Source organism: Lithobates pipiens, unplaced genomic scaffold, assembly GCF_037356315.1.
Source record: "Lithobates pipiens isolate NorthernLeopardFrog02 unplaced genomic scaffold, aLitPip1_a1.2 Scaffold_16, whole genome shotgun sequence".
Classification (NCBI taxonomy): Eukaryota; Metazoa; Chordata; class Amphibia; order Anura; family Ranidae; genus Lithobates; species Lithobates pipiens.
In genome coordinates, this window is record NW_027507748.1 from 175,214,345 (window position 1) to 175,358,523 (window position 144,179).

Below are 144,179 nucleotides of genomic sequence, written 5' to 3' on the forward strand. Positions count from 1 at the left end.
TCTATTGGGGTTAGTCACCCAAACCATGTTATGAAGCAACACACGCTCCCGTGACCGGGACCCCTCGTGGGGCTACCCCAGTCCAGAATCATAAACAGGCAGCTATGGCCTCACAAACGAACCCGGAACACGTGACTTCAACATCTTAAGTATACTTCCCCAGACTCCTCAGCGGGGCCAGGTGCGCGCACCCACTGCTTGGCTCCGGGGAACGCTGATACCCAAAGCGTCCAACCAGCTTTGTTCTGAGCCTGTCATGTGTACTTAACTGTACACATGACCAGGCAGAACTCTAATACAGCCCAGCCAAACTGATGTCAAAGTTAAACCTACATAATTAACCCTCAAAACCCCTTAACTGTTCTGAGGCAAAAACTAAATTTGTACATGGCAGACACCTTGTCCAAAGTGTAATCGCTACATGTAGAAAAATACATATTGGCCTAAACTGATGGAGACCTTTTTTTATTTTTGGAAATTTATTATAGCAAAAAGTAAAAAATATTGTTTTTTTTTTGTTCAAAATTGTTGCTCTTGTTTATAGCGCAAAAAATAAAAACCGCAGAGGTGATCAAATACCACCAAAAGAAAGCTCTATTTGTGGGGAAAATAACAATTTTGTTTGGGTACAGCGTCGCACAATCGCCCAATTGTCAGTTAAAGTAATGCAGTGCCAAATCGCAAAGCATAGACCCCATACATTGTTCAAAATGAGAATCATTGTTTGGTTCTCTATCATTGCTGTAGCTTCAATCGTCACTCACCATTCCATCCAGCTCTTGCGATGGGGAAAAGATTAGGTGCAGTTGTGCTAAGGGGGCGGTCCCTGTTTACAGGAAGAAGGGAACTGTGATTGGCCACTGCTAAAGCCAATAACAGTCCTGCTAGCTTCGACCAAAATCTGGAGCAAGGTGACTTTGCTTGGTTGCCACTACCAATCCCAGAAAGAAGGGATTTCACTGTGACTGAGAAAACCGCAATGAGAGATGACTGTGGAATTACTGTTGAGCTTCTGGGAACTTTATTGAAATAGTTGGCTTCCTGTTTGTTTTAATTTGCTGCTTCTCTACTAGTACAGTGGCTATTTTAATTTTGGGAGGAAAGGGCAGGTGGTAAACTTTTGCCACATCCTTGTCTATCAAACATTTACCTTGCTGACACTTTAAAATTACTTATTGTTGTTTATATCTCCCTTTTTTTACAATCCCTGTCCCCCTTGCTCTTTCTTTTTATGTTTTTCCTCACATAGCTATAAAGTATACATTGAAAAGGATTGATGTACTCAGAGTATATATATATATATATATATATATATATACCCCTTATTAAGCCTTAGCCCTCGTACACACGGTCTGAGGTTCCGACAACCAAATGCGTCAGATTTTGTCCGAAACTGTTGTATACACACGGTCGGACGAAGTTGTTGGAAAATCCGACGTGATGACGTTATTTTGTTATGACTGGACTATGTTCAGGCTAGTAGCCAATAGCTTTGATATAGGAATTTGATCTGAGCATGCGTCCGATTGTCCGATCGGAATTCTCTACACATGATCGGAGTATGTCCGATCGGAGCATTTTGTCGGAAAATATTTCAGGCAATTTGGATATATATAATAATAATATATATATATTATATATATAATATATATATTACCTTGTTTTTTTTGGTACTGACAAAGATATCACTGAATAAACAGGTCCACAGCAGAAGTGAAGAGATTGCTCTGGTCCTTAGAGGGTGAACAGGTGTGAGAGGTGATGTGCTTAAGCTAATTCTTATCTGCCACATATACTGTACTGCCTAAATTAAATTAATATCTTTTGCACATCTGCCCTGCACATACTGCCTGCTGTCCTTTCCTCTACTTTCTCCTGCATAAATTTTACAAATCATATCCTCCACAATCTACATCTTCACATACTGCCCAAGGTCATACTCCCTTCCCTCTGCTACACATATCGCTGCCATCACCCAGCACACATCTCTCCTGTACAAATTAACTGACTGCTGCCATACCCTCCAAACTCTCTCCTTCACATACTGCCTCATGTAATACTGTCTCCACATTTCACCTGCACATACTACTTAATTTCTTACTCTCTGCATGTTAGAGGGTCCTTTAACATTCAGGTTAAGTGAGTTCCCAGACAGGAGCTCAGACTACAACTTTTCAGGGACTTTGAGCCGAGGCACCAATTATACCCTCCTGACTTTTTACACACCCAGGTTACAGGCCTTATCAGGAGTCACAAATACACTTTGCTTCACAAGGCCTAATCTACTCATTGGTTCCATGTTTAGTCCATGGGGGATCCTGTCCGACATCTACGGCCCCCAAGACACAGGTGCCCATTAGACATTAGACATGTGCATTAGTTTTCCTCCGAATGCACTTTCGTCCGAATTTCAGATATTTTCGTTATCGTTTTAACAAATGATAACAAAAGTGCAGAATCCGAAAAATGTTTTCGTTGTGACAACAGTTCGATATAGATAGGAGATTCGACATGACTCTGACAATAGCAATCTGTGTCTATCGAACCTTTGGTCAAATGTGCCTAACCTTAACTCTATTAGTCCAAGACTATTCTACATAGAGAGAAAAGATTTGACATAGAGAGAAAAGATTCGACAGAGAGAGAAAATATCGCTGCTGAAATTCGGTGTGGGAAGTAAAATAAAAATAATGATGATGATGAATGCTATTGGCTGATTGTAACCAAAGAGGAGGAGCAGTAAAATAGCTAGAACTAAGTATACACATACAGCCAACTTACTTTCACTTACGATTGCTAGCAGAGAGAGACACACACACTGAATCATTTCAGAAGACAGTCAATCTTAGCTGGTCCGTTTGTCAGAGAACTTGAATTATTTAGCAATTAAGCATAAGCACAGCAGCAGAACAATAGAGAAGCAAGCTACAGTTCAACTTAAAGCGGGATTCCACTGCCGTTTTTTTTTTTTTTACCTGTGTCACTGTTGGGCGATTCCTACGGTGTCTTTGCAGCCACGATCGGCGTCTTTTTAACCCCCGGCATGACGATTTCATTGCTAAGGAAAACTTTAAAAAAAGCAGTCCGGCGGTTTCCATTTTCACTGTGGGCGTTTGAAGCCCACAGGCATTTACTTCCTGAATGCGATGACACTGAGCTCCCAGCATCCACTGCTCCATCTCGCACATGCTCATTGAGTGTCCTCTTTGTTTTCCTTCCTTTTGCCTCATGTGCTATAGTGGTAATGGCTGATAGAGCTGCCTGCCCACTTTCAAAATGGCAATTTCGGCTTGACTGTGTCCCCCACGGATTCCTGGGAAATAGCTAAAAAAGTTCCCAGGGACCATTGCGAAGCCGATAAACACGCCTACTCCCACGGGAGGAGAGCCCAGAAGTCGGCATAAACATTAAAAATAAAAAGGTAAATACTGCATATTATTTTATTTCAATCGTCATAACTGCATGTTCCAAAGCCATTTGAATAAGATGAACTTGCAATTTTCTGTACAAAACCGCTTTAACTTTTTCATAATAATCTGCTGCTATTGTGTTAGTGTTGTGAACCTGATAGTGATACTAGTGTTGCTAGTGTTGTGATAGCCTCAGAGGCTGCCTGTGTTGTGGGGGGGGGGTTATTATTATAGATTCTATATTATAGATTGAGATTCTATATAGATTCTATATACCCTATCCTGTTACCTGTCTGATCAGTGATCACTATCACCAGTCCATTTTCTGTTTGAACTATATACATTCAACGTAAATGACAAAGATTCAAAAAAGCAGCGAAAAACATACAAACGTTGAATCTTTGGATTATGGTGTCTGTCAAAAGTTCTAAGAAGATTCAACGGAGCAGCTAAACTATACGGAGTCATACAGTTTAGCTGCTCCGTCGAATCTTCTTTGAACATTCGACAGACACCATAAGCCTTCAATGACAGATATGACCTTAATTAATTTGGATTTTCAGACAAATGCAATTTTTCACAAAAAACAAAATAAATAAAAACAAGTTTTGGGAGTAACTAAATAAATTTATTTTTTGGATGAAAACAAAATTCCGAAATGAAATATTTCAGTGTGCACATATCTAGTGCCCATATGGTGTGTATGTGCCCGGGGTTACTTTCTTAACCCCTGCCAGTGAAGGACACTCCATCAATAAAGCACCACTCACTCCTGGCCCAAACCATTTTCTAAATCTCACTTTCCCCAAAGTACTGGCTACACTGTTAACTTCTTATGCCTCATACACACGATCAGATTTTCCGACGTTCCGAAATGTTCGATGTGAGCTTGGTGTCGGAAAATCCGACTGTGTATGCTCCATTGGACATTTGCTGTCGGAATTTCTGACAACTGTTTGAGAGCAAGTTCTCAAATTTACCAACAAAAAACTTTGTTGTCGGAAATTCCGAGCGTGTGTACACAAGTCCGAGGCACAAAATTCCATGCATGCTTAGAATCAAGTACGAGACGAAAGCACTCGGTTTGGTAAAACTAGCGTTCGTAAACACATTAGTCACGCTGCAAATGTTGAAATATTTCAATGCAGAGCATTCTCTTCTTCTTTATAATGCTATAATAATGAAGCTGCTTTGCTGCTGATATTCACACAGAGTTCTGACTAACTGATTTCTTTATTATTTCTCGTGATCTCCTGAATAATCTTTATTTTTTTCGCCAGATCTCCGGAATAATGTTTATTATTTTGTTTTTGGATTGATCTACTTTTTTCTTTTTTTATCAAGATATCCTGAATTTTCTTTGACATTGTATTTTTGAAATGTACCTGTCTACTCACAAATAAACTGTTCTTTTTTTTAACTAAAACACATAGCCAAGTATTTGGAAAAATAAATAAATATATATATATAATTTATTAGGGGTCATAACAAACTAAAGAGGAAGGCAACACTGGATAAACTGTTGAAATTGGCAAAACCTTTGTACCCCAGGGCAGACAATTATTTGACAGGTAAAATTGGTAGCCTGAGGAGTCCATTTAATAGGGAGCACAATACGGTCCAGGACTTCGAGAGATTGGGAGCATCAGCAGATGACATATATGTCTCTGGGCTGTGGTCTCACAACAGCTTGCGTTTTTTACCAGACCAGACCAAACCCAAGCCATCACTCTCTTGACTTCCTTCCACACTATGGCTGTGGTGTTGGAGTTGCTGCAGGAGGTGTTTGGTCCAACTCACATACGTGACTTTTATTGGTGAGTTGCCCCCTCACCCCCTTATTTAGGGCCTGAAATATGACCTCCTCACAGATGAGGCATTGGCCCTCCTCCATTTCTTGCATCTTACTGGCCGTCATACAGGCAAAGGCCTCCTGGACATTAGGGGTGGTTGTGAGGACTGCAGTAGCCTGCCGAATCAAACCAAGCACTGACTCCTCCTATAGCGCCATCAATTTACGCAGCGCTTTACATATACATTGTACATTCACATCAGTCCCTACCCTCAAGGAGCTTAAAATCTAAGGTCCCTAACTCACATTCATACATACTAGGGACAATTTAGACAGGATCCAATTCACCTACCAGCATGTCTTTGGAGTGTGGGAGGAAACTGGAGTACCTGGAGGAAACCCACGCAGACACAGGTAGAACATGCAAACTCCAGACAGGTAGTGTCATGGTTGGGATTTAAACCAGCGACCCTTCTTACTGCTAGGCGAGAGTGCTACCCACTACACCACTGTGCTGCCCAAGTTGAACTTTGTAAGTTCCTTAGCTGTGTATTTTATGGTTTTAAACATGCCTGTTTAACCAAAAAAAAGGATATTTCTACTGTCAAATAGGGATGAGCCGAACACCCCCCGGTTTGGTTCGCACCAGAACTTTCGAACGGACCCCAAATTCGTACGAACTTTAGAACCCCATTGAAGTCTATGGGACTCGAACGTTCGAAATTAAAAGTGCTAATTTTAACGGCTAATATGCAAGATACTGTCCTAAAAAGGGTTTGGGGACCTGGCTCCTGCCCCAGGGGACATGGGTCAATGCCTAAAATGTTTTTAAAAATGGCCGCTTTGGCCGGAGCACTGATTTTAATGACGATTAAAGTGAAAAAAAAGATGCCTGGGGGGTGTCTGTAGTATGCCTGTGAAGTGCCATGTGTTTCCCGTGTTTAGAACAGTCCCTGCACAAAATGACATTAAACGGAAATAACATCATTTAAAACTGCTTGCGGTTTTAATGTTATATCTGGTTCCTGCAATATGGTTGAAAATCATTGAGAAAAATGGCATGGGTAGCCCTCCCTGCCCATTACCAGCCCCTTTGGGTCTTGTACGCATATTAAGGGGAACCCAGTACCCATATTAAAAAAAGGAAATGCGTGTGGCCCCCAGGCCCTATATACTCAGAACAGCAGTATACAGGCGGTGCAAACAAGACAGGGACTGTGTAGGTTTGTTGTGTTAAGTTGAATCTGTTTGTAATTTTCAACTGGTACATTTTTAAAGTGTAGCTCCAGTCAAAAAAACTATTTTTAAGCTTTTTGGAAAACATAGGGAAGGGTTATCACCCCTATATAATTTGTTTTGTCGTCCATCTTTTTTCATCTCACTTGCTGTTGTCTCCTTCCGTTTACAAGTAGGAGATGTTTGTAAGTTGGATGTTTGAAAGTAGGGGCCTGCCTTATATGCTCTGCAGAAATGGCGGAACAAGGTGTTGGTTTTGCCACAACATTGTAAGCCCTCAAAGTGACTCTTGGTGGGCGCTGGAGCGCCCTGCTGTGAACGATTATATCAAGAATTGTAATTACATGCCATTGTTGAACAGTGGTAGAAAAATGTACCTTTGGTGGTTGTGGTGCTGGTGCCACAACACTATAAGTCCTCACAGTTACTCTGGGTGGGCACAGGAACGGGCCCTCCTGTGAAATATTATATCAAGAATTGTAATTACATGTCCCTGTTAAACAGGGGCAGAAAAATTGGGCCTTAGGCACTGGTGCTGGTGCCACCACACTGCAAACTCTCTCATATTCTCTAGTTTTATTGCAGGAATTAGCCCTGCTGCAAAGCATTGCATCAAAAATTGTAATTAAACGCCCCTGTTAAACAGGGGCAGAAAAATTGGGCCTTAGGCACTGGTGCCGGTGCCACCACACTGCAACCTCTCCCATATACTCTAGTTTTATTGCAGGAATTAGCCCTGCTGCAAAGCATTGCATCAAAAATTGTAATTAAACGCCCCTGTTAAACAGGGGCAGAAAAATTGGGCCTTAGGCACTGGTGCTGGTGCCACCAAACTGCAACCTCTTCCATATACTCTAGTTTTATTGCAGGAATTAGCCCTGCTGCAAAGCATTGCATCAAAAATTTTAATTAAACGCCCCTGTTAAACAGGGGCAGAAAAATTGGGCTGATGGCATCACCCAGAACCAGAAATGTTCTTCCAACATATCAGCGGAGGAGGAAGAGGATAGACAATCAACATAACAGGACAGTCACTCAACATCAGCATAGGCAGTCTCGAAGGGATGTGATATTTCAAAAAAAATTATTTGGTTACATCAGCTTCAGGTGCTTGGTAGCTGTGGGTGATCCAAGACTGATTCATCTTGATGAAAGTCAGTCGATCAACTGATTCGGTGGACAGGCGCACCCTGTGATCGGTAACAAAGCCACCAGCAGCACTGAAGGTGCGTTCCGAAAGAACGCTGGATGAAGGACAGGCCAGTAGCTCAATTGCATACTGTGCAAGCTCTGGCCAGTGATCCATCCTCAAGACCCAGTAAGCCAGAGGATTTTCGGTGGGAAAGGTGTCCAAGTCTGACCTTGCCCCTAGGTATTCCTGCACCATGTAAATCAGACGCTGGCGATGGTTGCTGGAACCCATCATACCTTGGGGCTGCGGACTAAAAAATTGTCTGAAAGCATCAGTCAGACGGCCACCTTCTCCACCGTTCCTTCTGACCGATGCCTCAGCAACATGTTGTCCAGGACCAGGAGTTTGTAACCTCCCAGTCTCTGGAAACGCGTTGCACAGACCTTTCTGCAAGGCCTCCCGGAGATGTCTCATCCTCTGCTCCCTCTGCGATGGCAAGATATGGTCGGCAACCTTACCCTTGTACCGTGGATCAAGGAGAGTGGCCAGCCAGTAATGGTCCCTCTCCTTGATCCAAAGAATACGAGGATCCTTCCGCAGGCTTTGCAGGATCAGGGAGGCCATGCAGCGTAGGTTAGCTGAGGCATTCTGTCCGGAGTCCTCTGGGTCACTAAGGACAACATGATCCGCAGCTACCTCCTCCCAGCCACGTACAAGTCCACGTGTTTCTTGGGACTGTAAATCATCCCTACAAGACTGCTGCTGCTGATGCTGAGTGCCAGCCTCCACCTCCATGCTGACACAATCATCCTCCTCCTCCTCTTCCTCCTCCTCATCCTCTTCCTGTGTGATGGGTGGCACAGCAGGAACACTGTCTGGATAAAGGGGGCCTTGAGAGGCAAGGAAGTCCTCCTCTTCCTGCCTCTGTTCTGCCTCAAGTGCCCTGTCCATTATTCCATGCAGCGTATGCTCCAAGAGGTGGACAAGAGGTACAGTGTCACTGATGCATGCACTGTCACTGCTCACCATCCATGTGGCCTCCTCAAATGGTGACAGGACAGTGCATGCATCCCTGATCATGCCCCACTGGCGTGGTGAGAAAAAACCGAGCTCCCCTGACCCTGTCCTGGTGCCGTAGTCACACAGGTACTCATTGATGGCCCTCTGCTGCGTGTGCAGCCGCTGGAGCATGGCCAACGTTGAGTTCCACCTGGTGGGCATGTCACATATAAAGCGGTTCTTGGGCAGGTTCAACTCCTTTTGGAGCTCAGCCAGCCAAGCACAGGCATTAAATGATCGGCGGAAATGCACACAGACTTTCCTGGCCTGCTTCAGGACATCCTGTAAGCCGGGGTACCTGCCCAAGAACCGCTGCACCACCAGGTTAAGGACGTGAGCTACACAGGGCACATGGGTCAGTTGTCCCTGTCGGAGGGCGGAGAGGAGGTTGGTGCCATTGTCGCAAACCACCATTCCTGGCTTAAGCTGGCGTGGCGTCAACCACCTCTCGGCCTGCCCCTGCAGAGCTGACAAAACATCCGCCCCAGTGTGGCTCCTGTCCCCCAAACAAACCAGCACAAGCACGGCATGGCATCGTTTTGCCTGCGTACTTGCGTAGCCCCTGGAACGCCTACGGAGCACCGCTGGTTCTGAGGACAGAGCACTGGAAGAGGCCATGGAGGAAGAAGAAGAGGAGGGGGTGGAGGAGAGAGGTGTGTCACAACCAATAGTAGCATTTTGGAGGCGTGGTGGCGGAAACAACCTCCAACACTACTGCACCTTGTCCTGCATCCTTCCCAGCTGCCAGAAGAGTGACCCAATGGGCCGTGAAAGACAGGTAACGTCCCTGTCCATGCCTGCTGGACCATGAGTCAGCGGTAATATGCACCTTACCGCTGACCGCCCTGTCCAGCGAGGCAAGGACATTGCCTTCCACATGCCGGTAGAGAGCCGGAATCGCCTTCCGTGAGAAAAAGTGGCGTTTGGGGACCTGCCACTGAGGAACCGCACATTGTACAAACTCACGGAAGGGGGCCGAGTCTACCAACTGAAAAGGCAGCAGTTGAAGTGCTAGCAATTTAGCCAAGCTAGAATTCAACCACTGGGCATGTGGATGGCTGGGAGTGAACTTCTTTCGCCGGTCCAGCAGCTGGGGCAGGGACATTTGCCTGCTATAATCGGACGTGGGTGTACTGCTAGCAGAGTGCCCGGAAGCACTTGGCTGTGACACACCTAATTCTACACCTTCATTCCTCTCAGAGCAGGTTTCAGAGTGGACTGAAGGTCTAGTGGGGTTGGAGATGCCAGCTGATGAGGAGCAAGGAGAGGACCGCTTTGTTCTTTGGTGTGGGTCTTTGAGGTACGCTTGCCAACGAGCTGCATGGCAGGTCAACATATGTCTGGTCAAGCATGTGGTGCCCAAGCGGCTGATGTTTTGGCCACGCGAGATACGCTTGAGACATATGTTGCAAATAGCAGCGGTGCGATCTGATGCACTCGTCTCAAAAAAGGCCCACACCAAAGAACTTTTAGAATAACGCGCAGAGGCAGCGCCCTGCACGGGCAGAGCTCTGCGGTGTGATTCAGTCGGTGTGCTGCCCCTAAGCTGGCCCCCGGAGGACATCCTGCCTCGTTGGACATGTGCCTCCTCCTCCTCCTCCTCCTCCTCCTCCTCCTCCTCCTCCTCTCTCCTACCAGGCACCCACGTGGAGTCAGTGCCCTCATCATCCCCTCCCTCTTCATCGCTGTAGCAAACCTGGCAATATGCTGCAGCTTGTGGAACATGACTGCCAGATTGCTGTCCTTCTTGAGCATCCCCTCTCTCTGCATTCACGCTACTGCCTTCCTCTAGCTGAGTGTCATCATCAGAGCCTACAAAACACTGGGCATCCTCCTGGGGCATGTACCCAACACTGTGCTCAAAGAGTTCAGGAGACTCTTCAGGAGGACGTAGTGGGTCTAGGGAAGGAGTCACTGATGATGACATTGAGACGAGGGAAGACGATGCGTTGGCAGCTGCTTTGCTAGTACCCTGAGACTGGGTGAGAGAGGATGAGGAGGATGAAGAGGGCCAAGTGCTGATGACAATGCACCGCGTCCACGACCAGCACTGTTGTCTCTAGACACAGAGCCTGCTTGCCCTCTTTTATTGGCTCGCGCCTGTCTGCCTCTCCTTGCTGGCCTTCCAGACATGGTAATGGCCTGAAGGGAGTTGGGTAAAACAGCAGTTGGGTAGTGTATATTGTGCTGGAGGCACACAACACCCACTAACTCCTGCAGATGCCTTTATTATAGAACACCAGAGATAAAGGGGTATACTGTAATGGAGTCATACAACACCCACTAAGCCCTGCAGATGGCTCTATTAGAGAACAGCAATAAAGGGTAGATACAGGTGTATATTGTGCTGGAGGCACAAAACACCCACTAACTCCTGCAGATGCCTTTATTATAGAACACCAGAGATAAAGGGGTATATACAGATGTATACTGTGCTGTGCTGGAGGCACACACAACTTCCAATAACTCCTGCAGATGGCAGATGGCTCAAATAGAGAAGAGCTATGTAGGTGGATATAGCGGTGTGTACTGGGTACCGAGCACGCAGACAGCACGCACAAGCTCCTAACACTACTGACTGCAAGCTCTATTATAAAAGATAGATCACTAGCTATATAGGTGAGGTGAATATAGCAGTGTATACTGCGGTCAGGGCACGCAGACAACAACCACTACAGAAGAGCAAGATTGAAAATTGGCCGATAACGATCGGTGTATACTGTGTTGAAGGTACACAGAACACCCACTAACTGCTTCAGACGCCAACACACTACACAAGGCCGCCGCGCTGGCGGCCTTATATAGTGTGGGGCGTGTACTACACAGCCTGAGCTATGATTGGCCACAGGCATCCTGCCTGTGGCCAATCATGGCTCTCCTCGCTGCTGGCGCTGTGATTGGCCAAGCATGTGGGGTCACAGTGCATGCTTGGCCAATCATGAGCCAGCAATGCACTGCGATGACGCAGTGCATTGTGGGCCGTGAGCGCCACACGAATTTGGTGCGAACGGCCCATAACGTTCGGAATTCGCCGAACGGGCGAACAGCCGATGTTCGAGTCGAACGTATGTTTCGACTCGAACACGAAGTTCATCCCTACTGTCAAACATAAAAATGTTACACAACAAAGATGTTGGTTTGTTAAAAAAAACTTTTCTAACGCACGTGTGAATGTACACTGAGTAAAATGTTTTATACTCAACATGTGTGGCTTCTTCTTTCAATTCTCAATACCAGTTTTTGGATAAGTTGGTGTAGTTTACAGTGACAATGGGGGGTATTTACCACTTGTAGAGCAAAGTGCACTTGTAGCGCAAAGTGGATTTTCCTTTAGTAAAAAAACTCACAGTGCTCTAAAATTTGCCCCAAATCACGCCACTTTAGGGATTCAAAGCAATTATTTAATGGAGCTGAAAAAGATGATCATTTTTATCATTAATGCATTACATACATTAACAAAAAAACAAGATGTGTGTGTAGCAGACCCACAACAAAATAATAATAGTTAGCTGAAGAAGAGATTGTCATGTCATATATCAAAGAAATTAAGTTTGCACTATTGAACAAAATGGTCAAAAAAAGAAAACCCAATGGAGAACCTAGGAGACAGCTAAAAGAAGTAAATCAAAAGAAATATTAGTTCAGTTTATCAGAAAAAAAATATTTTAACCACTTCAGCCCCGGACCAATAAACACCTTAAGGACCAGAGGTCTTTTTCCAATTTCGTACTGCGCTGCTTTAACTGGTAATTGCGCGGTCATGCAATATTGCACCCAAACGAAATTTGCGTCCTTTTCTTCCCACAAATAGAGCTTTCTTTTGATGGTATTTGATTGCCTCTGCGATTTTTATTTTTTGCGATATAAATGGAAAAAGAGCGAAAATTTTGAAAAAAAAAGATATTTTCTTCTTTTTGTTATAAGAAAAATCGAATAAACTAAATTTTAGTCATACATTGAGGGCAAAATTTATTCAGCCACATGTCTTTAGTAAAAAAAATGTCAATAAGCGTATATTTTTTGGTTTGCGCAAAAGTTATAGCGTCTACAAACTAGAGTACATTTTCTGGAATTTACACAGCTTTTAATTTATGACTGCCTATCTCATTTCTTGAGGTGCTAAAATGGCAGGGCAGTACAAACCCCCCCCCCCAAATGACCCCATTTTGGAAAGTAGACACCCCAAGGAAATTGCTGATGGGTATGTTGAGCCCATTGAATATTTATTTTTTTTGTCCTAAGGGATTGAATAATGACAAAAAAAAAAAAATTACAAAAAGTTGTCACTAAATGATATATTGCTCACACATGCCATGGGCATATGTGAAATGACACCCCAAAATACATTCTGCTGCTTCTCCTGAGTACAGGGATACCACATATGTGGGACTTTTTGGGAGCCTAGCCGCGTACGGGACCCCGAAAATCCAAGCACCGCCTTCAGGATTTCTAAGGGCATACATTTTTTTATTTTACTCCTCACTACCTATCACAGTTTTGAAGGCCATAAAATGCCAAGATGGCACAAAACCCCCCCAAATGACCCCATTTTGGAAAGTAGACACCCCAAGCTATTTGCTGAGGGCCATGTTGAGACCATTGAATATTTTTTTTTTGTCCCAAGGGATTGAATAATGACAAAAAAAAAAAAAATGTTTTTTTTACAAAAAGTTGTCACTAAATGATATATTGCTCACACATGCCATGGGCATATGTGAAATGACACCCCTAAATACATTCTGCTGCTTCTCCTGAGTACAGGGATACCACATGTGTGGGACTTTTTGGGAGCCTAGCCGCGTACGGGACCCCGAAATCCAAGCACCGCCTTCAGGATTTCTAAGGGCATAAATTTTTTTATTTTACTCCTCACTACCTATCACAGTTTTGAAGGCCATAAAATGCCAAGATGGCACAAAACCCCCCCAAATGACCCCATTATGGAAAGTAGACACCCCAAGCTATTTGCTGAGGGCCATGTTGAGACCATTGAATATTTTTTTTTTGTCCCAAGGGATTGAATAATGACAAAAAAAAATAAAAAATTTTTTACAAAAAGTTGTCACTAAATGATATATTGCTCACACATGCCATGGTTATATGTGGAATTGCACCCCAAAATATATTCCGCTACTTCTCCCGAGTATGGGGATACCACATGTGTGGGACTTTTTGGGAGTCTAGTTGCGCACGGCACCCCAAAACCAATCACCACCTTCAGGATTTCTAAGGGTGTAAATTTTTGATTTTACTCCTCACTACCTATCACAGTTTCGAAGGCCATAAAATGCCAAAATAGCACAAAACCCCCCAAAATGACCCCATTTTGGAAAGTAGACACCCCAAGCTATTTACTGAGAGGCATGTTGAGTCCATGGAATATTTTATATTTTGCCACAAGTTGCGGGAATATTACAAACTTTTTTTTTTTTTGCACAAAGTTGTCACTAAATGATATATTGCTCACACATGCTATGGGCATAAGTCAAATTACACCCCAAAATAAATTCTGCTGCTTCTCCCGAGTACGGGGATACCACATGTGGGGGACTTTTTGGGAGCCTAGCCACGTACGGGCCCCCGAAAACCAAGCACTGCCTTCCCGGATTTAAATATAAAATGCTACCAAAAAAACTGTTAGCGATCGGAGGGATCAGGCCTGACTCTGCGATCGCTGCAGTTATGTGTTTAGTGTTTTGTAAGTGACAGTGATCGATCGATACTGCACTTGGGTGGGCTGGGCAGAGGGGCAAAACGCAGGTGCTAGCAGGTATCTGGGCTGATCCCGCTAACAATGCGTTTTTTTGGAACCCTAAACTGGTGGGGACGCTAGTATAGATCTGATCAGATCAGATATTGATCTGTTCAGATTCTATACCACTACGGGAGGTTTATGCTTTGCGCGTGGGTGTTAGCGGTACTGGCACTAACCTAACGCTGCCTGGGGCGACGCAGACCCTGACTCTAAAACCTAATTGATATCACCCGCCGGGTGATCAGGGGGTTAAACCTTTATTGGGTAATAAATGGTGGGTGCCCTGATGCTATAAAAAACAAACTAACCAGAGTCACCCGTAACACTTATACGGTGATTAGTGGTGAAAGGGTTAACTAGGGGAAATCAGGGGGTTCAAATTTTTATTAGGTAGTATATGGGGGTCCCTGGCGCTATATAAAAACCTGACGGGGAACCTAAATAACTAACTGGCTAACCAGCGTCACCAGTGACACTTATACTGTGATCGCTGGTGAAAGGGTTAACTAGGGGCAATTGGGTAGTATATGGGGGTACCTAGCGCTATAAAAACCTGGCGGTGAACCTAAAAAAATAACTAGCTACCTAGCGACAGTAGCGACACTAATGCAGCGATCAGAAAAATGATCGCTTAGTGACACTGGCAAAAGGGGGTGAAAGGGTTAACTAGCGGCAATCAGGGGGTTAAAACCATAATTGGGTAGCATATCGGGGTACCTAGCGCTATAAAAACCTGGCGGTGAACCTAAAAAAATAACTAGCTACCTAGCGACACTAGCGACACTGATGCAGCGATCAGAAAAATGATCGCCTAGTGATACTGGCAAAAGGGGGTGAAAGGATTAACTAGCGGCAATCAGGCGGTTAAAACCATAATTGGGTAGTATATCGGGGTACCTAGCGCTATAAAAACCTGGCGGTGAACCTAAAAAAATAACTAGCTACCTAGCGACACTAGCGACACTAGCGACACTAATGCAGCGATCAGAAAAATGATCGCTTAGTGACACTGGCAAAAGGGGGTGAAAGGGTTAACGGGTTAACTAGCAGCAATCAGGGGGTTAAAACCATTATTGGGTAGTATATCGGGGTACCTAGCGCTATAAAAACCTGGCGGTGAACTTAAAAAAATAACTAGCTACCTAGCGACACTAGCGACACTGATGCAGCGATCAGAAAAATGATCGCTTAGTGACACTGGCAAAAGGGGGTGAAATTTTTATTAGGTAGTATATGGGGGTCCCTGGCGCTATATAAAAACCTGACGGGGAACCTAAATAACTAACTGGCTAACCAGCGCCACCAGTGACACTTATACTGTGATCGCTGGTGAAAGGGTTAACTAGGGGCAATTGGGTAGTATATGGGGGTACCTAGCGCTATAAAAACCTGGCGGTGAACCTAAAAAAATAACTAGCTACCTAGCAACAGTAGCGACACTAATGCAGCGATCAGAAAAATGATCGCTTAGTGACACTGGCAAAAGGGGGTGAAAGGGTTAACTAGCGGCAATCAGGGGGGGGGATCGGGGGGGTTGTGTGCCTGTGTGTACCTACATGTCAATGTAGTGTTGGTGCACACTTACTTTGTGTCTTCTCCTCGTAGTCCGGTCAAAAAGACCGCCCCGAGGAGAATGACATCACTTCCTACTTCCTGTGTAAACAATACACAGTGGGAGGAAGCTTCTCATTGGCCAGGAGCGATCCAGAGGGGGTGGCCGAAAACCAACGGCCATTCCCTCATCACGGAATGCTCCCGGAGGGAAACGGACCGCCGTATCCAGCGGGAGGGGGTCCGATCGGACCCCCCACCCGCTGGAAGGCAGGCACGTACATGTACGTGCTTGTGCCTGCCTGTGCCATTGTGTTGACGTACATTGGCAATACGGCGGTCCTTAAGTGGTTAAAATTGTTTCACACATTAGCTGGCATATCAATGGCCCCCCTACCTGCAAGGTACTCGACATAACTTTGTCTAACTTTGCAGGTGCTTTGGGGGGGCAAGCCATAATGGCCAGGTTCAAGTGCTGTCAGAGTTGTATTTTGAAATCCAGCCTCAGCCCCAACTGAGGCCACATAGTTTGTTGCATTTTTTCGGAAGTAATTGTGGAGAATGCAACAGGCAAGTACAATATGGTTCAGTTTATATTACGCCATGTGTGTTGCTGTCATAAATAGGTGGAACCGGCTGGCCATTATTCCGAATGCATTCTCCATTACTCTTCTGGCTCTGGTAGCCGGTAGTTAAAAACCCTCTTGTCCGGGGTGAGGGTCCTCATCAGGAATGGCCTCATGAGATGGTCACCCGGCCCAAACGCTTCATCAGCGACGGACACAAACAGAAGACCAGCCATGTAGTCTTCTACAGGTGGCAAGCCCAAGCTGTCATTCTGGAGCCCTCTGTAGAACTCCTTCTGGGCGATGACTCCGACATCCGGCCATTCTTTCCTACATCCACATACAAAAACCCGAATGTTGCAGACACCACCACCAACATCCCAATACTATTAAACCCTTATAGTTACACACTGTACAAATGTAAGCACATTTTTACATTCTGCAATTACCTATCAAGATAATAGGAGAACTTGAAACAGTACCATTTGAAAGTATTCAGGCAAGCCCTTGCACTATATGCTTTGGTGAATTCATCCATAAATCTGACCACAAAAGAGGAAGGTATAGTGTGTATGGGTTTGGCAAAGTCAGCAGATAGAGGATTAGTACTGGTTGACTTGGCGGTTGAGGGGGAGGGAGAGTTCCAAATGAGTTTGCCCCCCCCCCTCAAAAAAAGCCTCCTGCACTATGCATGCATTTAAAGGACAAAAATAACATTTGGACACATTTTAGGGGGTGTTTAGGGTAAGCACTACAATGGAGCTGACAAAATACATTGTTAAGTGACTAGGCTAGGTGTGTATGGGCCCAGGATAGCATGCTGTGAAGGTTAATGAAGGCAGATCTGCATGAAGGACAAAAAAGGAGCATTAAAAGCTTACAGCATACATGAGGACATTCACAGCATATTACAATCATGGTAATTAAGGAATGATGAAATAAATACAATACATTAGCAAACATTAAATACATAGAATGTGATATTAAAGGATAAAAATTACCTTAATATAGTCCTACTGCAGGACCTGTATGATTGCAGAACAGGTTTCTGGAATAATGATTCCCAGAGCCTGGGGGGATGACTGTCAAGAACTTGATGTCCTGCAGACTTCTCCACGTCGCCAAGTACTGCAAGGTGGCGATGAGCCTCTGCTCAGGAGTGATGGCTTACCACATGCAGGTGTCATGCTTGGTAATATAAGGGGACAGCAAAGCCAACAGATGATGAATTACGGGGTCTGTCATCCGGAGATAATTCCTGAAATCATCAGGATTACTCTCCCGGATCTCCCGCAACAAAGGCATGTGCAAGAATTGGTCACGCCGGAGCAACCAATTCTTCTTCCATGAGCTCCTCCTCGCCCTGTTCATGGACTGGACTTGGGTCAAAGCAAGAACTCCAACACCAAGCCCCTGCACAGCACAAACTCTACAACGAGTACGTACCCACAACATGGCTACAAAACAGTTGGCTGGTAAGAATGAACTAACAGAAGGCACTGAAAATCAGAAAGAACCTGAGAAGAACGATCTGAAAATCAGAAACAAGTGGACAAGAAAGCACTAGAAAACGGATATGAAGTGAAAACACGCACTGAAGAACAGATCCAAACCCACAAGCACAAACTGAAGAACAGATATGAACTGAAAAGCAGGAGGCTGAAAAGTGTGAGTCATCTCTCACCAAACTTCTACTAACAGAAGATTAGCAGAAGGAACCCAAAGGGTGGCGCACTGGCTATTGAACTTCCTTTTTATAGTCTGGTTGTACATGTTGTACATCAGCGTGTTCTTGCCGATCTGAAATTTCCAACAAGATTTGTGTGAACGTGTGTCTGTAAGACAAGTTTGAGCCAACATCCGCCAGAAAAAAAATCAACAGTTTTGTTGTTGGAATGTACGATCGTGTCTATGAGGCATTAGAACTAATAGAGATCAGTCCAGCATACTTGCAGAAACAACAATCACTTTAAAGGATTAGTTCAAGTAAGGAGTGTTTGTAGCTAAAAACAAACCCTGCAGCTCTGATTAAAGATGAATAATGTCCTTGTTATAGGTGTAGGCCACCTATAGCCATGGGGGTGGCTACCCCCATCTGCAACAGCTATCTTGATTCCAGCTATTTATCCAGGTGCCAACTTGTAGCATAGCTGGGGAGCCTATGTCTGGGGATTCCTTTTTGAAACTTTTAAAAGGAACCCTCACCTAAGGACCTGATCTGGAGAATTCACCGAAGGGCTAGAAGGGGTCTGGCTGTTCTGTGGCATTGTGAGCACTAACCTCTCCCTCACTGAAGAGTGTCCAGTGATCCTGTGACATTGTGAGTAGTGACCTGAGCTCAGAGTTCTTGTGACTTGTATTCTTTGGGTGAAGGAGCCGGCAGTATTCCTGTCTGGGGTCGTTTTTAATAAGATACTCAGTCCTGCCATCAGTGCTTGCTCCTACATAAAGACTGTTCAGGGAGGCTTAGCAAAGTCGGTGGCCCTGCTATTATTGTGTAATTCTGGAGTTTCCCATAGCACTCTACATCCTCTCCAAGTTCGTCAGCAATAAAAAAAATCATAAAAGACATCCTCTAAAGTTGAGCCGGAGTGAATGAACTGTTGCTGTGAGCCTGGCTGCATCTGCACTAATCTTGGTAAAGAACCAGTTCAATTATAGTGGCTTCTTTAGGGGTGGCACTACACATACAACATGAAAATCAAGAACTTTTCATATTTGCCTCACTTCCATGATTCCACTCTGCCACCTTGTGGTGTGGCCACCATGCTTGTGCAAGGGGAAGCATACCAGAGAGATATGACCAAACGTTTGTTTTTATGTTACTACTTAGAACTCTCCCAGGGGATGCAAGATGATTCCTTAATCCCACCACCACCTATGTCGGGGGGGGGGGGGGGGTTGTACACAATACCTAAATGTATCATGAAGTGACACTGTCATGACAGAAGTATGGCGACTGCTTTTGCTAGCTTCCTGTTACAAATGATGTAAATTAGGCTGTGCCTGCCCTCAATAGACTTTTGGATCACAGACACAGAACAAGAATGCTGTAAGTGAGCATCACTAGAGAGTGTTGAAATTCCTTGTCTCTATAATTGTTTGAGGTCAGTGACTCAGGAAGCACAGAAGCCAAGGCATCAGCATAACTAGAATTTTTCAGAAGTAATAGTCAGCGATGTCACTTAAAATAAAAATAAATCTGAGTTTGCCGTTTAGAACCATAACTAATTTATATACCAATAGTAAATTCCACTTCAGTAAATGACTTCAAATTGTTAATCAGTTCAAGACTTGTAGAACTCTGCCATTAGAAAGTACAGACAAGTACAAAAAAAGCTATTTTTTATATATTGTGTAGCATTAACCCCCGAAGGAGCTGCTGGTTATTTTTGGGCTTACCGTTACCTTCTGTTCTCCTCGTGGCACGTCTAGGGGATGTCCCGTGGTAAGTAGCCCAGTAACTCGAGACTGACAACAGATCTACTTGAATGGATTTTATTTGCAAAACTTAGTCAATTAAACAGTCTTTCAACTTGGGATCAGAAGGTTGGAAAGGAAGTTCAGGTACTCTTAAGCCCCATACACACTATCAGATTATCTGCTGAGATTTTCCTTCAGATTTACCAAAACCATGTAGTAGAAGGGCCTGCCTGATTGCATACACATTGAAACTCCTAAGGTTTGTCCTCATATTATATGGTTTTGGTAAATCTGAAGGAAAAACTCAGCAGATAATCTGATAGTGTGTATGGGGCTTTAGACCCCTTTCACACTGGGGCGTTTTTCAGGCGCTTTAGCGTTAAAGAAAAGTGCATGTAAAGTGCTTGAAAGAAGCCTCATCTGCAATCCCAATGTGAAAGCCCAAGTGCTTTAAGAGCCCTTTCACAATGTCAGCGCCCGAAAAAAACGCTCGTAAAGTGCTGCTTAAACTAGCAGCGCTTTACCAGCGTTTTTCGAGTGCTATTGGGGCACTTTTAACCCCTGCTAGTGGCCAAATAAAGGGTTAAAATCACACACAAAGCGATGTTGCCAAAAGCGCTTTGCGCGCGTTTTGCAGGCGCTTCCCATTGATTTCAATGGTAAGGGGCGCTTTAAGAGCGGTGTATTCACCGCTCCAAAAGCGATGCAAAGAAGCTGCTTGCAGGACTTTTTTTGACGCCCTGCCAAAGCAGTGCCTCAGTGTGAAAGCATTCGGGATTGCAGATGAGGCTACTTTCAAGCGCTTTACAGGCGCTTTTGTTAACATTAAAGTGCCTGAAAAACACCTGAAAAACGCCCCAGTGTGAAAGGGGTCTTAGTGTCAAAGTCAAAAAACTTTGAAGAACTTGCTTACTTTGACTGCAACCAGAGAATAGCCATTCACAGCTGGATGAGCTCTCAGGTTGGACAGTCCCTCTCTCACAAGGCCTCGCAGCCAACAAGGTTCTTACTCAGGAACAAGTCTCTGTCACGTTGTTGTAGAACGTACAAAAGAATGTTATAGAACATTTAGGGAAATTAACTTGAAACACTTGTAGGATACCTGGATCTTTCAGCCTGCTTGGTGATATCCACAAGACCGGATTCTCTCGGTTACTTCAGCCCTTCCAGGCTCTTGTTAAGAAAACCAACCTGTACGTGGTGTTCTTCTAAAGAGTCCTCCCCTGGAATGCTTGAAGTACACTGGGTCTCTCCCGAACCGGAGACGGCATCCATCCACCTCAGAATCCTCCTTTAGTTTCCTTGCCTCGGGCTAGCCAGCCCCGAGACATTAAAGTCAGGTGGATCCGCACCCCAGGCCATAGCCATTCTGGGGGCTGGTCAGGAGGACCAGGACCATGAAGTCAGCACATCATACTGGACCGGAACCCCGAACCACGTGACGTCCGCATCTTAAATACCTTCTCCCAGAGGGCACAGCGAGAGGGCCACTCCCACTGACCTGGCTCCAAAAGAGAGTAACTTAAGCACCTAGCCAGACCATAGATTCATGCCTGCCACCAGAGACAGTGCCCCCTGTGGCCAGGCTGAACATCTCACAGTCCAGTAAGACAGATGCAGAGGTCCAATTTAGACAAATAAACCCAAACCAAACTGCAGTTTAGGCAAAGTTTAACTTTTGAAAAACGCATAGCATGTGCTCTTCAGGAGGCGCCGCTACAATTGAAAAAAACAAATGTACAAGATAATTGTCTATTGGATGGGGCAGTGTTTCTGAACCTTTTTGCCATGGAGGAACCCCTGCCAAAAAGTCTGAAATCTCGGGGAACCCCTGAAATCATTTATATATCGGCAGGTCACGGAGCATCAGTGTGATCAGAGAGCTATAGATATAACAACAATTCTTTTTTAAAATAGCATTAAATAATAGAATATTAAAATGTACCTATTTAATGTGAAACTTGTACTTGTTTTTTTCTGCACATATGTTCAATTCTGGGTCCAAATTGATAGCAGTGTAAAGGTCAGCAGCAGCAGCTACAGGGGGCAAGCAGAGCATGGCACATGAGGCAGGAGGGCATAGTACATGGCAGCAGGGCATATGAGAGCAGAACATGACACATGGGAGAAAACAGGGCACATGAGAGTAGAGTAGGGCACATGGAATCCACTGCCCCACTGACACCGTCCACTGCCCCACTGACACCGTCCACTGCACCACTGACACTGCCCCACTGTCCCACTGGCACTGTCCACTGCACTACTGACACTGACCACTGCACCACTGACACCATCCACTGCCCCACTGACACCGACCACTGCCCCACTGACACTGATCACTGAAACCGCCCATTGCCTCACTGACACCGTCCACTGCCCCACTGACACCGTTCACTGCCCCACTGACACGGCCACTGCCCCACTGACACTGACCACTGCCCCACTGACACCGTCCACTGCCCCACTGACACTGACCACTGCCCCACTGACACTGTCCACTGCCCCACTGCCACCAACCACTGCCCCACTGACACCGACCACTGACCCACTGCCACCGTCCGCTGCCCCACTGACACTGTCCACTGCCCCACTGATGCCATCCACTGCCCCACTGACGCTGTCCACTGCCCCACTGATGCTGTCCACTGCCCCACTGACGCCATCTACTGCCCCACTGACACCGTCCACTGGACCACTGACACTGTCCACTGCACCACTGCCATGACCACTGCCCCACTGACACCAACCACTGCCCCACTGACACCGACCACTGACCCACTGCCACCGTCCGCTGCCCCACTGACGCCGTCCACTGCCCCACTGACGCCATCCACTGCCCCACTGACACCGTCCACTGCCCCACTGACGCCGTCCACTGCCCCACTGACGCCATCTACTGCCCCACTGACGCCGTCTACTGCCCCACTGACACTGTCCACTGCACCACTGCCATGACCACTGACACTGCGCACTGCCGCACTGACACCATCCACTGCCCCACTGACACCAACCACTGCACCATTGACACCGGCCACTGCACCACTGATACCGTCACTGCTCTACTGACACCGACCACTGCCCCATTGACACCAATCACTGAAACTGCCCCACTGACACCGTCCACTGCCCCATTGACACCGACCACTGCCCCACTGACACTGACCACTGCCCCACTGACACTGACCACTGCCCCACTGACACTGTCCACTGCACCACTGACACTGTCCACTGCCCCACTGACACCGACCACTGCCCCACTGACACCGACCACTGCCCCATTGACACCGACCATTGCCCCACTGACACTGACCACTGCCCCACTGACACTGACCACTGCCCCACTGACACTGTCCACTGCACCACTGACACTGTCCACTGCCCCACTGACACCGACCACTGCCCCACTGACACCGACCCGTGCCCCACTGACACCGACCACTGCCCCACTGACACTGACCACTGCCCCACTGATACTGACCACTGACACTGGCCACTGCCCCACTGACACCATACACTGCCCCACTGACACCATACACTGACACCGACCACTGCCCCACTGACACCAACCCCTGACACCAACCACTACCCCACTGACACTCACCACTGACACCGACCACTACCCCACTGACAGCGTCCACTGACACCAACCACTACCCCACTGACACCATTCACTGACACCATTCACTGACACCGGCCACTGCCCCACTGACACTGACCACTAACACTGACCGCTGCCCCACTGACACCGACCACTACCCCACTCACACGACCACTGACACCAACCACTGAGACCAACCACTGCCCCACTGACACCAACCACTGCCCCACTGACACCGACCACTGACACCGACCACTGCCACACTGACGGTGTCCACTGACACTGACCACTGCCCCGCTGACACCATCCACTGCCCCACTGACACCGACCACTGACACCGGCCACTGACACCAACCACTGACACCAACCACTGCCCCACTGACACCAACCACTGACACCAACCACTGCCCCACTGACACCGACCATTGAAACCGACCACCTCCTCACTGACACCGGCCACTGACACCAACCACTACCCCACTGACACCATCCACTGACACCGACCACTAACACCAACCACTACCCCACTGGCACCATCCACTGACACCGACCACGACCCCACTGACACTGACCACTGACACTGACCACTGCCCCACTGACACCATTCACTGACACCGACCACTGCCCCACTGACACCGACCACTGCCCCACTGACACCATCCACTGCCCCACTGACACTGACCACTGCCCCATTGACCACTGCCCCACTGACACTGTCCACTGGCACTAACACTGACCACTGCCCCACTGACACCATCCACTGACACCGACCACAGCCCCACTGACACCATCCACTGACACCGACCCCTGCCCCAATGACACCTTCCACTGACACTGACCACTGCCCCACTGACACGACCACTACCCCACTGACACCGACCACTCACACCAACCACTGACACCAACCACTACCACACAGACACCGACCACTGACATCGAACACTACCCCACTGACACCGACCACTGACACCAACCACTACCCCACTGACACCATCCACTGACCCCCGACCACTACCCCACTGACACTGAACACCAACACCAACCACTACCCCACTGACACCGTCCACAGACACTGACCACTACCCCACTGTCACCGACCACTACCCCACTGACACTGACCACTGCCCCACTGACACCAACCACTGACACCGACCACTGACCCTCTGACCACCCCCTTTCCCAAAAGCACCGTGAAAAAATATATTTAAAAAATAAAACCCCACCCTCCCATCATTGTTAGAATAGTACAAAAATAAATTGTAAAACATTTTTTTTTATTAAATTATAAAAATTTATAAAAATAAAAAAAATCCACTGGTCCTAAAAAACCTTTTGAAAAAAAAAAATTAAATTGTAAAATAAAAAATATTCTGACACTGTCCGCTATCCTAACACCATCCTGCATGTACTACCCACCACTGTACACTCCGCATCCCTGTGATTTGCACCGCATTGCTGTTCAGATTACATTAGATGTCTGTGCACCGCATTCCGACAAAAACTCGCACAGGACCCTTTTTTTGTCCGCACCAGAATCGATCCGATTTATGTCCTAACTGTCAGTTCGCAGTGCGATATGCGAGCTGAAATGGGGGTGTCATTAATATTGTATGACACTGCCCAGCAGTTCGCATATGGCAGTATGAACTGCCATGCGAGTCGGATGCGATGTGGGAACCCTCAGTGGATTTGCAGGGTTCCCGAATTGAAGCCTTGGTGGGAGCAGTTCTGGTGACATTTGTAGGCTGTTTGCTTTGAGGCTCGGTTCACACTGGTGCGATGCGGGAACCCTGCGAATCCACTGTGGCTTCCCACATCAAATCCGACTCGCACGGCAGTTCATACTGCCATATGCGAACTGCTGGGGAGTGTCATACAATGTTACCGACACCCCCATTTCAGCTCGCATATCGCACTGTAAACTGACAGTTAGGACAAGAATCGGATCGCATAGGTGTGAACACCCATGCGATTCTGGTGCAGACCACAAAAATGGTCCTGTGCGAGTTTGGTCGGAATGCGGTGCGATATCATCCATACTATCTGTATGGCTGAAATCGCACTGCACAGACATCGCATTTGATTTGCACTGCAGTGCGGTGGGAATCACATAATCTCGCACAGCACATTGCCGTGAACTGGCCCTAAGCTCATTCAGCCTTACTGGGTGTAATTGTAAAAAGCGAGAAATCTACCCCTCCCCCACATAACAAATGCTGCTGATGGAAAGGAATGTTGCAACTGTGATCAGGTGACCTCAGACACGCACACTGCACTGTAACAATCATCAGATCACTGCATGGTCTACTCTGCCCAGCTCTGACAACATACAGCTCCGTTAAATCACTTGTCTGTATATATTCTTCTCCCTGTTCAGTGCAGCATACAGGAGGATCACATCCCATGATGAGAAACATCCAGTCAAAACACAGTAAAGGCAGACAATCCTGGGAGAGCTGGAGGGGAGGGGAGAAGAGAGGGATGTGAATTGTGAACTTTTTACACAGGATGTGCCTGTCTCAGGCTAGTGCATGAGATATGTAAATCACCTGTCACTCACAGCAAGGGGGAGGTTTTGACAAAGTTTTCAAGACTTTGTCAAGATTTCTCTAACTGAACAATAAAAGACGATTGCTCAGAGCTGGATTAATTCTGTGTGGCAAAACGCTGAAATTATAGGAAATCGTATAATATCTACATTATGACATCACTTTAATGTAAATCACTTGATGACTCTCTTCTGCCCTCTACAGGGTATATGTGACCAACCATCTTGTTTTTATTCAACAAATTTCAATGTACAGTACTCCACATTTTAATGTTTTGAAATAAATTGTCCATGATATAGAACTGGGTTTAAGGTTCTGAAAAGTTTAAGTCTTGGTTTGGGGTTGGAGATAGGATCAAAGTCACCAGGAACAACATTACAGGGCACATTAAAAAAAAATTGTTCAGTTTTCATTAACAACATATACATATCATTGGCCACTTTATTAGATCCACCTTCTTGTTTTTTCACACATCTAACTAAATAGAGAACGTAAAACTTAGTTAAAGTGTATCTAAAGCCCCCCAAAGAAATGTTGTTTTGGAAAGAGTAGAGAGTGGTTAGCAGCCGTGTTAACGTTTTATTGTTTTCTGTGGCACTGCTGGGAAGATTTGGTTCCTCTGTTTTTTGGTCATGATGGTATGCGGGATGGAAAGTGAGGGAAAATCCAAAGAGTTGTCAACAGAACAAAAATTGATGAGACAATGAAGAAAGCTGTTGCAGTATTAGGATTTCTCCTATTTTGGGAATATATTTACTCTTAGGACCAGGACAAGGGGTGGGCAGGAGGGAAGCTGCCCTGGGCGCAGCTGTTTACTGTAAGGATGGGACGCTGTGTGGTGAGCCCACTGCTACAAGGCTGACAGGAGTAGTGACAGCAGCATCACTACTTCTGTCAGCCCAGCGGTTGAAGCAGCGAGGAGAGAGAGCAGAGTGCAGGCTGCGCTCTCTCTCCACTTTCTTCTTCCTATCAGTGCAGAGTTCCTGTATTAACAAGCCTGCAGGGGTGTTCACAGAATGATGGGAGTGCTGCACTGGCAGAAAAAATGAAGGAGAAGAGAGAAAACAACCCACACAGCCAAGTGTTAGAAGTGGCCAGGAGAGGAGGAGAGAGGCAGGAGAAGGTGGGTGGCGTTCTCTCTTCCCCTCCTTGCTGCCAGTGGAGCACTATCCTATGAACACAGCTTTTGGCTTGTTTGTACAGTTGCACTGTCAGTGTGGAACGGTGTTGGATTTGCTTACCCACCCCCTACCCACATTTTTCTTGTGTCATCTTGGTTCTGGTTCAAGGAAACCAGCAGAGGCAGAGAACAAAGCAGAAAGGTCCCACATCATCATTACGTACTTCTAGGTCTACGCAAAACATGATTGCTAAATTTGGAGCTGCTGGGGGTAGGATTGCCTAAGCTCCCACATAATGAATGGGGAAGGAGGGCGCAGTTTGGTATCTTTGCCCTGGGTGCTGGATGACCTTGCCCTGACACAGTTTATTCTCACTTCCTATCGTATCTATAGGCCAGAAAGTGAAGGAAATTTCACCCGTGGGACGCAAACAGTGTTAAGTCAGTGTATACCATATCACAGGGTTTCAGGCAGGTATGGGCTGCAGTATATTCACCAACCTGTAGGTCTGTCTCGCTCTCTCTCTCTCTGCAGCCTTTGATACTGTTGACCACCTACTCCTTCTCATTAAATGCCACTGCCTTAGCCTCCAAGCTTCTGCTCCTGATCTTATATTATCCTGATCTTATCTTATCCTGATTTAATCTTATCCTGATTTAATCTTATCCTGATTTTATCTTATCCTGATTTTCCTCGTACTTCTTCAGCATTCATTCAGTGTTACTTATATCTCCTCTCCACTTTCTTTTTCTGTAGGGGTCCCCCCAGGCTCTGTTCTTGGACCTCTTCTATAACTACACTTTCCCCCTTGGTCACTTGATAACCTCCCATGGCTTCCAATACCAACTCTATGCCAATGCCATCCAAATCTATCTGTCTACCAGCTCAGCTATCAGCTAACCCCCCCCCCCCCCGTTCTACCCTTTTGCACCACTTGCCCCACTCTATTAGATTGTAAGCTCTTATGAGCAGGGCCTTCTCAACCCTCTTGTATTTTATTGCATTGTAACTTTACCATCTCCCTTTCTATTATAAAGTGTTGTGCAAACTGTTGCCGCTATATAAACCCTGTATATTAATAGGTGGGTGAATAGATCAGTGTGTTGTGTTCTTGAGGAGGGAATGAAGGTCCACTCAGAAACGCGTTGAGCCCTTTTCAATACATTTTAATTCTTCCTATATCAACCCAGTTTGGAATATATACAAAAGATCTCCTTTTTCACAGCACAGAACAGTGGCAGCGCAGTTACAGAGGAAAACTATGAATATATAATAAGGGGCAAAGCCATGATTCACCATATGTTGTTTGTCCTGGCATTATTTTTAGATCAGCATGTTTTTCAATTGCTGCTAAAATAATTTGTTTTACTCTTCTCTTTTCTATGTAATCATATTTCCTTTTACATTTTTCTCCTCTGTGTGCTGTTGCCATCTCTGTACTAGAAAAAAGCAGAGTACAAACACATTATAGAGGGTGTCAGGTCTATTAATTATTATTCCTTTCTGTCTATTTGTAAAGAACTAAGGTTAAAGGGATAACTGGCAGTATTATTGATTTTTGTTATTCCCCACGTTAGGATAATAATATCCTGCGTTTCCATTACTTTGGAGTTCTTTTCTAGAGTTGCTTAACCACTTACAGACCGCCCGCCACAGTTTTACGTCGGCTGTTTGAAGGAGGATATCGTTGTTTTCTCCTGCTGGATATGGGGATGAGTAAGGGAAAGATGGCCCCCACCCGTCTCCATACAATTGCTGGCCTGAAGTGACATCACTTCCGCCAACAGCTCTTAAAGGGCCATTTATTTTATTTTATTTTTTTAAATGACACTTTTTTTTTTAATTGCATTGTAGTGTAAATATGAGATCGGAGGTCTTTTTGACCCCAGATCACATATTTAAGAGGTCCTGTCATGCTTTTTTCTATTACAAGGGATGTTTACATTCCTTGTAATAGGAATAAAAGTGATTTTTTTTAACAGTGTAAAAATAAATAATAAAAGGTAAAATAAATAAGAAAAATGTTTTTTTTTAAACGCGCCCCATCCTGACGAGCTTCCGTGCAGAAGAAAACGCATACATGTGTAGCACCCTCATATGATAACAGTGTTCAAACCACACATGTGAAGTTTCACCACGATCGGTAGAGCGAGAGCAATAATTATACCCTAGACTTCTTCTGTAACTCAAAACATGCAACCTGTAGATTTTTTAAACGCCGCCTAAGGAGATTTTTAAGGGCAAAAGTTTGTCGCCATTCCACGAGCTGGCGCAATTTTGAAGAGTGACATGCTGGGTATAAATTGACTCTGTGTAACGTTATCTTTCACAATATAAAAAAAATTGGGCTAACTATACTGTTGTCTTATTTTTTAATTCAAAAAAGTGTTTTTAAAAAAAAAAAAAAAGAAAGCTTGTAACACCACTGCGCAATTGCGGTGTGTCAGAAAGTATTGCAACAAACGCCATTTTATTCTCTAGGGTGTTAGAAAAAATGGATAATTTTTTGGGGGTTCTAAGTAATTTTCTAGCAAAATGTTTTTAACTTGTAAACAACAAATCTCGGAAAGAGGCTCGGTCCTTAAGTTGTTTTTAACTATACTGTAATGTTCCCATGGCTATGGAAGCGTGCGCATTTATTCTTATCATCCATTTTTTTTCTTTTTTGCAAAGAATTGTGAAAAAGAACCTATTTATTTATTTCTTTTGTTTGTTACTTATCTGTGGCTTCTTTAGTGACATCCAAGTTCCTCGCTGACCACGCCATTCTAAAATCCCCTCTGATCTTGTTTACTGCATGCGGTTACCGAAGAAGTAGTCAGAAATAGATAGCCCAATTTGAGGAAAAAAGAAGACTGCATCTGCATTAACACATAATAGAAGTGATACACTTTGACTGAAAATAAGGGTCTTAAAATATTATTGTTGATAAGCATTAAGGACCCATTCAAACCTTTGTGTCCTGGTGTATTGGCCTGCTTTTATCTCAAGCATTACCATGCATATTGTTAAGAGAGCCCATACAAATGAATGGTTTGGCAATGCATCACAATGTGAAAAAAGAACAGACAAGCACCATTTCTGGCAACGCAGTGCACCACAATGCCTGATGGTGCATTTATATGCATTGTGGTGCACTACAACACATGTGTGTTAAAGCTGCGTTGCCCCTTAGTGCCAATCAAAATGAATGCCTCTGCAATGCGTTAATGCATGTAACACGTGTTGCAGTAATGCACATGATACTGCATCAAACTATATTGAAAAAGTGTGCTTGGACCCCAAACTAAACCTATAATTGTAAAAAAGATATTGATACCCCCCCCCCATCAAAAATGTATAGCAGAAACCGTAATCTTCATTCACTGGTCTGATACATAATACAACCACCTAGAGAATAGGACACGCAGAAAACAATTATTAGGAATAGGGAATGCTTTCAGAAATAGAAGAGTAATAGTGTTTATCAATTAACAAAATGGAGAGCAAATGAACAGAAGAGACATCCAAATGAAATCAATGTTTGTTGTGACCAATCTTTGCCGTCAAAACAGCATCAGTTCTTCTAGGTACACTTTTACACAGTTTTTGAAGGAACTCGGCAGGGAGGTTGTTCCAAACATCTTGGAGAACTAACCATAGATCTTCTGTGGTTGTAAGCTGCCTTAAATCCTTTTTTCTTTTCATGTAATCCCAGACAGACAGACTCGATGATGTTGAGATCAGGGCTCTGTGGGAGCCAAACCATCACTTCCAGGGCTCCTTGTTTTTCTTTACACTGAAGATGGTTCTTAGTGATATTGGCTGCATGTTTGGGGTCGTTGTCCTGCTGCAAAATAAATTTTGGGCCAATCACACACCTCCCTGATGGTATGGCATGATTGATAAGTCAAAGAAGATCTTAAAGCGGAGCCCCACTCAAAAGGGGAAGTTCCGCTTTAAGCACTCCTCCCCCCTCCTATGTGCACATTTTTGGGGGGGGGAGCGGGTACCTAGTTTTGACAGGTACCCACTCCCACTTCCTCTCGGACCGCCTAGACAATCCAAGAGGAAGTCCCCCCCCCTCGCAATCTTCAGAGACACGTCACAGGTCCCAGAAGATAGCCTGACCATTCAGGAGGTGCAGCGCGTCTCGTGCATATGCAGTGCACACCTGGCTGTGAAGCTGCTACAGCTGGGAGCCCATAGTTGTAATGTCAGCGAGAGGGACAGAGAGAATCGAGGGTTAAGGCAGCCACATTGCTGGATCCTGGGACAGGTGAGTGTGTGTTTATTAAAAGTCAGTATCTACACTTTTTGTAGCTGCTGACTTTTTATTAAACACAAAAACAACTGGAGCTCTGCTTTAACGCTTAACTTAACACTTAATGTCCATAGGTACAATCATTAATTCCTTCATTCAATCCTGCTACCATAGATGAGGTTGCTAAACTTTTTTCTAATACCCACCTAACCACCTGCCCCATGTTACCTTGCAAATGCTACGGTCACCCTCTGGTACTATTCTACACTCTCTAACTCACATCTTCAGTCTCTATCTCTTCTGACATCTTCCCCAGTTCTCTAAAACTTGCACTTATCACTGGACTCCACCAATCTTAACAACCTACACTTCATCTCCTTGTTCCTGTTTTCGTCCTTGAATGTCTGGTTTACAACCAGCTGAGCCACCTTACAATTCTACTTCCACTTCTCCACTACCTTTCTCTGCCAGGGTCCCCCAAGGTTCTGTTCTTAGACCACTCCTATTCTCGATCTACACTTCCTCCCTGGGTCAGTTAATAGCCTCCCATGGCTTACACTACCTTTTCTACTCTGATGACACCTAAACTATCTCTCTACCCCTCAGCTCACTCCGCCAGTCTCCACATGTATCATTAATTTATTAACAGACATATCAGACTGGATGTCACACCACTTCTCCAAACTTAATGTATCCAAAAGCGAGCTTATAATATTTCCTCCCTCACGTGCTCCTTCCCCTGACTTCTCTGTCGAGATCGATGGCTCAACTATTAGCCCACCCCCACATGCTAAGGTGAAATTCTGGACTCTGAACTATTCTTTTGGCCCCACTTCCAGTCAATGTTCAAAGCTTGCCACCTCAACTTCCGCAACATCTCCAAAATATGCCATTTCCTAACCAATGACACCACAAAGCTCATTGTTCACTCTCTGGTCACCTCTGGTCTCAACTACTGCAACTCGCTCCAAATTGGATTACCTTTACATGGGATATCCCCCCTTCACTCTGTCATGAATGCTGCTGCCAGACTCATTCACCTTACCAACCACTCAGTATTTACTACACCTATCTGCCAATCCCTCCACTGACTTCCACTCACTCAAGTAATTAAATTCAAAATACTAACAACAACTTACAAAGCCCTTAACTACTCTACCTCCAGCTACATCACTAACCTAGTCTCAAAATACCAACCTAATCGTTCTCTTCATTCCTCTGACGTCCTCCTGTTCTCTAGCTCCCTTGTCACCTCCTCCCATGCTTTCCTCCAGGACTTCTCCCGAGCCTCTCCCATATTCTGGAACTCCCTACCCCAGTCTGTCCACTTTTACACGATCCCTGAGAACATCTTTTCTTCAGAGAGACTTACCCTGCCACCACCTAACAACTGTACTTTTGCTTTTCTCCATCAACTCATCCCCCACAGTTATTAACTTTTGCTTCTCTCAACACTCCCTTTTTGTAAGATTGTAACCTCTAATGAGCAAATCTCTCTGATTACTCCTGTATTGAATTGTATTGTAACTGTACTGTCTGCCCTTATGTTGCAAAGCACTGCATAAACTGTTGGCGCTATATAAATCCTGTATAATAATAATAATAATAGTTCCCCAAGATGTTTAGAACAGCCTACCTGCTGAGTTACTTTAACCACTTCAGGACCGCCGTATTGCCAATGTACGTCAACACAATGGCACAGGCAGGCACAATCACATAGATGTACGTGCCTGCCTTCCAGCGGGTGGGGGGTCCGATCGGACCCCCTCCCGCTGGTTACGGCGGTCCGGTCCGCTCCAGGAGCGCTCCGTGATGAGGGGATGGCCGTTGGTTTTCGGCCACCCCCTCTGGATCGCTCCTGGCCAATGAGAAGCTTCCTCCCACTGTGTATTGTTTACACAGGAAGGAGGAAGTGATGTCATTCTCCTCGGGCGGTCTTTTTGACCGGACTACGAGGAGAAGACTAATAGTAAGTGTGCACCAACACTACACTGACATGTAGGTACACACAGGCACACAAACCCCCCCCCCGATCCCCCCCGATCGCCCCCCGATCCCCCCCCAGTCACAGTGTCACTGATTGCATTGATCATTTCTTTACTGATCAATGCATTCAGTGTCAGTTGTGACAGTAAAAACTGTCAGGACAGTTTGTGTTAGGTCCAGGGTAGCCCCCTATCACCCCCCGATAAAGATTTAACCCCCTGATTGCCCCTAGAGTTAACCCTTTCACCCCCTTTTGCCAGTGTCACTAAGCGATCATTTTTCTGATCGCTGCATGTGTCGCTAGGTAGCTAGTTATTTTTTTAGGTTCACCGCCAGGTTTTTATATCGCTAGGTACCCCGATATACTACCCAATAATGGTTTTAACCCCCTGATTTCCGCTAGTTAACCCTTTCACCCCCTTTTGCCAGTGTCACTAAGCGATCGTTTTTCTGATCGCTGCATTAGTGTCGCTACAGTCGCTAGGTAGCTAGTTATTTTTTTAGGTTCACCGCCAGGTTTTTATAGCGCTAGGTACCCCGATATACTACCCAATAATGGTTTTAACCCCCTGATTTCCGCTAGTTAACCCTTTCACCCCCTTTTGCCAGTGTCACTAAGCGATAATTTTTCTGATTGCTGCATCAGTGTCGCTAGTGTCGCTAGGTAGCTAGTTATTTTTTTAGGTTCACCGCCAGGTTTTTATAGCGCTAGGTACCCCGATATACTACCCAATAATGGTTTTAACCCCCTGATTGCTGCTAGTTAACCCTTTCACCCCCTTTCACCAGCGATCACAGTATAAGTGTCACTGGTGACGCTGGTTAGCCAGTTAGTTATTTAGGTTCCCCGTCAGGTTTTTATATAGCGCCAGGGACCCCCATATACTACCTAATAAAAATTTTAACCCCCTGATTGCCCCTAGTTAACCCTTTCACCACTGATCACCGTATAAGTGTTACGGGTGACTCTGGTTAGTTTGTTTTTTATAGCATCAGGGCACCCACCATTTATTACCCAATAAAGGTTTAACCCCCTGATCACCCGGCGGGTGATATCAATTAGGTTTTAGGGTCAGGGTCTGCGTCGCACCAGGCAGCGCTAGGTTAGTGCCAGTACCGCTAACACCCACACGCAAAGCATACACCTCCCGTAGTGGTATAGAATCTGAACAGATCAATATCTGATCTGATCAGATCTATACTAGCGTCCCCAGCAGTTTAGGGTTCCAAAAAAACGCATTGTTAGCGGGATCAGCCCAAATACCTGCTAGCACCTGCGTTTTGCCCCTCTGCCCAGCCCACCCAAGTGCAGTATCGATCGATCACTGTCACTTACAAAACACTAAACACATAACTGCAGCGATCGCAGAGTCAGGCCTGATCCCTGCCATCGCTAACAGGTTTTTTGGTAGCATTTTATATTCAAATCCGGAAGGCAGTGCTTGGTTTTCGGGGTCCCGTACGTGGCTAGGCTCCCAAAAAATCCCCCACATGTGGTATCCCCGTACTCGGGAGAAGCAGCAGAATTTATTTTGGGGTGTAATTTGACTTCTGCCCATAGCATGTGTGAGCAATATATCATTTAGTGACAACTTTGTGCAAAAAAAAAAAAGTTTGTAATATTCCCGCAACTTTTGGCAAAATATAAAATATTCCATGGACTCAACATGCCTCTCAGTAAATAGCTTGGGGTGTCTACTTTCCAAAATGGGGTCATTTGGGGGGGTTTTGTGCTATTTTGGCATTTTATGGCCTTCGAAACTGTGATAGGTAGTGAGGAGTTAAATCAAAAATTTGCACCCTTAGAAATCCTGAAGGTGGTGATTGGTTTTCGGGGTGCCGTGCGCGACTAGACTCCCAAAAAGTCCCACACATGTGGTATCCCCATACTCGGGAGAAGTAGCGGAATATATTTTGGGGTGCAATTCCACATATAACCATGGCATGTGTGAGCAATATATCATTTAGTTTTTTTTTTTTTTTTGTCATTATTCAATCCCTTAGGACAAAAAAAATAAATATTCAATGGGCTCAACATACCCATCAGCAATTTCCTTGGGGTGTCTACTTTCCAAAAATGGGGTCATTTTGGGGGGATTTGTACTGCCCTGCCATTTTAGCACCTCAAGAAATGAGATCGGCAGTCATAAATTAAAAGCTGTGTAAATTCCAGAAAATGTACTCTAGTTTGTAGACGCTATAACTTTTGCGCAAACCAAAAAATATACGCTTATTGACATTTTTTTTACTAAAGACATGTGGCTGAATAAATTTTGCCCTCAATGTATGACTAAAATTTAGTTTATTCGATTTTTCTTATAACAAAAAGAAGAAAATATCATTTTTTTTCAAAATTTTCGCTCTTTTTCCATTTATATCGCAAAAAAAAAAATCGCAGAGGCAATCAAATACCATCAAAAGAAAGCTCTATTTGTGGGAAGAAAAGGACGCAAATTTCGTTTGGGTGCAATATTGCATGACCGCGCAATTACCAGTTAAAGCAGCGCAGTGCGAAATTGCAAAAAGACCTCTGGTCCTTAAGGTGTTTATTGGTCCGGAGCTGAAGTGGTTAAAAACTGTGTGTAGAATTGATGCTGTTTTGAAGGCAAAGGGTGGTCACACCAAATATTGATTTGGATTTGGATTCCTATTCTGTTCATTTACTTTAATTGATAAAAATAAACTATTAACACTTCCATTTCTGAAAGCATTCTTAATTTACAGTATTTTTTCATACCTGCCCAATACTTTTACACAGTATTGTATATCAAGCAATTACAGTTATTTTTCTAGAAATAGGATACAAGGCAAAATGTGATTAGTTATTATGAGTTAATGCATTTTTCTTTTTCTTAACTACTGTACATAACCCTCAATATATACTTTAACGAGAAGCATATCATTTTGCCATCCACTTATTATGCATTTCCTCTGTTGTTAGATCAGCACACTGGTTTTAACTGTTTCATCTGAAATTTATGCTAAGAGTCAGAATTGTGTTATAGAAAGGTAACCAGGCACTTTGCAGCCTTAACATGTCTTCTCAAAGCCTAGGGGGCTATATATAAAACCTTTAATGTGTGGATGTCTTACCCATTCACAAGGGCACCACAAATGTTTGTCCTATTGTTTGCAATTTGATTATCTCCTATGATCATCAACGCCATCTTGTGGACATAGCATGGTATTTATTTTGCTTGAGGTATTTCAGGACAATACTGCATTATGACCACTAGATGGAGCTGGCAATCATAGGAGATTATCATGTTACAAAGAATACAGCAAATATTTGTGGTGTCTGTGCAAATGATTAAGACATCCAGACACATCAAATGCTTTATACATGAACCCTTTTGATTATGCAAATTTCTTTCATTCCACTATAGTTGGAAGGAAAGAAAATAGCTTGATTTTCCCATCAACAAAGTCAGTGTCGATGGGAGAATCCCTCCTGCAGCTCTATTGTCTTCTGTTGGTGGGGAGCCTTTCCTGCCTGCAGAACACAATGGTCACTGATGGTGGCTATAGCATGAAAAAATCTGACAGGCTGGTTGTACTGAAGTCGATCGATGGATTGACTTTGGTACAACCAGCAAAATGTCGACTGACAAAGCACCACAGAATAAAGGACTGAAACAGAATTAACCAATAATGCTATCATTAGTTTATTACTTAAAAATCTATATAAAAAAAAACTGGAAGAACAAAACTTGTCGGTTTTTATACCTTTATTTTGATGTGATAAAAAATGTCACTGTGCATAAATACCCAAAATTTCAGGTATATAAGAATTCCATTTTATTATATAAAATTCTGCACAAAGATAATTCCAAGAAAATTTAAGACATGAATAAATGATAGCCTACTTTCTGGGGGAAACCCCAAATCTTGAAATTATTGCAGGTCAATTTCCAAGGTAATTAAAGCGGTTCTTCACCCTAAAGGGGAAGTTCCGCTAATCTGATCCCTCCCCCCCTCCGGTGCCACAATCGGCACCTTTCAGGGGGGAGGGGGGTGCAGATACCTGGATAATCCAGGTATCTGCACCCACTTCCGGGCAGACCGCCGCAGACCCCCCCCCCCCGTTGTGTTCTGGGAAACACACAGTTCCCAGAGACACTGCGGGGGATCTGAAGAGACGCGCAGCGCGACTCACGCATGCGCAGTAGGGAACCGGGCAGTGAAGTGCTTCACTTCCCGATTCCCTGACAGAGGATGGCGGCGGTGGCAGCAGCGAGACGAGCGATCGCTCGTCATCTGCCGCCGACATCGCTGGACCCTGGGACAGGTAAGTGTGATTTTATTAAAAGTCAGCAGCTGCAATATTAGTAGCTGCTGGCTTTTAATATTTTTTTTTTAGGTGCAGAACCACTTTAACGTAATGCAGTTCCATTTGGCTGGCAAAAGACCAGACCACTTTTTGCTATTCGGCACTGCGTCGCTTTACCTGACAATTGCGCGGTCGTGCGATGTGGCTCCCAAACAAAATTGACTTCCTTTTTTCCCGCAAATAGAGTTTTCTTTTGGTGGTATTTGATCACGTCTGCGGTTTAAATTTTTTACGCTATAAACAAAAAAAGAGCGACAATTTAAAAAAATTCATTATTTTTTAATTTTTGCTATAATAAATATCCCCAAAAAAAATATAATTTTTTTCTCTCAATTTAGGCCGATACATATTCTTCTACATATTTTGGTAAAAAAAAATGCAATAAGCGTTTATTGATTGGTTTGCACAAAAGATATGGTGTCTACAAAATAAGGGATAGATTTATGGCATTTTTATTAATAATATATATTTTTTTACTTGTAATGGCGGCGATCAGCAACTTTTATCATGGCAGCGACATTATGGCAGACAGATCGGACACTTTTGGCGCTATTTTGGGACCATTCACCTTTTTACAGCGATCAGTACGATTAAAAATACATGGATTACTGTGTAAATGTGACTGGGAGTGAAGGGGTTAACCACTAGGGGGGCGCTGTAGGGGTTAGGTGTGTCCTAGGGAGTGATTCTAACTGGAGGGGGCTGTGTTTGACACAACACTGATCACCGCTCCCGATTACAGGGAGCTGTGATCAGTGTCAGTATGCAGAATGGGGAAATGCTAATTTACGTCAGCATTTCCCCATTCTTCCTCTCCATGAAACAATCGAGTCCGCAGAACCCATGATCACACTCACTGAGGCCACGGCAGGCGTGCATGCCCGCAAAGCGCTTCTTGAAGGGCAACGTACAGGTACGTTAATATGCCTGTACGTGCCCTTCTGCTGACGTATATCGGCGTGAGTCGGTCGGCAAGCGGTTAAACAATTACTATCATACTCACATGATTTAGGGCCAGTTCACACCACGTGCATCAAAAACACAAGAAACGTAGGTTATATGGTTTCCAATGGCATAGTTCACACCAGTGCAGTCAGTTCCAGGGCTTTTCAGTTCCAGAAAAAAAAGTACAACATGCTGCATTTTTCCTGCACTGAAATGCAGTAAAATGCATTATAAACGTACCGGATTGTGCCAAAAAAACGTGCATGCAGAAAGGCATCCAGGACAGATCTGAAGTACGTTTTAGTGGTATGAACCAGCCCTTACTGTTTATTTTTTTATTTTTTACTTTTTAGTATTCATCACCCAGCTTAGTTTGCCACTGTGGCTTAGTCAAATTTCTGATTAAAGTGGACCTCCACCCTGAAATGGAAGTTCCGCTTATCTGATCCCTCCCCACCTCCGGTGCCACAATTGGCACCTTTCAGGGGGGAGGGGTGCAGATACCAGGATAATCCAGGTATCTGCACCCACTTCCGGGACAAGCTAGCCACAGATGCCCGTCTCCCCATTGTGTTCTGGGAAACACACAGTTCCCAGGACACAGCATTGACCAGTAGAGACGCGCAGCGTGACTAGCGCATGCGCAGTAGGGTACCGGGCAGTGAAGCCGCAATGCTTCACTTCCCGATTCCCTGACAGAGGATGGCGGCGGGGGCAGCGGAGAGACGAGCGATTGCTCGTCATCTGCCGCCGACATCGCTGGACCCTTGGACAGGTAAGTGTCAATTTATTAAAAGTCAGCAGCTGCAATATTTGTAGCTGCTGGCTTTTAATATTTTTTTAAAGGTGCAGAACCGCTTTAAGTCCCAATAACAAAATAGTTTGGATGATGTAGATAATTACAATTGTTATATGCTGGATTTTCTTTGACGTTGCTAGAGTGACCTTTACAGGAGGTTCCCATAAACGTCTTTGACTAGTTTAAATCAAAACATTTACAAGGGCACTAAATAGAATTTCTATTGAGTTTTACACCAATAAATTATTTGTGTACATCTGTATTTAATTGTGGAAAATTTCTCATAGGATCTTCCAACCTCGGTATGACTAACTGCATTCATTCCAGCATCCTTTCTCAGACCATTTCCCAAAGAATCTTGGTTGAGAAACACTGGGAAATGTTGATATTATTCATGATAAAGTTTTTTAAATCTTGTCTAATTTACTTATATTTAACTCTTCCTACATGATGAACCAGTTTTCTGGGGAGGGAATTGTAACTTACCTTGCCCCAGGCAGGCCAGTTGCACAAAAGCATCCTAGAGTTCCAAAAAAGATTGTGATAATTGGCATGATCTGTTTAGGTAGATTGATCACCTACTCAGCAGTGCCAGTTCCAACACTGTTGTCATTCCATAACCACGGACAATTTTTTTTTGAATGTCTGTAAGGTAAGGTTACCAGATTTTCAAATTAAGTCTGGCAACACCCTTCTGATCACATCCACAAAACCACACCTTGATTTGTAGCCATGCCCACAAAATCACTCCCTCATTTTTTACCTTGCAATAAAACATTTAGTCACAAAGGAAATGATGCGGTACTAGTAGCGCCCCATGGCGAATTGTGGGTGTAGCCAAATTGTTGTAAAAGTGGGCAGGAATTAAAATGTTATATTTGAATAAAACCTGAACTCATGTTGCTATGGGTCAAGAAATTGTAAAGCATAGAGTGCAGGGGTTGAAGGTAAGTAACACACAGAGTTCAGGGGTCAGTAATAACCACTTCCTACCCAGCCAATACTTATAAACAATCAGGCAGGTTGTTTCTAGTTCTGGGAGGACATACCCCTATGTTCTCCAAGCATTGTGCCTTGTGCACACTTCCTGGGGCCTGTCGCAGTGCAATGTGTAACTGACTTTGTCCACCAGACAAAGATGATTACCAATCACGGTGCTGAGCCGCTGTGAGCGGCCCTGGGACCATGTGACCATTGTGACCAATCACAGTGATCACAGTTACTGTAGTAAACAAGGCTGTCATTTATGATGCCTTGCGTAGTACTGTGCGATCTCTGTGATTGGTCACAACGATCATATGGTTCCAATCACAGCAGCTATAACGTATCTGGTGGCTCTGGCTCAGGAACCCTGGAAAAGTGACAGGAGCACCTGAGCACAGAGTTGACATGAGTAGCTCCAGCGGTGGCCCGTCCACACAGGGCGCAGGGGAGCTGCGCCTCTAATTCCTGCGCCTGTCCCCTAATTTAAATGCAGGGCGCCGGATGCATGGATTCCAATGGATTTTTTTTTTTTTTTAGAAGCGCATGATTAGAGCCAGAGGCACTGTGCCCCGAGCCCACCCAGTTGTGTGACAATAGCAAATTAATATTCGCTATTCTTTCTGATTCTCCTCCTGGCTTATCCCAGCTCAGGAAACGGGTTCTGAGACCCGATTGGCCAAGAAGAGAAGCGATCCTATTGGCTGCGGAGGAGGAAGAGGGAAGAGATGCAGGGGAAGCTGCACTGCTGTGAAGCCAATGAAGGAGGAGACACAGGGTGAAGCCACCGCCTACCGCCTGGAGGAAGCCCACGGCCTAGATGGGGTAAGTGCAGGGCTGGTAGCGATGGTGGATGGATTGCCCCCCCCCCCCCCTCAAAAATATACCACCAGCCACCACTGCTGGTCTCCATTTAGAGGACGCTGAAAAGCAGTGCATGCATTACTGAAAAGCAGGCTATGCATTTCTGCAGAGCAGTGAATTGCTGAAGAGCAGGCTGAGCATTGCTGAAGAGTAGTGGCATTGTTGAAGAGCAGGCTGTGCATTGCTGAAGAGCAGAGCATTGCTGAAGAGTAAGGATGAGCCCAACACCCCCCTGTTCGGTTCGCACCAGAACCTGCGAACAGACCTAAACTTCGTGTGAACTTTAGAACCCTATTAAAGTTTATGGGACTCAAAAGTTCAAAATCTAAAGTGCTCATCTTAAAGGCTACCTTTAAAATTTTGGGGACCTGGGTCCTGCCCCAGGGGACATGGATCAATGCAAAAAAAAGTTTTAAAAACTGAAGTTTTTTCGGGAGCAGTGATTTTAATAATGATTAAAGTGAAACAATGAAAGTGTAATATTTCTTTAAATTTCGTACCTGGGGGGTGTCTATAGTATGCCTGTGAAGTGTAATTTCTGCAGAAAAAAAAAATTCATTTAAAATCACTCGCGGCTATAATGAATTGTCGGCTCCCGTAATACAGAGAACACTCATTGAAAGTCATTGATAAAAAAAAAAAGAGTGGAGTTCCCCCAAATTCAATTATCAGGCCCTTCAGTTCTGGTATGGATATTAAGGGGAACCCCGCGTCAAATAAAAAAAAAATTGACGTGGGGGTCCCCGTAAAAATCCATACCAGTCCCTTTATCCGAGCACGCAACCTGGCAGGCCACAGGAAAAGAGGGGGGGGGACGAGAGAGCGCCCACCCTCCTGAACCGTACCAGGCCACATGCCCTCAACATTGGGAGGATGCTTTGGGGGTCTTTGACCCCTCAAAGCTCCATGTCCCCATGTTGATGGGGACAAGGGCCTCATCCCCACAACCCTGGCTGGTGGTTGTGAGGGTCTGTGGGCAGGGGGCTTATCAGAATCTGGAAGCCCCCTTTGACAAGGGAACCCCCAGATCCTGTCCCCCCCTGTTTGAAATGGTAAGGGGGTACAGAAGTACCCCTACCATTTCACAAAGAAAGTGTAAAAAATAGTTAAATAATACAAACACACTTTTGAAAAATTCCTTTATTTAGCCGAGCTTCCCCAATGACGTATGGGTGACCCCGCCTCCCTCTGATGTAACGGAAACCTCAAACTCGAAGCTCATCCCTACTGAAGAGTAGTGGCATTGCTGAAGAGCAGGCTGTATTGGCACAGAGATCGGAACTGGAGGCACAGGTCAGACAGATCAAGTACAAGCGGCAGGCAGAAGAGTAGTCAAAGTCAGGCCAGGGTCGATAATGGCAAACAGATGGGAAGAAAAATAAGAAAAATAAGCAGGCAGAGACTAAATCAAAAGACAAGCCAGGGGTCGGTACAGGCAGCATTCAGGCAGAGTCAGGAGAAATGGACATTCTTGCGATGCACAGGAAGTCTATGCCAACCAGCGAGGAACACTCTGGTGGACGTGACGTCACCAGGAGAGGAAGAAGTTGCTGGTTGAACTTCCTGTGCAACGCAAGAACGTCCATTCCTCCTTCATCGCTTTTCAGGGAGCCTGAACCTAGTGGACCATGCAGGATTGAGAACCTTTGGCGGACGAGCCAACACATAATAAGTGTGTTTTATCTAACATTCTGTAAGTGTTTTTAAACGTTGTTCTAATAAACCCCCTTGTGATACTGCACTTAGGTGGTGCTTTCCACTTTCTTCCTTCTTTTTGTCTCACTCACAGAGCTGGCCCAACTCTGAGGATAGCAGCCCCACAGTGCTTCACAACTAAGGCCGCGTACACACGCGCGGACTGTTCGCCCAACTTTGTCCGTCCAACAGTTTCAGCAAACAGTCCGCTCAAAATTAGCATGGACGGACATGCCCACACACGACGAACGAACAGTTTGCTGAAACCGTGCGCGATGACGTGAACAGCACGTACGACGGGACGAAAAATACGACGTCCTATACACTGCATTATAGCTTTCGGCGTGAAAATCCTTTCTGAGCATGCGCGCAACTTTGTTTGACGAACAAGCCTACACACGAGCGGGCTGTTCGCTGAAACAAGGTTTCAGCGGACAGTTTTTCGGAAATTCCGAAAAACCTTGTCCGTCCAACTGTCCGCTGAAACTGTCCGCTGAAAGCCCACACACGAGCGGACTGTCCGCCCAAACACTGTTCAGCGGACAAAGTTGGGCGAACAGTCCGCCCGTGTGTACGCGGCCTTATGCCCTGGCATCAGAGACTGTAATTACCATCTCAGCAGTTATTTCTGCATGTTTGCCTGAACTATTTTTTGCATACACTCCATGTGCCTTATTTTATAACTTTCTGTTTATTGACCACTACCTGCTGCCTGGACCAATCCTTTAACTGTTTGCTGACAATGTCCCTGCATTCCAGGGGGCAACCATGTACCCGTAGGCTAGGCCTGCTTGACCTAAAGGGATTGGGACAGCTATCGGTGACACTACACTAAGCTAATTTCCCTGACCACTTATACTGAGGTGAAATTATAGTTCATTTGGTTGATGATTTGTTTGATACACAAGATACAATATGCAGTACATAATCAGTCCAGACAGTGGGAAAGTCTCACACATGTGGTATCTCCCTACTCAAGAGGAGTAGCAGAATGTGTTTTGGGATGTAACTCTAATGCCGTGCACACACGAGCGGACTTTTCAACATCAAAGGTCAGACGGAACAATTCCGGCAGACTATTCGATCGTGTGTGGGCTGCAGCGGACTTTTGATTTGCAAAAGTCTGACAGACTTTAGAAATGGAACATGTTTCAAATTTTTACACCAGAACTCCGCCGGACCCAGTTCCTACCGAGAAATCCGCTCGTGTGTGTGCTAGTCCGACGGACAAAAACCGATGTGAGGGCAGCTATTGGCTACTGGCTATGAACTTCCTTATTCTAGTCTGGTCGTACGTCATCACATTCGAATCCATCGGACTTTGGTGTGATTGTGTGTGGCCAAGTCCGTTCATTCGGAAAGTCCGTCAGAACTCTGTCAGAACTCTGTCAGAACTCCATCAGAACTCCGTTGAAAGTCTGTCGGACCTAAGTCTGGTTGTGTGTACGCAGCATAAGCCCTTGTACACACGGTCGGAGATTCCGACAACCAAATCCGGCGGATTTTGTCCGACGCATCTTGTCCTGAAACTGTTGCATACACACGGTCAGACAAAGTTGTCGGAAAATCCGATCGTTGGGAACGTGATGACGTAATTTCGTTACGATGGGACTACGTTCAGGCTAGTAGCCAAAAGCTTTGATGTAAGAATTTGATCTGAGCATGCGTGGCACTTTGTCTGATCGGAATTCTCTACACATAATCGGAGTATGTCCGATCGGAGCATTTTGTCGGAAAATATTTCCGGCAAGTTGGAAAATTTGGTCCGACGGATATTCCGACAGAAACAGTCCGATGCAGACCACACACAGTCGGAATATCCGACAAAACGCTCTGATCGCAAACATTCCGTCGGAATCTCTGATGTGTGTACAAGGGCTAAGTATGCCCATGTTGTGTGTGAGAAACATTAAATTGACAACTTTGTAATAATAATAATTTAAATTTTCTTGTTGCAATAAAATTAATACCTTGGGGAGGTTACTCTACAAAATGTGGTCATTTTGTGGATTTTTTTACTGTCACTGTCACTGCCCTGGTGCTCCAGTGCCTCCAAAAATGTGATAGGTAGTCAGGAAATTAAATGCATAATTTATGCTCCGTACATATTTACATAGTTGGTAAGGTTGAATAAAGACACCAATCCAATCAGTTCAACATGTGTGGGTGTTCATTCCAAAAATGATTTTCCGTATCCCTGTATATTGTGTTCACTAAGAAACTCCTCCAAGAGTTGTATTTTTTTTTTTTATCAATACTTTCCGCTGACACCACCAACTGTGGAATTGAATTGACAATAAATAACCCCTTGCACAGTTTAAGGCTAAACCATTTCTCCTACAATTTCAATGTGTGACCCTGTGTCTTCTTACACTCCCTGAAACAGAATAGTTTATTTATGGGATCTGCAATTAGCGGACCTCCAGCTGTTGTAGAACTACAAATCCCATGAGGCACAGCATGACACCCAAAGGCAGAGGCATGATGGGACTTGCAGTTTTGCAACAGCTGGAGTTTCCGCTTATTGCAGATCCCTGGTTTATTTCCTATGCTAGAAACCATGGAGGTATTTGTATATCACTATTATATCTCCTATCAAGCGTCTCTTCTCCAGAGAGAATGTGTTTAATGTCTGTAGTCATTCCTCTTATACAAGATCCTCCAGTCCCCTTATTACCTTTGTTGCCCTTCTCTGGACTCTCTCCACTTCCCGCACGTCCTTGAAAGGCCAAAGGTATCCCCATACTCAGGGAGCAAAGTAGAATGTGTTTTCTGGGTGTAATTCTAAGTATGACTATGCTATGGGGATAAAATAACGTGGATAGGTTCCCACCCTTTGAAAAAACTTTTTTTTTTAATTGATTAATTTTCCCAAAAAATTGTGACAAAAAAAATTACAACTTCATAAAACACACCATAGGTGTGTGCAGCCTTGTGCATTAGGGTGTGCACCCCAAAGCTCAAACACACATGCCTTTCTCTGCCCTAAGCTTCACAAACATGGAATGAATGGGAAATGTTCTGTGCTGAGTGGTTTCCTGTTCATTCACAAATCGAAGCATAGTAAACAAACACAGTTTGCTATACCTCAGTTATGAATGCATTCATATACAGTATGTACCAAAGACCATTTATGTATAAGGGTGCATATATCTATATATATATATATATATATATATATATATATATATATATATATATATATATATATATATATATATATATATATATATATATAAAGCAAAGTGCTCATACAGTGTGAAGCAGATAGCGTCTATTATATGTATAAGTGTTAATACATATAAATAAAGTCTGTTATATATTATAGACCTGAGGACATTCCTGTGCAGAGATAAATAGAAAACGGCATGACTATAACCACATGCATGCATAAGGTGCTCTAGCGGCACAATTTTTTAATTGCTGCTGCTCAAGTTGAATCCTCCACATTGCAAACTTTGAGGCCAAGCTCCTTGGGACAAACTCACAGATAGAGCCCTCACAAGAAGGACTGTCTCAAAGAAACAGTACAAAAATGAAAACCTTACTGCAAGGGGGATATCTTCCCAGTGATCACCACTGTGATCAGGGCTGGACTTACCATTGGGCTTGATTGGGCTCAAGCCCATGGGCCCCCATTCAATAGGGGGCCCCATGGGCCACGCCGAGATATATAGCTGAGTGTACTCAGCTCGGCTCTGCTCACAGTCACGCCCAGCCCTGCCCTATGATGTACATAACACAGGGACTGGGCATTACTGTGAGCTGAGCCGAGTACACTCAGCTACTCTCGGCTCCACTCGGGACTGCGAGAGGACCCGAGAGCCGCTGTAACGACATATTCGGCGACCCATCGCAGTTTGCTATGGAAGTGATGTTCCATCGCCGCCATCTTGCTACACCCCACACTCGTCCACTTTAACCACTACAGATCCACGCTATTGCCAAATGACGGCATTAGCGCGGACCTACATTTCCGGGACTACGTCTATTGACGTCGTCCCGGTTACGAGCGGCCTGCGCGCCCCCTGAGGGGCGCGCGCGGCACGCTCTGTGATCGGCGAGTCCGTGAGACTCGCCTGATCACCGATCCGTGTAAGGGGTCGATCCCGATCCCTTATCACGTGATCAGCTGTCAGCCAATGACAGCTGATCATGTGATAGAACGGAGCCGGTAATCGGCTATTATTCCTCCTCGCGCTGACAGCGCGAGGAGAGAAAAAAAAAGCCGATCACCGGCGGCCGTGATCGGGACATCAGTCCCGATCACGGCCATCAATACAAGGGACCACCTGCCACCTGCCTGTGCCCACCTGCCTCCCGCAGTGCCATCCTGAAGTAAAATAAAAGCAAAAGTAAGTGCCCCCCGTCAGTGCCCCCCATCAGTGCCCATAGTGCCCACAGTGCCACCCACAGTGCCACCCACAGTGCCACCCACAGTGCCACCCCACAGTGCCACCCACAGTGCCACCCACAGTGCCACCCAATCTGCCTCAAAGGTGCTGCACCCCAGTGCCGCCCATCAGTGCCCAGCAGTGCCGCCCATCTGTGCCCAGCAGTGCCGCCCATCAGTGCCCAACAGTGCCACCTATCAGAGCCACCTATCAGTGCCACCTATCAGTGCCCATCAGTCCCATCTATCTGTGGTACCTATCAGTGCCCATCCGTGCCACCCATCCGTGCCACTTATCCGTGCCACCCATCCGTGCCATCTTATATGTGCCCATCTTTGCCCATCAGTGCCGCCTTATCTGTGCCCATCGGTGCCGCCTTATCTGTGCCTATTAGTGCCGCCTTAACTATGCCTATCAGTGCCCACCGGTGCAGCCTATCAGTGCCCACCAATGCAGCCCATCAGTGCCCACCAATGCAGCCCATCAGTGCCCACCAATGCAGCCTATCAGTGCCGCCTAATCAGCGCACTTCAATGAAGGAGAAAAATGACCCGTTTGCCAAATTTTATAACAAACTATTAAAACATGATTTTTTTTTTTTTTTTTTTGCATCTTTTTTTGTTTGTTTAGCAAAAAATAAAACTCCGAGCTGTAACTAAATACCACCAAAAGAAAGCTCTATTTGTAGGAAAAAAATGATAAAAATTTCATTTGGGTACAGTGTTGTATGACCGCGTAATTGTCACTCAAAGTGCATCAGCGCTGAAAGCTGAAAATTGGTCTGGGACTGAGGGGGGTTTAAGTGCCCAGTAAGCAAGTGGTTAAATTTCATGACACTTATTGAAAATATTTCTGTCTATAACTCTGTCTGAAAATATTTCTGTCTGCAGTCTGGAATTTCCTGAAACTGTTCCAGGGTGAAAAGCATAGAAAAGGTTACAGAAGACTATTAATGTAGTTAGTAACTGGGCCGTAGAGTTCTGAGACATTCCAAAGATCCATTTTTCATGTTATCATAACTAAATGTAACACTTATCCATGTAACCACTCAAAAAAAAAAAAAAAAATGACAGCTAGGGGAGTGGTTAGTCTGACAGGTTGTTTAAAACAACCTTTTTGTTTACATCGGTGCCCATGCCCAAGCATGCACAATGCCACTGCTCCTGCTGTCATTAAATGGGCAGTAACCCTTGTCAATAGGGCTGTACATGCACTACAAGGGCTACTGCCTATTTATTTTAGGGAAGAGAAAAAGGATATACCTTACCTGATCCTCCACTCCTCTATGCTCCAGCAGTGGACTGTCTCTCAGAGTCATCAGGTCCAATGTAGGGCTATGGATCCTGCATCAATCTTGATAATGTCAGGACTTTAGACTGCTGCAGCATGGGGGAAAAAACACTGCATGGACCAGTCTAGTTACATGGAGGAGAGAGGATTGGGCAAATACATTTTCTGCCCCCTATACCTAAACAAGCATTTTTTATAAAAAAATAACAAACTGATTATACTTATCTGCTCTGTGCAAAACCCTTGCCTCAATCCTCCTCTTCCTGGGACCCCCGACAGCGCTCTGGGCTCCTCCTCCTTGCCAAGTGCCCCCTATAGCAGTGGTTTGTTATGGGGGGACTCATGCATGCTCGCTCCTGAGCCCTACTCTGTGTGTCTGTAAGACATCCTTCCTACCCCCTCTCCTTCCCCACTGCCTGCATTTGGTGGATGGGGGGATTATGGTGTGGGGTTGTTTTTCAGGGGTTGGGCTTGGCCACTTAGTTCTAGTGGAGGGAACTCTTAAGGTGTCAGCATACCAAGACATTTTGGACAATTTCATGCTCCCAACTTTGTGGCAACAGTTTGGGGGTGGCCTCTTCCTGTTCCAACATGGCTGCGCACAGGGCCGTCTTTAATACTGATTGGACCCTGGGCAAAATTTTTCTTGGGGCCCCCTCCCCCATGCAGTTTTGCTCTCCACCTCCTCTGAGACATACAATAAATAGCAGCTAGACTTACAATCAGTTTACTGTATCAGATCAATCAGCAATTGTGATTGGTTACCAGCGGTTACAACATATCATTACTGCTTAATGACTGGTTGCTAGAGGTTACAGCACACATTATGGTTCACTGATTAGTTGCTAGAGGTTACAGCAAATGATTTCTGCTTGTTAATTGGTTACTATAGATTACTGTAAAGTAATACTGCTCACCGATTGGTTGCTGGAGGTTACAGCACATCATCTCCTCACTGCAGGGGAGCATGATACACATATCAATGCCACCTTTATTTACATATCAATGCTGCCGGACACATCTATTTACTTAGTAATGCCGCCACTATTTACATATGAATTCCGGTTATTTACATGTAAACACAGGGTCTGCAGGTAAGTTATCTGTACACAACAATAGGGCAGAGCTGGGCAGCATTAGTACCATCACTTCACACTGAGATATAGGGACACAAACTTCAAGGGACAAGGGAATTTACACTGGGATAGTTGGCAAGTATGAGGCATCTGCTTTGGGCCCCACAACAATGACAGGGCCCAGGGCAGCTGCCCCTTTTGCCCTGCCTTAAAGACGGCCCTGGCTGCGCACCAGTGCAAAAAACAAGGTCCATAAAGAAATGGATGAGTGAATTTGGGGTGGAGGAACTTGACTGGTCTGCACAACTCAATAGAAAACCTTTAGGATGAATTTGAGCAGAAACTGCGAACCAACATGATTGCCTGACCTCACAAATGCACTTCTGGGAGAATGATCAAACATTCCCATAGACACACTCTTAAACCTTGTGGACAGCCTTCCCAGAGGAGTTAAAGCTGTTATAGCTGCAAAGGGTGGGCCAACTCAATATTGAGCCCTACGGACTAAGTTTGGGATGCCATTAAATTTCATGTGTGTGTAAAGGCAGGTGTCCCAATAATTTTGGTAATATAGTGTAGCTCAAAATGATCATGGAGAAGTTGAATTGATATGAGTGCAAGTGAAAAATTATTCAATAACGCCGAAAGGACTTTGTTAAAATTGTCCAACAATTAAATTGAAGCATGATACAGCTTGAAATCTGTGGTTTAATATGAAAATACCAAAATGTTTGTTATTTATTATTACCTTTTGTACCACCCCCTCCCTTTAGAATGTAAGCTCTACGAGCAGGACCCTCCTGTACCTTTTGTATTGTACTGTAATTGTGTTGCCCCCCCTCCTATACATTGTAAAGGGCTGCATAAACAGTTGGCGGCGCTATAAATTGCGTATAATAATAATAATATAATAATTTATTATATCTGCCACTGAGGATACACATGTCAAGGAAGAGTCAGTAGCGTAAAGATTGAAATGCAAATACTAAAAAAAAAAAAATATATATATATATGACATTCAAAAGATAAGGAAACTAGAGGCCGTTCAAAATGTGTTCTCCTTTTTTCCACCACCCTTCCTGCAGTTTAGAAGAAATACTACAAAGGGAAGTCCATGTATCAGTGTACAGTGATTTATATTCCTTGATGGTTTCACTACCTAGAAATCTGACTGATGCAGAGTCTTAAAACTGCATTGAAATACACTGAATATATACCAATGGAGAAGGATCCTGAATACATGATCTAGGTGAGTTCTGATCAATCAGTTATTTTATTACTAATTGGTACACACTAGGCTGTGCTTTAAAAAATATGCCAAAAGTCTAAAATCAGAATTGAAGAAAATCAATAATATTAATAAATATTTACTTATTTTGTTTTGACATCTCCAGAACAAATTGCTGATTATGTATATATAAACATATACATACTGTACATACATAAACCTCTTACCTGTAGTTTAGATTGTAATGTGCTTTATGATATGCCACTTTGATATGTCTCGTTGAGCTTCTGTTTACATATAATTGACACTGGTGCTTCTAATGTCATTATGTTAGATAAAACATACTTGATTGTGTTTACTACAGTTTCCACTATATTGGGTACCTTCTCATTTCAAGAATTATCCACACTAATGCCCTGAACACACAGTCGGACTTTACGACGGGAAATGTGGATTGGATCGTGTTATCGGAAAATCCGATCATGTGTGGGCTCCATCGGACTTTTTCTGTCTGAATTTCCGACACACGAAGTTTGAGAGCTGGATCTAAAATTTTCCGACAAAAAAATCCGATTGTTTAAATTCCGATCGTGTGTAGACAATTTCCGACGGACAAAGTGCCACACATGCTCAGAAAAAATTACGAGATGAAAGCTATTGGCTACTGCCCTGTTTATAATCCTGTAGTACGTGTTCTACGTCACCGTGCAATGAAGGATCGGATTTTCTGACAACTTTGTGCGACCGTGTGTATGCAAGACAAGTTTGGGCCAAAATCCGTCAGAAAAAATCTGACGGATTTATTCATTGGAAAAAATCTGACAGATTTTGTCGTCGGAAAAAATCTAACGGATTTTGTCATCGGAATGTCCGACCGTGTGTACAGGGCATAAAAGTGCATTAGCATTGTAGATGGAAAACCAGGCCAGATTTGCTCCGTTGAAACCAGCAGGAAATCGGCAAACACCAAACTTGCAGAACCCCACTAAAATCTTTGGGAGGTGAATCTTGTAATTATTTTTTTTGTCTTTTTTAAGGTAATTTGCAAGATATTGCCTAAAAAAGGCACTGCCATGGGACCATGTAGCAATGCAAAAAATGTACTGTTCGGTAAGGAGAGGGTCTTTTTACGCAGCATTAAAAATACACAAATCCTTTAAATAACATGCTTGGACCTCACTAAACAGTAAAGCCCCATACACGCTATCAGATTTTCTGTTGATTTTTGTCTTCAGATTTACCAAAACCATGTAGTGCAAGGGCCTGCCCGATTGCATACAAATTGAAACTCCTAAGGTTTGACCTCATATTATATGGTTTTGGTAAATCTGAGGGAAAAAATCTGCAGAAAATCTCATAGTGTGTATGGGGCTTAAGATGCAGTCCTTTAAAAGATACTTGGTGGCAAAAGGGAAAGGGCGGCCAGCATGCTGCCCCCCATTATTCACCAGACCACATGCCTTTCAACATTTGATGAGCTTCCTACGAAAGGCGGGAGGGACGGGGGGAACGTGACTTGCTCTCCTTCCATGTCAAGGCACCTTGTCCCAGTGTTGTCAATGGTCTCTTCCCATATCTGGTCCTCAAAAGGACTTGGAAGTTTATTGGGGGGTTTATAATAAAGAGTCTCCAGATATCTGCAACTACCCCAGGAGAATGAGTACAGGGGTACTTTACTAACACTAGCTTATTCACGCCAATAATTCAAAGTAAAGAAAGACTCCCACACTGTGAAAATATCCTTTGGTGCAAAAACAAATGTACTGAGCATTGGCATTGGTTACTTCTTCTGGTGTCAGGGTGTTTATTTACATTTCCAGTTTATTGGGGAATGAGTGATAAAGGGTACTAATGTACCCCTGTACTCATTCCCCTGGAAGAGGGTAGATATCTGGGGTCGCCCTTATTCTAAAAATGGCTTCTGGATTCCTAATAGTCCCCCCAACACACACACTCCCGAAAAACCCACACAGACAGCAATTACACCCAACAAAATTCTAAACCTCCCCCACTATAGAGTAATACATTGAAAATAAAGGTCATAGCTGAAGTTCCACGTAAAGAAAATTAGCCTATTAAGTTTCGTCATACTATACATAAACAAGTTTCATATCTGCTGTCTTTCGATTTCCCTTTTGGGGATGTAAAGTAATGCTGATTCCTCAAAAAATGGATTAGAATGAAATCACATGACTATTAAAAACTGATGACAGTAAACTAACGGACTTAAAAGAAAGTGAGAACCAAGTGGGAATCCTGTATTATACTGTAGATTAATATGGTAGAACAATAGTACTGGCTGTGCCGCCTTATTAGAGGTAAGAATCATTCTGATATTGTCCATAACTATAGATAAGATCCAATGTAATAACCAAAGATTCAGTAAACTCAATGCCCTGTACACACAATCGGACTTTCCTGACGGAAAATGTGCGATCGGATCTTGTTGTCAGAAAATCCAATCGTGTGTGGGTTCCATCTGAATTTTTACGACACACAAAGTTTGAATGCAGGATCTAAAATTTTCCGACAACAAAATCCGATCATTTAAATTCTGATCGTGTGTAGACAATTCCGACGGACAAAGTGCCACGCATGCTCAGAATAAATTACGAGATGAAAGCTATTGGCTACTGCCCTCTTTATAGTCCCGTCGTACGTGTTCGACGTCACCGCATTCTGAACGATCGGATTTTCCAACAACTTTGTACGACCATGTGTATGCAAGACAAGTTTGGGCCAAAATCCGTCTGAAAAAATCTGACGGATTTTGTAGTCGGAATGTCCGACGTGTGTATGGGGCATTATACATTGGCTGCATTTGGTACCATTTCACGTCTTGCAGATAATCAACAACATTTGCCAAAATTATTTATACCTATTTAATACAGGTTATGACATTGGTACAAATCATAGCAACCCTTTTGTCTCCCAAAACAGTTTCATGCTTTTGATAGCAGCCAATAAACAGAAGCGTCTTTCATGGACACTCCCGCATATAAACATTCAGCACAATGGTGCATGCTGCTACTTTATTGGGTGTATTTAAAAAAAATAGAGCTATTTTTCCTGTAAAACTGCATGTACATTCACTCTGTACCAGGGGCATAACTAGAACCCTCGGGGCCCCGGTCCAAGAAGCCATGATGCCCCCCCCCCAACCCCCCCTTACATCTGAGCCCCGGGCTTCCAGTTTTGGGAGGGCGTCCATGGACATCTCCCAGAACCCTGCCTCCCACGTGTCCCCTGGGACGTGCATCCAACGCAATCACAGTGGCTCTTTACCATGTAATCAGCTGATCACATGTAAACACACTTTCTGGTTTATCGGCAGCCCTTTCCACACTGCACGAAGTGTGAACTCGTTAGCTTCACATTTGACTTCCCACAGAGTACACACAGGAGGAGAGAGTCAGGGGGAGAATGAGCAAACCAGCTGCCTTCTCTCTCATCCCATGCGAGAGAGGACGAAGGAGGGAGGGAGGACAGGAGGCAGTATTCAATAGAACACCGGCTCTGAGCTGTATGAGAAAGACACACTCAGCTCAGAGCCATGCCACTAGCAACCCTGCTGGGGCCCCCGACAGTAGCCGAATGCCAGGGCCCAGTCGCAAGTGCGACTGTTACGACACTGGTAGTTCCACCACTGCTCTGTACAAATGGGGAAAAAACAAATGTTATTAGGCTATTTTATCTCCACGTCAAATGTTATTGTTCATACAGGATAGAGTGGATCAGAAAAATACTGCATTATGGCCACTAGACGGAGCTGAAGATCACAGGAAATAAATAAATATTTACTATGATTGCTCACTGTAGTGGCCATATTGTGGTATTTTCCTGATTCGCTTTATTCTGTAAGAAGAATAGCATTCGACTTGTAGGAAAATAACCTAATAACATTTGTTTTTGCCCCTATTTGCACAATGTGCATTTATTATAAACACACTCCTGTTGTATGAAGAGGCAGAAGGGTGGAAAAAGATAACATGGATCTTCTTAGGTGGAAGGAAAGAATAATATTCATGGTAGAAGGATTCTGGTTGCTGGTTTACAGTGCCTGATGAATTTTCCTACTACCATTTCTGTTTTAGGCACTTATCGCCTGCCGGCAATGTACTGCGGACAGGTGGCCGCTGTTGGCAAAGCGAGGTATTGCTGCCCACTTCCAGATGCGCGCATGCATGCCCTCCGCCCGGCACCCGCTGTGATTGCATACTGCGAAAGCCTGTCAGCAAGTCCCGGCCAGTGATTTACAGCCGGGACCTGCTAATCAGCTGCGTTCAATCACAGCCCAGAGCTCTTGTGTTGATAAACAGCACAGAGCTCTGTACAGAGGAAGCGATCTGTCAGTGTCTCCTTCCTGCAAAGCAGGAAGGAGACACTGACAGATCGCTTATTAAAAGCAGCACATTTTACACACATTACGCATTTGCTTGGCACATTTTTTAACTTTTGAGTGCCCTAGATGTCAACCCCTTCCTAGTCAGTGTCATTAGTACAATGACAGTGTATAGTATTATCACCAATCACTATATTAATGTCACTGGTGATGTCAGTTCTCTCCAGTATCAGTAATGCCGCGTACACATGACCGGACTTTCTGGCAGACTAGGTCCGAAGGGATTAGTCCGTCAGACAATCTGATCATGTGTGGGCTAGTCCGATCGTTTTTCGGAAAACAAATCGGACCTAGAAATAGAACACGTTTCAAATCTATCAGACGGACTCAACACCGATGGACTAAAATCGGGAAAACCATTCATCTGTGTGCTGGTCCGACGGACCAAATACGACACAAGGGAAGCTATTGGCTACTGGCTATTGAACCTCCTCTTTAGTCCCGTTTACATCATCACATTCAAAACTAACAGACTTAGTCCGGTAGTGTGTGGCCAAGTCCGTTCATTAAGAAAGTCCTTCGAACCTCCGCCAAAAGTCAGTCGGGAAGACCATCGGACCTAGTCTGCCGGAAAGTCCGGTCGTGTGTACGCGGCATTAGTGTCAGATTTCCCTCCACACTATCAAAGTCCCATTATAAGTCGTTGATTGCCACCATTAGTAGTATAAAATAAATAAAAATTCTATTCAATTTTTCATAGTTTGTAGGCGCAATAAGTTTCACGCAAACCAATCAATATACTTATTGTGATTTTTTTTTTTAATCAAAATCATGTAGCATCATTTAGGACAAATTTTATTAAGAAATTCGATTTTTTTTTTGTTTTTTTTTATATATTGGTTATGTTTATAGCAGAAAGTAAAAAATACAGATTTTTTTTTCTTTTTTTCTAAATGTTGCATCCTTTTTCGTTTTTTAATTGTAAAAAATAAACCCAGCGGTAATCAAATACCACCAAAAGAAAGTTCTATTTGTGTAAAAAAAAGTAATATAAATTTTGTTTGGGTACAGCATTGCATTACCTTGCAATTGCCAGTTAAAGTAGCGTAGCAAAATATGGCCTGGTCATCAAGTCAATAAAATCTTCCGCAGCTAAAGTTGGCAAGAAAACTCTGAGTGAGTCACATTAGCATAAGATTTGACCACAGTACTTGTGCAATGGCATTCAAATAAAAAAAAAAATCTGGGTTTTTTTTCTTCTTTTTTTCGAAAGCTTGTACTCATGACATTTTGAAGCTGGTTATATTCCAGTATTGTCACAGATCGGTTTCCTGTTGCTGTTCCCTATAACACGGCAAATCTTTACTTTCGGGTTCAGCTCCAATTTAATGAAGGTCTCCTTTTGCAAGGGGCTGATGAGTTTGATAAGAACACATTAAACTTTGAAACTAGAATAATACATATATTGATGACAACCCTGTTTAAAAAATGATTGTGTTCCAAAAAATCATTGGTAATTATTTTGCTCCACCATAGCTTTACAACACCCTGAATAGGAAGACGAGCATGTATATTCCCAACTAAGGTTTCTACTGATTGAGAAGCTTCAAGCAGTTATCAGTCCTCTCAATGCCTTAATTTAAGAATATTGTAATGCAAGATACTTGGATGAAGACTGGGGTAAGTCACTTTGGCTATTTATAAAGATTTAATCGATAAAAAAATTTGCAGAAAATAGGCAATTCTTTTGACAACTCTAAAACGACAGTTGTATAAATAGTTGATATGTAAATATAAGAACGTGTCAATTTACAAACATTACTCAACCATTGCACAGGTTATCACTTCAATTCAATTATACAATTTAACTAGCTTCAGGCTGGCAATAACAGAGAGTGACTTCAACCACTTGACGACCAGCCACCGTCATTGTACTGCGGCAGGTCGGCTCGTTCTCACGAATCGCTATCAATGCACGTCGGCTCAGGAACTCTATTTTGTGGGTGCACGTGCCCACTAGCCAGCTAGGGAGCCAATTAGCAATTGGGGCGACTTGATGTCCGCCGGCCACCCGCGATCATTCCCTGCAGTGACATTACGGGGATCTGCATGCGTAAACAAGGCAAATCTCTGTTTTGACAGGGGAGATCACACATATCCTGTCTTTCTGTTATGCAGGAAAACGGATCTATGTGTTTCCCCAGGCAGTTCATCCCCCATACAGTTGGAAAACGCCTACAGGGAACACATTTAACCCCTTGACATTAGTACAATAACAGTTATATTTTTAGCACTGATTACTGTAATAATGTCACTGGTTCCCAAAAAAGTGTCAGGTGTCCGATCTGTCTGCCGCAACGTCGCAGTCCCACTTAAAATTAATGATCACCGCCATTACTAGTAAAATGTGATGCATAATGGACATTAATTGGGACTTTTAACGAAACTATGGCCTGGTAAGGTCATGTGTTTCCATCCCTATTATATTCAAAAAAAGGGGGAACAAGTTCCCCTTGTTCCCCCTTTTTTTGAATTACTAGCAAATTAAAAAATTATAATAATAAAAATGCCATAAATCTATTCCTTATTTTGTAGACGCTATAACTTCTGCCCAAGACCAATCAATATACACTTATTGCATTTTTTTTTTTTACCAAAAATATGTAGAAGAATATATATTGGCCTAAACTGAGGAAGAAATTAGATTTATTAGTTTTTTTTTGGGGGGGGGGGGGGAATTTATTATAGCAAAAAGTAAAAAATATTGTTTTTTTTTAAATTGTCGCTTTTTTCAAATACCACCAAAATAATTCTCTATTTGTGGGAAAAAAAAGGACATATATTTTGTTTGGGTAGAGTGTCGCACAACCACACAATTGCCAGTTAAAGCGTCACAGCGCTGTATTGCAAAAAATGGCCTGATCATCAAGGAGGTAAATCCTTTTGCTCCTTAAGTGGTTAAACGAGATGTGTTTTTTTTTTTTTTTTTTTTAAGAATCTGTGCCCTTCTGCCTCACACTGACACTGAGAACCGAAAGATCTAACACCACCGATTGCTCAGTTCTAAGAGCTCCCTGAGCAGAGAGCTGCTGACTGTCAGTAACCGCTGTCTGCTCTGCTTGCTTGCCCAATAAAAGTCTTGCTTACTCTATAAAAAAAGATCTATAGAAAGTAGAACTATTGACAAAACAGTTTTTTTTTTTTTCATCTTGAAGTAAGGGAGGGTTATAACCATTGACAGATTATTATTTATTTTTCCCATCTGTGTCCCATTGCAGAGATTTGGCTTCACTTCCTGTCCCATAGCCAAAACAGGAAACTGTTAGCCAGAACTGCAAATTAAGTGAATTTCTTGGAGGCACCCAGGTCACCAAAACAAGTGTCCCCATTGGAAGATTTCTTATATATTACTTTACTTACAACCCAAAGCTCGAAATTTTCTTTTTTTCACTATTAATGATAATGGTAAACAGGACAAATAGAGAGGGTGAATCTTCTTAATGGGGGAACAGACAGCAAAAAAAAAAAAAAATACTGACACGTGATTTAATCCTTCTTGACTCTAAACAAAACTAAAAAGAAGTTTTTCCTTAAAGTGGAGTTCCACCCAAAACTGGAACTTCTGCTTTTCAGATTCCTCCCCACCCTCTGGTGTCACATTTGGCACCTTTCAGGGGGGAGCAGATACCTGTCTATTCCAGTATTTGATCCCACTACCAGCAAAAGATCACTGCATAATCCGTGACAATCTACGCCATGTCCGGCCCCTCCTCCACCCCCCCCCCCCCTCTGTCTTCTGGGAGACACACAGATCCCAGAAGACAGCAGGAACCACTCAGAACATGCAGCGCATCGCATCGCACATGCGCAGTGGGGAACCAGGCTGTGAAGCCGCAAGGCTTCACTTCCTGATTCCCTTACTGAAGATGCCGGCGCCTGCACCCGGGAGCCATACATGTGGGACCAAATGTCTGGTGGCATTGGCCAGTTTCTATTTAGAAACCGGCCGACAATCGGCCCATGTGTATGGCAGCTGGTCCATTCGGCTGGCTTCTGTCGTTTTGGCACCCATGGTGGCTATGGGTGGGGGGCGCCAACTCAGTGTTACCAGGTTGTAAACGTAAAAATGAAACAAATGAAATCACTACATCTAAGGACTGGCAAGCTGCAGTATACAGTTTTGTTTTTAAATATTTTTTTAATTTAGGGGTGCTCAACCTTCTGAAGAGCAAGGGCCACTTAAGCAATTTTGTAATCGGTTGCGAGCCACAATGAACTAGGGGTTTTTCCTCCCCCTCCAAATCACAAATGTAAATGAGCCTTTACTGTCCTGAGCCCCCTATAAGGCTGCTTTTACACTGATGCACTGTAGCCAAAACCATGGGTGCAGCACAGTGCACCTGCAGCTTTCCATGTGGGTTAGCTGTGCTTTGCCATCTACTACATCTTGCCAGTGTGGTGCACTTTCTGAAAGCATACCAAAACTCTCAGGAGTTTTGGTGCACTTTCAGAAAGTGCACCAAACCCGAGGGCTATAATAGAATTATATGGCTCCGTGCAGCTAACTCTCAGAAAAGCCACAGAAGCACTGAACTGTACCTGTGGATCAGTGTGAAATAAACTTAATAACCCCTTTTTTAAAAGTGCAGTTATATTTAACTGTCACTTCAGCCCCTAATATCCCCAGACTATTTGTTACATTTAAATAGCATTTTTTTTTTCTGGACATTGTGTAATTTTTTGGGGATGTGGCCTATTTATGGATGAGGCTTAAAGTGATACTAAAGGATCGTTTATCATTTTTTTTTAAATAACAACATGTCATACCTCCACTGTGCAGCTCGTTTTGCACAGAGTGGCCCTGAACATCCATTTCTGGGATCCCTGGGTGGCTCTTACGGCTCCACCCCCTCTCCCAAGGGGGTTACTTTGCGGGCGCGCTCCCTGGTCACGCATTCGGCGTCCATAGAGGCCAAATGCAAGACTCGGACTCTGCCCCGGCGCCCGCGTCATTGGATTTGATTGACAGCAGCAAGAGCCAATGGCTGCGCTTCTATCAATCTATCCACTCAAGAGCCGGGAACCCGAAGAGAGAAGGACGGCGGGGACGCACCAACGGAAGTCCGGGGCTCAGGTAAGTAAAATGGGGGAGGCAAGGGAGCCGGTGACTGCGAGGTGTTTTTTCACCTTAATGCATAGGATGCATTAAGGTGAAAAAACACAAGCCTTTACAACCCCTTTAAAGCTCAACTCCGGGAAACCGAAAAATTCTCCCTTGCAGTGGGGCCGCTTGTTAGGCCTAGGGGACATTAAAAAAAAAATCTACTTACCCGACTCAATCCCTCCGTGCCACTAGACCCCTCCCTGCAGGATCCTCTCCTTCATACTCCAACAGTCTATGGTTCTGATATCATCAAGGTGAATGCTGGGTCCGGAGCCCTGTACTGGACCTGATAATGCTGACAGATAGTCCACCGTTGGAGCACAGGGGGCACTGCATTTGCGACCTTCATTGGGGTGTCGTTAACTTAACATTGACATCCACTGCAGATTGCAACTGCAGTGTCTTTTGAACGCAGTGCGGGAAACGCACACGGAAAGGGGGTTTACCACACCATGTTCTGGTGTGAATGGGCACTTAGACGTCATGATTGATTGGTATGTTTTGATTTTCATAATAAAAGAAGGTTTGTGAATTAATGTTTTAGCATGTTCTTTCTATTTTCAGGCTTGAGCTGTATAATATGAAATGGATGCAAAACATTATATTCTTTTCTTTTGTGTAATGTGGCATTATTGTTATTTGCATGAAGCCTGTGAAGCCTCTGAAGCCCATGAAGAATGTAGCAAAGTGTGTAAGTATGTAACAAGAAATGATACTGTTGAACACTTCTTCTTCTAATAAACAAACATTAAAAAATAAAGCAATTCACAAACATGTTTAGGATCTAAAGAAAAAAAAAGAAAGATCTAGATTATTTGATAAATGCTCAGCGGCACACATATGCCATGCTAATAGAAAAGTTAAAAGGTGTGTCCAGGCATTGCCCAATTTTATCCCTAAGCCCCCCCCCCCCACCCTCTAGAGCAGGGGTGCTCAACCATGGCCACATATGGTCTGTGGAGCCCTCTGATGTGACCCATGACTTCAAACCACGGAAGCACACGGCTTTGCACTGGTATAGTGGTTTGGTAAGCTCAGATCGCGATCCATAGGTTGCTGACCCCCAATCCTAGAGCATCAGAGTGCATGGAACTGGCGTTTTGGCAGTGGAGGAAGCAGGTGGCTGTGAAGGGAGCAGGATCCACATAAGCCAATGCTTCCTCTAGTGCTGGTTCCTGTCCCAGCTGGAGTGATACCAAGTGCACTTCGCCTGGGACCTTTCTAGCAGCCTGTAGAGCGATGCCAGCAGAAGCTGGAAGAGGAAAAGTCACTATATTAAACATCACACACACAAAGGGTTATTAGGCTGCTTTCACACTGATCCGAGCAGCACAGTGCACCTGCGGCTTTGTTGCACTGAGCCATAGACTTTTATTATATCTTGCGGGTTTGGTGCCTTTCTGAAATCACAACAAAACTCCTGAATGCCGCACCATACCCGCAAGATGTTATAGAGGTCTACGGCAAAGCGCAGCTAACCAGCAGGAAACCGGCAGCTGCACTGCGCTGTACCCACGGCTAGAGTAAACCGCAACACATCAGTGTGAAAGCAGCCTTATAGGGGACTCAGGAGAGTAAGGGCTCATTTACATTTGCAGCTTGGTGGTGTTAAGACCCCATAGTTCAGTCTGGCCCACGATCGGTTACTGAACCACTTATGTGGTCCTCACTCCTCAAAGGGTCGAGCACCCCTCCTCTAGAGCATGCCCCAGTATTATTTTTCCTTTTACTTATCTGTAATAAAAAAAATTATTATCACAAGCTTATCAAATGCTTGCAAGAACAGCTGTACGGAGCTCAGTTCCTATGGATATTGGCACTGCATATGCCACTGGCCCCTTCCCCACACACAGTGTGATGGTTTATTGTAGTAAAGGCAGCAGCACTCTTTTGCTTTGGAAATAAATCTATGTACTGCATGTATGGTGAGGGAGAGAAAAGGATGGAATTCTGTAGTACAGCATGCGGGGCTGACAACACTGCTTAGAATTTCAAAGCAGTAAAGGCACTATGTTATTGGACTAGGCACGCACTGGATTTTTGGCAGATCACAGTCTTTTCTGTACTTGTGGCATCTTTAGAGATAAAGCATGGGGAAATTAACTTAGGAGGTGGACCTTTCATTTATCCACCTGTCCTTCATTCATAGATGACGTTTCACTCATGGAAGCTATAGTATAGGCTCTATGAATGATGAATGTTAAGGGCGGGCAAAGACTACACTCTTGACAAGAGCATATGGCAGGTCCTTCAGTAAGTATTAACCTCCACAACACCATAAGATTACCGCCTATGTGGATGGGGAGGATCAGAGGAGAAAGAATTTTCACTAAACCACAGCAAGCCGCACAAGGGACACTACATAGTGATTGTAAGCACAGTCCCTTGTACAGATTTTTTTATTTTTTATTTATTTTTTTACTAAACTTGAGCATTAAAGCTGCTCTCCAAATGTGTAGCAAAAGTGTAGTGTATCAAAGGTTAAAGTGTATGTCTAGGCAAAATAAAAAAAAATAAAACAGATGCAGAATAAGTATGCAACATGTGCAATACTTATTAATCTGCCAAAAAATCTGGTAAGAAAAATCAAAAGGGGTGCCTGAACTCTAGGACTAAGTAGAGAATTGAAGGTTAGTGAGATGTGTTTTCTTCCCCCAAAAAAGGGAAGATTTTCTTAAAGGATGACACTTTTTTTTTTTTGAGAATGCTAATGAAGATATTTGAATAAATGGAATTTTTAGAGAATCCAAGAAATGTTTATGACCTAGGATGCAAGAAATGCAAAACGTAAAGAAAATGGAGAGCAATATAATGCCCTGTACACACGGTCGGAAATTACTACGGAAAAAGTCAGACCGGATTATGTTGTCGGGAAATCCGAAGTTTGAGCGAAGGATCTAAAATTTTCCGACAACAAAATCCGATCGCATAAATTCCGATAGTGTGTAGACAATTCCGACTGACAAAGTGCCACGCATGCTCAGAGTAAACGATAGACGAAAGCTATTGGCTACTGGCCCGTTTATAGTCCCAACGTATGTGTTTGACGTCACTTCATTCAGAATGATCAGATTTTCCGACAACTTTGTGTGACCGTGTGTATGCAACACAAGTTTCGGACAAATTCCGTTGGAAAAACTCCAACGGATTTTGTGGTCGGAATGTCCGACCGTGTGTACAAGGCATAAGACTGTGGACTTCAAATAGGAGATCGTAGTTGTGAAGTAATCTTAAAGCTACAGTGGGGAGGAGACCAAAACACACAATTTTATCCTGAAAAATGTAAATTGATTGTTAACACTTAATGTTGTATTTAACAGACCAAAAGGAAACAAATAAAATAAGTTCATTATTAGGGTTCACATACACTTTAATATTTATTTCTAACATTCCAAAATGAGTGCTGAATATTAAATCTGAATGCTGGGGGATTGGTGTGGTAAAATTTCACCATGCAGTTCCCACTGCCGCCTCACACTGCATGGGTTAAATGCTTGTTTGCTTCAGGGCAGGAGTCTCCAACTTTTTTTTTTTAAGAGTTAGTTTACTGTCCTTCAGAATTTTAGGGGGGGGGGGGTGGACTGTGGCCAATGGGTGGAGAAAACACCCCAACTTCAGCGGAAGTAAACAATGCCTCAGGCTTGGTGGTCAGAGGGAGTAAATGAAAATGAAATAGTTCCTGTGGTCAGTAGGAGGATGAATAGTGATCCATCATTGGCTTCATTGGGAAGAAAAGTGTCCCATCAATGGATTCAGCAGGAGGAATAGTGCCTCATCATTGGTGTCTGTTGGAGGAACAGTGCCCCATCATTGGTGTCAGTTGGAGCAATGGTTGGTGTCAGTTGGAGCAATGGTGCCCCATATTTGTTGTCAGTGGGAAAAACCGTGTTCCATTGTTTATAACAGAGGGAAGATTTATGCCCCATTGTTTGTGTCACTGGAAGTAATAGTGCCTCATCGTTGGTCAAAGTGGAAGGAATAGTGCCTCATCGTTGGTCAAAGTGGAAGGAATAGTGCCTCATCGTTGGTCAAATTGGAAGTAATAGTGCCTCATCGTTGGTCAAAGTGGAAGGAATAGTGCCTCATCAGTGGTGTCAGTGGGAGGAATTATACCCCACTGTTGGTGTCAGTGGAATAAACTGTGCCACATTGTTGATGTCAGTGGAATGAAAGGTGTCTGAGGGTCAGATAAGGGCAACCGAAGTGCCACATCCAGAACAGTTTGGAAATCGCTTCTCTAGGGGGTGATGAATAAGTATAAATACATAACTTGATCTCCAGGTAGCCAACACTATTCTCCCCTCTCTGAGACTCCCAGGATGTGGGCAGGTCCCCCATTGTAAGTGATGACGTTGGAAAACCCGCAACTGGCAAAGAAATGCCACTTTGGGGGATTGGCTGTGCAGATAGGAAGAAGTATGTAGGACTGAGTAATAAAGTAGGCGTTTATACAGTAGTTATTCCACCCAAGCCCCCCTATAAAAATTGACTATTTAGCTCATGCAGTGGGAGGGTGGTGGGGGCCCATAGCAAGGTTAAATTTGACTTCAGTCTGGAGTTGGACTTTACAGTTCAGCTCTGAATCCATCAGATTTTCCTCTCATCCTTTTTGAGGGGCATGGTATGATTTTGTCTCTAATATTACTTTCATACATATTATATATATATATGTATGTTATATGTTATATATTACATATACAATGAAGACAACATAAAATGGGTGTAGCCAACTCTGCATTTAAACAAATGTATTAATATTATGTATATTTGAATAGAAAGTTTAACCCAAAAATTATATGATAACAAGAGACTAAAGGAATAACAAATTCCTACAACTGAATTATTGTGTAGCACCAGTAGAGTCTTATTCTAATGTCGCATACACACGATCTGAATTTCAGCCAGCAAAAGACAGATGAGAGCTTTTCATCGGAAAATGCGACCGTGTGTAGGCTCCATCAGAATTCAGCTGGCCGATTTCCCGCTAGCAAAAATTTGATAGCATGTTCTCAATTTTCCAGACGGAAAAACTATTCCAATCATGTGTATGCAATTCCGATGCGCAAAAACTCACGCATGCACAGATTCAACTACAAGACAGAAGCTATTGGCTACTGGCTATTGAACTTCCTTTTTCTATTCCCGTCATATGTGTTGTATGTCACCGCGTTCTTGACGGTCAGAATTTGTTGTGACCATGTGTAGGCAAGACAGCTTGAGCGGAATTCCGTCAGAATTTCGTTGGGAAAACCATTAGACCTTTTTCCGACCATAATTCCAATCGTGTGTACGCGGCATAAGAAGGATTGGCCTGTGCTCTGTGATATGTTATCTCCTATCATTCACTTTATATTCACTTGGAGTTTGAAATAAATGTAGATTCATGTCATCAGTTTTGACCAATTATTGACACAATTATTTTTTTTGCAGTGTCCAATGAACAAGTAAAGCCTATACATTTATCTGTGACTGTCAGAGAAAGATATTTAATTCTGTCTTGGGACTGTGATTTTCCTCCAGAGATCCAAAGCAAGACAGAATATGAAATCTATTTGAAACAAGACGATGAACAATACAAATATAAAATTGGGGTAATATATTATATTCTGTTTATGTGTTTTATCAGACCCTCTGGGACGTCTATGTTTAGCTGGGAGCAGCTTTAAATCTCTAATTTATTTTGTTGCTCACTCCTTTCTCATCCTTTTCACTTTTTATTCTCTGAACCTCACAAAATCCCTCCTTCACGTGACATGTATTAATCAGAACATGGCTCATAGGGAAACATTTATAAATTACCCTCCTTTGAGATCCTAGAACATCTGTTTTCACTGAGGTTTCTTTGTCAGTTAGGGATATACAATGGGTATAGAAAAGAATCACCCCCCCCCCCCTTAAAATAATGCCATGTTGTTGCTCTGCAGCCTGAAATGAAGACAAGACACTGTTTTTGCTTTATCAGGCTGCATTTACTCAATGCAACTTATAACATCCAAGTAAAAGATATAACACCAACATGTCAAAAAGAAAAAATGAGAATACAGAATCACTGAGTTGGAAAAAGGATCACCCCCTTGTCAGTATCTTGTTGAACCACCTTTGGCTTTAATTACAGCCTTAAGTCCATTGGGATATGTCTCTGCTAACTTTGCACATCTGTATTTTGCAATATCTGTCCTCTCTTCTTTGCAGAACTTCTCAAGTTTAGTTCAATTTAATGGTGACCATTTGTGGACTGCAGTCTTCAGGTCATTCCACGGATTTTCAATGGGGTTTAAGTTTGGGCTCTGACTAGGCCATGCATTCACCCTTTTCTTCTTCTGTGGTAATTTTTGCTGTGTGGTTGGGTCATTGTAATGTTGGAAGGTAAACCTTCTTCCCTTTGATACGTTTCTGGCAAAGGGAAACAGATTTTCCTTAAGAATTTGATGGTATTTTGCACTAAACATTTTCCTTCTATCTTGACAAGTGCTCAAGTCCCTGATGCAAAGAAACAACCCCATAAAAGGATATTACCACCTTCATGCTTTACTGTAGGAATGGTGGTATTTGAATGGGGAGCTGTATTGGATTTCTGACAGACATATTGTTTGGTGTTGAGGCCAAATAATTAAATTTTAGTCTCATCTGATCATAACACTATTTTCCATGCAGCATCAGAATCTTCAAGGTCTGCTTTGGCAAAGCTCAGTCATGACTGCATGTGGCCTTTCTTGAGGAGTGCCTTTTTTCTTGCAACCCTTCCATACACACCACATTTGTGGAGAATTTATGATATTGTTGTCACATGCACAAATAACCACTCTTTGTCATAAATTCCTGCGACTGCTTCAGAATTTCTGTAGGCTACTTAGCCTCTCTGACCAGTTTCCTCCTGGCTCTTTCATCTAACTTGGAGTGACGTCCTGATCCAGGGAGGGTCTGTGTTGTACCAAATACCTTCCACTTCTTAATAATAGAGTTCACTATGCTTCTAGGCATTGATAAAGCTGATGATTTTTTTATATCCATCTCCTGACTTGTGCCTGTCCACAGCTTTATCCCATAGATCTTGTGACAGTGCCTTGCCATCCACAGTTGATTGTGTGATTCAGTTGAACTACCAATAACTGAAATGCTCCAGGAAAGCTTGTTTCATGCTGAGTTAATCAAAATGACCACATCTGATCACTGTAATTTGTAGGAGGAAAATACTGACAAGGGGGTGATCCCTTTTCCAACTCAGTGGTTCTGTTTTTTTTAAATTTTATTTATTTATTGACATGTGTTAGACCTTTCGTGCGGATGTTATAAGTTACACAAGTTGTAAATACAGCTGGATAAGACAAAAACTGCGCCTGTCTTCATTTCAGGCTTCAAAGTAACAAAATGTGATTATTTTAAAGGGGGTGATTATTTTCTATACCCACTGTATACTGTCCCAGGGATAACAGCCTACTGGACAGAAAGTTAAAGGAAATCTTCCAAAAAAAGGTCAAACAGAAGGAATTAACACACTTTCGCGTAAAAGGTGAAATAGATTGGATCATCAGATTTTTTATTTTATTTTTTAAATTAGATTTTTATTGAAGTATTACCGTGTACATTAATGACGTTTGCCAAACCAATATATGCAAAATAAGTACAAAGTAGAATAAATGATTGTTAACAGAGTTACATGAATTCTGAAATGAAAACAAATACTTTATCACTACAGTAATAACGTAAGCATCCATTACTAGAGAATACGTATACTTTGAATATATGTAATAAAGATGAGAACATTAAGGAAGTTAAGTAAACAAGAGTACAGGGTACAAACGTAGGAGCGGGGGGGGGGGGGGGGGGCAAGAGCATTCAGGGAGGATAGGTTGGTGGTGGAGTTACATTACATCTATGGGTATTCAATTATCAGATTTTTCTATTTTTTTGTGCATACCAAGATTTCCAAGGGTGCCAAAGTGTTTGGATGTTTGCCTGTGTGATGTTGTTTCTTGAATTTATGTTTTCATAAGTCCAATGTGAATGAAACAGAGTGATCACATCCATCAACGATGGGATATCTGATGTTTTCCAGCATCTAGCGATGAGAAGTCTAGTTGCCAGAAGTATGTGTGTGAGAACTGTTCGAAATGTTGTTGGTATTTTGTCTGGAATCATATTGAGGACAGCTAATTGTGGAGTAAGGGTTATGTTGTGGTGGCCTATTTCTTGTATAAGTTCTACTTCTTTCCAGAGATTTGTCAACAATGGACAGGATCATAGAATGTGGATTAGATTGCCTGTTTGGTTACAGTTTCTCCAACAATGGCGTGAAGTAGTGGATTGGAACTTAGCCAATCTGAGAGGTGTTGGGTACCATCTTAGTAAAATGTTGTTTGTTAATTCCCATAAGGATGTGCAGCAAGTGGCTCTATATATATGGATCTTAGTGCTTGTCACCATTGATGTTCAGAGAATTGCATCTGGGTGTCCGATCGTTGTCAGATTTTAATTGGTACCTCTAACCCTGTTGGAGAAATGGGGAGTACAACAGCAGGTTACATACCGTAGTTACATAGTTACATAGTTAGTCAGGTTGAAAAAAGACACAAGTCCATCCAGTTCAACCTTATTATGTATTATTAGGTATTATGTATAGGACAGGAGTACGGGGAGTACAACAGCAGGCATTATGTGTAAGAACAGGGCTACTTTTAAAAATCAAGGGGACCCATACAGTCTACCTGACAGGCCCCCTCCAAAATAAAATCAAAGCAATATTTTCACCCATAAAATACACAACAATCATTATTAGCAGACACAAGCATAACATATCTTACAAAATTCCTGCTAAATCTAACGGATAAAACTGTATTGAGTCCATAAATTCTATGTGTAAATGAGGTCTTGGGGCTCATTCACATAGGGGTATTTTTTACATTATTTTTTACATTTTGTTTTTAACAGCAATTGTGTTGGTGAAGTCATAAGATTATTGTATACAGAGTTCAGACCTCTTTATCAGATTTTTTTTAAAGCATCTAGAAAATAGCTCAGCTATTAAAAAACAGGAACGAAGAGCTGACAGTCTATATGTGCATAACAGGTACATCCCTGACACACAGAAGTACAAGAATAAAATATTCAGTATCATCAAAATGTCATTTGTACAGTAAAACCTTACATTTAAAAATATACAATGAAATGTATAATGCATAACTTTTAGTTAATACTACGAATTTAAAGTTAGAACGTCATTGAGTTTATCGTATTTATTGGCGTATAACACTCACCTTTTCACCCTGAAAATCGGGTGGAAATAGTGTGTGCATGTTATACACCAATACTTCAATTTGGGCTGCTTAGGAGGGAACAGACGTCAGATTACATACAGCGATAATCTCCTGTTTACTCAGCGGCCTCTGTAATAGGAAGTCCCCTCTCCTGGGCCGGCATTGGACTAGTGTTCTGTCTATCATAGAACTTTGTATTAAAGAGGCTGACGAGTAAACAGATGTGTGCTGTATGTAATCTGACGGCACTCGTCCCGCCCCATCCCTGTCCCCTCCGAGGCAGCAGTAATCTAAGGTGATGCTGTAGATGGGCACTGATCAGGCTGCATTTACGGCAAAGGTGAGGCTGCATATGGGCATTGATCAAGCTGCAATGATGGGCAAATGTGAGGCTGCAGATGGGCATTGATCAAGTTGCATTGATTGGCAATTGTGAGGTTGTAGATGGGCATTGATCAGGCTGCATTGATGGGCAATTGTGAGGCTGCAGATGGGCATTGATCAGGCTGCATTGATGGGCAATTGTGAGGCTACAGATGGGCATTGATCAGGCTGCATTTATGGCAAAGGTGAGGCTGCATATGGGCATTGATCAAGTTGCAATGATGGGCAATTGTGAGGTTGCAGATGGGCATTGATCAAGCTGCATTGATTGGCAATTGTGAGGTTGTAGATGGGCATTGATCAGGCTGCATTGATGGGCAATTGTGAGGCTACAGATGGGCATTGATCAGGCTGCATTGATGGGCAATTGTGAGGCTGCAGATGGCATTGATCAGGCTGCATTTATGGCAAAGGTGAGGCTGTATATGGGCATTGATCAAGCTGCAATCATGGGCAATTGTGAGGCTGCAGATGGCATTGATCAGGCTGCATTTATGGCAAAGGTGAGGCTGCATATGGGCATTGATCAAGCTGCAATCATGGGCAATTGTGAGGCTGCAGATGGGCATTGATCAAGCTGCATTGATTGGCAATTGTGAGGTTGTAGATGGGCATTGATCAGGCTGCATTGATGGGCAATTGTAAGGCTGCAGATGGGCATTGATCAGGCTGCATTGATGGGCAATTGTGAGGCCGCAGATGGCATTGATCAGGCTGCATTTATGGCAAAGGTGACGCTGCATATGGGCATTGATCAAGCTGCAATCATGGGCAATTGTGAGGCTGCAGATGGGCATTGATCAAGCTGCATTGATTGGCAATTGTGAGGCTGCAGATGGGCATTGATCAGGCTGCATTGATGGGCAATTGTGATGCTGCACATGGCATTGATCAGGCTACACATGGGCAATAGTGAGGCTGCAGATGGGCAATGGTGAGGCTGCATTGATGGGCACTGACCCTTATTTTGCTTCAAAGTTCTTCATTTAAAATGTAAGGGTTTTTTTCCCCTGAAACTTCCCTCCTAAAATCAAGGTGTGTGTTATATGCCGATAAATAAGGTATTTTATTTGCCTGCAACCATCCGGGGCATATACATACTAAATTGAACACAGCATATCCCAGTTTAGATCACCAGGAAAAAAGGGGTTACAATGGTAACAAATGGATTATACTAGAATGTATCTACATGCTACAATATTATATAGACTTTAAGAAGAGTAACAACCATTGTTAACTGTTTTGCAGACAAGAAAATGTAACACGGTTATAACCTTGGAAACACTTTCAACTGTTTGTCTCAAGGTGACTCCTGCTATTAATAATAAAGAATTTCAACGTCTTTCATCTGAAAAATGTGTAAATCTTGGTAAGACAATGTAAAATAACATCTGAGATGTCGATTACTTTACAGAAAGAAAATAGTTTTGGTCCAGCTTTAATAATATTACAACAAGTGTAAATGTTTTCATCATTAATCCAATCCCTTTTTCAATAATTTATAATTCAAGGTTAGTTCGGTTAGTTTTGTCTCACAATGAGAATATGGTCTAGTACAATCAAAATGGAAAAAAATCTCTTTAAATGTATATGTGTGTGCGTAGGCGTGGTGTTTACTGTATATTTTTTTCTTACTTTTTTTTTTTGTTGTTTTACTTTTTTTATTATTATATTATTTTTATACACGATTTATATAGCTCCAACAGTTTACAATGGAGAGGGGAGGACAGCACAATTACAGTACAATACAGAAGGGGCAGGAGGGCCTTGCTCGTAGAGCTTACATTCTAAAGGGCGGGGGGCGCTGGTACAAAGGGTAATAGATTTTCTTTGTGTGGGAAAGGGGCGGAGGGGATTGGGTCTGATCTCCACTCAGCAGAGGCCCCATGAAGAAAAAGAAAAGTAAAGTAAAAAAAGAAAATGTAAAAAGAGAAAGTGTACAAAAAGAAAAGGAAAATAAATGCTGTGCAGCAATAGATCATTTCTAATAGCTATCTTTTTATGGATGCAATCAGCCAACAATTGATTACTATAGAGGCTGGACAAAGCCAAAACAGCTTTGCCTGAGTCCCCATACTGACAGTACTGTACCGTGATGTCCTTACTATGCAGATGCATAGTGTTTACATTTCCTTCTACAGCACGCTCCATAGAATGATCTGTAGAAGCATCGGAAGCCCAGGAGGTTATTTTTTCAGCTCCTTGGCTTTAGTTGCTGGATGTCGGCACAGTTATAAAATTGCGCTGGGATGAATGGCTGTAATTGCAGCACAGTTTTTAACCACTTCAGCCCTGGAAGGATTTACCCCCTTCCTGACCAGAGCACTTTTTGCTATACGGCCCTGGGTCGCTTTAACTGACTATTGTGTGGCCGTGCGACATTGCACCCAAACAAATTGGACGTCCTTTTTTTCCACAAATAGAACTTTCTTTTGGTGGTATTTGATCACCTCTGCGTTTTTTATTTTTTGCGCTATAAACAAAAAAATAGCGACAATGTTGGAAAAAAAAGCAATATTTTTTTCTTTTTGCTATAATAAATATCCCCAGAAATATTATGTAATAAATGTTATATTTTTTTATATAAACCCTTGCTGTATATTTGGGTACTGAAATAGTCCTTACCATCATTTGATGATCGAGGGCACTACTTGGAGTAGCCCTTGTATTATCTTTCCCTTCTCCATTATAAAACTATAGGATGATGGTACCTAACCCTTCTTTCCATATATATCCATTGAGGCAACATTCTTTAATTCCCAAAAAATATATAAAAAAAAAATGTATTTCTCATTTTAGGCCGATATGTATTCTTCTACATATTTTTGGTTAAAAAAAATAATCACAATAAGCGTATATTGATTAGTTTGGCAAAAAGTTATAGCGTCTACAAAATAAGGGATAGATTATGGCATTTTTATGATACATTTTTTTATATTAGTAATGGCAGCGATCTGCGATTTTTATTGTGACTACCACATTATGGTGGACACATCGGACACTTTTGACACCATTTTGGGACCATTGCCATTTATACAGCGATCAGTGCTATAAAAATGCACTGATTACTGTGTAAATGACACTGGCAGGGAAGGAGTTAAACACTAGGGGCGATCAAGGGGTTAAGTGTGTCCTAGGGAGGTGTTCTAACTGTGGAGCGGGGGTGGACTATCACTGACATGACAGAGATCACTGCTCCCGATCACAGGGAGCAGTAGATCCTTGTAATGTCACTAGGCAGAACCGGGAAATGCCTTGTTTACATAGGCATCATCCAGTTCTGTAACACGATCGTGGGCCCCCGGCGGACAAGGTCACAGAGCACGCGGCACACGCCCACAATGCTGCGTCTTAAAGGGGACGTACCTGTACGCCCATTTGCCCAGCCGTGCCATTGTGGGATCATGACTACTGAATGAAGACGGACACAGTTTTTGTTTTATCCAGCTGTACAGGCATACCCCACTTTTAAGTACACAATGGGGTTTATTTACTAAAGTTGAAAAGTGTAAAATCAGACTCACTTCTGCATAGAAACCAATGAGCTTCCATGTTTTATTAGAAAAGCTTCATTGACCAAGCCAAGGTTAGAAGCTCACTGGATCCTATGCAGAAGTGAGCCTGATTTTGCAATTTCCAGCTTTAGTAAATAAACCCCATTGTTTACTTAAAAGTAGGGTATGCCTGTATTTACTAGTGCAACTTATAACATCCAAGTGAAAGATATAACTCCAACATATCAGAATAAGAAAAAAAAAAACAGAATAACGACCTTTTGCTTTAATTACTGCCTTTAGTCTGTTGGGATCTGTCTGTACTAACTTTGCACATCTAGACTTTGCAGTATTTGCCCACCTTTCTTTGCAGAACTGCTCAAGTTCAGTTAAATTTGATGGTGACCATTTGTGGACTGCAGTCTTTAATACACCTATAGATCATGAGCATGGTTAGATGGAATCTGCAGATAATCTATAGGTGTATGGCCAGTCTAAAACTAGCCATACACCTATAGATTATCTGCAGATTTTCTATGGTTAGATGGAAAAAGTGCAAGAGATTTCTCCATGTTTGCTAAACTGTGTGAATGGAGGAATCTCCCACTTTTTCCATCTGACCATAGAAAATCTGCAGATTATATCCACAGATTTTCAATGTGGTTTAAGTCTGGCCTCTGACTAGGCTATACAAGAACATTCACCCTTTTCTCCTTCAACCACTGTGTGCTTATTTTGCTGTGTGTTTTGGGTCATTGTCATGTTGGAAGGTAAACCTTTCCCATTGACAACTTTCTAGGAGAGGGCAGCAGATTTCCCTCAAGAATGTAATAGTATTTTGCCCTATCCATTTTCCTCCTATCCTGACAAATGCTCCAGTCCCTGCTGCAGAGAAACACCCCCATAAAAGGATATTACCACCTCCATGCTTTACTGTTGGATGGTGTTATTTGGATGGGGAGCTGTATTAGATTTCCACCAGACATATTGTTTGGGGTTGAGGCCAAATAATTCAATTTTAGTCTCATCTGACCATCTTAAACGCACCACATGGAAAAAGGAAAAGGAATGAAAAGATATCAGTGATTGTTTCACGATGCCAACATCCTCATATATGAGTACAGAGAAAAAGGTGGTATAGTCAGATGAGACTAAGGCCTCTTTCACACTGATCCGCCCCGTGATGATCCGCTCGCTCAGCGGGGATCGCTCCGTTGTCCCCGCTGAGCCGGCTGCGGACAGGGCGGTCTCCGCACACTGTGCAGGGACCGCCCTGTCAGCTCTCCGCTCTCCTCTATGGGGATCGGATGAGCACGGACCGTGTGTCCGTGTTCATCCGATCCGCTCTGCAGACGGATAGAAAAATAGGATTTTCCTCCGTCTGCAGAATCGGACAGTTGCGGAGGCGGACAATAGCGGGTGTCTGCGTATGCTCATCCGCAGACACCCGCTATCCCATAGGGATGAATGTATGGCCCGTATTTCATCCGCAAACGGATGGAGGAAATACGGACATACCATCCGCATGTGTGAAAGGGGCCTAAAATTTAATTATTTGGCCTGTTTATTGTTTATTTTTCTGACATGTTGGTGGTTATATCTTTCACATGGATGTTTTAAGTTGCACTGAAGAAATACAGCTGGATAAAACAAAAACTGCGTTTGTCTTCATTTTAGGCTGCAAAGCAACAAAATGTGATTATTTTAAAGGGGTGACTCTTTTCTTTACCCACTGTATGTGTACAAATGACAGGAAGGGATTAACAACCAGCATCTAGTTTCTTTACCCTACCAAAAAAACACAGTGGTTTCAAAAACACATCAAAATGTGTCAAAAACACAACCAAGTTGCACTACATAATTGCACTGAAAATCGGATCAAATCGCAGGAGCAATAGTGTGAACCTAGCCTAGGCTAATGACCTCATGCACAGTTCTCGCTTTCACTCTCGTGAGAGTTTGCAAGGAAGGGAGGGGGGTGAGTCATAAAAGGGCCAATAAGAGCTGAAGAGCTGGAGGTGTGCCTCTGTGTGTCTGTGTAAATCTAGGAAGTGAACAAGCAGAAGCTTCAGCTGCCCACGGTTAAAATAGTTGCAGCCAGACTCAGTGGAGGGAGGTTTCTGCAGCACATTTGGCAACTGCAGAATCACAGTATATATAAAATACTATGCAAAGTGGTTGGAGGGAAGCTTCATAATGGCAAAGATGTTTTTATTAGAAATTATGTGAGCAGACTGCAGTTCCTCTTTAATAACCACTGTTTCCTGAAAGGCTCCATGGCAGCATACGTGTGGGTAGCCCCGCCTCCACGATTACCCAATAGGACCCAACTCCCATAAATCTTTGCTCCTGGCCACTATCAGTGTTCCTTTTTTGTCCTCCCCAGTAGGACCAGATGGTTTCTTTCCTGGAAATAAAACTTCACGACGATCGATTGGCTGATTGACTGAGAAATTTTCCTCCGATAGGCCCTGACTGTTAAGCAGGGTATGGAGAGTATTTGCAGAGTAGCGCTGAAGAAAGGATTTCCTACCTGAGTGCGCACGGTCTGTGTCCCGTTGTTATGGGTGACCATTATCTGCTGGAGGTATGGCGTGTGTGTTCCAGTCCGTTCGGCCAGGTGATCGTTGGTGGAGTGGTGAGCCTTTTATCTATCCATGGCAGCATTGTATTTGTGTGTATTTCTTTTGTTTGTCTTGCGGTCTCCTCCATGCCGTTTGCGTTCGCTTCCGCGTTCCAGCAAACCTCTCTCCTACTTCCGGGTTATGCAGGCGTTCTGCGCATGTGCGAACCCGGTATGAGACCGAGGCTTGGTTCCCGCGCATGCGCGCGAGCGCCTCGCGTCTGACGTCGGCGATGACGTCACGGGCGCCAAATTTAAAAGGCTTTGGAAGCTGTCAGAACCCTGGGAATGTTTGCAGTGGTCGCAGCGACTTCCCGGGGCTGTCAGCGCGGCGGTTTAAGGTAAGAGCGTGTCCCTTAGGCTGGGGAAATGCTTTTAAAAAAAAAAAAAAAAAAAAAATGTGTGTTTTATTTTTCTCTTTAGTTGCAGTGTTTCTTAAACTGTGGGTTTATTGTGAATATGGACGCCTTACTGCCTCCTAGTGGCCAGCCCGCTCATGTTAGGTAGGTCTTTAGTATTTATGCTTTTTATATATTGGAGAGAGTGTTTGGCATAGGTAGGATTGACTGTATATCCTTTTCTCTCTCTGTCTGTTTTACCCTTACAGCCCTTCTGGGTCTGATCCACAACCTAACACTTCTAGACGCAGTGGATCATCAAGATCACACCGCCATAAATCCTCCTCAAGATCTAGCCAGCATAGGTCAAGATCTGAACAGCATAATAAGAATTATTCTCACCCCCCTGCTGCTCACTCCAGCAAGCGTACGGAAAAATCATGCTGGGGGTGCAGGATGCCTGTTCCTTCGGACGTATCCTTATGCGATCATTGCTTCTCCAAAGCTGCAGATGAAAGGGATGATGCAGACCAGCGTTTGGAGTCATTAGTAAGACGGGTTGTGAAGGAGTCTCTGCAGGAGAGGGACGCTCTACAGCTGTGTGAATCCCCGTCAGAATTATTGGCTCCTCCACCTGGAGAGAACCCATTGCAGGAGACATGGGAATCCTCTCAGCCAAGCCGCCTATCTGCTCCCATCTCAGATAGTGAATCTGACTGTGAGGATCCTGGTTTAGGTTTTGACTATGGACTGGTGCCTTCATTGGTCAAAGCAGTGAGAGAGGCTCTGAAGTGGGAAGACCCTGTTACTTCCCCACCAAAGCAGAGAAAGTTCTTTAAACAGCTCAATAAGGAGCGACAATTTTTTCCCTTCCTTTCAGAGTTGGGTGACATTATTACCGAGGAATGGAGCAAGGTGGATAAAAAGGGTTCCATGCAGTCAAAAATCCTGAAATTATATCCCTTTAAAGAAGAGGATGTGAAGCACCTGGAGTCAGCACCACTGGTGGATGCAGCGCTCATGCGTTTGGTGAGATATGTAACCCTACCCTTAGAGGATACGGTATCCTTTAAAGATCCTTTGGAAAGGCGGATCGATTCAGACCTTAAGAGGATATATCTGACTTCTGGAATGGCTTGCAAACCAGTGCTTGCAATGGCAGCGGTATCCAAGGCCATAGAATCCTGGGCTGATTCTGTAGAGGAATTCCTGAGGGGTATTTCTATTGAATCAGCAAAAGACTCCCCTATTCAAGAAATCAGGATGGCGTTTGCCTTTTTGGGGGAGGCATCTATTGATGTTATCCGCCTGATATCTCGGGATATGTTAGCAGCAGTCTCAGCTCGCCGTGCGTTATGGCTCCGTCCATGGCTGGCGGATCCAGCATCCAAACAGGCCTGGTGCCGTATTCCCTTTGAGGGGTCATCTTTGTTTGGTAACAAGCTGGATACTGCCATATCCCGGGCTACAGGTGGGAAATCTGGGTTTCTTCCCCAGGACAGACGTCTTCAAAATCAAAGGCGTCCATTTCCTAGAAGACAAGGCCCTGATCGTGCCAGGGAGGCGCGGAGCTATAGACCTGGTCGAGAATTCTCAAGGTCATGGAGATCCAGGCAATCTTCTTTCAAAAATACCTCAAAAGGGGGTTCGTCCGGCAAGCAGGATTCCGCGAAATCCTTTTGAAATTGGGCCCGCTCAAACTTGTCAGGTGGGGGCTCGTCTTCTCCACTTCAGGCATGTTTGGGCGGCCTCAATTCGGGATTTTTGGACTGTAAAAACAATTTCCTCAGGTCACAAGTGGGGTTTTATCAGCACCCCAAAGCTAAGATTTATTCCCACAAATCTTCCAGAATCAAAAGAGAAGAAACAAGTCCTATTGACCTACGTGAACTCTTTACTGGATCAAGGCGCAGCCGTTCCCGTTCCAGAAGAAGAACGTGGAGAGGGCATGTATTCCCCTTTGTTTCTGGTTCAAAAGAAAAATGGCACATGGAGGCCGGTAATAGATTTGACCCATCTCAATTCCTTCATTCGCAAAGAGAAGTTCAAGATGGAATCTCTGCTTACCATCCAGCAGTCCGTGTATCTGGGGGACTGGATGATATCAGTCGATTTGAAGGATGCTTACTTCCATGTTCCCGTGGCAAAGGAGTTTCAACAATACCTCCGCTTTGCAGTAGGCATTCAACATCTTCAATTTACATGTCTTCCCTTTGGGTTAACAACGTCCCCACGGGTCTTCTCCAAAGTTCTTTTGGCAGTTGTGGCCTTTCTCAGAGTCAAAGGTGTTCGTCTCCATCACTATCTCGACGACCTTCTTCTGCTATCCCAGAACAAAGATCAGCTCTTGGAGCACAAAGACCTAGTCATCTCCACTCTACAGGAGTTCGGGTGGCTTCTGAACTTAGAAAAGAGTCACCTAGATCCAACTCAGTCTCTTGTTTTCCTAGGGGCGCAGTTCAACACAGCAGAAGGTACTATCGCCCTTCCAGAAGAGAAGGTTGGAGTCATACGAGACAGGATTCATGCAGCCCTTGCAGCATCCCATCTCTCGGCTCTCCAATGTCTGAGGGTGATTGGCACAATGTCAGCCACCATTCCCATGGTAAAGTGGGCCCAGTGGCACACTCGTCCCTTTCAGAAGGGGTTTCTACAACAGTGGGACTTATCCAGCCAGACACAGCGCATATTCCTCACTCCAGCCATGAGGACGTCTCTTCTTTGGTGGCTACAGGGGAAGAACCTGCGCAACCACCATTCAATCATTCCCATCTCATGGGTCACGGTAACTTCAGATGCCAGCAACCGAGGATGGGGCGCTCACTGCCTTTCGGAGGTCGCTCAGGGCAGGTGGACGTTTCCATCACAGAGAGTCGTCTCCAATGTTCTGGAGCTAAGAGCGGCCTTCCAGGCGCTTCGGTCATTCCATCATCTGACAGCGAATGCCTCGGTCATGCTAAGGTTGGACAACACAACCGCGGTGGCTTACGTAAAGAAGCAAGGGGGAACTCGCAGCTGGTCCCTGTTACAGGAGACGGAGCCAATAATGAATTGGGCTCAGAAGAATTTGTCCAACCTTTCTGCAGTCTACATCCCAGGGGTGCAGAATGTTCAGGCGGACTTCCTATCGCGTGTCGAGTTGGACAACAACGAGTGGTCTCTACACCGGGAAGTATTCGATTGGCTCCTGACCTTAGGATTGTCCCTGGAAGTCGACTTGTTCGCTTCCCCGTGCAATCGGAAGCTTCCGAAATATTACTCAAGGTTCAGGGATCCCCAGGCATATGGGATAGATGCCCTCACAGAACATTGGAAGTTTCAGACAGCTTACGCCTTCCCTCCAGTTCCGGTGATCCTGCAATTCCTTCGGAGACTCAGGTCAGAGAAGGCAGGGATTCTCGCAGTAATTCCTTTCTGGCCCAACAGACCTTGGTTCCCTCTACTGCTGCTCCTCAGTTATCAAGAGCCAGTTCCCCTGCCTCTCAGGTCGGATTTGCTATCTCAAGGCACAAGGTTACATCCATGCCCATCATGTCTGAACCTCAAGGTATGGTTTTTGAGAGGGAAAGGCTAGAAGCTCTTGGTTGTCCGGAAGAGGTCATCCCAACCCTTCTCAATTCCAGACGCGGGAGTACTAATAGGGTATATGAGCGTATATGGTCCAAGTTTTCGGCCCATATGTCCTCCAGAGAAAATTCTTGCAGTTCTCCAACAATACAAGACATACTAAGCTTTCTTCAAACAGGCCTTGATTTACCTCTAGCTATCAGTTCATTGAGAGTCCAAGTATCGGCTATTTCAGCCTTTACGGGTATTTCCTGGGCAAACCATGCACTGGTACAACAATTCTTCAAGGGAGCTACTAGGCTCAGACCCCAAAGAAAACCAAGGTTTCCTAAATGGGACCTCCCTTTAGTGCTGGATTTTCTCTCAAACCTTGGAAAGGATTCTACGGAGCCTCTGTCCATAAGGGATCTCACTCTCAAGACCATCTTCTTGGTAGCTATAACCTCAGCCAAGAGAGTTTCTGAGATTAGGAATCTAGGTTCGGAAGAACCCTTTCTGACTTTCTTTCCAGATAGGGCAGTATTGATTCCCATGTTGGGATCGCATCCCAAAGTAACCTCGGTCTTCCATGAGAATCAGGAAATTGTGCTTCCCACTTTCAAAAACTCAGAGAGTCAGGATGTTCATCCTCTGGACGTAGGACACGCGCTGAAACAATATTTGGAAGTCACAGCTCCCTTTAGACAAACGAAATTTCTTTTTGTTCTCCCTCATGGCAAGAATAAAGGATTGCAAGCTTCGGCTAGATCTATCTGTACCTGGATCATTCAGATCATTCAGAGGGCGTACAGAGCAAAGGGCTTGGCTCCTCCTGAGGCATTAACAGCTCATTCAACACGGAGTATTTCAACATCGTGGGCAGCTTCTCGCCATGTGGCGCCTGAAGTTATTTGCAGAGCGGCCTCTTGGTCTTCTATTAATACCTTTGTTTCTCATTACTGTGTAGAGCCAGCGGCTCTGTCTTCTGTTAATTTTGGTTTGCAAGTTTTGTCGGTTGACAATGCTAAATAAACTTTTGTTCTTTGCTCGACATTTTGCCCACCCGGGTGTGTTTGGCGAGTTATTTCCCACACGTATGCTGCCATGGAGCCTTTCAGGAAAACGGAAAATTTATATCAAATACTTACCGTAATTTTCCTTTCCTGATAGGCTCCATGGCAGCAGGAGTTCCCTCCCAAATGTCTGGAGTCGGCTAGTTACGGAACACTGATAGTGGCCAGGAGCAAAGATTTATGGGAGTTGGGTCCTATTGGGTAATCGTGGAGGCGGGGCTACCCACACGTATGCTGCCATGGAGCCTATCAGGAAAGGAAAATTACGGTAAGTATTTGATATAAATTTTCCGTTTTTTTTTTGTTTTTGTTTTTTTGTTTGTTTTTTTACTATATAAGGAGATTAGAAATAGATTAATAAGACAATTATTTAAATAACAAATCTTTTTGAGTTAAAAAATGTCAGAACAGTGCAAACACCTTGAAAAATACCCCTTTTGGAAAATAAACACCCCAAGGTGATCTTATGTTTTTCCATAATTTTTTTGAAAATGATAAAACATTCTGGCATTGAGGTGGTTGAAACAGTGAGCTTGGTAATGGGTCACTAGATAAAGTGGTTGATGTACTAAAACTGAAGAATGCAAAATCTGGGGCAGCTCTGGGTAGAAACCGATCAGCTTCCAGGTTTGTTTTTTTGGTCAAAGTTTAATTGAAAATGCTGAAATTAGAAGCTGATTGGCTACCATGCGCACCTGCACCAGATTTTTCACTCTCCAGTTTTACTAAGTCAATGATTCTTTAACTACTTAACCACCTCAGTACAGTGCACTTACACCCCCTTCCTGCCCAGACCAATTTTCAGCTTTCAGTACTCTCACAGTTTGAATGACAATTACTCAGTCATGCAACACTGTACCCATATGAAACTTGCGTTCTTTTTTTCACACAAATAGAGCTTTCTTTTGGTGGTATTTAATCACTAGTGGGTTTTTTATTTTTTGTGCTATAAATAAAAAAAGGCTGTACATTTTGTGAAAAAAATGATTTTTTTCTTTGTTTCTGTCATAAAATTTTGCTAATTAGTCATTTTTATTCATACATTTTGGCCAAAATGTATACTGCTACATATCTTTGGTAAAAAAAATAACCCAGATTAGTGTATATTTGGTCTTTGTGAAAGTTATAGAGTCTACAAACTATGGTGCCAATCACTGAAAATTGATCACATCTGATCAGGCCTTCAGTACATCAGGTGTATCTCATTTCTTGAGACACTAACAAGTCAGGAAAGTACAAATACCCCTCAAATGACCCCTTTTTAGAAAGTAACATTCCCACAATCCTTTGCAAAATGAAGTTTTGTTTTTGTTATTTAGTTTTTTTTACAAAATTGACATATTATCAGGTTATTTCTCACACACAGCATATGCATACAACAAATTAAACCCCAAAATACATTCTGCTACTCTTCCTGAGTATGGCGATACCACATGTGTGAGACTTTTACACAGTATGGCCACATACAAAAGCCCAACATTGAAGTAGCACCTTCAGGCGTTCTAGGAGCATAAATTACACATCTCATTTCTCAACCACCTATTACAATTTTGAAGGCTCTGGAGCACCAGGACAATGGAGTGGCCCACAAAATTACCCAATTTTAGTAAGCAAACACCCCAACGTATAATCTATGAGGCAGAATGACTCTTTTGGGGGGAAAAAATGAAAACGTATTATTTTTACACAAAGTTGTCAATTTATAAAATATTTCTAACACATAGTATGTATATAGCAAAAATTACACCCCAAAACACATTCTGCTACTCTTCCCGAGTAAGGTGATACCACATGTGTGAGACTTTTACACAGCCTGGCCATATACAGAGGCCCAACATTGAAGTAGTACCTTAAGGCGTTCTAGGAGCATAAATTACGCATCTCCATTTCCTGAGCACCAGCCCAGTGGAATTACCCACAAAATGACCTCATTTTGGAAAGCAAACACGCCAACGTATATTCCATGAGGCATGGGCTGCAGATAGGTACTTGATTACTCTGATGGGCTGGTGACAGGTACTTGGTTACTCTGATGGGCTGGTGACAGATACTCGGGTACTCTGATGGGCTGGTGATAGGTATTCGGGTACTCTGATGGGCTGGTGACAGGTACTCGGGTACTCTGATGGGCTGGTGACAGGTAATCGGTTACTCTGATGGGCTGGTGACATGTACTCAGGTACTCTGATGGGCTGGTGACAGGTACTCAGTTACTCTGATGGGCTGGTGACAAGTACTCAATGACTCTGATGGGCTGGAGATAAGTACTTGGTTATACTAATGGGCTGGTAACAGGTACTCAGTTACTCTGATGGCCTGGTGACAGGTACTCGGGTACTCTGATGGGCTGGTGACAGGTACTCAGGTACTCTGATGGCCTGGTGACAGGTACTCAGGTACTCTGATGGCCTGGTGACAGGTACTTGGGTACTCTGATGGCCTGGTGACAGGTACTCAGGTAATCTGATGGGCTGCAGATAGGTACTCGGGTACTTTGATGGTCTGGTGACTGGTATTCGGGTACTATGAAGGGCGGTGACAGGTACTCGGTACTCATATGGACTGTGACAGGTACTCGGGTACTCTGATGGACTGTGACAGGTACTCGTGTACTCTAATGTACTGTGACAGGTACTCGGGTACTCAGATGGACTGTGACAGGTACTCGGGTACTCAAATGAACTGTGACAGGTACTCATATGGACTGTGACAGGCACTCTGGTACTCTAATGGATTGTGACAGGTACTCAGGTACTCATATGGACCATGAGAAGTACTCGGGTACTCAGATGGGCTGTGACAGGTACTCGGTACTCTGATGGACTGTGACAGGTGCTCGGGTACTCAGATGGACTGGGATAGGTACTCGGGTACTCAGATGGGCTGTGACAGGTACTCAGGTACTTGGGTACTCATATGGACTGTGACAGGTACTCAGGTACTCATATGAACTGTGACAGGTACTCGGGTACTCAGATGGACTGTGACAGGTACTTGGGTACTCAGATGGGCTGTGACAGGTACTCTGATGGACTGTGACAGGTACTCAGGTAATTATATGGAACTGTAACAGATACTCATATGGACTGTGACAGGTACTCGTGTACGCTGAAGGACTGTGATAGGTACTCGGGTACTCAGATGGGCTGTGACAGGTACTCGGGTACTCAGATGGACTGTGACAGGTACTCAGGTACTCTGATGGACTGTGACAGGTACTCAGGTACTCATATGGAATTTGGCAGGTACTCGGGTACTCTGATGGAATGTGACAGGTACTCGGGTATTCAGATGGACTGTGAAAGGTACTCGGGTACTCAGATCGGCTATGACAGGTCCTCGGGTACTCAGATGGACTGTGACAGGTACTCCGGTACTCAGATGGGCTGTGACAGGTACATGTGTACTCTGATGGACTGTGACAGGTACTCGGGTACTCATATGGACTGTGATAGGTACTCTGGTACTCTTATAGACTGTGACAGGTACTCGAGTACTCAGATGGACTGTGACAGGTACTCGGGTACTCTGATGGACTGTGATAGGTACTTGAGTACTCTGATGGACTGTGACAGGTACTCCAGTACTCAGATGGACTGTGACAGGTACTCGGGTACTCTGATGGACAGTGATAGGTACTTGAGTACTCAGATGGACTGTGACAGATACTCGGGTACTCTGATAGACTGTGATAGGTACTTTGATGGGTGGTGACAGGTCCTCTTTTTTGGGGGGTGCAATCAGTGTGAATGGTGTACACTGTAGGCAGAAACGAGATGTTACCGCAATCTCCTCCTCACATAGGATCTGTGTGTGAGGAGGAGAACCCTGTAACATCTTGTTACCGTGGTTTGTTGACATTTAGTGATTGGATGTGAAAGGATCATAGCCGATCAAGTGGTAAACAGCCACCGGCCAATGGCTGTTTACCAGCGTTGGTGATGAGCAGTGTTCTCAGGAACACACCAACTCTGACGTGTACGCGCAGCGCGCTCCCGATTGCGCGTGCATGCGCCATGCAAAGTGGGACGGTACCACCTGTGCCGCTCCACATGGTAAACAGCCATGCCCAATGGCTGTTCACCCCCCTTGGTGGCTAGCGGTGTCTCTGTGACATGCCGCCACCGAAGGAACAGGGATCGACCTGTTTAAGTGGAGGGACATTATATGACACCCTCCCAGAACGAGAGCCGCATTGCCTGGCTGTCATATGACAGCCGGCGGGTGGCAAGCAGTTAAGGACTTGAAGGATTTGCCCCCTTAATGACCAGGCCATTTTTTGCGATACGGCTTTGCGTTTTAACTGATGATTGATGTCCTTTTTTCCCCACAAATAGAGCTTCCTTTTGGTGGTATTTGATCACCTCTGCAGTTTTAAGGCCGATATATATTCTTCTACATATTTTTGGTAAAAAAATGCAATAAGCTTATATATTGATTGGTTTGTGCAAAATAATAGCATCTACAAAATAGGGAATAGATTTATGGCTTTTTTTTTTTTACTAGTAATGGCGGCGATCAGCATTTTTTTTATCGGGACTGCAACATTGAGGCGGACAGATCGCACACTTTGACACATTTTTGGGACCATTGACATTTATACAGTGATCAGTGCTATAAAAATGCACTGATTACTGTGTAAATGTCACTGGTAGGGAATGGGTTAACACTAGGGGGCGATCAAGGGGTTAAATGTGTTCCCTGCTAGGTGTTCCTAACTGTGTTGGGATGTGATTTACTAGAGGAGGAGCTTTGAGTTGTTTATGTTTTTTTCCATCTTATATACAGCTCAACCATTATTTTACTGTATTTTAGCAATTCTATAATTGAAAAAAAAAATTGTTCTTCTTTGGAAATACAAATAATTTGTTTTAAATGATTTCTTCTTTTTATCAGCATTTGTAAGTTGTAATAATATGTTTCTATATTCTGACATGATATGCACTATATGTTATAACCCTCAGAAAGAAATGGGACCTCGGCTGAAAATGTATCGTGCAGAGTTTATAACACATCTTCAATGACATGTACATGGATGTTTGGAAAAAATGCTCCAGACAGCACTTCATACAGACTTTCTCTCAGGTAAGTATATACCTTGTGTGGCACTATATCATACTACATTATTATTTATTTTTGGTTGCAAATGGTCTGGAGTGGATTGGTTAGTTAGCACCTGGATAAACAGCAATGGTGAGCAGATTGATGCATATATCCCCCCCCCCGAATCACCCAAGTCTACAGCCATTCTCAACCAGGTTCCCTCCAGAGGTTGCTAGGGGTTCCTCGAGTTGTGGCTGATGAGCCACTTATTTGATGATGCCTACAGAGTTCAAGGTTCAGCACCACTTAGCAAAGCCAGCAGCATGACACCAAATATCTTTTTAGCTGTCTTTAAGGGTGGCATTCTAAACACCACTTTAAGGGGTGTATATATATATATATATATATATATATATATATATATATATATATATATATATATATATATTAATATATTAATAGCATTGTTCCTACTGAGCCCTGAAGATTTGGTTTTAGTAAGGGTTCCTCGAGGTATGAAAATTATTTTTGGGGTTCCTCTAGGGTTAAAAGGTTGAGAAAGCCTACTCTACTATATTATGAACTGATAAAGGACCCCTCGTTTGATGTGTGGTCACTATTTGGTGGTAGAACCCAATAAGGAACTAGAAGATGTCCCTTTAAGTTATTACATTCACACTTCCCATCGCAGGAGATGGGATATCACGTTCAACAATCCCCTGCATGCTCTATAACAGGGGTGCCCAACCAGTAGCCCGGGGGGCCACATGTGGCCGGCGGAGCCTTCTGATGTGGCGCGCGACCTCCTGCTCTGGGATGGCGGGTTGGCAAGCCCAGATTGTGGGTTGCTGACCCATCATCCCAGAGCATCAGTGTTGTTAATGAAGCTGGCGGTAGAGAAAGCAAGTGGCTACTGAGCTGCATAAACAAAAGCTCTCTGTATAGTGCTGCCTCCTGTTATAGGCGGAGTGATACCAAATGCACTCTGCCTGGGACAGCAACAGCCGGTGATACTTGAATGGAAGACTGTTATTAAAGGTAAATGTATTACTAAAATCACAGTGAATATATGGGTATGTCTCTTCTGCAGTGATTATTGGGCTGCTTTCAAACTGATCCGCAGGTACAGCTCAGAACACCTGTGGGTTACCTGCATTGAGCCATAGACTTCTGTTATTACCTGCAGGTGTGGTGAGCTTTCAGAAAGTGCGCCACACCTGCAGGATATAATAGAAGTCTAAGCGCAGCTAACCCGCAGGAAAGCCACAGGTGTACTGCACTGTACTTGCAGTGCAGGTAATCCACAACGTGTCAGTGTGAAAGCCTCACTAGGCCCCTTTGACATGATCGGTCCAACCCAACCGGACCCTCCGTTCACCTCTATTGAGCCACAGATGTAAATGGACTTGTGGCCGTATACACCCACCTACCTCCAATCCGGTCCACTAAAAAAAACATAAGGGGGATCCATCCCATTTCATCATGGCAGATCCAATTGGAGGGCCCATAGAGTAGAGAAAGCCATGTCCGTGCCCGCTCTGCATATGCATATATATCCATATATGGACTTGTCATCCGCCCACTCCACTCATTGTGGCCCGCGACTGGTTACTAAGTCACTTAAGTGGCCCTCACCAGGGGTCAAGTCCTGGGGAAAAATGTGTGGAAACTCCCACCCAAGATACACTCCCCCACCAAAAAAAATTATGGGACACTATTCCTCCCACTGCCACTCTATACACCTAAGCTAGCTGTGGGGGCTATCTTACCAAAGAAACACGTGTGTGTGTGTGTGTGTGTCACTCCACTCAGCAGGGCCACCAGGTGCTCACGAGTCTGCCGTTCCTGGCTGCCATAGTCGCCACCGCATCAGTACAGGCTGGAGCAACTTCCAATTCAGTCCTCGTGTTGGCACCTGGCTCTCTCTTCACAGCTCTGCCCTTGCAGTTTGTAGAGTGCGGCAATGCTGGGACAAGATCATCCAGTGCCCAGGGCAAACGCCTCACCCTCGTATGCCCCCTTCTAGCACAAATACCCTCCCTCAGCACTAAACCTCACTCCCCACATCCCCCCACAACATAAATCCACAAATTATTTTACCCTCAATACCCCCTCTCAGCACAGACCCCCGTTCCCTCCATCTCCCAATAGCAGCAAAAATCCCACCTTTCAGCACAAATCCTCACCCTCATATAACCCCTTCCAGTACTAACCCCCCTTCTCAGCCCAAACCCTTGCCTTCTTTCCTAGCACACATCCTCCCCCATCTCTCCCTCACAGCACAAATCCTACCCCATCTCCCCATCCCAGCATAAATTCTCCCTTTCATCACAAATCCTTTCATCTCCCCCTCTCTGCATAATTTCTCTCTCTCATCACAAATCCTCTCTCATCTCCCCCTCCCAACATAAATCCCCATCTTAGCAAAAATCATCCCCCCTCTCTCCCTCTCAGCAACAAAAATCCCCCTCTCAGCAAACCAAACCCCCCCCCCCTCCACCCTTCTCAAACCTGTGCCTCCTTCTCTTCCCTCCCAGCACAAATCCTCCCCCATCTCCCCCTCCCAGCATATATGCCCCCTCTTAGAAAAAACCTCCCCCATCTCCCCCTCCCAGCAAAAATCCCCCCTCTCATCACAAACCCTCCCCCATCTCAAACCTGTGCTTCCTTCTCTCCCCTTCCAGTACAAATCCCCCTCCCAGCTCCTTCTCCTCTTCTGTAAGAGCAGCCTGATATGCTGGGACTTGTAGTGCCCTAGATTATAGGGGACTGAAGAATGTCAGACTAATCTGCTGGGACTTTTAGTGCCCTCTGTGGGGGACTGAGGATACTTCCCCCACAAGTCCCAACATAGGAGGCTGCCATATCTCAGCCCCCAACAGGGGGCACTACAAGTCCCAGCAGAGTGGGCTGTCACCAGTCCTCCAAACACAGCATGAGGAGACCGCACAGCCTTTCACCCCCATACACTCCTCCCCACTCTCCCTTTACAATAGTGTCCGGCTCCTGGCCGACCCTCTCCAGAGTCTGGGCGGCATGTCACACTGGATGGTGAGGCAGTGGGTGGGATTTCCCCTTGTCAGACACTTCCCCCTCCCAGACTCTGGCGCAGCACATAAGGCTGGAGATCACTCTGGCACCGCTCAGACACCTCAGTAGCTGTGGGCAACAGCGGCCGGAACTACAGACTGGGCATCGACTTCCTTCCTTCACTGTGTCCTTCCATCCTTCACTATGCGGCAATGCTACGCATTGCCGCTTAGTGAAGGATCGGCTCTGGCGGCTCTAGCCCTGCAAAGGGAACGGTGTTCCTGCTGTGAAAAAAGTGCAGGGACGCCATTCCCATGCGTTCCTGCAGGACTCGAGCCCTGGCCCTCACTCTTTAAAAGGTTGGGCACCCCTGCTCTATAACAAGAAAAAAGTGGGATCCCAACTGTAGATTAGCAGATGAGCTTTTCAGAGCTCTACAGCTTTCTACCAATGTGTCTTATTAAATGCAATGCTGCCACAACAGCCCTATTTGTTGTTGGTAGAAGCACCAATTTAATTTATGAACGGTATCAGGTTTTGTACTATAAAATTTTATATTTTATTAAACAGTGAGAACCTGTCATCAGGGCACAGTAGGGTTATATTATACCGTGATGTCTATTTTCAAATGTTTTGTATCAATATTGAGACTTTTACATTTCCTTAGGCAAGGAAGTACAAATGTGCTATGTCAACATTACGAAATACGTTTCCAAACAAGGACTGGTGCCTGCACATTTGATGATTTGAGACTAGACTTCTTCGATGATGTCACAATAGTTTTACAAGGCTCAGATCCTGGGATAGAGGTGTTTGAAGAAAAAAATAGGCTTGCACACATAGGTAAAGTATATCATGAGTGTTTTAGTAAAAGGAAAATTACATTTATGTGCATTTTTTATTTTTTTATTTCAATTGACTGGTATCTTCTCTGGGTTTTTTTTTTTCTCCAAAAATGTCACTCTCTAGATATGCAAAGTTGGTAGAGACATACCCAAAAATACTTGCAGCTGTAATTGCAGCGAAAGGTGGTTATACCAAGTATTGACTCAGGGGGGCTGAATACAAATACACTTTTCACATATTTATTTGTAAAAAAAACACAGTTTATAATTTTCCTTCCACTTCACAATTATGTACCACTTTGAGTTGGTCTATCACATAAAACCCCACTAAAATACATTTACTTTTTTGGTTGTAACATGACAAAATGTGGAAAATTTGAAGGGGTATGAATACTTTTTCAATGCACTGTAAGCAATCCAAGAAATAGATAGTTGCAGAGGCGTAGCTTGAAGCTTGTGGGCCCCGATGCACAAGTTGATATGCCGCCCCCCCCCCCCCCCACTACCGACACCACTTCCACCGTGCATGCAGATGCACCCACCACACGCCAACATACTCAGTGGCTTAAGAGTTTTGAGTTTCCAGATTTCCTCTTTACATCAGAGGACAGGAATCACATCTGAAGAATCAGATGACAGGGATCACTGCTGGAGAATCAGAGGACAAGGAGCCCTAGCAGGTCACTTGGCAGAGCTTCTTTCCCATTCCATCGCTGTATACAGCTCCTCCCCACACTACACAGGGCTGAAATCACATTCATTTACACAGTCTATCAGCCTTCACTGGGTGTATCTGCCTTTTATGTTGCCGTTCTGACCTGTGAAATTCTCTGGTCGGAACGGCAGTGTAGTTGCAGTAGGCAATTACACGTTGTGAAGATCGTGGATGACTGGCTATGTTGTAAAGGATTGTGATTGCTGCCCCACAGAGGGAGGAGCAGTATAGAGTGCCATAATGGGAAAGGAGCTCAGCAGCCGGACATAGCATCCAGGGCGGAAGGGGTATTCGGGGGCTTTGGGGGGGAGCAATTTAGATCTAGGGGGGCAAAGCCATGTGACACAAAATATGGATCTTGCAGCCCCTCAGGAGATGTTACGGGATTTGTTTTAGCAACTTGTGAAGGTTTCTTTGTCAATGCTGGCAGGTGTTGGGGAATGGTCACCAGTAACATCCATCTCATCGTGGCTAAAGGACGGCACTCTTCTCCTCTTAACTAGCGGAGCTCTGTTACCATTCGATGTTGCCAGCACACAGCACAGACACTTCCCCATCCTGGTCTGTTCTCACCCCATGCTCTTCTCCATTCAGGAAATGGCTCACAGCTTCTCCCCAGCCAATGAGAACAGAGGGGTGTGGACTGTGGAAGGCAAAGTGGAAGCACAGTATTGGAGCGTGGCTGTGGGGCCCTAGGGCAGAGCGGAGCTGGACTTTGTGGAGGATATGATAATATGACAGGGAGGTTACAGGGACTCCCTGGAGCTAGAGGCGGGGTTGCGATTGTGACCCCTGCAACCCCTTATGCTACGCCCATGGATAGTTGTTACATCCGATACTGATGACCACAGTGATATCACCCGTGATATAATATAAGGTAGGCTCCTTACCAGATAGTGTGGACCATATTAAATGGTCAACAACGCTTTTAAAATAACCAGGATGTGTTCCTGTCACTCCTCATCTCCTTGCTGCAAATTCTCCCAGCAATGTAATGCAAAGCAAGAAAACAACACCTCATAGCCCAATATGTTTAAAAAAATCTATATCTTTAATATTAGAAGTTCAGGTACATATTTTGCACAGTAAAATCACATAAAAAGATGCAGAGAGTGGTTTCCCGAGCAGGCAATCTCCAGAGACTGGTGTTCCAGCAGTCAGAAAGTGTAAAGGCATCACGTGTAGGCCCTGCCAGATGCACATTTCTCAGTATATTGATAAAGAAAGTAATTAGCTATTACAATATAAAGCAATTACAGGCTACTCGGCATAACCAAATTAAGATGGATCTCCTGAATGGCCTAAAGATGGCTTGGGAAGAGCTTGCCTCTGAGATTGTGAACTGGGAGGTCCGAGGTGACACTTTGCCTTCTGAGTCAGCTTGCTCTGAGGTTCCAGTAAGAGAAGAAGTGGGAAGATGAATCACAAAGGCAGAAAGAAATCTTGCAGAAATCATCATTCTTTAAAATAATGTTTTAGTATTCACAGCAAACATAGCTTTTTGTTTTACATTACAGAAATATTTAATCCACCAAGAGACATTTCAGTGAACTCATCTGAAGACAGCCTTAAAATATACTGGAAAAGTCCGCAAAGACAGTATTCTGTTAATGATAATTGTTTCACGTACAACATTCAAAAGAACAAGGTATAGCATACTTGAAATATCTGAAATATTTCTAATTTCTGAAATTGTTACTCTAGAACAGTGGTTCTCAAGCTTTCTGGTGCTGTGACCTTAATAACATTTCCAAGTTGTGAGGAAACCTGATAGTAATTTTCGTAGCGTGGATTGCCAGCACTCAAGGCAACACAAGGGAGGGAATGGGTTGAGTGGCAGTGCTGGTGGAAGGTGGGATCAGTTGCACTGCTGGGGGGAGTTGAGATGAGTGGCAGTGCTGGTGGGGGGATAGGATCAGTGGCAGTGCTGGGGGGAGTTCTGATCAGCCAACTTAGGTGCTCTTGATCAAGGTCATCTGCTGATCTGAGAGCTGTAGTGGGGACTTTTAATGGCAACTCTAATTACAGGTAGTGTTATTCACTGTGTCTCCGGTTTCACTGTGTCTCCTGCTCTGTGGTATCTCACAGCAGTGACACCTATGCCGAAATCAGGAGATGAGGTCTCCTCCAGCCCCTACCACTTCACATTCCTCACCAGTTAGCCAACCTCTCACAGTTTCCAGGGACAGCCTTGCTGGGCGGCTGCAAAAAAGCTGGGAGAGCGGTGCGGGTTTCAGGAACAGGCCAGGACTCGGTGACCCCTAGCAAATCGTCATTCGACGCCCATGGGGGTCCCGACCCCAGGTTGAGAACCACTGCTCTAGATAGATCCACAAAAGGTGAATTGAGCACACTACATAATCTTTTTGGAAAAGTGTTTTCAGTTGTAACACTAAACTTCAAGGTCTATGGTGGCAATATTACACATACATGTAAACCCATTATATGTTGTCAGGAAATCATTGTTATGTTTAATCTTACTACAAGGCTAACTATAGATGGGGAAAGCTTGTTGAAATTTGGCCTAGGTGGCAAATACAAACAATTGTCTTTTTACAGTAGATCACAGTCATCTGCTTCTCAGCTGCTAATACAGCATGGCAACAACTGACAGTGGGGTATCTGAGCGGGTGAATGGGCTTTTCTTGGGAGTGACTTCCGTGTCTCAGAGACAACCGGAAGTAATGTCATTGGAGCCAGTGATGCCATTTCCGGTTGTTTCCGAGACACGGAAGTCGCTTAGTAGGACCGTTGCCAACTCTCTGATTACAATGTGCTTTACCCAAGACCATTTACATGTGAGTGCCAATGATTTATTGTTTTGATACAGTGATTTTTATTAAACATATTGTGCTATGAATGGATCTCTTTAGGTTTGAGTAACCGCATGGTGGCTGACTAAATTGAATAAAAACTATATTTGAAAAAAAACAACAACCTGTTTTTATCGGCAGTTACTGACCTTTATAGTCAAAATTGAAGGTGAGCGAGCATTGCACCTGGAGGAGATTGGTGATTAGAAGCATGATTTGGATATTCACTTTACCAATTTATATCTGAAATATTCAAACACTGATTTCACTAGATGGACACTTTTATATGTTTGAGAGCACATTCACCGGATGAATTTTATCTGTTTAACAGCTTATTATTAAAATTATTACTCTATATTGCTTATATATGATATATGAAGGTAGATTTATTTTAAGCACGTCTACGTTTTTAACCCTACCGACACTGTGGTTATTCAAATGACCAGCACACCATTTTTGTTTTTACATTTGCTTCCACTAATGTTATTCATTGTTTACAGACTGGCAAGTATGTCCACTGCTTTTTGATGTAAGAGGTTGCATAAATGGTTTACTATACTCCCCACTCTCAGACCTCAAATGCTTTACAAGATGGCAGAATGTCTTCCTAGCAACTGCTGTAGATGGCAGTCCCTGTGTTGTTGAAGCATTACTGGTCCATTGTCCACCATCTGATGTCTAGGGATAGGTAACATACAAAACCACAAACAAAAGAAGATCAGTGGACACAGTGGAAGGTGGGCCACTTGGAAAGTCCTGTCGGTCCACCACATAATGGGTGGCCCAGTCTGACCTTGTGAAAGAACCAACTGCTGAAATATCTTTTATGAAGATTGTGTTCTGTTTTGTTTGAGCATGCTCTGTGGATTTTGCACTCATTGATGCTGTTGGCCTTATTATGAAGAGCCAATATCAGTCAAGACTGTTCCAATGAATCAATCCTCCACAAGTTAGAAATCTATTCTTCACAAACTTTCCCTTACAAGTTAAGCCAGTGTTGCCTTTATAGGTTTTCGTTAATGGCTGGATCAAGTGACAGTTATCTCATGTCTCTGGGTTGTTTGGTCTTTACTATATGGGCATTATTCTGACTAGAAAATAAATGAATATATTTCTTTTTTCAGGATCAGTACTACCCTAAAACTCAAAGCAACCTATACACGATTCCAAATGTGGAAAAGGAATGCTCAGTCAGAATCAGAGCCAGTGGAATAGAGGCATGTGAAATGAATACACACTGGGGAGAATGGAGTGAATGGATACCTTGCGGTAAGATAACTGTATACACAGCACTGCTAAAGAAGATACATCATTTACCAATTTTAGATTACTTACAGAATCTGAGAATGTTGACTTCAGAGCAAAGGCATGTCAAAAGTAAATATTAAAAGACAGATATGTGTAAAATGATCCACAAAATGATAATACCAACAGTGTATTCTTGTGCTATCTGGAACCGAATGTGCAATAAATATACAAAGAAATTTAACTAAAAATAATGAAAGATGGTTAAAAACACTTTCTACAACTAAACCAGCTGCCACCTAAAACTGCACTTTCGTAGCACTTTTTAGTGCTTGTACAAAGAGGAAGGGGTGGCACTATAACATTAAATAATATACCTTATACCACAATAGTAGGTCATACAACAACACAATAATGTGCCCAAGTGATGATTGATAGCCACATATATACGTGCACTTAAACTTATATTTGTGGCCTTTAATCATCACTTGGGCACATTTTTGTGCTTTTGCATGAAGTACGAATGTGGTATAAGGTGCTTTATTTTATGTTATAGGGGGTTATTTACGATAGGCAAATCCACTTTGCACTGCAAGTGCACTTGGAAGTGCAGTCGCTCTAAATCTAAGGGGTAGATCTGAAATTAGTGGAAGCTCTGCTGATTTTATCATCCAATTATGTGCAAGCTAAAATGCTGTTTTTTTTATTTTCCTTGCATGTCCCCCTCGGATCTACAGCGACTGCACTTCCAAGTGCACTTGCAGTGCAAAGTAGATTTTCCTTTAGTAAATAACCCCCATAGTGTTATAGTGCCAACTCTTTGGGGGGTTATTTACGAAAGGCAAATCCACTTTGCACTACAAGTGCACTTGGAAGTGCAGGTGCTGTAAATCTAAGGGGTAGATCTGAAATGAGGGGAAGCTCTACTGATTTTATCATCCAAGCATGTGCAAGCTACAATGGTGTTTTTTATTTTCCTTGCATGTCCCCCCTCGGATCTACAGTGACTTTACTTCCAAGTGCACTTTAAAGCAGGAGTAAACCCAGTTTCAAAAAACACTTACATTCCCGGCATTCCTGGAAATGCTAACTCACATTGGTTGTGCTCTCACCCAAACTTTCAAACCATCCAATGGCTGGTTTCATAACTGATCACATGTACAGCATCATGGCAGTTGAAGAATCATTAGAGGCCAAGATGGCAGCTTCCTTGACTGAAAACGATAGAAGGGTTTACTTCCACTTTAAGTGCAATTTCAAGTGCACTTTGCACTTGTAGTTTGCACTTGTAATGCAATGTGGATTTTCCTTTCTTAAATAACCCCCTTTCTCTTTGTACAAGTGATACAGAAAATTAACAATTTGAATTCAACCAATTCACAGCTACCAAGACTGGCAAATATTGCTGCTACTGTTGTTATTTTGTTTTCATCCTCATAAAATATTAGTTTGTTTTCATTTGTAGTTTTTCATTTAAGCAGTTCTCAAGTATTTTACTTATGGGATTATTAATTTGGCAATAACTTTGCAAATGTATGAAATCAAAGTAATGCATATTTTTTTCTTTTTTGAGGGGTTGCCGATACAACCAATGCTTTCTTTTGGAAGTCCTGTGTTACAAGATTTATTAAGTTTCACATATTTTAAAGGCAAAATGTAGCAAAAATGTTTTCATACTTACACGTGCTCATTCGTTTATAAACAGTTAGTTTATGGTAGGTACCTGGAACACATTTTCTAATAACAACGGGGGAAAAAGTGACATAAGCCAAGGAAAGAAAGGTAACAAGGAACTAAATAACATCTAGTTTGGGCCCATTCACATTTAGCCCTTGTAGCAATGCATGTTTCCACAATGCACGTGCCATACATACTATACATTGTGGTGCACTGGGTTAAAAAAAGGTCAAATTTATTTTTGCCCATTCAAAAAAACATCAGAGCCCCTTGCCTCAGTACTCCTCTCAGGAGCCCTCAGCTATGATGCAAGCAGTGGGCTGGCTCTTGGGTAGAGTTTGGTGAACGTCACAATGCTGTAATGGGAGGTTGTCAGTCTGTAGAAGTGGGCATTCCGAGGCAGACTGCATTTGCAACCTTCTTTAGGAAATGTTCATATTTCATGTTGAGCCTTCATCATTAAACTGAAATCCAATGAATGAAAGCGGATAAAGTGGGTGAAGGTGCTAGATGTGATATCCCAATAGCTTTAGTGGTGTTGGCTAGTAGTTCCCCTAACTTGATGATATCCGCTTGTATGTTCTTCAGAACCATACTGCTCTATAAAAATACAGGCTGTATAATCCTGATGTATCATGGCCGCCTATACCCTCTCCAGAGTTTTTTGTTATCACCACCTCTCGCTCTTTCCTACCTCAACTGTGTTTTATACCTTTGTATTGAAAATGCTAAAATCCTAATAAAAATTGTCAATTCTAAAAAAAAAAAAAATACAGGGTGTATAAAATCATGCCACTTGTTAGAATCCAAGGAAATGTAAAAAAAAAACACACGTGCCTAACATAATATACAATTGTTGGCACGCAACATAGTACTTGATATATACATTTTTTTTTTTTTCTGTTATCTGAACTGAAAGTGTATAGTAGGTTGTTGAGTTGATTGAGACTGAGGAGCTAATTGCTGCATGACCAATAAAATTAGAGAAATCGTTTTCCCATTTTAAACCTTAAAAATCCACTGGTGCAATACCTTGTACTTTGTACAATACAATATTGTTTGCTCAACAACACTAAGCTAATGGTTCTTGTGAATGTACAGTTTTTGTGTGTAATAATAAGGAGCGCACCCTTCATTGTCTACCAACAAAGAAATAGTCCTTCCAATTATTGTTTTAGATTCCATGCCCAGGGTTGGCAAATCGGCCGGGGTTGGCAAATCGGAATGGCAGTTTGAATTGACTCCAGTGATTTTGGTATCTGGCCTTATATTAGTTCTCTTAATAATTACTACAATGCAGTACAAAAGGTAATCTGATTTCTATTTTTATTTTTTATTTTGCCTGTATTGAAATATTTAAAAAGCACTGAGCCAATTAGATGACTGGGAATTAAATTTCTGAGCCATACTGAAAACAAAGTATATACAGTATATATACTGTACACTCACCAGCCACTTTATTAGGTACACCTGTTCAATTGCTTGGTTACACAATTTGCTAATCAGCCAATCACAAGGCAGCAACTCAATGTATTTAGGCATCTGGACGTGATGAAGATGACTTGCTGAAGTTCAAACTGAGCATTAGAATGGGAAAGACAGGGGATTTAAGTGACTTTGAACGTGGAGTGGTTGTTGGTGCCAGAAGGACTGATCTGAGTATTTCAAAAATTTGTTGATTTGATCTACTGGGATTTTCATGCACAACTATCTCTAGGGTTTACAGAGAATGGTCCGAAAAAGATAAAATATCCAGTGAGTGGCAGTTGCGTGGACGAAAATACCTTGTTGATGTCAGAGGTCAGAGGAGAATGAGCAGACTGGTTTGAGATAATAGAACGGCAATAGTAACTAAAATTACCACTTGTTACAACCAAGGTATGCAGAATACCATCTCTGAATGTACCATGTCACAAAGCTCAAATCATTTCAAACTGGTTTCTTGAATGTGACAATGAGGTCATTGTACTCCAATGGCCTCCACAGTCACCAGATCTCAATCCAATAGAGCACCTTTGGGATGTGATGCAACAGGAGATTCACATCATGGATGTGCAGCCGACAAATCTGAAGAAGCTGCATGATGCTATTGTGTCAAAATGGACAAAAATCACTGATGAATGTTCCCAACACCTTGTTAAATCTATGCCATGAAGAATTAAGGCAGTTCTGAAGGAAAAAGGAAGTCCAACCCGATACTAGCAAGGTGTACCTAATAAAGTGGCCAGTGATTGTATGTATGTATGTATGTGTATATATATACAGTGGTGTGAAAAAGTGTTTGCCCCCTTCCTCATTTCCTGTTCCTTTGCATGTTTGTCACACTTAAGTGTTTCAGAACATCAAACCAATTTAAACAATAGTCAAGGACAACACAAGTAAACACAAAATGCAATTTGTAAATGAAGGTGTTTATTATTAAAGGTGAAAAAAAATCCAAACCATCATGGCCCTGTGTGAAAAAGTGATTGCCCCCCTTGTTAAAACATACTATAACTGTGGTTGTCCACACCTGAGTTCAATTTCTCTAGCCACACCCAGGCCTGATTATTGCCACACCTGTTCACAATCAAGGCATCACTTAAATAGGAGCTGCTTGACACAGTAAGGTCCACCAGAAGATCCTTAAAAGCTACACATCATGCCGAGACCCAAAGAAATTCAGGAACAATTGAGAAAGAAAGTAATTGAGATCTATCAGTCTGGAAAGGGTTATAAAGCCATTTCCAAAGCTTTGGGAATCCAGCGAACCAAAGTGAGAGCCATTATCCACAAATGGCGAAGACATGGAACAGTGGTGAACCTTCCCAGGAGTGGCCGGCCGCCCAAAATTACCCCAAGAGCGCAGCGACGACTCATCCATGAGGTCACAAAAGACCCCACAACAACGTTCAAGGAACTGCAGGCCTCACTTGCCTCAGTTAAGGTCAGCGTTCATGCCTCCACCATCAGGAAAAGACTGGGCAAAAATGGCCTGCATGGCAGAGTTCCAAGGAGAAAACCACTGCTGAGCAAAAAGAACATCAAAGCTCGTCTCAATTTCTCCACAACACATCTTGATGATCCCCAAGACTTTTGGGACAACATTCTGTGGACCGATGAGACAAAAGTGGAACTCTTTGGAAGGTGTGTGTCCAAGTATATCTGGCGTAGAAGGAACACTGCATTTCATAAAAAGAACATTATACCAACCGTAAAATATGGTGGTGGTAGTGTGATGGTCTGGGGCTGTTTTGCTGCTTCAGGACCTGGAAGACTTGCCGTGATAAAAGGAACTATGAATTCTGCTGTCTACCAAGAGATCCTGAAGGAGAATGTCCGACCATCTGTTCGTGTACTCAAGCTGAAACGAACTTGGGTTCTGCAGCAGGACAATGATCCTAAACACACCAGCAAGTCCACCACCGAATGGCTGAAGAAAAACAAAATGAAGACTTTGGAGTGGCCTAGCCAAAGTCCTGACCTGAATCCTATTGAGATGTTGTGGTATGACCTTAAAAAGGTCGTTCATGCTCGAAAACCCTCTAATGTAACTGAATTAGGACAATTCTGCAAAGATGAGTGGGCCAAAATTCCTCCAGGACGCTGTAAAAGCCTCATTGCACGTTATCGCAAACGCTTGGTTTCAGTTGTTGCTGCTAAGGGTGGCCCAACCAGTTATTAGGTTTAGGGGGCAATCACTTTTTCACACAGGGCCATGATGGTTTGGATTTTTTTTCACCTTTAATAATAAACACCTTCATTTACAAATTGCATTTTGTGTTTACTTGTGTTGTCCTTGACTATTGTTTAAATTGGTTTGATGTTCCGAAACACTTAAGTGTGACAAACATGCAAAGGAACAGGAAATGAGGAAGGGGGCAAACACTTTTTCACACCACTGTATACAGTGCCTTGCGAAAGTATTCGGCCCCCTTGAACTTTTCAACCTTTTGCCACATTTCAGGCTTCAAACATAAAGATATAAAATTTTTATTTTTTGTGAAGAATCACCAACAAGTGGGACACAATTGTGAAGTGGAATGAAATTTATTGGATTTTTGAAACTTTTTTAACTATTAAAAAAATGAAAAGTGGGGCGTGCAAAATTATTCGGCCCCCTTGCGTTAATACTTTGTAGAACCACCTTTTGCTGCGATTACAGCTGCAAGTCGCTTGGGGTATGTCTCTATCAGTTTTGCACATCGAGAGACTGAAATTCTTGCCCATTCTTCCTTGCAAAACAGCTCGAGCTCAGTGAGGTTGGATGGAGAGCGTTTGTGAACAGCAGTTTTCAGCTCTTTCCACAGATTCTCGATTGGATTCAGGTCTGGACTTTGACTTGGCCATTCTAACACCTGGATACGTTTATTTGTGAACCATTCCTTTGTAGATTTTGCTGTATGTTTGGGATCATTGTCTTGTTGGAAGATAAATCTCCGTCCCAGTTTCAGGTCTTTTGCAGACTCCAACAGGTTTTCATCCTGAATGGTCCTGTATTTGGCTGCATCCATCTTCCCCTCAATTTTAACCATCTTCCCTGTCCCTGCTGAAGAAAAGCAGGCCCAAACCATGATGCTGCCACCACCATGTTTGACAGTGGGGATTGTGTTGAGAGTGATGAGCTGTGTTGCTTTTACGCCAAACATATCGTTTTGCATTGTGGGCAAAAAGTTGGATTTTGGTTTCATCTGACCAGAGCACCTTCTTCCACATGTTTGGTGTGTCTCCCAGGTGGCTTGTGGCAAACTTTAGACAAGACGTTTTATGGATATCTTTGAGAAATGGCTTTCTTCTTGCCACTCTTCCATAAAGGCCAGATTTGTGCAGTGTACGACTGATTGTTGTCCTATGGACAGACTCTACCACCTCAGCTGTAGTTCTCTGCAGTTCATCCAGAGTGATCATGGGCCTCTTTGCTGCATCCCTGATCAGTCTTCTCCTTGTCTGAGCTGAAAGTTTAGAGGGACGGCCAGGTCTTGGTAGATTTGCAGTGGTCTGATACTCCTTCCATTTCAAAATGATCGCTTGCACAGTGCTCCTTGGGATGTTTAAAGCTTTGGAAATCTTTTGTATCCAAATCCGGCTTTAAACTTCTCCACAACAGTATTACGGACCTGCCTGGTGTGTTCCTTGGTCTTCATGATGCTCTCTGCACTTTCAACAGAACCCTGAGACTATCACAGAGCAGGTGCATTTTATACAGAGACTTTATTACGCACAGGTGGATTCTATTTATCACCATCAGTCATTTAGGACAACATTGGATCATTCAGAGACCCTTGCTGAACTTCTGGAGTGAGTTTGCTGCACTGAAAGTAAAGGGGCCGAATAATTTTGCACGCACCACTTTTCAGTTTTTTATTTGCTAAAAAAGTTTAAATTATCCAATAGATTTCATTCCACTTCACAATTGAGTCCCACTTGTTGGTGATTCTTCACAAAAAATTAAAATTTTATATCTTTATGTTTGAAGCCTGAAATGTGGCAAAAGGTTGAAAAGTTCAAGGGGGGCGAATACTTTCGCAAGGCACTGTATATATATATATATATATATATATATATATATATATATATATTTAGCTGCAGAAATGGAAGTGCAATTTTAATGAAATGTGGCAAAAGGTTGAAAAGTTCAAGGGGGGCGAATACTTTCGCAAGGCACTGTATATATATATATATATATATATATATATATATATATATATATATATATATATATATTTAGCTGCAGAAATGGAAGTGCAATTTTAATGACATTTAATCAGAAATGAGCTTGTGCAGCAATTATATATGTTTTAATTCACCAGTCGCATTACTTTTCCTTCATTTAGGATTGTGAAAACATGTTTTCCACGGATTCCTGAGCCAAAGAATTATTTAGAATCTACAGAAGACAGTAAAATAAATATAGAGGTAATGTCCCTATGGCAATTTAACTGCTTGAAAATTTAAGAAGCATTTGTAATTCTACATGTTCAATAACATTTCCTATTTGCCTATGCAATAATTGTCGATTTGTTTATCCGAACATAACGCATACAATATATGGTGAAATTTGCCTAAATTGAATGAATCCATTATGTTCTCAGTAGGGATGAGCCGAACACCCCCCCCCCCCCCCCCTCGCCCGGTTCGGTTCGCACCAGAACTTTCGAACGGACCAAAAATGTGTGCGAACTTTAGAACCCCATTGAAGTCTATGGGACTTGAACGTTCGAAATAAAAAGTGCTAATTTTAATGGCTAATATGCAAGATGTTGTCCTAAAAAGGGTTTGGGGACCTGGCTCCTGCCCCAGAGGACATGAGTCAATGCCTAAAATGTTTTTAAAAACTGCATTTTTTTCGGGAGCACTGATTTTAATGACGATTAAAGTGAAAAAAAAAGTGAAATATTCCTTTAAATATCGTGCCTGGGGGGTGTCTATAGTATGCCTGTGAAGTGCCATGTGTTTCCCGTGTTTATAACAGTCCCTGCACAAACTTACATTTAACTGAACGTCATTTAAAACTGCTTGCGCTTTTAATGTAATATCTGGTTCTGGCAATATGGATGAAAATCATTGAGAAAAATGGCATAGGTAGCCCCCCTGCCCATTACCAGCCCCTTTGGGTCTTGTACGGATATTAAGGGGAACCCTGTAACCATATTAAAAAAAGGATAGGCTTGGGGCCCCCAGGCCCTATATACTCAGAACAGGAGTATACAGGCGGTGCACAACAAGACAGGGACTGTGTAGGTTTGTTGTGTTAAGTAGAATCTGTTTGTAATTTTGAACAGGTACATTTTTAAAGTGTAGCTCCAGTCAAAAAATAAATTTTTAAGCTTTTTGGAAAACATAGGGAAGGGTTATCACCCCTGTATAATTTGTTTTGCCGTCCGTCTTTTTTCATCTCACTTCCTGTTGTCTCCTTCCGTTTGCAAGTAGGAGACATTTGTAAGTTGGATGTTTGAAAGTAGGGGCCTGCCCTATATGCTCTGCAGAAATGGCGGAACAAGGTGTTGGTGTTGCCACAACACTGTAAGCCCTCAAAGTGACTCTTGGTGGGCGCTGAAGCACCCTGCCTTGAACGATTATATCAAGAATTGTAATTACATGCCATTGTTGAACAGTGGTAGAAAAATTGGGCTTTTGGTGGTTGTGGTGGTAGTGCTGGTGCCACAACACTATAAGTCCTCACAGTTACTCTCGGTGGGCACAGGAACGGGCCCTGCTGTGAAATATTATATCAAGAATTGTAATTACATGCCCCTGTTAAACAGGGGCTGAAAAATTGGGCCTTAGGCACTGCTTGCTGGTGCCACAAAACTGCAGCCTCTCCCAGATACTCTAGTTGGAGTGCAGGAATGAGCCCTGCTGCAAAACATTGCATCAAAAATTGTAATTATGTGCCCCTGTTAAACAGGGGCTGAAAAAGTGGGCCTTAGGCACTGGTGCTGGTGCCACGACCCTGCAACCTCTCCCATATACTTGATTTGTAGTGCAGGAATGAGCCCTGCTGCAAAGCATTGCATCAAAAATTGTAATTATACGCCCCTGTTAAACAGGGGCTGAAAAATTGGGCCTTAGGCATCACCCAGAACCAAAAATTTTCTTCCAAGATATCAGCGGAGGAGGAAGAGGATAGACAGTCAACATAACAGGACAGTCACTCAGCATAAGCATAGGCAGTCTTGAAGGGATGTGATATTTAAAAAAAAATTATTTGGTTACATCAGCTTCAGGTGCTTGGTAGCTGGTGGTGATCCAAGACTGATTCATCTTTATGAAGGTCAGTCGATCAACTGAGTCGGTGAACAGGCGCACCCTGTGATCAGTTACAAAGCCACCAGCAGCACTGAAGGTGCGTTCCGAAAGAACGCTGGTTGCAGGACAGGCCAGTAGCTCAATTGCATACTGTGCAAGCTCTGGCCAGTGATCCATCCTCAACACCCAGTAAGCCAGAGGATTTTCGGTGGGAAAGATGTCCAAGTCTAACCTTGCCCCTAGGTATTCCTGCCCCATGTAAATCAGACGCTGGCGATGGTTGCTGGAACCGATCATACCTTGGGGCTGCGGACTAAAAAATTGTCTGAACGCACCAGTCAGACGGCCACCTTCTCCACCGCTCCTTCTGACCGAAGCCTGAGCAACACGTTGTCCAGGACCAGGAGTTTGTAACCTCCCAGTCTCTGGGAAAGCGTTGCACAGACCTTTCTGCAAGGCCTCCCGGAGATGTCTCATCCTCTGCTCCCTCTGCGACGGAAAGATAAGGTCGGCAACCTTACCCTTGTACCGTGGATCAAGGAGAGTTGCCAGCCAGTGATGGTCCCTCTCCTTGATCCAAAGAATACGAGGATCCTTGCGCAGGCTTTACAGGATCAGGGAGGCCATGCAGCGTAGGTTAGCTAAGATGTTAGCTAAGGCATTCGGTCCGGAGTCCTCTGGGTCACTAAGGACAACATGATCCGCAGCCACCTCCTCCCAGCCACGTAGAAGTCCACGGGTTTCTTGGGACTGTAAATCATCCCTACAAGACTGCTGCTGCTGATGCTGAGTGCCAGTCTCCACCTCCATGCTGACACAATCATCCTCCTCCTCCTCGTCCTCTTCCTGTGTGATGGGTGGGACAGCAGGAACACTGTCTGGATAAAGGGGGCCTTGAGAGGCAAGGAAGTCCTCCTCTTCCTGCCTCTGTTCTGACTCAAGTGCCCTGTCCATTATTCCACGCGGCGTATGCTCCAACAGGTGGACAAGAGGTACAGTGTCACTGATGCATGCACTGTCACTGCTCACCATCCTTGTGGCCTCCTCAAATGGTGACAGGGCAGTGCATGCATCCCTGATCATGCCCCACTGGAGTGGTGAGAAAAAACGGAGCTCCCTTGGCCCTGTCCTGGTGCCGTAGTTGCACATTGATGGCCCTCTGCTGCGTGTGCAGCCGCTGCATCATGGCCAATTTTGAGTTCCACCTGGTGGGCATGTCACATATAAGGCGGTTCTTGGGCAGGTTCAACTCCTTTTGGAGCTCAGCCAGCCGAGCACAGGCATTAAATGATCGGCAGAAATGCACACAGACTTTCCTGGCCTGCTCCAGGACATCTTGTAAGCCCGGGTACCTGCCCAAGAACCACTGCACCACCAGGTTAAGGACGTGAGCCACACAGGGCACATGAGTCAGTTGTCCCTGTCGGAGGGCGGAGAGGAGGTTGGTGCCATTGTCGCAAACCACCATTCCTGGCTTAAGCTGGCGTGGTGTCAACCACCTCTCGGCCTGCTCCTGCAGAGCAGACAAAATATCTGCCCCAGTGTGGCTCCTGTCCCCCAAACAAACCAGCGCAAGCATGGCATGGCATTGTTTTGCCTGCGTACTTGCATAGCCCATTGAACGCCTACAGAGCACCGCTGGTTCCGAGGACAGAGCACTGGAAGAGGCCATGGAGGAAGAAGAAGAAGAGGAGGGGGTGGAGGAGAGAGGTGTGTCACAACCAGTAGTAGCATTTTGGAGGCGTGGTGGTGGAACAACCTCCAACACTACTGCACCTTCCCAGCTGCCAGAAGAGTGACCCAATGGGCCGTGAAAGACAGGTAATGTCCCTGTCCATGCCTGCTGGACCATGAGTCAGCAGTAATATGCACCTTACCGCTGACTGCCCTGTCCAGCGAGGCAAGGACATTGCCTTCCACATGCCGGTAGAGAGCTGGAATCGCGTTCCGTGAGAAAAAGTGGCGTTTGGGGACCTGCCACTGAGGAACCGCACATTGCACAAGCTCATGGAAGGGGGCCGAGTGTACCAAATGAAAAGGCAGCAGTTGAAGTGCTAGCAATTTAGCCAAGCTAGCATTCAACCGCTGGGCATGTGGATTCCTGGGAGTGAACTTCTTTCTACGGTCCAGCAGCTGGGGCAGGGAAATTTGCCTGCTACAATCGGACGTGGGTGTACTGCTAGCAGCGTGCTCGCAAGCGCTTGGCTGTGACACACCTAATTCTACACTTTCATTCCTCTCAGTGCAGGTTTCAGAGAGGACTGAAGGTCTAGTGGGGTTGGAGATCCCAGCTGATGAGGAGCAAGGAGAGGTCCGCTTTGTTCTTTGGTGTGGGTCTTTGAGTTACGCTTGCCAACGAGCTGCATGGCAGGTCAACATATGTCTGGTCAAGCATGTGGTGCCCAAGCGACTGATGTTTTGGCCACGCGAGATACACCTGAGACATATGTTGCAAATAGCAGCGGTGCGATCTGATGCACTCATCTCAAAAAAGGCCCACACCAAAGAACTTTTAGAATAACGTGCAGAGGAAGCGCCCTGCACAGGCGGAGCTCTGTGGTGTGATTCAGTCAGTGTGCTGCCCCTAAGCTGGCCCCCGGAAGGCATCCTGCCTTGTTGGAGATGTGCCTCCACCTCCTCCTCTCTCCTACCAGGCACCCACGTGGAGTCAATGACCTCATCATCCCCTCCCTCTTCATCACTGGAGCAAACCTGGCAGTATGCTGCAGCTTGTGGAACATGACTGCCAGATTGCTGTCCTTCTTGAGCATCCCCTCTCTCTGCGCTCACACTACTGCCTTCCTCTAGCTGAGTATCATCATCAGAGCCTACAAAACACTGGGCATCCTCCTGGAGCATGTACCCAACACAGTGCTCAAACAGTTCGGGGGACTCCTCAGGAGGATATGGTGGGTTTAGGGAAGGAGTGACTGATGATGACATTGAGACGAGGGAAGAGGATGCGTTGGCAGCTGCTTTGCTAGTACCCTGAGCCTGGGTGAGAGAGGATGAGGAGGATGAAGAGGGCTTGGTCATCCACTCTACCAAGTCTTCAGCATGATGTGGCTCAACAGGTCCCGCTGCCGAAAATAAGGACAAGCGTTCCCATGGCCATGTGCTGATGACGATGCACCGCGTCCACGACCAGCACTGTTGTCTCTAAACACAGAGCATGCTTGCCCTCTTTTATTGGCTCCTGCCTGTCTGCCTCTCCTTGTTGGCCTTCCAGACATGGTAATGGCCTGAAGGGAGATGGGCACACAACACCCAATAACTCCTGCAGATGGCTCTATTTGAGAACAGCAATAAAGGGTAGATACAGGTGTATACTGCACTGGAGGCACACAACACCCACTAACTTCTGCAGATGGCTGTATATGAGAACACCAGCAATAAAGGGTAGATACAGGTGTATATTGTGCTGTGCTGGAGGCACACCACACCCACTAACTCCTGCAGATGCCTTTATTATAGAACACCAGCAACAAAGGGTAGATACAGGTGTATATTGTGCTGTGCTGGAGGCACACAACACACACTAACTCCTGCAGATGGCTGTATTAGAGAACACCAGCAATAAAGGGTAGATACAGGTGTATACTGCGCTGGAAGCCCACAACATCCACTAACTCCTGCAGATGGCTCTATTAGAGAACAGCAATAAAAGTAGCTACAGGTGTATACTGCGCTGGAGGCACACAACATCCACTAACTCCTGCAGATGGCTCTATTAGAGAACAGCAATAAAGGTAGATACAGGTGTATACTGTGCTAGTGGCACACAACACCCACTAACTCCTACAGATGGCTCAATTAGAGAACAGCAATATAGGTAGATACAGGTGTATACTGCACTGGAGGCACACAACACCCACTAACTCCTACAGATGGCTCAATTAGAGAACAGCAATATAGGTAGATACAGGTGTATAATGCGCTGGAGTCGCACAACACCCACCAACTCCTGCAGATGGCTCAATTAGAGAACAGCAATATAGGTAGATACAGGTGTATACTGCGCTGGAGGCACACAACACCCACTAAGGCCGCGTACACACGCGGGGACTGTTCGCCCAACTTTGTCCGTCAAACAGTTTCGGCAAACAGTCCGCTCAAAATTAGCATGGACGGACATGGCCACACACGACGAACGAACAGTTTGCTGAAACCGTGCGCAATGACGTGAACGGCACGTACGACGGGACGAAAAATACGACGTCCTATACACTGCATTATAACTTTCGGCGTGTAAATCCTTTCTGAGCATGCGCGGAACTTAGTTTGACGAACAAGCCTACACACGAGGGGACTGTTCGCTGAAACAAAGTTTCAGCGGACAGTTTTTCGGAATTTCCGAAAAACCTTGTTCAGCGGACTGTTCGCTGAAACTGTCCGCTGAAAGCCCACACACGGGCGGACTGTCCGCCGAAACACTGTTCAGCGGACAAAGTTGGCCGAACAGTCCCCGCGTGTGTACGCGGCCTAACTCCTGCAGATGGCTCAATTAGAGAACAGCAATATAGGTAGATACAGGTGTATACTGCGCTGGAGGCACACAACACCCACTAACTCCTGCAGATGGCTCTATTAGAGAAAAGCAATAAAAGGTAGATACAGGTGTATACTGCGCTGGAGGCACACAACACCCACTAACTCCTACAGATGGCTCAATTAGAGAACAGCAATATAGGTAGGTAGAGGTGTATACTGCGCTAGAGGCACACAACACCCACTAGCTCCTGCAGATGGCTCTATTAGAGAACAGAAATAAAGGTAGATACAGGTGTATACTGCACTGGAAGCACACAACACCCACTAACTCCTGCAGATGGCTCTATTAGAGACAAGCAATAAAGGTAGATACAGGTGTATACTGCGCTCGAGGCATACAACACCCACTAACTCCTGCAGATGGCTCAATTAGAGAACAGCAATATAGGTAGATTCAGGTGTATACTGCACTGGAGGCACACAACACCCACTAACTCCTGCAGATGGCTCAATTAGAGAACAGCAATATAGGTAGATACAGGTGTATACTGCGCTGGAGGCACACAACACCCACTAACTCCTGCAGATGGCTCTATTAGAGAAAAGCAATAAAAGGTAGATACAGGTGTATACTGCGCTGGAGGCACACAACACCCACTAACTCCTGCAGATGGCTCAATTAGAGAACAGCAATATAGGTAGATTCAGGTGTATACTGCACTGGAGGCACACAACACCCACTAACTCCTACAGATGGCTCAATTAGAGAACAGCAATATAGGTAGGTAGAGGTGTATACTGCGCTAGAGGCACACAACACCCACTAGCTCCTGCAGATGGCTCTATTAGAGAACAGAAATAAAGGTAGATACAGGTGTATACTGCACTGGAAGCACACAACACCCACTAACTCCTGCAGATGGCTCTATTAGAGACAAGCAATAAAGGTAGATACAGGTGTATACTGCGCTCGAGGCATACAACACCCACTAACTCCTGCAGATGGCTCAATTAGAGAACAGCAATATAGGTAGATTCGGGTGTATACTGCGCTGGAAGCACACAACACCCACTAACTCCTGCAGATGGCTCAATTAGAGAACAGCAATATAGGTAGATACAGGTGTATACTGCGCTGGAGGCACACAACACCCACTAGCTCCTACAGATGGCTCAATTAGAGAACAGCAATATAGGTAGATACAGGTGTATACTGCGCTGGAGTCACACAACACCCACCAACTCCTGCAGATGGCTCAATTAGAGAACAGCAATATAGATACAAGTGTATACTGCGCTGGAGGCACACAACACCCACTAACTCCTGCAGATGGCTCAATTAGAGAACAGCAATATAGGTAGATACAGGTGTATACTGCGCTGGAGGCACACAACACCCACTAACTCCTGCAGATGGCTCAATTAGAGAACAGCAATATAGGTAGATTCAGGTGTATACTGCACTGGAGGCACACAACACCCACTAACTCCTGCAGATGTCTCAATTAGAGAACAGCAATATAAGTAGATACAGGTGTATACTGTGCTGGAGGCACACAACCCCCGCTAACTCCTGCAGATGGCTCAATTAGAGAACAGCAATATAGATACAGGTGTATACTGCGCTGGAGGAACACAACACCCACTAACTCCTGCAGATGGCTCAATTAGAGAACAGCAATATAGGTAGATACAGGTGTATACTGCACTGGAGGCACACAACACCCACTAACTCCTGCAGATGGCTCAATTAGTGAACAGCAATATAGGTAGATACAGGTGTATACTGCGCTGGAGGCACACAACACCCACTATCTCCTGCAGATTGCTCTATTAGAGAACAGCAATAAAGGTAGATACAGGTGTATACTGCGCTGGAGGCACACAACACCCACTATCTCCTGCAGATGGCTCTATTAGAGAACAGCAATAAAGGTAGATACAGGTGTATACTGCGCTGGAAGCACACAACACCCACTAACTCCTGCAGATGGCTCAATTAGAGAACAGCAATATAGGAATAGACAGGTGTATACTGCGCTGGAGGCACACAACACCCACTAACTCCTGCAGATGGCTCAATTAGAGAACAGCCTTATAGGTAGATACAAGTGTATACGGCGCTGGAGGCACACAACACCCACTAACTCCTGCAGATGGCTCAATTAGAGAACAGCAATATAGGTAGATACAGGTGTATAATGCACTGCAGGCACACAACACCCACTAACTCCTGCAGATGGCTCAATTAGAGAACAGCAATATAGGTGGATTCAGGTGTATACTGCGCTGGAGACACAACACCCACTAACTCCAGCAGATGGCTCAATTAGAGAACAGAAATATAGGTAGATACAGGTGTATACTGAGCTGGAAGCACACAACACCCACTAACTCCTGCAGATGGCTCAATTAGAGAACAGCAATATAGGTTGCGGCCAATCATGGCTCTCTTCGCTGCCGGCGCTGTGATTGGCCAAGCATGCGGGGTCACAGTGCATGCTTGGCCAATCATGAACCAGCAATGCACTGCGATGGCGCAGTGCATTGTGGGCCGTGAGCGCCACACGAATTTGGCGCAAACGGCCCACAGAGTTCTGGCTTCGCCGAATGAGCGAACAGCCGGTGTTCGAGTCAAACTTGTGTGCGTCTCGAACACCAAGCTCATCATTAGTTCTCAGTTACCAAGATGTTTATGTATTCATTAGTTTAGGCCAATATATATTCTTCTACATATTTTTGGTAAAAATAAAAAATCGCAATAGGTGTATATTGATTGGTTTGCTCAAAAGTTATTGCATCGATAAACTACTGGATAGATTTAGGGACTTATATTTATTTTGTATTGTTTTTACTGGTAATAGCAGGGATCTGTGATTTTTAGCAGGACTGCAACATTGTGGCAGACAAATCTGACCCCAAATGACACTTTTTGGGGACCAGTGACATTATTACATTGATCAGTGCTAGAAAAAATGTACTGATCAATGTAAAAATTAAACTGGCAGGGAAGGGGTTAACATAAGGAGGCGATCAAGGGGTTAAGCATGTTCTAACTGTAGGGGGGTTGGGCTGCCTGGGACATGACAGAGATCACTGTTCCCGATCACTGGGAACAGCAGATCTCTGTCATGTCATCTGTCAGAATGGGGATCCGCCTTGTGTACAAAGGCAGATCCCCGTTCTGCCTATGTATATATCGCGGGCGGCCGGCTGACATCAAGCTCTGCTGACTTCCATCTGCCAATCACGCAAAAATGTTGTCTTTTTTTATCCTTGCATGTGATTGGGTATTCTTTCCAAAGTGAAGTAAATATATTTTGGTTCATTTTACATACAATTTTTTAGAGGTATAAATAAAGAAACCTGAGAGTCATAGGTAGGGTACCTTTGCTGACCTTCTGCTTCTGAAATTGCTAGTTGCCCGACTTTTATTAACCAGACTGGATATCAGTATTATCAAATTGACCCCATGGAGGTTATTTACGAAAGGCAAATCCACTTTGCACTGAAAGTGCACTTGGAAGTGCAGTCGCTCTAAATCTAAGGGGTAGATCTGAAATGAGTGGAAGCTCTACTGATTTTATCATCCAATCATTTGCAAGCTAAAATGCTGTTTTTTTATATCCTTCCTTTTCCCCTCAGATCTACAGCGACTTTACTTCCAAGTGCACTTTCAGTGCATTTTCAAGCGCATTTGCAGTGCAAAGTGGATTTTTTCCTGTAGTAAATAACCCCCAATGTGTTTCACCTGAATTATTTTATCTAAACTGTCCTGAAAATCCATATGTTTTTTAAGCCACTGTTGTTCCTGTACTCAAAAATGTAACATGTGGAGTCGCTTTTTTTTTATTTTATTTTTTTTATTCACCATTTACAGGAAATTATTATCTTGTATATCTATGAATACAAGTCTGTATGTTTACCCTAACCACTAGATTGCATATTCCAGTTAATTGAAATCACCCAAAATATGTTTTTGTTTGCTGGCTTTTCAGCTTGTAGCAGCTTTTGAATTCTAGCATTGTTATTTATGTGAAGTGGCCTGTAATCAACCATAATAACACATTGCAATGGTTACTTTCACTATAAATGTTTTACCACAATGGCTCACACTTTCATTGTCTTCAATAATTCATAATTCATTCAGAGTCCTCAACAAAAATTTTCACACAGAAGAACCCCTTTTCGCCCTCTGCTTCAGTCATTATTGACCACATTTCTGTTATATCTATTGTATTTTGTACCCATTCCAGTTTGTGTTTTAAGATTTTGTTAACATGCATTTCATATTTTTTACTAATACATTATTTTTTTAACATACCATATGGTTCTAACAATGCTCCTACTATCACCCCTAGCATTTCACTAGTAATCTCTGCTATATCCTAATCCATTCTCCAATCATCTACTCTGTTTCCCTGAAAATAAGACCTAGCGTGATTGTCGGTGATGGCTGCAATATAAGCCCTACCCCCCAAATAAGTCCTTGTAGGTCTTATTTTCAGGGTACGGCTTATTTTCGGGGAAAAAAAGGTAGGGTTTATTTGGGGGGTAGGGCTTATATTGCAGCCATCACCGACAATCACGCTAGGTCTTATTTTCGGGGAAACAGGGTAGCTGTTTTTGATTATCACGGCTGCACCTTCCACCATTAAATGTGGATTGTTTTTATGATAGGGCCTATAGCAATGGTCTTCAAACTGTGCCTCGTGGGCCAAATGCAGCTCATTGCTAGCCTTTACCCAGCCCTTGGGGCACTATTCGTCCAACTGACACCAAAAGTGGAGAAAAATTCCAGCCACTGACACCAACACTATTCCTCCACTAGCACTATTCCTCCAACGTGATATCAATGATGGGGCACTGTTCCTTCTACTGGCCATGGGCCCATTGTCATTTCTATACTCTCATTGACCATCACGCCAGTTGCATTCTTTGTTCCCTCTGAATCCAGGATATTTCCTACCCCTACTGTCCACAATCTGGCCCTCCTAAAGTCTAAAGGATAGTAAAATGGCCCTTCATTTAGACAGTTTGGAGACCCCCGGCCTATAGTAAAGAAAACAGCTACATTACCCCAAAATGTAAACACTTAATACATCTTTTCTGCCAGTGGCGTAACTAGAACCTTCAGGGCCCCGATGCAGGAAACCATGAAGGGCCCCCTGAACCCAAGCCAGGGCCCTTCCCTCTGAGTCCAGCGGTGGAACTCCAGGGCATGGTCACAGGTATGACCTTTGTGAGCCCTGTATTTCCACCACTGGCATCAGTAGTTTTTTTTATTATTTTATTTTTAATTTTTATGTGCCCCATTGGGGGACTGTCCCTAGGCAGGATGGGGTCCCCGTCCCCAGAAGAGATGAGGTCCTTTTCTCCAGGGCAGATGAAGTTACTGCCCCCAGGTGAGAAGGGGTCCCTGTCTCCAGGGGAGATGGGGGTCCCTGTCCCCACGTGAGAAGGGGCCCCTGTCCCCAGGGGGAGATGGAGGGGGTATGTAATGGTGTGTGGGGGATGGGGTCCTCTCACTCACCATGACCAAGCTGCAGGCCGCGCACTCATCCATGTTAGCCTGGGCTCCATCCAGTGTGCTGGACGGGTGATCAGCATATCTCCCAGAGAGACCTTTCATCATCTGTGTATGACGGGGGAGGAGGGGGGCTGGCAGACAAGCCTGCAGTGTCCTCCAGGGGGCTCTCATAGGGCTACACTGCATCTGGGTGCTTAAAGTTTGTTTACCCGGGAGAAGTATGCAGTGCAGTGTGGACCGGACTCTGGCTGGGGAGAACAGACATCGGACTGATCGGCAATGCATGGAGCAGGAGAGGGGTACTCTGAGGAGCCGGCCGAGGACACAGGTCATGCGGGGAATGTACAACTAAAGAGCAGCCAGTGCGATAGTCGAGCATGGAGCTCTGCTAGTCACCCTCCACCCACCCGTGTGCATGATGCACTGGTACCCCTAGCTACCTATGCTGCTTCCGGCCATATGCAGAGGGGGCTGCATGGGCCCCCTGCAGCACAGGGCCCAGTTGCGGTCACGACTGCTGCACCCCCTATAGTTACGCCCCTGTTTTCTGCTCTTTAATTGCTCAGTATCATTATGAATTTCTGTTAGAACATGGCACAGTGTTTCTGAAACTGTGTCTTTGGGAGACCTAGATTTTAGTTGGTCTCCTAATTCTATAAAATAATTTTTTGAAGAACATTTATTTTCTGGTATACTATGTATGCACATAGAGGTTACCATATTGCCTATTTTAATATACATGTTTCCTGCTGTGTAGTTCTACACTATTGGGCCAGATTACTAAAGGAGTAGAACATGTTCTCCTAAAAAGTAAAAATGCACTGCCCAATCATATGCAAGGGAAAAAAAAAAAACAGGGTTTTGCTTTCTCTTTGCAAAATGACTCTTCTCTTGACTACATGACTACAGCTAATTTGCAAATCTGCTTTTAAAAATATAGAATCAGCCATGTATAAATAAAATGCAATCACAGGATTACTTTTAAGTAACTCCTGCATTACCAAGATATCTCAGAATATGCTTTTACTTAAAAAAATAAAACTATAGTTTCCTTGTATAATTATAAAAATATAGAACAAGCGACATGTAAATAAAGGGCAATCACATGATTACTTTCAAGTAAATGTTGCAATAATAACTCCAAATGTTCATTTCCTGAAAACCAAAACTATAGCTTCTTTGTTAATCTCAAGTTAATTGTTTTTGTGTTTCTTTTTCTTTTTTTGTGTTTCTTTTTCGCAGAACAACGGATATTTTTCTCTAATGCTTCCAACATCTGAGACAGAAGAATGCATTATTATCCTTAAGGAAAACTTTCCATAAAAATGAAATGATCAAAGTAATAATAACTAATAAAAAAGGAAAAGTTTACATTCTGTTACACTGTATATATGAAATGTTTAACACAGTTCTGTTTACATAAGCCCCAGGGGGAGATGTATAGATTGTCAACCTGTACCAAGAGCAATTATTGCCTTTGTCCTATATATAGTATACAGTGATAGTGTACAGTAATGTACCAGCCCCAATGTCACTTTAAGTGTACCACCAACATGAGCAACATCATATAAGGAGATACAGAGTGGCTGTGTGGATTTTTTTTCTGAATCACCATGCTCCCCATTGTCTCCCATCATATGGTGAATCTATAGGGCTCCATGTGCTGGTATGTTAATAAACAGTATTTCTTTATAGTAATATTACCCTCACCGCACTCCAGAAAAAGCACTAAGTGAAACGCGTAGAAACAAGTTTTGGCCATATCCATAATCAATATATTTTAATTATTGTAAACCCTCACTGAGCCATAGTCTTTTTGGGTTTGAATTATGATATGTAAACTGTATTAAATTATCAATGATTATGGGCTGGCTACTAGGGGGTGTTAACAGTACTGTATGAGAATGCTGAAATCTTTGTTTTTATATACGTTGTTTTAACATTTATACCATTTGGGACATAATAAAAATGTATATATATATTTTTAACACCTTCAAAGTCCCTTTTTTTCGGCCTTGTTGTTACTGTATAATTCACTGGGATGTGGTGTTGTTTCTATTTACTGATATGCCTATAAATCTTTATATTGAAGATAAATGTAGAACAAGACAAAAGTAAAAAGAGAGCGCACATCTCATAGTGCAGTAATGTGATAGAGATTTAATGATGAAACCCAATAAAATATTACACTCACAAACAAATGAGAGAGGGGATAGGGTGAGAAGCAGGATGAGAAGCTGATGTAAAGTCCATGCAAGGGACGTCTGGCTCCCCACCTTGGCCACAGGCTGGGGAGAATAGATGGCTGCTGCTGGAGATACCGATGCTGCAGGAGGACATGACAGGAGTCACTGGGGACCAGGGTCATTTTATTTTTGGAGTTTACACTCCCCACAGACTCCTTTAGACCCCTTTCACACTGAGGTGGTGTTACTGAACCCTGTCGCACTCCACTTGAGTGCTTCTGTCAGTACACTGCTTCCTCCAGTCTGAACATCAGATATCAGATATTACAACCCAATATTGTAACTAAAAAAAAACAGGCGAGACTAGCTCAGTTACAAAGCTGGAACATGGAATGATTTATTGGACCAGTATATAGCATTTTTATACACTTGAAAAGTATGTCAGTCCCCGCATACACAATAACCCAAATATTTACCCAAAACATCAATGGTTTAGCTAACGAGGTAGGGCTGACCCATGGCTAATCCTATTAACCTGGATGACTCAGATGTCACATTGCAGACCAGCCTTGCCTTCTTCATGCTAACTGCAGAAAATACACATTATCATAAGCATAAACACAGCAAACCTTCAAACAATAGCAGAAGATCTAAGTACAATTGATACAGCCTAGTAGGCAACAGACTATAGCAGGAGTCCCCAGTAGCAGACTGTCGGGCTCCAGAGGCCAAGGTGACCAGCTCTTTCAATTAATATGTATAGTTCAGAATCAAACAAACCAGGAATAGTCTTTGTATATTTCCTGAGAGATATTGTGGACAAATATTACTGTTCTATTGTAAGTAATCCAAGCCACATTCTTAATGCACATTATTTTCTTGGTCACCCTGTGCCCCTAATAAGAGGTGCATGGGGAGCTGAAGCAAGGGTTTTCCAACCTCTCCATGGGATTCTGGGTTCCACTAGGCCCCCACCCAAAGGGACTCCCGTCACAGGAGGTTTTTAGGTACTTTAGCGCTAAAAATAGCCTCTGCTAAGCACATGAAAACTGCCTCCCATTCATTCAAGTGTGACTTTTCACACTCGGGCGGTGCGTTTGCAGGACATTCTGAAAAAGTCCTGCAAGCAGCATCTTTGGGGCAGGTTGGGAGCGCTGTATTTAGCGCTCCCAAAAGGCCCTGCCCATTGGAATGAATGGGCAGCACTTCTGAAGCGTCAGAAAAGCGCTTCAAAAGTGCCTCAGCGCAGACGTTTTACACCCCTTTTTTGGTGTTAAAAGTGCATGCTAGCGGGCGATAAGCGACGCTTAAACAGAGCTAAAACAAACGGCGCTTTACCACAACCACGGTCGCTAAAGGGCCACTTTGAACCACCGCTAGTGGCCAAAGAAAAGGTTAAAATTGCCTGCTTTACAGACACTTCAAAAGTGCTGCCCATTCATTCCAATGGGCAGGGGCGGTGTAGGAGCACTGTATACAGCACTAACAAACCGCCCCAAAGATGCTGCTCGCAGCACTTTTTTTCCCGCCCCACAAGTGCACTGCCCCAGTGTGAAAGCACTCAGGCTTTCAAACTGGGGAGGCATAAGAGGCAGTTTTCAGGCGCTTTACAGACACTATTTTTAGCGCTAAAACGCCTGAAAACTGCCTCAGTGTGAACGAGATCTAAGGGAACAAAAGCAGTGTAGGTGCAGGTTGTAAGAATTTTTCTTTGACAATTTTTTTACATTTTCCCCACAGAGACCCAACAGCACCAAAGTATAACATCATTGTACGCAATATTAGGATCTGGATCCCAGGCATTAGTGAGTGCTCCAGCATGATAGTGTAACAACTAAAAATGTCCAGTACAGAGGTCACATTTAAAGAGGAAGTAAACCCTGATGATTTTACTTCCTGCAAAGGTAAAGCATAATGGACTACTATGCATCACATAGTAGTCCATTATGTGTCACTTACCTGACACAGGAGCCAGCGAAGTCACCGCTGTCCCCTGTAGTCCGGCGCATCCATCTTCTCGGTGGGTCTCGCTGCTCCGCCGCTGTCATTTGTCGAAGTCGCGATGACGTCACTCCCGCGCATGCGCACGGGAGCCGCCACTACCGGCATATCACCGTTGACCGCAGCGCGCTCAGTGCGCCATAGACAGCGGTGCCTGTCTTTCGGCAAATATCTCTTAAACTGTGTAGGTTTAGGAGATATTTCTTGGACCAACAGGTAAGCCTTAATCTAGGCTTACCTGTAGGTCAAAGTTGGTTGTAAGGGTTTACAACCACTTTAAGAAATATTCACAGACATAACATAAAAGGAACCCATACAGACAGAAAGAAACCCATACAGACAGAAGTATGAAAGCTTTTGATTATCCCCTGCCGGCTGTCTTTAGCTTCAGCACTTTCTTAGTCCAGAACAATAATAGCCAATTAGAATTTCAGAGTGAAGGCATTGATCCTCTTGATCTGCTATCTATTTCAAGTCAGGCAGGCCATACATTATACATTTTTTTTTCTTTCATCCATTGAATTGAATGTAAAAAAAATGTGTCTAATCCTCCATCCACACATTGAAGGTGGATGGAGGAATCACTGGTGCTGTGCTATTATGTTCCCCACCGTGGGCACATAATGATCAGTGTTGCCGTTTGAAAAAAAACTGACAGGGGGGTTATACAGAAGTTGATCAATAGATTGACTTCTGTACAACTAGGGTGCCCATACATGGATCTAAAGTTGTCTGGTTCTTGCTGAACTGACTGGGATCTGTGATCCATGTATGATCGGCTTCAGTATTTCAGAAATTCTTAAAGACAATTGAATCAACATGAAACCAAACCAACCAGCAGTTTCAGAAGACAAGAAGAGCAATTGCATTTTCATTCATGGAAGGTTTCCTTTAAGCAACAGGACGTCAGATTATGCCTATTCATGATAAAGAGACAATAACAGATCAAAAAGGTCAAACCTATCACTCCTGGGGCATGTATCAAATCATCTAGGTTCATCAAAATTAAAAAACTTCATAACTTTAACCGCTTCGGCCCCAGAAGGTTTACCCAACGTCATGTCCAGGCCATTTTTTGCAATTACTTTAACTGACAATTGTGCGGTCTTGTGATGCTATACCCAAATAAAATTTAGTTTTTTTTTCCCCCACAAATAGAGCTTTCTTTTGATGGTATTTAATCACCTCTGTGGTTTTTATTTGCTGTGCTATAAACAAAAAAGACTGAACATTTAAAAAAATATATATATATTTATTTTTTACTTAATGTTATAAAACATTCCCAAAATCGAATTTATTCATCAATTTAGGACAATATGTATTCTGCTACATATTTTTGGTAAAAAAAAAAAATCTAAGCATATATAAGCGTATATTGATTGGTTTGCTCAAAAGTTATAGCGTCTACAATCTATGGGATATTTTTATGGAATCTTTTAAAAAAAATGTTACTAGTAATGGCGGTGAGCACAGAATTTTAAGCGGGACTGCAACATTGCGGCTGACAAATCTGACACAACCAACTGACACTTTTTGGGGACCAGTGACTCTGTGCTAAGAAAAAAATGCACTGTTGCTGTACTAATGACACTGGCAGGGAAGGTGTTAACATCAGGGGCAATCAAAGAGTTAAGTGTGTCCCTAGGAGGTGCTTTATAACTGTGGGGAGAGTGCTTTGACTGGGGAAAGACAGAGATCCATCATCCTGCTTAGCTGAAACACAAGATCTCTATCTTCCCCACTCACAGAACAGTGATCTGCCTTGTTTACATAGGCAGATCGCCTTTCTGCCTCCCCTCAGAACCATAGGTGGGTCCCGGAAGACATTGCATCTGCCGGACCTGCTGATTGACTCCCACAGTGTCTAATCACAGTGGTAGGGGGTTGCTGGCAGAGCGTGCGTGCCCCAGACCCCGTGCACAAAATCACGTACAATTACGTGATTTCACGCAGGAGGGCCGCCCTGTCGCAGTATATCTGCGTGGGACGGTCCTTACGCGGTTAAAGAAAAACGATAGCCTACGATTTCAAAGAAATGTGCCGCAGCACTTAAATATCAGTGCATCTGCACTTACAAACTGTAAGTCTCTTAGTTCCTCAAAGTCCCACAAATACCTGTTATTCCTGCCAATGAAGTCTACCTGCTGTGGTTTCCTGTGATGGTGTGGCAATAATGCTGCACTGCTCTTAAATTCAGAGCTGCCACTGTCATGTAGTCTGCTGACAAAGACCCAGTGATTCCCTCTTTGGGTTCTGCCATCTTGCCTCTTACCCAGCATAAAGAGGATGAAGCTATACATTTATTAAAGCCCATACATAAAGACTCCTCAGCTCTTCCTTTTTTACAGATGTGTCAGCTAGTCTAAGCTCCGATCAACATCAATGGGAGTGGTTAGAGGTGGAGAATTTAGCCATTGACTTTTGAAGAAAATTCTTAATTTGCATATCATAGCATTGGTAAATCTGCATGTTTTGAGAAAAGGGGTGCATTTGATACTGCTGACGAAGCAAATTCTGAAGGTATCACAGTTTTGTAAATACATAGGGAATTAAAAAGTCCAATAAAAGATAATGCACTACTTTACAGTGAGAATTCAGACATGAAACAGTTTGATAATAAGATAACATCACTTATTTACATGGGTCTAGAGTGTAAAGTAATTATGAAATGTAGAACCACATTCTAACTGTGTGCATCTGGGCACACTGATATTGAGGGGTGCACATTCCAAGGGTAAGTCCCCCTAAAAGTGATATGCTAGCTACAAGAAGAGTTTGGTGGGGGTGAGCCACTCACTGGCTCATATCTCATGGAGACAGTGTTGAGTTCTAAATGAGCCACAGTCCTATGCCATTTTCTCTCCAATTTTGGAATTGTACATCCTGCGTCAGCACAAATGCACCTTTTGTCAGGGCCTGGGCTTTAACCTAGTACCTCTGCTGTGTCTGACAACGTCTCTGCTTACTGAGCCACCTGGAAAGCTGGGCAGTGCCCTGGACAATTCCTTGAATGATCTTGCCTTGAATCTTGTTTGTCTTGAACCTTGAACTCTTTGCTCCTCCCACAAACGTTGAAGCCATGTCTCTGCACTTCCTGTTTACCAGATTATTGTGCTCTCTCCAGCCAATATCTTGCTTTTGTCTCTCTTACTGCTGTCCGTATCTTCACTACATTTCATTACCAACCATTGTCTTGTTCCTCGACTACGCATCTGCTTAATCACAACCTGCAACTATTTATTACTGACCTTTGGCTTGTTTACGGATCACGCTTCTGCTTGATCCCTACCTACTATATCTGCTACTGGACCCCGTCTTGCTCACCTCCTGGTGGGGTGATCCTGAGGTCCACGACCTTGTACTAACATGCAGAAAAACCCATCTCCATCATCAGGGGCTCTGGTAAATGCCGTTTAGTATTTAGATCCCGCATCTCAGATGAACATGTGTTTTCAGCCAGGGTGACCTGCTTGTGTACCTGTCCCACTTGTCAGTGGGTGCTGCTCCATTGGTATAGCTACTGGCCTCCAAACCTGACTCCAGACTGTGACAGCTTTCCTTACAGTTCGTAAAAATCTTTTTTATAGTTTTTGGATAGAGTAGGGACCAAACAAGCATTTTTAGATTGGTATTGCTTCCTCAGTTTCTGGGCGGTCACCCAGTAAGGGAAACCTTTTTGTCCAACAAACCTGACATTCTGCTCTTTCTTCTGGGAGACTTTAACAGTGGCTTACAGCCACAGATGAATAGGCATCCTCCTTCTGTTGGTTCACAGACATCTAGAGGATCCCTGCTGGCTCATTTTATTGGAGAGTTTAGATGGCAGGATTTGTGGAGGATTAGAAATCACTCGACACTGGCTTTTTCATGTTTTTCGAAAACTCCCTCATCTTTGTGCAGGATAGATTTGTGTTTGGGTAACATTGCTGCACATGTGACTGTCAGTGATATCCGCTATGCACCCCACAGTATATCTGACCACTTCCCGTTGGCAGTCCAAGTGCAATCAATACCTTCTGGCTAACTTTTTCACTTCCCTGGACCGTATAGAGTCCCAAATGTCATGTTTTTTTGTGGATGGTTCTGAGTCAGATGTCCTTCTTAGATGGGAAATTTTTAAATGCTTTTTGCATGGCATACTTATCTCAGATGTAACAGCTGTAAAAAACACTAGCAAACAGTGTGAATGGCAATGGCCTCAGCACATGCAAAGGCTGGAAAGGGAATATATGTTTAATCCCTCAGACAACACTAAAGAATTATGGTTCTCCACACAGGATGCACTTGTACATTTGGCATCTTCGTCTGTGGAGAAGAAACGTTTCTTTAGGAAGCAGGCATTTTATGAAGAGGGGAAGCACACCAGCCGGTGCTTAGCCAAACTAGTTAATGCCCAATCTGCAGCTCCACCAATAACAGCTCTAAAGTCCTAATTAGGCAGGCTTCTTAACACACCTGCACTGGTCATGACTGAGCTGGTGAGATTTTACTCTGATTTGTACCAGTCTCGTATAAATTACACTGACAACAAGTTGATTATGTATCTTCCAACTCTTGATCTGCCTAATTTTACTGTGACACAGCGGGCACTATTGGACACTCCAATTGATTTGGAGGAGACACAAGAGGCGGTGGATTAATTCCTGGCTAGTAAAGCACCAGGGGGAGATGGTATGCCCATTGAGGTTTATAAATAATATTCAGGAATTATCCTGCCCCATCTTGTGCAAACATTTAATGTTGCATTGAAAACTAACTGCCTTCCTGTTTCTATGTCTAAGACAAATATTGTTCTCCTACTTAAGCTGGGCGAGTCTCCCATGGATACTGGTTCATACAGACCCATTTCCCTACTCCAAACAGATAGAAAGATCCTTGAAAATGTTTTGGACTTACTCCTGAATAAGGCCATACTCAGCATCATACACCCTGACCAGATGAGCTTCACGCCTGGCAAGTCAAAGGCCATTACCCTTCACCGGGTCTTTCTTAATATGCAGACCCCATCTAAAAATAATGGAGCTCGGGCCATGCTGTCACTCAATGCGAATAAAGCATTCAATAGCGTTGAATAGCATTATTTGTGGGTAGTACTGGAGCGTTTCGGATTTTAAGAGAACTTCATCTTCTGACTGTGGCTTCTCTATCACACTCCGCAGGATGCTATCCGGTTGGGCAGTGCAGTATCTCCCTTCTTTCCTCTGGGCAGGGGCATGCAACAGGGGTGCCTTCTTTCACCCGTGTTGTTTGCCCTAGCTATTGAACCACTGGCGGTTTGGATTCATGCCTCAGGGGACATAGTGGGCTTCTGGTATGGCATGCTGCATAAGAAACTTATGCTATACACACATGGCATGTTGATGCTGCTGGGGGACACAGATGCCTCATTGAGGACAGCTATGGCAGTGATCACCGGCTTTGGTATCTATTCTGGCTTAACCATCAATTGGTCCAAGTCTGCATTGTTACCCTTATGCCGCGTACAGATGACCGGACTTTCTGGCAGACTAGGTCCGACGGTCTTCCCGACGGACTTTCCGAACGAATGGACTTGGCCACATATGGACTGGGCCGTTCGAAAGTCTGTTCATTTTGAAAGTGATGAGGTAAAACGGGACTAAACAAGGAAGTTCATTGGCCTGTAGCCAATAGCTTCCCTTGCGTCGTATTTGGTCCGTCGGACCAGCACACAGACAAATAGTTTTCCCGATTTTACTCCGTCAGATAGATTTGAAACATGTTCTATTTCTAGGTCCGTTGGATTTATTTTTCGAAAAACGATCAGACTAGCCCACACATGATCGGATTGTCTGACGGACTAATCCCTTCAGTCCTAGTCTCCCGGAAAGCCCGGTCGTGTGTACACGGCATTAGAGGGCATAGTTGATCCCTGTCTGCACACATTCTGCCCTGTCCTGGAACTTGAGTAATTAAAGTATTTAGGTGTTGTGTTATCGCCAGATTTAACTAACTGCTACCCTCTCTATATACTGCCGCTACTTATTAATTTCTGGGATAAAGTTAAACTTTGGAAAAAAACTCTGGCTCTCTATGGTAGGAAGGGCTAACTTGGTGAAAATGATTTTATTGTCTCAACTGCTATACTTTCTGCATAATGCTCCTATAGTACTGATATTCAAAAGGGCATTATTTCTAATTGTTATGCATCCGTACTGAATATTTATTTGAAGGCTTACCCTTGTAAGGCCATGGATCTGTGGAAGTCTGACGTGGGTGACTTGTCCGGTTAACAGTGGGAAAATGTGCTGGAAGCAGGTCAAGCTATTTCTGTTAATACTTCTCAGCATTGACTAAAATGGGGCTTTTGTCAGAACCAGTTTGTCCAAAATGTAGCAGAGATCATGGTGATTTCATCCACATGCTGTGGAGATGTTCCAAGGTACACAGATACTGGACGTCTGTTCTTGCAATTGTCAATAAAGTACTCCAAACAGCTTTCCCTTCTGACCCCAGGCACTGTCTGCTGGAAGTTTTTGATACTATTATACTAGAAGCTCTTTCTGGAGCCTTGTTTCAGGCACGTAAAATTATTCTCCTTCACTGAAAAAGCACTCCCCCTCCATCCCTTAAGGAATGACTAGACCATATGGGTGCTACTTTAAGATACGAAAAGGTTATTTACCAGCACCATGGATGCCCTGATAAATTTGCACCAGGCTTGGCCCCAGTAGACCTGATTATAGATAGGATATTTGGGTAGAATGTTGTTAGTTACTCAATGCTGGTTATTATTACTATCTAACTTTGGACCGTGCAATAATAATGCTCTATTGGCACTGTAATTCCTGTTTTCAGCCACTAGGTGGAGGCTGTATAGTCTCGTTAATGAGCTCTATGCAGTTGGAAGCTATAATTGTCTTTTTGTTTTGTTGTTTTTGTACATTACAACTTTGCATTCTTTTGTGAGTGTTTATGGAACACGTATGCCTGAATTTGCTCAAATAAAACTTTCTTCTGACTTAAAAAAAAAAAAAAACATACAAGATAAAGGCTAAGACTTTTACAATAAAAAAGTTAATGTTAATATTTTAAGAATTGCAGAAATGAAACTGTTCAGTCATCAACAACAGATGGAATATTCCCCAAATCATGTTACAAATACCACAGTTGGTTTTAACGGTTTCATGGTGGTTTCCCAAATATGTCTGACATGAGCTGTTGCGTAAGATATTTCATGTGCATTCACCACAGTAAGGACTCTGGGACATGGATTGTCTGTAGATACATTGACTTAAAATATAAAGACTCAGTGAAAGTGTTGTATCTACAAGTCTGGGGATAATATAAACATAGACTTTAAAAGGGAAAAATGTATCTAAGCAAGCAATGCTAAACAAATTACTTTAAAGTTGCGTTGGGTTTACCATAGGACCAACATTTTAGAGCATTTTAGAGCAGGGTTGGCAACCTGTTGTTTGCGAGCTACCTGTCGACTGCTGGCAGGTGACCGGTAGACATTCTTTTGACTTGCCGGCCCAGTGCTTTCTAGAGAGCAATGCAGGCACACGCTCAGCCAATCCTAGTCTGCAGGGCAGCCCCCACCCCCTGCATACGATTGTCTGGGTGGAAGGGAAAGCCTCCGGAAGGACAGGAATAGCTCTGGCGGGTTTGGGCTCTTGTTCCCTGAGCCCTACATATAGCGAGTTCATCTCCACTGCCCCGCCTCCTCTCCGATCCATCAAAGGTGCTTGTGAAGTGGATGAGAGTGGAGGGCTGGTGGGGATCAGTGCCAGAACATGCTGGTTCCCTGAGCTACTCTGCATCTGGTAACAACTTCTACAGCCTCCTGTCCTAGCAGTATTATTCCCCCCTGGTCCCCAATACCATACTCTTCTGACCCCCTCCCAATTCCAAGCCCTCCTGACCCCCCAGTACTGTACCCTCCTGACCCCCCATGCCCTGCCCTCCTGACCCCTCCCAGTGCCATGCCCTCCTGACCCCCCCAGTGCCTTGCCTTTCCTAACCCTTCCCAGTGCCATGCCCCCTTGGCCCCCCAATACCATACCCTCCTGACCTCCCCAAGTTCCGTGCCCTACAGACCTCCCTGTACACTGCCCTCCGAAACCCCAAGTACTGTCCTCTCCGGACCCCCACGACCCATGACCTACTGACGCCCCTAGTACCATGTCCTCTCAATTCCCTGTCCTCTGCCCTGTTGATCCCTATACACTGATCTACATACTAATGACCTCTGGACACTGCCCTACCTTTTTACTGACCTCTGGACACTGCCCTACAGACTACCGACCTCTGTGTGCTGATCTACATACTACTGACCTATGGACACTGCCCTACATACCTCCTACTGACCTCTGTAAACTGCCATACCTACTACTGACTTCTGCACACTGCTCTACCTACTACTGACCTCTGGACACTGACCTAGCTACTACTGACCTCTGCACACTGATCTACATACTACTTATACCTGCCTGGACACTGACCTACCATCTAGTAACCCCTGGACACCACCCTACATACTACTTACACTAGCCAGAAATTAGAGCAGATAACCAGGCCCTGAAACTAGTCGAGCAAATCAGCATGCAGTACCAAATGTTCTGCCTTATAGTGGACTCCAGCATCTGCCTTGGGGGGGATTACCAATTATTTCCCAGACATGAAAAAAAAGGGAATGAAAGTGAATACTGAGTTTCTAACTGAAGCTAAATCTTAAGGTATGCTCAGTTTATATTTCTACTTTAACATTCGTTTTATTGGATTTTTCTAAGTTTACTTTATGCTGTTTTTAGGCTCGTTATTTCATTTTTTTTTTTTTCTAAAGGTTGATGCACCCTGGTGATCTTTGATATCCTACATGTTGCCCATGTAGATCTCCCCCTCTCAAAGGTTGCCAACCCCCGTTTTAGAGAATGCTGGTAACCTACCTATAGATAACTGCTCACTTTTTCTCATATGATGCAAGTATGGACTATAGCTTCCATGGTCAATATCTGGTCTACCACCTTCCACTCCCGGTGCATTCACCAGTGAAATAACCCATCACATAAGGCAACCAATATGGGTCAACTATTAGGAGTTTAAATAGAACTAGTTCCCCCACAAACGGGGTTTTTAGGCAGCAAGAGACAGTAATAGAAGCCAATAGAAGTAGTATAAAAGGTATTTTAATAATAATTGGTAAAAACAAACATGAGCTTCACCTGAACACTTGGATAACAGACAAAATCATGTATATAAAGTACATATAATGTCACATGGAAGTAAAATAACAGACACAACTATGTTACACTGTATGAGTAGATAACAGTGAGAGCATAAAGCTAACGCGTTTCGACCCCAAAGGGGGTCTTCTTCAGAGATGGTGGTCTGTTAAAAAGAAAAAAAACGCGTTAGCTTTATGCTCTCACTGTTATCTACTCATACAGTGTAACATAGTTGTGTCTGTTATTTTACTTCCATGTGACATTATATGTACTTTATATACATGATTTTGTCTGTTATCCAAGTGTTCAGGTGAAGCTCATGTTTGTTTTTACCAATTATTATTAAAATACCTTTTATACTACTTCTATTGGCTTCTATTACTGTCTCTTGCTGCCTAAAAACCCCGTTTGTGGGGGAACTAGTTCTATTTATATCTACTTGGGGTGAGCAGCACTCTCCTAGCTTTTTATAGCACTGTGTTCTTATTTGATTGCTAACTATATAGTTATAGAGTTTATAGTCAGGGGTAATAGGTGCTCTAAACTTAAAGCTTAACACTGGGCACAAAAACTTTCATTTAAATATATTCCTTAAAAGCCACAAAAGGTATAAATCCCCTTTGCGCGCACAAAATGCCTTTGAAAACCTAGATAATACTGTCACGAACCTGATAGCAAAGCCTGAAGTGTAGAGGGAGGTCTCTCTTAGAGCCCTGGCTCAGGGACCACTAATGTTGAGACAGTGGCCACAAGAGCAAGGCAATGTATGAGTGCCTGTAAGTTATCCACTTGACCGCAACTCTGAGTAGCAGAGGCTTTGCCAGGGATGGGTCAGATGGCCAGAACAGCAAATGCAGCAGGAGCAGTGGACCCTAGACTGGGCAGATAGCAGGTGGCAGTTGCTTGGCAGGCACCTGGCCAGCAACAGGTGCATGAGAATCTGACAGCACATGAGTGAGAAACCAGCAGGGACCAGGTAGCATGCAGAGCAGTACAGACAGATAACTCGATGTGTGGTCTAACCAGTCAGGTCAGTAACAGATGGTCAGACGCAGGCATGGACAACAGGCAGAAAATAGTCAGGATACAGGCAGAGGTCAGCAACACTAAGCAGGCAGATGAGCAGGAGACAGAGCAGAAACCAGAGACAACACAAGGTCATGGCACATAGCATTCAACACTGCAGTTAATCACAGAACTCAAACACAGGAACAGATGCAGGAACATGGGAATAGCTGTAGATCAGACAGCACTGGCTAATACAGTTGCTGCACTTAAATATCTATTTAGCACCAAGTGTTAGTGATGAGTGTGCACGCATACACACATCTATGAAAAGCAAGGGAGCACCCACAGATCTGCCCCTGCACATCTTTATGCGCCTTGAGCCTTCAACTGTACTGTGGCCGGTACTTTCCTGACAAATACCTTGTAAAAGTAGCAGTGACATTATTACTGTGCCACACATAGCCTGTGCAGAGAGCGGAGCTGTGGGAGGGACCCAACAGGTTAATCCACTACAGGAATAGTAAACTTCATAAGGAGAAAGAACAGCAGTGACTAGTCTTGTTTGCCAGAAGATTTTCACACTGGATTACTACACAAATATCGAAAGTTACAGTTACAATATATATGTGCGTTTGTGCATTTGAGCATAAATGCATTCTGTTGGCCATAATAATAATTTATTTTGTACACTGGAATACATTGAAATGCATACTTGCGTGTTTACGCACATAGACATATTTTTTTCTGCTCAAAAGCATGCTCCCTTTTTTCTTTGTCTATAAACGCTTCTCTTCAAATATGCCGGTAAATGCCTATGTGTGCATGGCCACACAGGCTAACATAGAGGTGCTTTTACAGGCATTAAAAAAAAAATGCAATGCTTGTACAATCAGAGTTTTTAAGCTCCATGTGCTTGAAGCCTTAAAATCAAAATGAGGAAGGAGTATTCCTGTGTTGCCTTTAATAGCAGGGATAAAATTCTAGTTGCAGCAAACAACAAATAGGTCAACCAAAACCCAAATAGTGAATAAGATAAAAATCAATGCGTGATGTTGGGCTCTAGGTATTGGCTAAGTGAATATACAATAAAACACATATGGAATAAAATCCTAGGTAGTAGTCACACAGTGATAAGGAGTAGCCATTAAATGAATAGATATGAAGTGCAGGTGCTAAAAGTGACAGTAGTGAAAGAAACTAATGTTACAACAATGAAAAAAACACATAGGTAATTCTTCAGATAAATATTAAAGTACTAAAAGTATAAGGGAAGTCCATATAAAGGTGAAGTAGAGTAGTGACATGCTATTCCAAATAGCACTTAGTGCAGATCCAGGGGAAATTATTGGTGACTTGGTGATAGACTTCTTCAGTGTAAATTTCACCTCTATGCAAGGTGGTCCTTTACCTTACCGCCGTAACATAACGGCGTGAGAAGATGAAAAGATTACGGAGGTGATCCGGGTTCCTGCCATAGGCCAGTAGGAATTTTGCTTTGTATAACTCAGCAGTAGGTATAAGAAAAAGAAGGGGGAAGCTCCAGGTCCAATATGGTGTATAGGAGAGAAAAAAATGGAAGTCTAGAAAAAAAAGAGCCAAAATGTACTCACATTAATCACTTCGGCCTCTGAAGATTTGGCTGCTGAATGACCGGGCCATTTTTTCCGATTCGGCACTGCATCGCTTTAACTGACAATTGTGCAGTCGTCAATATTTTGTACTTTTTGCTATAAAAAAAAGTCACCATTTTTTTTTTTTTTTAAAAAGCTCATTTTTTTCTCAGTTTAAGCCGGTATGTATTCTTCTACACATTTTTGTTAAAAAAAAAAAAAAAACGCAATAAGCGTATATTGATTGTTTTATGCAAAAGCAATAGCATCTACAAAATAGGGGATAGATTTATAGCATTTTTTTTTTTTTTTACTAGTAATGGCGGTTTTTTATCGGGACTGCGACATTATGGCAGACAAATTTTTGGGACCATTGGCATTCATACAGCGATCAGTGCTATAAAAATGCACTGATTACTATAAAATGTCACTGGCAGGGAAGGGGTTAACACTAGGGGGCGATCAAGGAGTTAACTGTGTTATCTATGTGTGTTTCTAACTGTAGGGGCAGGGGACTGACACAGAGGAAATGACAGATCGTGGTTCCTAGCTATTAGGAACTCACGATCTGTCTCATAGCGACCGGCGACCAGGAGCGTCGGCACCCTGCAGTGAAGTGGGCACATGCACGCCTGCTATCCCACTTAAAGGAGCCAACGTATAGCTACGATGGCTTGTGGGATTGTGCCAACCTGCTGCAGTATAATGATGGCAGCTGGTCGGAAAGTGGTTAAAAAGTAAACAAATAGAGCACAGCACCACGAGTGGTGAGCTCGCAACCTGACGTCACTTCCGGTTCCTTCTCAAACACGTAGCATCGCGATCAGGTGACTTCATCAGGGATAAAACATAGGCATTTAATTATGTTAAACGAGCGGCCATTTTCTTGTAGCCCCATGTTAATAGATGATATAGCAGCCAATTTCTAGTGGATATAGGCAGTGGTTTACCCACACGGTCATTTCCCTCTGGTTCAACTTTCTTCTTATGGCCACAATGATTCCCAAAACACTATAGATACAATCATAACATCATTGATAAAAAAGCTATTATAGAACCCCCAGGTAAAAACAAAAATAAAAAAACGTAGGACAGCTAGTAGTTATAACAAGTGGCCATTTTCTTGAAGTCCTATATAACTAGTGTGACGGACACTTTTTTGTAGCTATAGGTTGCGATCTATAACTGCAGTCATTACCTTGTGGACTTCTGGATTACCTTGATTGTAATAGTTATTAGAAAACAGTCATTGCCCAATTCCAACATATGTAATATATTCTAGTGGGATCCTGAGAAATTGTATAAGAGCACGGCACTATCAATGGGATCCGCTGCAAAATTGTTAAAAGTATTCCAGATCCACCCCTGAGGGGCTTGGCGTTTTACACGGGTAAAGGTTTCCTTACAAACGTTGCTTGCCTGTACCAAAACAAAACGAGAAAAAAGCCCTTTTCCCTTTCCCTTTCTCAGGATCACACTAGAGTATATTACTTATGTTGGAATTGAGCAACGACTGTTTTCTAATAACTTTTAAGGTAAACCAGAAGACCACAAGGTAATGACTATGGGTACAGATCGCAACCTATAGCTACAAAAATGTGTCCGTCGCACTATTTAGTTATATAGGACTTCAAGAAAATGGCCACTTGCTATAACCTCTAGCTGTCCTATGCTTTTTATTTTTGCTTTTACCTGGGGGTTATATAAAAGTTTTGTAGTGCTGACATCATTGTTTATTGATGTGATTATACATGCTTTAATGTGAAGTATATGGACATTACTGTGGTTTCGCACTAGAGCGATCTAGTGGCCAAAAATGGTTAACTCACCTGTTTATCATTTACCTCAGAACAACCTAAAGACTTTTTCAGGAAGTGACTGTTTTGGAATCTGAAGGTTGACCTTGTTACCCAGGAGTCCATGTGTGACCTACCCATGAACACTCTCTTACGCAGTGCATGCTGGGTAGGGGATATAAGGGACAGCAGCGGCCATTTTAGGTCTCTTGGGACCACGTTACCTGCCTGTGCGGATCTGTGGAGGGGCGTCCCGAGAGGCAGCGGCTAACAGATATTGCGGAGTGCCAGACTGCTCGCGTTTGTGAGGTGATCTGACGGAGCCAGAAAGACGGTCCTGGATTGAGAAGGTCCAAAGGCACTCGGTGGAGAATCGGAGAACCGGATCGATTCAGCAGAGCAATACAGAGCGTCTGGCCTAGCTGACGGAAAGACAAGCTACTGTCACCGTACCAAAGTGATCACACGGAACTCTGATCCAGTTGGTGAGTGGGCTACGGCTCACCGTTTGTTAATTTGCTGCACACAGTTAGACTCACTTACAGGCCTCGCTGGAACCTGTTGTTCCACGGAGGTGTAACAGAGCAACTGCCATTGAGCAGGCTTGAGGCCTCTTTCACTTTAGTGCCCAAGCGTTGTGTATAAGTTCTTGGAGTTATACCTGGAGTACCTTAAGCTAACTCTTACCTACCTTTTGGATTACAAATATCAGAGGAGTCATCTCTAGCTAGAGAAGAAAGAAGATCCCGGAGAGAGTACTTTGAGTGAGGCCTCACGTATAACTTTAAAGTAGCGGCAGCTCCCAGGTTTAGATACATAGAAATAGATATATATCTTTCATATTGTATTTGTTTGTTGATGTATATAATGTACTGACATCCTACGTTGGGATGGCAGTGCAATCTCTGTAACCACCTGTTTTAATATACTTGCAGTAAAGATATTTCTGGTTAAGTGCCCAGTTGTGTGGCATGCTGTTTTTTCCCCACCAGGTGGAGCTAGAAGATCCTGAGGGTATTATACAGGTACTTTACATTGTTTTATATTGTACTGTATTACATTGCACCACAGCTGTGCCAAGGGGATTGAGTCAAGTTAGTGGGGTTTCTTGGTAGAGTGCAGGCCCAATTCAAACCAGTAGCTCCTTCGGGGGTCAGTGCTACAGTTTTTTTTAATCAATCATGTTACAATTTTATCTATAGTATTTTGGGAATCATTGTGGCCATAAGAAGAAAGTTGAGCCAGAGGGATATGACCGCATGTGTAAACCGCAGCCTATATCCACTGGAAAATGGCCGCTATATCATCTATTAACGTGGGGATACAAGAAAATGGGCGCTCATTTAACATAATTGTAGAGCTATTTAAGGACACTTCCAATGCCTTTTATCCCTGATGAAGTCACGTGATTGTGACAATATACTTCACGATCTGGACCATACATTTTTTATTTAACCTACTTAGACCACACATGATTATAGTGATCACATGAACCTTTTATCCCAATGATACTTTTGTACTTTTTGTACATATTGGTGGTGTCTGGTAAGCTATACATCAGCCTTTAGACCCATCTGAATGATGTCAGGCTGAATATTTGGGCAAATTTATTTTTTTGTTCAATAGGTTTTTATTGAAAAAGACATTCATTTTACATCACTACAATACAAACTACACTGTGTAGTATACAAAGTTCAGAAGCGTTAGGCATACCAAGTACGTATTCAAAATCAAACCAAGTAAATTCTGGTATATATCCTCAGACCAATCAGTAGACAAAAAACAATGCATTTAAAAGGAGGCCTAGGGCCTATGTCAAAAAAGAAAAAAAAATTAAGTAGCGAATAAAGGAATGGGGGAGAAAGAGAAGACTGACAAAGATAGAGGGTATAGAAGTAGGAAGGGGAACCTGCCTCATACAGAAATAACCAAAAATAAATACGGGGGTTATTTACGAAGGCAAATCCACTTTGCACTACAAGTGCAAAATGCCCTTGAAATTGCACTGAAAGTGCACTTGGCAGTGCAGTCACTGTAAATCTGAGGGGTAGATCTGAAATGAGGGGAAGCTCTGCGGATTCTATTATCCAATCATATGCAAGCTAAAATGCCTTTTTTTTTTCCTTGCATGACCCCCTCGGATCTACAGCAACTGCACTTCCAAGTTGCAAAGTGGATTTGCCTTTAGTAAATAACCCCAATACTGTGTTAAAAAAATAAAGATGGTTACTCAGATTGAGAAATATCAGCATATGCAGAGAAAAATGTGACGTTGAACCATATGATCAATATGCTCCACAACTTGTAGCCATTGTCGTAATGACGGGATGGTGGTCTGTTTCCAATATATAGGTATAAGTGATTTTACCGCATTAAGAGATGTGGAATAATAGACTTTTTATATCAGCCTACTGGTTCCCCCGCACAATTGAATAACACAACCCAAGGATCATTGGCCACAGATGAGCTTTGTATCTCTTTAATCCAATATAAAACAGATTACCAATAGAGGAGAATAAGTGGACACTGACACCAAATATGAGCATGTAGCTACCTCTACGCACCCTCTCCAACATAGATCAGAGGTATCTGGAAAGGCTTTATGAAGAAAGGGCAGTGTATAGTGCCACCTGGTCAGAAGTTTATAACTGGTCTCCGCAACGTTAGAGGAAATGGAAGAAGTGTGAGATAGAACGATGGAGTGTTGGTTATCCCTTAAAGGGTGATGTAGATCATTTTCTCAGCTTGTTAAAAAGTTAGGCCAGGATTTAGGCTTCAGCGATATTAAGGCTTTGTAAAGTAAAGAGTTGATTTTCTGCAGAGGTTGTGTGTAGGCATGTATGCTTTCCACTGGTGTAAGGTCTGCGTATGTGTGCAGTGGTTTCAGCAGAGATTTGACAAACTGGGAAAACGTATTTATAACGCCATTCAGTTCGCATTTGTGTCTACTCATTACAATAAAGTTGTACTCTCTTTGTATAAGTACATTTCTCTAAATGACTTTTATTAAATTGTAGTGATGTCTCTAGCTTTCCTAATTATACCTTTTACTATTATTCTAAAAAATAGGGTACAGAGATGTAGAAGGACACCTAGACAGTGTATAATACTTTGTACTGGAATTCTTAGAAATAAGTAAAGCGTGCTGTACTTTATATTATACCATTCAATGTTGTTGTGAAAGAAATATGCAGGCACCAACCATTTTAAAACGAACCTATGCCGATATTTGTAATAATAGGTGTCCTTGAAATACTTTCTACCTGCTATAAATTAATAATTATGATCCATTATTATCCATATCAATACCTAAACAACTGAAAGCTAAGAATAAAGACAGATGAGAAAACATTTGTGAATATTTATTATCTGAATTTCTGCCTGAAGGCTTCTTAAACATAATCTGATTTTCAAGTCATGACAACGAAGAGAGTCATATTTAAAGGCTGGTTTCAGATAAATGCGGTGTGGTGTGGTTTGCAGCGCAGTGTACCCGCTGGTTTGATCCGTTAGCTGCACATTCCCATAGAGTTCTATTAGGTCCTGTGGTTTTGGTGCAATTTCTGAAAGCGCACCAGAACTCCTGCATGTTGCATCTTTGGCACGCTTTCAGAAAGTGTGCCAACCTACAGGAACTGATATAACTCTATGGGAAAGCACTGCTACCATGCGCTAAACCCATGGGTACACTGCATTGTTCCCATGGTCCCGTCAAATCGCACCACATGACTGAAAGCAGCCTAAGACACTTGTGTGCTAAGAAATACAGAGGCTGCCATTTCTGAACTCCTTAGGCTGCATTCACACAACTATAAAAAAAAAGGCAAATACCAGTGTTTTTTAATTACAGATTCAAATACAGCTACATTGTTTTCAATGTAGCCATACACAAAACTGCGTAAACATGAGCTGCTTTCAGATCTGTATCACAGAATCAAAAAAATTGCATCTAAGAACATGAGCTTTACACGCTTATATGTATAAAAACATGTATATGCATTTGTAAGTGCGTACATGAAGTCTAAACAAAGGGAAAAAATACATTATAAAAAAAAAAACAACAATTATGCACGCATACGCCTCTTTACGCGTTTAAACGTATCTATACGCATTTTACGGATTACTATGCAGGAATGTTTCTCTTAGAAAACACATGTGTAATAACATTAGTAACTTTTTTTATGCCCGTTTGAATGAGGTCTTAGTTGTCTGACGGACATATTGATCCAATGTAATCCAACACATCCCAAGTCACTGAGCCTGTCTGTACTGAGGAGGGGTGTCTATACTGAGGGTTCTGTACTGGGGAGGGATATCTATACTCAGGGGTCTGTACTGGGGAGGGGTATCTGAACGGAGGGGTCTTTACCGAGGAGGAGTGTCTATACTGAGGGGTCTGTACCGGGGAGGGATATCTATACTGAGGGGTCTGTACTGAGGAGGGGTGTCTATACTGGGACGTGGTATCTATACTGAGGGGTCTGTACTGAGGAGGGGTATCTATACTGAGGGGTCTGTGCTGGGGAGGGCTATCTATACTGTGGGGTCTATACTGAGGAGTCTATACTGGGGAGGGGTATCTATACTGAGGGGTCTGTACTGAGGAGGGTTGTCTATACTGAGGGGTCAGTACTGGGGAGGTGTGTCTATACTGAGGGGTCTGTACTGGAGGGAAGGTTGTCTGTACTAAGGGAGTGGGCTGAGTGGGGTAATTTAGGAAAGTTAGATGTCAGTTAGTACTGAGGGATCTGTGCTTGGCGGGGTCAGGGTCTAGAGGCAGCTGTGGATGGCGACCAATCAGCTTTTACCTTCTACCTTCATTTTCAAAACTTAACTGAACAAGCTCTTGCTTTATTTTCTCACATATGTAAAAGTCAGCATTTATTTTTAGGGGTGATCAAGAGGTTAAGTGCATTCCCTGGGAGTGTTTCTAACTGTATGGGGGCTGGGGCTGACTGGAGGAGGAGAAAGATTGCTGTTCCTAATCTTTCTCCTCCAACTCCACATTTTGGCTCACGTTCCCACGATCGCGGGTGGCTGGCAGACATCCCGGCCACTGGCATCGGGTCCCCCGCAGTACAGCGGGCGCGCCTGCTACAGTTTCTTAAAGGAGCTGGCGTACACCTACGGGAATTTGTGCCGACCTGTCACTGTATAACAACGGCAGCTGGTCGGCAAGTGGTTAAAGAGGAAGTAAACCCTGATGGGTTTACTTCCTCTTTGTCTCCCTGCAAAGGTAAAGCATAATGGGCTACTATGCATCGCCTAGTAGCCCATTATGTGTCACTTACCTGACACAGGAGCTAGTGATGTCACCGCTGTCCCCTGTAGTCCGGAGCGTCCATCTTCTTCCAGGTATCGCTGCTCCGGCCACTCACAGCGCCGGAGCAGCGATGACGTCACTCCCACGCATGCGCACGGGAGCCGCCGCTAACGGCGTTAGTGCGCCTGCGTGCCACTGTCACTGTCTTAGTAAATATCTCTATCTAGGTTTAGGAGATATTTCTTGGACCTACAGGTAAGCCTTAATCTAGGCTTACCTGTAGGTCAAAGTGGTTTGTAAAGGTTTACAACCACTTTAAAGGACTGCCCCTCCCATCAAATCATCCAACAAACACCTTTTTGTTCCCCTTTCTACCATTTTCTCACAGACAGTGCATAAGTGCCATTAATGCACTCTAGCAATATAGTTCCTGTATTTGGTAGCTTTTGTTTATTACTGCTCTGCTGCACCTAGGGTGGCCTTGCTACTGTTTATTCAGATCTGGACATCAACCATCTCTTAGGCCGCGTACACACGGGCGGACTGTTCGCCCAACCTTGTTCGTGAACAGTGTTTGGGCGGACAGTCCGCTCGTGTGTGGGCTTTCAGCGGACAGTTTCAGCGGACAGTTGGACGGACAAAGTCTTTTGGAAATTCCGAAAAACTGTCCGCTGAAACTGTGTTTGAGCGAACAGTCCGCCCGTGTGTGGGCTTGTCCGCTGTACTTTCGAAATGAGCGGACTGTTCCCGCTCGGAAAGTCCGCCCATTTCGAGCGCGTGTACAGGTAGGCGGGGCCCGCGAAGGAGACGTCGCGGGCTCCGCCGCCTGGAATGGGCTTGAAGGGGAACCCCAACGCCGAAAAAAATCGGCGTGGGGGTTCCCCCCCAAGTTCAGACCAGACCCTTGTCCGAGCACGCTACCCGGCCGGCCAGGAAAGAGGGGCGAGCGAGCGCGCCCCCCCTCCTGAGCCGTACCAGGCCGCGTGCCCTCAACATGGGGGGTGCCTTGGGGAAGGGGGGGCCGCGCGGCCCCCCCACCCCAAAGCACCTTGTCCCCATGTTGATGAGGACAAGGGCCTCTTCCCGACAACCCTGGCCGTTGGTTGTCGGGGTCTGCGGGCGGGGGGCTTATCGGAATCCGGGAGCCCCCTTTAAGAAGGGGGCCCCCGGATACCGGCCCCCCACCCTATGTGAATGAGTATGGGGTACAATGTACCCCTACCCATTCACCTGTGAAATAAAGTACAAAAAAAAACACAACACATGGAAAAAGTATTTTATTGCACAGCTCCGGGGGTCTTCCGTCTTCCGGGGTCTTCTCGCCGGACTCCTCCGCTATGTGTGTGTAGCTCTTTTACTAGCGGAGGAGTCCGGCTTTCTTCCTCCCCGCCGCCGGCCTCTTCTCCCGACTTCGGGGGTCTTGTCCCCCTCTTCGGTTCTTCTGCCGGGCCACCGCGCCTGGTCCGGTGGCCCGGTCTTCTGTCGCCGTCTTCCGTTCTACTGTCGCCGCCTTCGGTTCTTCTGCCGGGCCACCGCGCCTTCTTGTAGCTCTTTTACAGGTGGTGGCCCGGTCTTCTGTCGCCGCCGCTGTCGTCGTCGCCGCCACCGCCGCCGCCGCCTTCCGTTCTTGTTCTTCTTGTTCTTCTTCTTGTTCTTCTCCTGGAGATGTTGACTCGACGATCTCTCCGGCCGGAATGCCAGAGCCGCGCTGTGCGGTCACTTATATAGTGACAATGGGGCGGTGTCACATGGTATATGTCACATGGGTTGGTCACATGGTGACCCCGCCCCCTTACGATGTCATAGTCCCCATGTGACATCAACCCATGTGACCAACCCATGTGACATATACCATGTGACACCGCCCCATTGTCACTATATAAGTGGCAGCGGAGCGTGTCCCTGGCATTCCGGCCGGAGAGCTCGTCGAGTCAACATCTCCAGGAGAAGAAGAAGAAGAACAAGAAGAAGAACAAGAACGGAAGGCGGCGGCGGCGGCGGCGGCGGCGACGGCGACGACGACGACGACAGCGGCGGCGACAGAAGACCGGGCCACCGCCTGTAAAAGAGCTACAAGAAGGCGCGGTGGCCCGGCAGAAGAACCGAAGAGGGGGACAAGACCCCCGAAGTCGGGAGAAGAGGCCGGCGGTGGGGAGGAAGAAAGCCGGACTCCTCCGCTAGTAAAAGAGCTACACACACATAGCGGAGGAGTCCGGCGAGAAGACCCCCGAAGACGGAAGACCCCCGGAGCTGTGCAATAAAATACTTTTTCCATGTGTTGTGTTTTTTTTTGTACTTTATTTCACAGGTGAATGGGTAGGGGTACATTGTACCCCATACTCATTCACATAGGGTGGGGGGCCGGTATCCGGGGGCCCCCTTCTTAAAGGGGGCTCCCGGATTCCGATAAGCCCCCCGCCCGCAGACCCCGACAACCAACGGCCAGGGTTGTCGGGAAGAGGCCCTTGTCCTCATCAACATGGGGACAAGGTGCTTTGGGGTGGGGGGGCCGCGCGGCCCCCCCCTTCCCCAAGGCACCCCCCATGTTGAGGGCACGCGGCCTGGTACGGCTCAGGAGGGGGGGCGCGCTCGCTCGCCCCCCTTTCCTGGCCGGCCGGGTAGCGTGCTCGGACAAGGGTCTGGTCTGGACTTGGGGGGAACCCCCACGCCGATTTTTTTCGGCGTTGGGGTTCCCCTTCAAGCCCATTCCAGGCGGCGGAGCCCGCGACGTCTCCTTCGCGGGCCCCGCCTACCTGTACACGCGCTCGAAATGGGCGGATTTGCCTCCTCCTTACGTGGGCGAGTCCGTTCATTTCAAAAGTTGAGCGAACTGTTTGCCCAACCTTGTTCGTCAAACAGTCCGCTCGTGTGTGGGCAAGTCCGCTCATGCAAATTTTGAGCGGACTGTTTGCCGAAACTGTTTGACGAACAAGGTTGGGCAAACAGTCCGCGCGTGTGTACGCGGCCTTATGCTTACTTCTTGCCACTCATCATTCTGTATACAGTACTACAAGATTTTACTACCATTGTGGATTCAACTTTATGCTTGCTTTGTTACTAACTTTGTTTAGTGACAATATGTCAAGTTTGCTTTTACTGACTTGCTTTGACAAAGTATTACTGCCGAGTGGCAAGTGCCATTTTGAGTGATTTTCTGTGCTATTGTATGTTTATACACCGCTCAAAAAAATGAAAGGAACACTTTGAAAACACATAAGATCTCCATGGGGAAAATTATCATGCTGGATATCTATACTGATATGGACTGGCTAATATGTTATGAACAAAAGGATGCCACATCGTTTGATTTTAATCAAAATTATCAAGCTATAGAGGACTGAATTCAAAGAAAAATGATGCATCAAGCTAGTCCATTTTACTGAAATTTCATTGCAGCAACAAAATGGTACTCAGTATGGCCCCCACGTGCTTGAGTGCATGCCTGACAATGTCGGAGCATGCTCTTAATGAGGCGACAGATGGTGTACTGAGGTATTTCCTCTCAGATCTGGACCAGGGCATCACTGAGCTTCTGAACAGACTGAGGTGCAACCTGTCGGCATCAGATGGATTGAAACATAATGTCCCAGAGGTGTTCTATTGGATTTAGGACAGGCGAGCATGGGGGGGGGGGGGGCATTCAAAGGTATCAATTCCTTTATCCTCCAGGAACTGGCTGCATACTCTTGCCACATAAGGCCGGGCATGGTCGTGCACCAGGAGGAACCCAGGACCCACTGCACCAGCGTAGGGTCTGACAATAGGTCCAAGGATTTCATCCCGATTCCTAATGGCAGTCAGGGTGCCATTATCTAGCCTGTAGAGGTCTGGGTTTCCCTCCATGGATATGCCTCCCCAGACCAGCACTGACCCACCAATTCAGATGTTCAATGGCAATTGCCAATCGAGCTCCACAGTGCCAGGCAGTGAGTACAGGGCCCCTTAGAGGAAGTCAGGCTCTCAGGCCACCCTCCTGAAGTCTGTTTCTGATTGTTTGGTCAGAGACATTCACACCAGTGGCCTGCTGTCTCACATTCCTGTTTGGAGGTCTCATTGTTGCCCATCTAGTACACCTGTTAATTTCATTAACACCAAAGCAGTTGAAACTGAGGAAAACCCCCTCTGCTATGTAATTGACCAATCTCAATACCCAGGAGTTTTATGGACTTAATGCTATACTCTGATAAAAACAAATAAAGGAACACACTTTTGAGCAGTGTACATTCAACTTAGTGTGCTAGATAAGCTGAAGTTCTTGAGGAGGTGGAGGAAAGGAACAAGGGACCCATTCTGTCCAACGGCTCCTATGGGGGTAGTGATATGGATAAATCCCTACATTCTATATGGTCAAAGCTGAGTGTTGCTTCTCTAGTAGAAGGGCACCCACCATGGGAATGCTGTCCCTTAGCCATTTCCACTATAGAAGACTTCTTCAACAGTAAGCTTGGTGGATTTACACTCTGGGGACCAGGATACCCCAAGATTTGAATCATCGACTGGATGTGTTTTTCTAAATTGAGTGAGAGGTCTATCACATCATTAAAGAGGAAGTAAACGTCCTCTGAAAACTTTGACCTATAGGTAAGCCTATAATAAGGCTTACCTATAGGTATTGAAAATACCTCTTAACCACTTAAGCCCCGGACCATTTTGCTGGCCAGAGCACTTTTTGCGATTTGGCACTGCGACGCTTTAACTGACAATTGCGCGGTCGTGCGATGTGGCTCCCAAACAAAATTTATGTCCTTTCTTTCCCCTGCAACTAGAGCTTTCTTTTGGTGGTATTTGATCACTCCTGCGGTTTTTATTTTTTGCGCTATAAATAAAAAAAATAGCGACAATTTTGAAAAAAACATTATTTTTTAAATTTTGATATAATAAATATCCCCCAAAGATATATAAAAAAAATTTTTTTTTCCTAAGTTTAGGCCAGTACGTATTCTACATATTTTTGGAAAAAAGAAAAATCGCAATAAGTGCTTATTGATTGGTTTGCGCAAAAGTTAAAGCGATTACAAAATAGGGGATAGTTTTAGGGCATTTTAGTTAATATTTTTTTTTACTAGTAATGGCGGTGATCAGCGATTTTTATTGTGACTGCAACATTATGGAGGACACAGACATTTTTGGGACCATTGTCATTTATCAGTTATACATGCTATACAAATGCACTGATTGCTGTGTAAATGACACTGGCAGTGAAGGGGTTAACCACTAGATGGCAGTGTAGGGGTTAAGAGTGGGACGTGTTTCTAACTGTAGGGGGGGGGGGGGCGTGGCTGTGTGTGACAGGTCACTGATCTCTGCTCCCGATGACAAGGAGCAGAGATCAGTGACACTGTCACTAGGCAGAACGCAGAGATGCTTGTTTACATTAGCATCTCCCCAGTCTTCCTGCCCGTAAGACGATCACGGGTATCCCCGCGGCGATCGAGTCCGCTGGACCCAAAATCTGACTCACAGAGGTCCCGGGACGGCACGCACGCGATGGGACGGCAGCAAATTTAAAGGGACGTACAGGTACGCCCATTGGCCTGTTCGTGCCATTCTGCCGACGTACGGCGGTTGGGAAGTGGTTAAACCTGTACAGTTTAGAAGATATTTCCAGCGTATGTAGCCAGTGACATCATTGGCCCATGCACTCTCAAGGAACAGCCCATGTGAGCCATTCTGCCTTCTGAGCCTGTGTGTGCAAGGATCCCTGCGCAACAGCTTTGATTAAAGGTAAGTATTTCATAATGTGTTAGTAAGCGATGCATACTAGCTCATTATGCCTTTGTCTTGCAGGTTTTTTTTTGGGGGGGGGGGGGGGGGGAGGGTTACAACCTCTTTAATTCATTAATTATTTTTTTGGACATTGCAGTTAGGCCCTATGTGAGGCCATACTTCATTAATTGATCTGGTTGAGTTCTATGTTGTGATTCTGTAATTCGGTAGTGGTTGCGTTTCTTAAACAATATAATAGGATTTTTAAATACAGCTTACCTATAAAATCCTTTTCTTGGGAATACATCACTAGACACAGAGGCTTGGTAATTACTTAGTGGGTTACATAGTACCTTGGACACTGGTAACCCTAATTACAAAGTGAGTTCCCCCCCCTTTATAACCCCTCCCATATGGAGAGTACCTTAGTATTGTAGCAAAGCAATAAGAACCCCACGTATAATCCCGAAGAGGGGCGGGAGCTCTGTGTCCTGTGATATTTTCTCTAGAATAGGATTTTTAACTACAGTTTACCTGTAAAATCCTTTTTTCTTGTTCATACATCACAGGACACAGAGGCTTCGTAATTACTTAGTGGGATGGCCTAAAGCAATGCCCAAATTGAGGGGAGGGAGACACAGATCAGAAAATACATAGAACGCCAACAGACAAGAGTATCTATACTGCTGCCTGCCGCACACTGCTCCTGAAGGCGGCACCCTCATGCCCTCTTACATCTACCTGATAGAATCTAGTGAATGTATGGACGGAAGACCAAGTTGAAGCCTTGCAGATCTGTGCCATGGAGGCCTGGTGATGCACTGCCCATGAAGCACTAACCGTTCTAGTTGAATGTGCCTTAACCTGAAATGAAAGAATCTTTTTCTTTATACCATAGGCCTGCCTAACTCGATGAATCCATCTAGAAATAGTGGATTTCAACGCTGCCTGGCCCTTTCTGGGGCCTTCTCACAGAATAAACAGACAATCAGTCTTTTGTATCTGAGCGGTTGCCTGCAGATAGATACACTCTCTAGATCAGAGGTCTCAAACTGGTGGCCCT

General features: G+C 44.0%; 1 protein-coding gene across 2 annotated transcripts; it reads left to right on the forward strand.

Moving 5' to 3' along the window:
• The first annotated feature begins 50,876 nt into the window (after nucleotides 1-50,876).
• LOC143982235 (granulocyte-macrophage colony-stimulating factor receptor subunit alpha-like) lies at nucleotides 50,877-116,346 on the forward strand. 2 transcript variants are annotated; one of them, XM_077480779.1, is made up of 12 exons: nucleotides 50,877-51,044; nucleotides 56,902-57,045; nucleotides 61,094-61,220; nucleotides 65,960-66,120; nucleotides 71,416-71,536; nucleotides 86,206-86,326; nucleotides 89,982-90,157; nucleotides 92,392-92,522; nucleotides 94,812-94,956; nucleotides 97,788-97,917; nucleotides 102,423-102,504; nucleotides 115,601-116,346. In XM_077480779.1, the coding sequence occupies exons 3-12, from the start codon at nucleotides 61,115-61,117 to the stop codon at nucleotides 115,679-115,681; spliced, it is 1,254 nt and encodes a 417-aa protein (XP_077336905.1). In that variant the 5' UTR covers nucleotides 50,877-51,044; nucleotides 56,902-57,045; nucleotides 61,094-61,114; the 3' UTR covers nucleotides 115,682-116,346. The 2 variants fall into 2 exon arrangements, with proteins under 2 accessions (XP_077336905.1, XP_077336907.1); XM_077480781.1 differs by lacking the exon at nucleotides 50,877-51,044 and adding an exon at nucleotides 53,256-53,341.
• Nucleotides 116,347-144,179: the final 27,833 nt, after the last annotated feature.

Bases quoted from the DNA above. Each gene is read 5' to 3' on its own strand.
- LOC143982235 (XM_077480779.1), top strand. From the start codon at position 61,115: ATGGATGCAAAACATTATATTCTTTTCTTTTGTGTAATGTGGCATTAT. The intron at 66,121-71,415 runs GTAATATATTAT...ACTGTTTTGCAG, and splicing joins AATACAAATATAAAATTGGG to ACAAGAAAATGTAACACGGT. The intron at 94,957-97,787 runs GTAAGATAACTG...TTATTGTTTTAG, and splicing joins GAGTGAATGGATACCTTGCG to ATTCCATGCCCAGGGTTGGC.